The 144,179-nt window shown below is 40.8% G+C and overlaps 4 protein-coding genes across 5 annotated transcripts; 2 read left to right on the plus strand and 2 right to left on the minus strand.

Moving 5' to 3' along the window:
- The first annotated feature begins 12,544 nt into the window (after positions 1-12,544).
- LOC124266518 (shematrin-like protein 2) lies at positions 12,545-17,934 on the plus strand. The gene is made up of 2 exons (XM_046701313.1): positions 12,545-13,052; positions 17,900-17,934. The coding sequence occupies exons 1-2, from the start codon at positions 12,545-12,547 to the stop codon at positions 17,932-17,934; spliced, it is 543 nt and encodes a 180-aa protein (XP_046557269.1).
- Positions 17,935-25,377: 7,443 nt separating this feature from the next.
- On the plus strand, positions 25,378-92,955 carry LOC124266475. The gene is made up of 24 exons (XM_046701265.1): positions 25,378-25,483; positions 31,983-32,072; positions 37,187-37,240; positions 39,517-39,730; positions 43,112-43,268; positions 44,808-44,871; positions 46,138-46,243; positions 46,997-47,094; positions 49,258-49,372; positions 50,438-50,569; positions 51,298-51,407; positions 52,071-52,183; positions 54,498-54,616; positions 54,858-54,993; positions 55,417-55,544; positions 56,123-56,251; positions 56,467-56,640; positions 57,283-57,405; positions 58,709-58,897; positions 86,354-86,549; positions 87,456-87,735; positions 91,805-91,832; positions 92,621-92,626; positions 92,849-92,955. Exons 1-24 carry the CDS (start codon positions 25,412-25,414, stop codon positions 92,857-92,859), a joined length of 2,844 nt encoding a protein of 947 aa, XP_046557221.1. The 5' UTR covers positions 25,378-25,411; the 3' UTR covers positions 92,860-92,955.
- Positions 92,956-94,240: 1,285 nt separating this feature from the next.
- On the minus strand, positions 94,241-98,578 carry LOC124266519 (sorbitol dehydrogenase-like). Its single transcript, XM_046701314.1, has 5 exons — positions 98,425-98,578; positions 97,934-97,999; positions 96,562-96,737; positions 95,294-95,418; positions 94,241-94,782 (listed from the first exon to the last, which is right to left on the minus strand). The coding sequence occupies exons 1-5, from the start codon at positions 98,576-98,578 to the stop codon at positions 94,629-94,631; spliced, it is 675 nt and encodes a 224-aa protein (XP_046557270.1). The 3' UTR covers positions 94,241-94,628.
- Positions 98,579-131,713: 33,135 nt separating this feature from the next.
- On the minus strand, positions 131,714-142,424 carry LOC124266476 (probable 7-methylxanthine methyltransferase 5). 2 transcript variants are annotated; one of them, XM_046701266.1, is made up of 2 exons: positions 142,336-142,424; positions 131,714-134,976 (listed from the first exon to the last, which is right to left on the minus strand). In XM_046701266.1, exon 2 carries the CDS (start codon positions 134,919-134,921, stop codon positions 133,704-133,706), a length of 1,218 nt encoding a protein of 405 aa, XP_046557222.1. In that variant the 5' UTR covers positions 134,922-134,976; positions 142,336-142,424; the 3' UTR covers positions 131,714-133,703. The 2 variants fall into 2 exon arrangements, with proteins under 2 accessions (XP_046557222.1, XP_046557223.1); XM_046701267.1 differs by having other exon boundaries at positions 142,320-142,423.
- Positions 142,425-144,179: the final 1,755 nt, after the last annotated feature.

The raw sequence follows: 144,179 nt of genomic DNA on the forward strand, positions 1-144,179 counted from the left end.
CATCGTATCCTAATTGCCTAGTACGATGATCATGCTATTGATCACTGGATTGTCTGGTCCAGACTCATTTATTTGCCGATCGCCGCAATATAGCTTTTTAACTGAATGAACTTAACTGCCTGTCTGTCTCCACATAGATCGATGCTCTATCACCGATGTCAATCACTGGAGAGTCTGGACCAGACCCGATTATCTACAAACAAACATATAGCTGGACATTTTGCTGACTGAGGCGTGAAAAGAGTAGCTTTGCGTTTATGAGAGTTTAAACGTATTAATATATTGCTCCTATCGTGAGGTTGGGTAGCCTAGCGGTTAAAACTTAAAAGCGTTTGTTCGTCACGCCGAAGACCCGGGTTTGATTCCCCACATGGGCACAATGTTTGAAGCCCATTTCTAGTGTCCCCCGCCGTGATATTGCTGGAATATTGCTAAAAGCTAATACACTAATCTGAACTAAGCTCCCTCTCTCACTCGTGACAGTATCGGTGTGAATCTTGTTCTCAGTACAGTTGTTCGCCCTATGTTAATAGCAGATAATGATAATCATACTCTTGCATCGATTTTTGCACATACACGTAATCATGGCCAGTCAACCAAAAACAACAACCTGCAGGGAACTTAGCATATGATTCGTTTTTATCACGCAGCTGTTTCGTATCAATATCTACACCGAACTGATCCCTGTTATTATGGTCACCTATGAACCTTCAACATTGCCTTGTTATTTTGGGAATTCGCTATTGATGTTATTCACATTTTTATTCACACTAATAGTTTGCGGTGCATTTGCGGGAACCTTAGTGAACTGGCTTATCCCATCCATACGTTAACGACAGTTTACTACGTGAACGATAGATTTGACTACGTTACCGAGACATTTTACTACGTTAGTGAGAGATTTTACTACATTAACGAGAGATTTGACTACGTTAACGACAGATTTGACTACGTTAACGAGAGATTTGACTACGTTAACGAGAGATTTGACTACGTTAACGACAGATTTGACTACGTTAACGACAGATTTGACTACGTTAACGAGAGATTTGACTACGTTAACGAGAGATTTAACTACGTTAACGAGAGATTTGACTACGTTAACGAGAGATTTGACTACGTTGACGACAGATTTGACTACGTTAACGACAGATTTAACTACGTTAACGAGAGATTTGACTACGTTAACGAGAGATTTGACTACGTTAACGAGAGATTTGACTACGTTGACGACAGATTTAACTACGTTAACGACAGATTTGACTACGTTAACGAGAGATTTGACTACGTTGACGACAGATTTAACTACGTTAACGACAGATTTGACTACGTTAACGACAGATTTGACTACGTTAACGACAGATTTGACTACGTTAACGAGAGATTCGTCTACGTTAGCGAGAGATTCGTCTACGTTAGCGAGAGATTCGACTACGTTAGCGAGAGATTGGATCACATTGACAGCTACACTCTCAATAGGTTATAGAATGAAACTCACAGGGCATTTAAATTACCCTTGGTCTGATTTCAAACATTTGGATGCTGGACAAATGGACAGTTGCACAGCTCGCTAACTATCGATGTCTTTTCTGAACTAAAAAAATCATTTAAAATATGTTATTCCGAAATATAGATTATTTCAGGAAAATTCCTTGTCTTTGTGTTTGCTTGTTTGCTGTTCTGTGCCATGCTGTGTTGTGTGGGTGAACATAACATACTATAACAAAAGAAAGCATGTTCAATAACAAACTTTTACAAGTATTCTTATTTTTATTTCAGATAAATTAGTTTAACAGTGCAACACAGGGAGATATGACTGCGATTTGCATTAGTCGCTAGAACTCAGATGACCACACATTTTGGTAGATGATTGACCAAAGCACCTTACTGTCCATCATGTCATTTACCATAGAAAGTGAAACGCATTGATATCGAGTGACTCTGTGTCTCTGTGTGTGTGAGAGAGAGGGGGCGGGGGAGGGGGAGGGAGATTTAAGGTGTAACTTATTACATGACCTGGACACTAACTCAAAAACTTTGTTTGCACCGTCCGAATTACCAGATGTCCGTTCTAAACGGTGTCTTTAACAGCAAAACACATTACATCTGTAGCTGTGTGAGTGTGTCAGTATATGCACTATATACTGTAAATCGCACCATACCCTGGCCATCTAAGATGTGAGAGACGTGGTAATGGGTTTGAAGTACATGTTACACTGCCCGTCAGTGTGTGGAGGTCGAATAGTGCTGATAATCAATCAAGATTGACAGCCGTCATGACGTTCACATGTCGTCATGTGCACATATAACACTGTGACCCTACGGGGATGCCGGGTTAAAATTCCCAACCTACGCTGCTACAGCTCGTTCAGCTTGACCTGATCAAGTGAATACTAATGCATTGCATGTCCGTGTCACAACTGGTTGGGTCTATTATTGTGAAGGGGTGCATTGATTGTCAACATGTCCGCACAGTCGAGACAAGGTTGCCGTTTGACACCTCAGTGTCGAGAAATCGTCAGCAAGGTCCTAACTTTCTATAAAAGAGAAACTTTAGATGGTTGATTGTTTCCGATTCGAGCTTTTAGGCAGCGATTGTTGCAGCAACATTAATAACATTATTTGCTCCCCTATTTAATGAAGTTAACTCGACCTGCCGTTTGTGCCATTTGACCTCCCGGGTCATGCATATGTAGAGTAGCTCAGGTCAAGCTGAACAAGCTGAACAAGCTGTAGTATGTATATACCCCAATCGTTGATGACTGTATCAATCAATGCATTTCCTGGTGCAGTGATAATATGCATGCTGTGCAGCAGGCAGCAGGCCATCATAGCATCCCCTCATGTTCACATTACCGCCTTTTTTCACATTACTGCCATCTTTATTTTTGATGAGGTTTATCCCATATACTCTTTTGCCAATTTGTATAGAAAATATGGTTATTTTGGTGTTCAAATATTGTCAATCAGAGTGGTTTATATTGAAGGGCCTAATTTTCTTTGCGCATCTGTGTATGAGGGTTGGGGATTAGGTGTGGCCGAGAACCTTCAAATACCGACAAGTAAACATTGTTGACAATGTTCTTGGGCGAAAACAGTAAATTGCAAGGTATGAAATTAGAATAGTTGATAGTAGGGGTGAATTGAAGGTTGGTCGATTCATTAGCGCTCGTTTAGCAATATATAAAGTTCGGAGGTTCACACAGATTCACCAGCTCTTTTAAATAGTTTAAATTTCACCCACATTGACGTTTAAATCGTAAATGAACCTAATCTGTTATGTATATTATCATCCATTTAGTGAGAATTTTCCTGTCGTGCTAGAGATTTTAATGGTGACCGTCCATCATTATGACCGTGATGGCGTCTGCCCATCGTCAAGATCGTGATGGCGTCTGCTCATCGTCAAGACCGTGATGGTCACCGCCCATCGTCAAGACCGTGATGGTGTCTGCCCATCGTCAAGATCGTGATGGTGTCTGCCCATCGTCAAGATCGTGATGGCGTCTGCCCATCGTCAAGACCGTGATGGTGTCTGCCCATCGTCAAGACCGTGATGGCGTCTTCCCATCGTCAAGATCGTGATGGTGACCGTCCATCGTCAAGATCGTGATGGTGTCCTCCCATTGTCAAGACCATGATGGTCTCCACCCATCGTCAAGACCGGACATAATACATGGAATTTCAAAGAGTGTTCTTATGTAGTCCACGCGTCCAGAGCGTCAAAATGTTGCACATCCCTAATTGCCTGGCTGTTTTTCTTGCTTTGTCAGCACCAAGCCCATAAACTCCCGCTAGCAGCATCGGAAATCCAATCCAAATAATCAAACCAGACACAACGAGATCAATCATTATTTCGGATGAATACTTTCTGGAGAAACGGGTATTTAATGGTTTATAATACAAAACGGTGTTTCAGTAACAGCTGTGAAAGAAATTAGTTTTGTAAAATCTGCTACCAAAGCGTACGTTTCTTTTAAAACAGGACTGCTGGATTTGTAATGAATTAACACTTTCCTGTTTGGAAATTACAAATTGAAACGCCAACCACGCCAGCCACGCCAGCCACGTCAGCCACGCCAACCACGCCAGCCAGGCCAACCACGCCAGCCATGCAAGCCAGGCCAACCACGCCAACCACGCCAGCCACGCCAGCCACGCCAGCCACGCCAGCCAGGCCAACCACACCAGCCACGCCAACCACACCAAGCACGCCAACCAGGCAAGCCACGCCAACCACGCCAGCCAGGCCAACCACACCAGCCACGCCAACCACACCAAGCACGCCAACCAGGCATGCCAGGCCAAACACGCCAGCCACGCCAGCCACGCCAACCACGCCAGCCACGCCAGCCACGCCAGCCACGCCAACAACGCCAGCCACGCCAAGCACGCCAACCAGGCAAGCCACGCCAACCACGTCAGCCAGGCCAACCACGCCAGCCAGGCCAACCACGCCAGCCAGGGCCAGCCACGCCAGCCACGCCAGCCACGCCAGCCAGACCTGCCAGGCCTGCCAGGCCAAACACGCCAGCCACGCCAGCCAGGCCTGCCAGGCCAAACACGCCAACCACGCCAACCAGGCAAGCCACGCCAACCACGTCAGCCAGGCCAAGCCACGCCAGCCAGGTCTGCCAGGCCAAACACGCCAGCCACGCCAGCCAGGCCAGTCACGCCAGCCAGGCCAACCACGCCAGCCACGCCAGCCAGGCCAACCACGCCAGCCAGGCCAGCCACGTCAGCCACGCCAGCCAGGCCAACCACGCCAGCCACGCCAGCCAGGCCAACCACACCAGCCACGCCAACCACACCAAGCACGCCAACCAGGCAAGCCACGCCAACCACGCCAGCCACGCCAACCACACCAGCCACGCCAGCCACGCCAACAACGCCAGCCACGCCAAGCACGCCAACCACGCAAGCCACGCCAACCACGTCAGCCAGGCCAACCACGCCAGCCAGGCCTGCCAGGCCAAACACGCCAGCCACGCCAGCCACGCCAGCCACGCCAGCCAGGCCTGCCAGGCCAACCACGCCAAACACGCCAGCCACGCCAGCCAGGCCAGAGAAACGGATATTTAATGGTTTACCATGTTATAATACAAAACGGTGTTTCAGTAACAGCTGTGAAAGAAATTAGTTTTGTAAAATCTGCTACCAAAGCGTACGTTTCTTTTAAAACAGGACTGCTGGATTTGTAATGAATTAACACTTTCCTGTTTGGAAATTACAAATTGAAACGCCAATCACGCCAGCCACGCCAGCCACGCCAGCCACGTCAGCCACGCCAACCACGCCAGCCAGGCCAACCACGCCAGCCAGGCCAGCCACGCCAACCACGCCAGCCACGTCAGCCACGCCAGCCAGGCCAACCACGCCAGCCACGCCAGCCAGGCCAACCACACCAGCCACGCCAACCACACCAAGCACGCCAACCAGGCAAGCCACGCCAACCACGCCAGCCAGGCCAACCACACCAGCCACGCCAACCACACCAAGCACGCCAACCAGGCCTGCCAGGCCAAACACGCCAGCCACGCCAGCCACGCCAGCCACGCCAGCCACGCCAGCCACGCCAGCCACGCCAGCCACGCCAACAACGCCAGCCAGGCCAAGCACGCCAACCAGGCAAGCCACGCCAACCACGTCAGCCAGGCCAACCACGCCAGCCAGGCCTGCCAGGCCAAACACGCCAGCCACGCCAGCCACGCCTGCCAGGCCAAACACGCCAGCCACGCCAGCCACGCCAGCCAGGCCTGCCAGGCCAAACACGCCAACCACGCCAGCCACGCCAAGCACGCCAACCAGGCAAGCCACGCCAACCACGTCAGCCAGGCCAACCACGCCAGCCAGGTCAGCCAGGCCAAACACGCCAGCCACGCCAGCCACGCCAGCAACGCCAGCCAGGCCAGTCACGCCAGCCAGGCCAACCACGCCAACCACGCCAGCCACGCCAACCACGCCAGCCACGCCAGCCAGGCCAACCACGCCAGCCACGCCAGCCACGCCAACCAGCTGTGAAAGAAATTAGTTTTGTAAAATCTGCTACCAAAGCGTACGTTTCTTTTAAAACAGGACTGCTGGATTTGTAATGAATTAACACTTTCCTGTTTGGAAATTACAAATTGAAACGCCAACCACGCCAGCCACGCCAACCACGCCAGCCACGCCAGCCACGCCAGCCACGCCAGCCAGGCCAGCCACGCCAGCCACGCCAACCACGCCAGCCAGGCCAACCACGCCAGCCACGCCAGCCAGGCCAAACACACCAGCCAACCATTGAAGAAAATGATTACGGAAAGAGGTTAAGGCCGTCGTCAAGGAGATGGAATACTGTTGACTGTGGCCTTAAACAACAAAAGAAACAACAATCTACAATTTTCCAAACATTATCTTTTTTGGGAATATCATCATTCCAAATGTTATGGAAAATGGTCTTTTCGTTTGGAAACCATCCCTTCACAAAAGTGGAAAAGTCGGATATATTGTTAAAGAAAACTTTATTTCAATGAGTTGATAGATTCCTCTTTGTGGAAACAATAAAACGTCATTAATTGCCTAAAATAAATAAATGGTGACACCTTAGTTGCAGGAAAATGTCTTTCCATTAAGTGTTAAACCAACCAATTGGGAAATGAAGACGAAATGTTGTAGATGGTTTATTGCTTGGCGTGAAAGGTCAAGGTCGAAACTAAAAATCATCTTTTAAACATCCAGATACAAAGTCTTCCATCGTTCAGAGTCTCTATACACATATACCAACAAGACACTCGCTATGGCTTCTAATGATCAGTTGATTACTCTGGAGTGAGTGAGTGAGTTTAGTTTACGCCGCTTTCAGCAATATTCCAGCAATACGACGGCACGGGACACCAGAAATGGGCTTCACACATTGTACCATTGTGGGGAATCGAACCCGGGACTTCAGTGTGGCGTAATAGAATGTCCGTCTAAACACATTTATACCACCTTATATATGGTAGTTTTTCGTTTACCTATGAAGGCCGCTGAAACTTCAATAAATACAATGGCCCGCTGTGTAAACGAGAAAGGAGGGGCCTTAACAAAACTGAGGGTGGCATTCACAGTCTGGATTGTTTCAACTTCTTCATAACAAAGGGCAGTGGATCAGCCTTGTTGATAAAGCTTTCTATTGCCACCCTAAATGGGTATGTGAAGCCAATTTCTGGTGCCCCTGGCCGTGATGATTCAGGACTATTTTGAAAGATTACTCTATCACAAACTCACTCAAACATGTATGTTTCGGAGTAAAAAAGATCCAGGACGGTAGGGTTTGGATCTGGTCTTCAGGAACTCGTGTTTGCAAGAGATGATTCTGAGATGAGGTGGTCAGGATTGCTGACTTGTATGATGTATGTTGTTGTATCCCAGTTGCATGGTATTCATGATGTCAAGCAACATACACGGATATTTGATACCGCCTTCACATACGTGAATAATGCTGAGTGTTGTAAAATAAAATGAAATAACTGATCTTGAACATATGCATTATGATTGCTTTTAAAGGTTGACGAGTGTAAATGCTCACAAATATTGACACTGTCATTAATTATCAGTCATATGACCTTTTTATGTTCAGCTGTAAGGCGATCTGCCGCCTCGTTATCTCCTCTCTAGTCGATGGGGTACATCTGTGTACATTCGATGTGTAACATTTGTTTGTCTATCGAATACGTTGTCAGGCGATCGTGATACATGTTCCCGGTTACTGCAGTACGTCGTGGTATCCGAGTAATAAACTGATACTTTAATCACGGGGAACATGGTCAGTAATGGTCAGTCGAGCTCGGACAGTCCTTAGATGGTTGACCGTGTTTGACAGCTTGACTCCTGAGAGTTTCTAGGACTTCAGTCCTGCCCCACAACAAAGCACATGTGATACACGTGGTCTCACCTTAGGCAAGTGAGTTTGTTCCAAATTGCCTCTGTTCACCCAGCAGAAAATGGGTACCCGGTTGGATAAAGTCATGTGACTATAACCTTCTAGCGCCTAACAGGCAACTTGGGTTATCCGGGGTAATAAGAATCAGATTCTGATTAAGCGCCGTGAGCAATTACTTGGTGTTTGGAGATTGTGCGCTATTCATTGCACAGTCGACATTTTATTATTATTACTATTATGTTTTACAGTTTAAAGAGGACAATGCAGCAGAGAGGGTTCGGGTGATCCTGGCACAGTCAGGCTGGTAAGGCTCATCATCAGCTCAAGGCCCTTACCCCCTCTACACGCAGCCCAGACAGCGAGTGGTACGTCTCCCAGGAAACGCTGCGTAGTCGAACCCACCAAGACGTTTCCGGAGAATATGAAGGCTCCCCAACATTGCAGCCTTCTGCATTACCCAGAGTGTCAGAAGGGCTGTACTCCCGGTGGAGAACCCGGGCACTCTCCTGATCTGCGCCAAGAGATCAGGAGGTACCAAATTAGGGCACCGAGAACAATGGGGAGCCTGACGACAGTGTACTTGGGTCCGGATATTTATCATGCTTTTCCTGAATCTTGTCAATCACATTGCTGTCAAAAGGGACAGAAAATTCAATGATATATAAAAATTCATTGGCTTTATCAAAAAGGACAAGATCAAGTTTGTTGGCAGGAATTCTTCTGAGGCTGTATATGGGCCTATTCCAGAGAAGTTTGAAAGCATCATTTTCCATGACGCCCTGAACATGTTCAGGGTCGTACCATGGATGGACCTCGGAGTCAAAGCCACAGGCACGTCGGAGACAGTAGTAAAAGCAACGAGCCATGCCATCATGTCGTTTAAGATATGCTGTTTGTGCCAAGGAAGGACATCCACTGACAAGGTGTTGGACAGTCTCTGTGAATTCATTGCAAAGTCGACATTTCATGTTAATATTCTCTTTAAGAATCACATTTAGGCGATTGCGAGTGGGAAGTGACTGGTCCTGAGCAGGAAAAAGGAAGGCCTCAGTTTCAGATTTAAGACCAGCCGACTTCATCCAGGCGAAGGAGTCCGTGGGATTGCTATTCTGTTCCATACACTGCATGTACACACGATGCAATGGCTTCTCAGAAAGCTTCTCCACAAAAGACCGACTCTGGGCAGACTTGGTGAAGGACTTCGCCTGGTTTACTCCCATCGCTGTACCGTCCAGCAGTACATCGCCATCAGCAAATTCAACCTCAAATTTCATATTCTGTCCAACAACCTTAGCACGCTTAAAATAATTGTGGAATTCCTTGCTTTCATCATGAGTCTTGACATGCATCACCAGAGGATCACCAGATAAATAAATATGTGCAAAAGTACACAATAAAATTCTATCATGAAGAGCCTCCACATTAATAAAAACTCGACCTCCAGAATTGATTGGCATATATAAACGGTTAAGAGAGGAACGAGGGTGGTGGGCTCTGTTATCAGACATGATCCTTCTGGTCAGGCGGTCAAGACTCTGGATATCTTGTTTTGTCCAATCAACTACTCCAAAGGATTAGGAAGGATTGGTGGCCTTGACCTTGTTTCGAGTATTTAGCTCTGAGCTCCAGATTTTCTTTAAGCGAGATTTGTACTCGGCCCGAAGTTTGTCTTGAATTTGGGCATTCTGGAGCTTGTCTCGAACTTGCATTCCAAGATAGGTGTAGGCCTGATCTTCCACAAGATGCTCAATAACTCCCCCGTAACTTGACCAATCCACCATTAACTACCTTGCCACGTTTTAAATGAAGAGTATTACATTTGTCGAGTCCAAATGTCATGCCAATATCATTAGAAATGGACTCGACAACGAGAACTTGTTCTGTCAAACTGGTATCTCCTTTGGTTATTATTATTATTATCATTATTAATACACACAGAAAACGTTCATGAAGTCATTTCAAAAGAATTCTTTAGATCCAGTTTTCAGACACCATAAAAATACTGCAAGAAATATACGCACAGGTTTAAAAACACAGGAAGCAGCTGTTCAGACATTAAAGCTTCAGCTAAAACCAGAGCAACAAATTGAGGTGCACATATATCTGTAAATATGTCCTAAATATCCGCACCCAGCACAGTTTGTTTCACCGTCCATACAAACTGCCGGGCAAAAGTAAGTACGATAAGCTACTGTTATAACGAACTCAGGGGATCCCGAATTTTTAGTTTGGTACAACCGTAGTTCGTTATAAGCGTTTCGACTAAAATACACAGCAAGTGGCCTGGATCAAACACAGTTCGTTTAATCTGTCAGTTCGTTATAAGCGTTTCGACTAAAATACACAGCAAGTGGCCTGGATAAAACACAGTTCGTTTTATCTGTCAGATCGGTATAAGCATGTTCGAAATAAGCGTAGTTTATTGTACACACCAATGATCATACAGTATCATAAATGTGTTTTGTACCTTCACTTTGTAGGATTTCCTTACAATTGTACCGTTTTGTTAACGTTTGTTACAGTTTGGTCAAGTGTATACTTCTTTCGCTTGTCGCTGTAAATGTAATGTTAGTACAATTGAACCATCAATTGTATACTCCATTGAGAATTTACACAGCTTCCAAAACATGTCTAGTCATGTGTTTTCATTCCATCTGTGTAGTCGTTGAAATTGTTGCATGCAACATCATTTATTATATTCCCATATCGATATGCGGTTGGACGTGGGGCTTTCGAGGAAAGTGGGAATACATGATCTATTACCTATTCTCAGCAAACGTGTACATGTTTGCCTTTTAAGTTCACGAATAAGCAACAGACCGTGACAAATAACAACGTAATAATGGGATGTAATATTACACATAACTGAGGAGTGAGTGATTGAGTTTTACGCCACATTTACCGATATAACGGAGGGGGGCACCAGAAATGAGCATCACACATTGCACCCATGTGGGGAACAGAACCCGGGTCTTTGGCGTGATGAGCGAACGCTTTATCCACTAGGCTGCCTCCGCGCTGGAGGAACACAACACATGTGGCTTACACAACACAGCTGACTGACACCTTCATGAAATGTAATCACAGTTCAAACGATAATCAATCACATAGTGTCTGGTAACATTTCCGAAATACGTTTGACATCATTGTCGCATTAAATTACGTTTACGTATGAACCACGGCGAAATTGCTGAGCTATAGAATCTGTTTCTATGAAATCCATGATTTGTACGACATTGATTCGTTATTTAAAGTACACCTAAACTGTGTGTACTTGTGTGACGTATGAGCAGGTTCAAAGTTACACCCAAAGGTCCGACTTTGTAAAGGCTTATGATGGTAGTATTTCGTGTTTATTGCAATAATTAATGGAATGCATCTGTGGAGCTTCACTAATTATTCATATATCGTGTTGCAACCACGCAAACAGATTTAATGGAGGGCAGATCGAGAACATATGCGACAAAGAATAATCAATTTACTATTGACCCGTTGACAAGTACAGGGATGTCATCCCATTTTACCTTGTTTGAGACAGTGGCCTGGCAGCGAGGCGTATGCTGAACATACAGCGTCATATCTGAACATGAGATCAAAACATTCTTGCAGTTCAGTTACTCAGTCACGATATAAGTGGAATTCGGGAGAACACGAACAGAATCTCCTTACAAAAACAATGATAATAATACTGATGATAATGATGATGGTGGTGTAGGTGGGATGATGATGATGATGATGATGATGATGATGGTTTGAATTGATTTCAGTAATCAATGCTTGTCGTGAGAGGCGACTGACGGGATCGGGTGGTCAGGCTCGCTGACTTGGTTCACACATGTCATCATATCCCATTTGTGTAGATCACTGGATTGTCTGGTCCAGACTTTATTATTTACAGACGGCCGCCATATAGCTGGAATATTGCTGAATGCGGCATAAACCTAAATTAAAATCACTCACTCACCCATCCCTATTTTCCCCCTGTGATATTGCTGGAATATTGCTTAAACGGCATAAAACCGATCTCACTCCATTTAATCGCCCTTACGTTTTTATTAAACAGGAAAAGTTAATTACCTTTGGGTACACCGTGGCTTCAAACATAGTCTAATTCACACATCGCAATTTACGTTAAACAGTACTGTTAATAGGCTCCATCAATCATTGTTGACGAGTTCCATCACTAAAGGGCAGGTTGCCAGGTTGGATCAGTCACGTGACGTGGTTTAATATCCGCGAGCAGTTAAGGTCGTGATTGCCTGGATCGTTTGCATATTGCGCATGCGTCGAAAAAAATGTGACGATGAGTCTTTTCGCCAAAGGTGTCATGTAAGTATGGATTTTTCTTGTTTATGTTATTTGATTTTATCGTTGAGAATATCAGAATAAAAATCAACTCTCGTTGCTAGGCAGACTGACAAGTGATGACAAGATATCATAAATTCATAATTGATCATAATTTCAGTTACGTCAAGATTTAAAGTCATACATCAACACATATATTCGTTCTGATCGCGTTGGAGATGTCAAAATGATGACTTAGGCGTAACCGATTGTTCGAGACATCAGTAGTTTGACTGATATATGGATATGGATTTAACGACATGGAACTCTCTCTTCCTGTTCTCAGATCCGGGAAAGATGCGGACTTTCCTTCTTCTCTGTCTAGTCCTCGGGACGGCAACAGTAACGGCTGTGCCGACTAGCTTTGGGTACGGCTACGCGCACAAGGTCAAAGCGTCAGGACTCCCCCTTTACGCCGACTTGGGCACCTACGGCCACGGTGGCTTATTTATGGGCAAATACGGTTCTAGTGGAATTGGCCTCTACAAGAACCTCTACGGTAATGGGTACTATGGCGTCCACGGCTTGTGGCAGCATGCAGGAGGGAAAATACTGTACCCTAAACTCGGAGGTATTGGTATCCATGGGAAGAATCTAGGTCCATATGGATACAAGCCCCTTGGACTGTGGGCTGGTAAAGGGTCCATAATGTATGGCGGTTATGGACACACCAATGGTCTGTTGTCTGGTCACTATGGTCAACTCTCTAACTTGGACCATGGAGCGATATTTGGAGGCTTTGGAGTTCCCTATGGCGGTATAGGGAGGGGGAACCTGCTCCACGGCTTTGGAATTGTCAAAAAAGGTAATCTGGTAGTTGTTCTTCTTTTTAAATGAAACAGTTCAAACGCTGGCTGACTGTACCCTGCTGTATGAGAGATTAATCTGAAAATAATCAGTAATCTGAGCAGTTATTGCATCATACAGATCCCATTACCTAACAATTTCTAAATGTGAAATATCGCAGTTGTTGCTTCTAACTGTTGAAGCGTTTAACTCAGGTAAGTAGTGATCTGAGAGTCATGCAATTGGTAAAATGTAACGCATCCTGCGATGTACCTGTTGCACGTTTTAGCTGATATTGCTTTTACGTTAATCGAACCATAGAAAAGAAGCATGAGACACCTTTAAAAACCTATCTCAACAATATCATGTTACGATCCATGAAGATCCGGATTAGAACTGATATTGCTCAACCCATGGTGAGGATTGTTGAGTTGCTTCATGCATACCATCGTATCCAAAATACGTTTCATACGGACCGTGTTCATATACACAAAGAACTCAATTAAGCAACGCCTATAGTTTTGCAATGATAGGTTTTCAACACGTACCTAAAACTTCTCGTGGTGACCACGATGGAAAAACATGAGTTTTCTGACCCATATGATCCGTTGACTCATGAAAGACGACAAAATGATTGGAATCCATGTTGATTTTATGATGGTAATTGCTCAGTTTAAAAAAATGAAGACACAGTCATAATCAGTGGCCCAGGTATAGAGGTAGACACGAACGTGGAAGTAGATCGTTATAGACGTATACATACACGTAGACGTAGATACAGTCGTCAACGAAGAAGCTGACTTTCGACGTAGACGCAGATACCGTCACCGTGTAACAAGAGTGTGTGATAACTAAACATCGAGACTCTTAGATTGAACTGAAATAACAATTTTTTTTGTATCTGAATGAGGTCCTTGTCCAGAAAAGAAGTGTTTTATATATCAGTGGCTTCCCATCTCAGGTCTACTGGTCTTTGTTTTAAGGCCACCACCAATATACAATATCTAAATGTTGAATTTATTGGTGAATGTGAACATTCAAAATGTCATTTTGTGTGTCTTACACAATTCAAGGTCAATACCGAGAGTAAACCAGATTCAGATTCAGATTCATTTTTATTCAGTATTTCGGGCCTAAAGGCCTATAGTACAAATACACTTGCTACAATTATATGCACGTGTTTGTTGTGGTGGCATTTCTTGCATTAAAGACATGTTTTAAATAAATTGCAATAGATTTGATAATATCAATATTTTTAGAATTTAACAGACTGGACAATGTTTGTTCATCTCTTACAGGTGTTTGTACAAATGATAAATACTTACTTCTTAAATCTAAATATTTGGTACACACAAATAATACATGAAATTCACTTTCAATATTACCTGTATTACAATTTTTACAGATGGATTCATTTACATCACTAAAAGCTCTATTGGGTTTGCGTAAATAGTGAATTCTAAAATCATGAAAGCCAATTCTAAATTTACACAACGCCCGTATTAACGATTTGTCGTGTAGGTTCATAATATAAAACTCCGGTTCTAACAGAGATTTATGAGAAGAATAGTGTTCTAAGAAACTTGAATTATTTATAGACATAGACCATTCTTGGAAGAAAATGTCCTGAAGACGTTGCTTAAAAACATATAAAAAATTACATTCATTTCCAACCATTTGTGAAATCCACACATGAGAAAATCCAGTCGAAAAAGTAGCTGTCTAACCTCTGATGCCCAATTGCTTGCCAATATCATCTTGTAGCTTTAGGAACATATAACTTTGCCTTGGGTACCTATAAGAATCCATTTTTAATAATTTCAACCAAAATTTTATTACTCGTAATCTGGTGAGTACAAATATATTGCAACGCCCAGTTTCCCCTAATACGGCCTTATTTGAAGCATACTTTCCCAAATTTAGGAAGCATTTAAAATATGATGCATGAACCTTTTCTATACAATGAAAGTATTTAGTTCCCCAGATTTCGGACCCATATAAAAGAATCGGTAAAATCTTACAATCAAAGATGGTACAGGCCGTTTTGAAAGAAATAAAAGAATTCTTTTTGAATAACTGATATACAGATTGCATAGCCTTTGATGCTTGAACAGATAAATGTTTACAGGCTGTTGACCAATTTAGTCTGGATGAGAATATTAAACCCAAATATTTATAATACGAAACACATTTCAGCCTTGTATTACCATAATACCATACCTCATCCTTTTTTAACACACCTCCATTTCTAAACACAATAATATTAGTTTTCTCAATATTAACACTCAAACCCAAAGTAATACAAAATTTATGCAAAACATTAAGTTGTTGCTGTAAACCATTAACTGTATAGGAAAACATATTTACATCATCAGCAAAAAGTAACATCATAATATCATCAATGTCTTGAGATATAAACACACCATGTTTACAGGATTTATATATTTCTGCAACAAGTTCATTTATAAAAAGATGAAAAGAATTGGGCTTAAAATGCAACCTTGACGTACTGCAGAACTTGTTGAGAACATATCAGTTTTACAATTACCAGTCTTTACACAAGATTTTACAGATGAATACATATTATGAAGAAGATTGTATAATTTACCATGGCAACCTGACTTAAGTAACAAATATAGAAGTTTGGCTCTATCAACATAGTCGAAGGCCTTTTTAAAATCTATAAAAGCACAGAAGAATCGCCCCTTAGGCTTAGAAAGATATTTGGAACATAAAGTCTGAAGGGTAAATATATTATCTGTAGTAGCATATCCGGGCCTGAAACCAGCTTGTGCTTCTGTTAAAATATCATTCAAGTCTATCCACAGACGGAGGCGTTTATCTAGTATTGATGTAAATATTTTCCCTGAAACATTTAGGAGTGATATACCCCTGTAGTTGTTTGGGTCGGTTGCACAACCTGACTTAAATAGAGGTATGGTTAGTGCAGAGTTCCAGGCATCTGGAAATATTCCAGAGTCTAATACTGAGTTAAATAGTGGTTTGAGGAAAGCAAGTAACGTCGATTGTCCAATCTTAAAAAATTCTGGAGGAATTCCATCTTCGCCAGGGGATTTACCAGTTTTCAGTTTCCTAATAGCCTCAGTGATTTCAAGTTCAGAAATATTATCAGACAACAATTGATCTATACCTGAGGAGTTCACACACTCATCACAATAATGGTTAGTTATAAAATCAGAAACATGTTGATCAAAGTCGTAGAGTAAACCACATGCCCTCGTGTCTTTGCGAAGATCAAAGATTTAAAAAATCTGTTTGAGATAACTCCCGACTCGAAATACCACACAGTACATATATATTATGACAGGACCGGACACTTCGGTGTACCCTACCCGCCTGCTTTGACGATCGCATGCAATCAATTAAAACTTAATGTAAACATGATCATGGATGATTGGCCTATCGATCCCCACTCATAGCACCTACCAATTCTTTACTGTTATTTCTGCAAGTCGATTGAAACCCGATTTTGACTCTCAAATAAACGATCTTGACACAAATGGATGACGATGTGTCCGCACAAAACGGGGGTGTGGTCGAATGTAGCGGGAAAATGGCTCAGTGTGGCGTTAAACAACCAATAAACAAAAATAGAAATTAGCATGTGAATAATATACTCGAGTGTACTCAACTGCAGTGTAAAGGTTATGTATACACCCGCGCATTTTGAAAATAAGATGTTATGCTACAGAAAAGTTAAGGTATTGCCATCAATTTAATCAACCTGTAGTTAAAGAAGCTTTATCCACTGACAGTTTTACAAATGTCATAACCTTTTCTGTTCTTTATGAAAGAATATGTTGATGAAAATGTGATGGACTGAATTTTTACCCAAAATAACCATTCCTCTCCTGCTCAAACTACACAGTTAAATTAAGTTTTGACTAAAAATAACAATTCTGTTATATACCAACATGACATTTACACATCAAGTAAGCTTTAATTATGCATAATCAGTTTGAACGCGAATGTCAAAGATTCAGACCTTTTTCCAACAATTCAGATTGCTAATTGACAAAAACTGAAAAAGGCCACATTAATAAGATTTTGGAATAATTTTCTTTATGATTTTGGGTTTATTGTAATGAATAAATATTTTCTCCTTGTCGGATACTGATAATTGCAGCTAAAATCTGTTTGTTTTGTTTGTAAAGCAACTTTAACTGCATTTTAAAATTTTCCTTTTTTTCAGTTTGACTATAACTTTTCCTCAATCTTATTTTACAAACTTTCATCCATTCACAATAAATAACGAATTTATAGGCCACACAACAATCAATTATTACTTTTACTTTTTCAAAATACGGTAACTTGTTTTAGGACAGAAAAAACACCTGTTTTAAATATAGGCAATTATCCTAATTAAAATACATTGTAAATGGTTATTTCAATGATGTTTTCGTTTTTGAAATGTTAAATGCTTGCTCTAACAAACTATAAAGGTTATTTTTTGGAAAGAGTTTAGAATTTCATTTGAGACAAAATTAATTGTTAAAAATCAGGGTGGTGCTTATTTTATGCACAGATGTATAGTTTAAAGTGGATTTCAAATTATCTGTTGACCTACTCAACATGTACATTTTTTCAAGAATATTTTCAAATCAAACCGAATACTCACATTCTCACTTAAGCAGTTTCAATTCAATATAACTTTGCACGGACAATTTTAATAAGATTAATATACTTTCAAATGTGTGTTGTCCTTAAGTCAAGTAGGCATATGTCGATGGTTATAAATTAAAATCAATAAAAGAATTCTTACCAGCTATTGCCATTTAAAAATTGTGTTCCAAAGAATATTTGGTGAAGTGTTGTATAACTATATATTTATGGTTGTATTTTCAGGTCATGCATTCGGTGGTTCTGTGGCGTACTACTAGAAGGGATTAACAGTATCAGCTTGTTAAAGAGTACATACAATCAACCTCGCTAATTCGAATTCGACCATCGAAGGCATGAACATATCGAGACAAGCGGAGTGTTGATATTGATCGACTGGTATCATATATCTGGGCAATGGAGTTCGAGATGCCGAGGGGTCACTCTATGTATTAACTGTACGGAAAACAAAGAACATATTGGGGACAGGTTCACTAGACAAACTATACATCTGCAATAAATGAAAAAAACAAAAACGTCTTGGTTGTATTGTTGATTAGTATGGATATAACACGTTAGCTTCAGAAAACAACCTACCTATATCAACCGACGAAGCGCGTCCCATTGGCTTAAAAGCCGAAGCAGAGCCTGAAACTCATAGAAATTTGTTCAACGTTGACGTTTTAAGGTTGCATATGAAGTGTTCCTATGTGCGGTGGGCGAGCTGGCTAAGGCGCCAGGCTAGTGATCCAGCGAGGTTGAGGTGTCGGGATCGAGCCCACCTGTGACCGGGTGTAAAAACCTTGGAGTCAACTTTGTGTGCAGACTCTTTCAGTGTTGTCACAACCCCTAGTGTACAGTACACAACCCTGTGCACTTAAAAGAACCCACGAATCCGTTGGTATATGACCAGATGGTGGCCACATGAATACGTGCAAACACCTAGTTGCGGGTACAGCAACGTGCAGTGAACTTGGACAAAATACTGTGACTATGTGTCCCAGTCCACCCAGCTGTGAATGGGTACCTCGTTAGGATGAGAAAGCCACAATAACTCGGTGCGCCTAGTGGCTGCAATAGTTGTATACTCCCCAGGGAGTTGAGATTGATAATACGATGTGCCATTGAGATTGACATCCAATGGTCGAGGGAAAAAAATATTAGCGCCTTGAGCAAGCACTAGTTGCCTGGATATGTGCGCTATATAAGTATAATATAATAATATAATAATAATGTGTGTCATGTTGTCGAGTCTTCGTGTTGACAGAACAACATAACATTACACGTTAAGGCCTCCGCCTTTAAATAGATATTCTATGGGAGACAGCCAGAGAGTGTGTGAGAGAGGGAAAGTAAGGGGGTGGGAGAGAGTATGGAAGAAGAACAAGACGAGTGTGAGAGAGACGGAGAATGAGAGAGCGGTGTGTGAGAGAGAGGAAGAAAGAGACAAGGAGAGTAGGGAAATGGAGAGAAACTGACCGAGAGGGAGAGTGTAGAATAGGTAGAGGAACAAAAAGAGTTTGGGAGAATGAGAGAGTGAGAGAGGGGGGGAGAGAGAGTGAGAGAATATGAAAGACGGGGAGGACAGAACGAATGTGAGAGGGAGGGGAAGGGAAATAGGGAGAGACTGTGTGACCGAGAGAGAGAGAGAGAGAGTAGAGAGAGATTGTACAGACCGAGGCAATTCTTGACATTTTCAGGTCACAGGTAATCTCGTCTCCGCAGTCCACACGCTATCCGTCTATTTACATACTGTCATCATTGACTGCAAACACCCTCTATCGGGCAGATGTCAGGAAGTGGTTTGTTTACGGAATACCTACCGCTGGATTAAGCCGAGGGTATATCGAATAACACTTAGGTCAACTGCTATTGGCATATTTATTCAATGTCATTCGTGTCAGAGAATGGCCTGTCTGCACAGTTATGTCATGTCTGGTTGGACATCTAACACCGATGCAGAGTATTTAAATGCAACATGAAACGTCCTACTACCACGGACTGTAGACACGTGAAGATCATACCAGATTATGCTAATACAATTTATTGAAATGTCAAGTGTTTACATATGATCACATTAGGAGTTCATGGACGGCAACATATTGATGACATCGGTAGTAACATCAATAACAGACATCGATTCCATGCCAGACTTTCGATAGTTCGACAAATGAAAGGATTCGACTATTCGAGGACCTAGCAACCTAGATATTTGGTAATATTCGGAATCAGTAAATCTGATTGTCAGGTTCGCCGACGCTTATTAGTTTTTGGCACGGTTCCCACGGTCGAAAGCTATGATTACATTGTGAAATCAAAACCAAGGTGACAATGATATCCATGCATTACGGAATATGCTTGGTTTTTTCATATGAGGCACCTGTTCTGATCTAGATGTGTGATGTATTGAGTTAGTACTATAATATAGCGTACCACGGTTTCTTTGGAATTTGCTAAATGCATCTGAGGGATGCAACTGGGTGCAACTGGGCACCGAGAGATTGACCATTCCATGGAGTCTTCACATCCCCCAACTCCTTGGTTTGAAAACGTTATAACATTGGATAACTTGATGAATCTGAATTCCAGATTTGTTAAAAACATGTCATTCGGTTTAGCGACGTGGACAGTGTTTCCAATGTAATTGTGGATTTCTATCTATTTATCAGAGCAAACTTCGATGTAATTGTTTGTATTTCTCTGAATTTCTTGACCAAAGCATGATATGACGTCATCATTAACGCTCTCGATTCGAAAAGTAAATTTACAGGTATCATGTGAGTCTGGTCAAGATGAAACCCCATAATGGATTGATTTGTCTCCAAATACTATCAAAAGCATCTATATGTTACAGAGTAACAAGGTTCGCATTGGCTGACAAAGGATTTTAACCGATGTGAATGTTCGATAATAACAATGGCCAAAGTATACTGTAGAGAAGCATGTAAGCCCTCCAATGGGACATTCTGTGCATTCGGGTCAACAGTGTAACCATGCCCATCTGTCTGGTGTCGATGTACATCCATATGTTTAAACATCCATGTCCAATATGGACGTATACACTGATGTAGACGTAGAAGTACACGTGGATATAAGGTAGTTGTAAAATGCAGAAATATACGTCCTAGAAAGACGTAAATCCAGACGTTGACGTAGACAAAGACGTAGATATAGTCATGATGTTTACGTTGTCATAAAGAAGACGCGGATGCAGTGACTCCCATGAGTATACTTGAATTTAGACACACCCAGGAACGAACATACAGTCATAATCAGAAGCTCAGGTATAGAGGTAGACACGAACGTGGACGGAGATAGTTATACACGTATACATACACATAGACGTAGATACAGTCGTCAACGATAACGCTGACTTTCGACTTAGACGCACATACCGTCACGAGTGACAAGAGTGTGTGGTACCAATAGATCGAGAGGCTTACATTTTACTAAAAATACAATTCTTTTTCGGCCCTTGTCCAGAAAAGAAGTATTATATATATCAGTGGCTTCCCATCTCAGGGGTCTGTCTGCTGGTCTTTGTTCTAAGGCCCTCACCAATATACACTATCTGAATTATATCTAAGTATCGTCCTATTATGCAAGGTAACTGTCGTTTTAAGATGTGCTCTGCTTTCAAATGACAACGGGAAGCACTGTCCAGTTGTCACAGTCATATTGTCATATTTGGAAAATAAACTAAATACCATAAAACGCTGTGAACGTTTCAAGGCCCTGAAAGGCCTGATCAAACAATCATTGAGCGTGTGTCATATGACAAATTTAATACAATGTTTACACGCAATATACATTTTCCCGAGGGCCCGGATAGACAGCATATGTTGTCTGTAAACAAGAACATTCTTTCCGAATCAATTGTTTATCTTCCTCCGATGTGTCAGAAATACACGTTGTCCGAGGACAGTGACACAGTGGAGACATCAACAGATCATAAAGCATTGGTCACTGACCACTCTTACGCCTAATGGGAATCAAATACGAGCATCTGGTTGAGGGAACATGTTGCAGGCAAACACCATTTCTGTACATTTGTCCGATTCCTACGGTCCGTTTACGAGTATTGATAACAGCTTAACAAGATCCATCTGTGTCACCTGTCACTGAAGCAGTGACTAGCCTTGTATATGATTGATACTAACAAATACTGGGTAGAGGTTCAATCGGTTTACTGGGTACATTGCACCATGTGTTCGAACTGCATTATTTCTTGATAAAGCAAATGCTAAAAAAGGTGGAACTGGGCAACTGGCAAAAGTGTGTTATGATTTTCTATTTTCAATATGCTCTCTTTGCTATTTTTGACATATTATCAATTCAAATTTACTGGAATAATTACAGCAATTAATTTAGTAAAACCTGTATGATTTTAACGGAATTCGGAAGCATACAATGTCTTGTGTCTCATCCAGATTGAATAGCGCGGGATCATCTGTCAATTCTTTTGTCTAATCATACAGATGGATGAGGGATGGATTGATGGATGGATTGATACATTAAAGGATGGATGAATCCTTGACCTTTGCTCATAACGCTGACGTTCAACCTTTGAGAAAGCATCACCGTTAATTATATGTTAAAAGGTGTTTTAACACGAAAATGGCACGTTTTTCATATGTGAAACACAATGGAATGTCAAAATTAGTCAATATCAATAGTTGAAAACATACACTCTTTTGCACACATTGAAAGTAGAACGAGCAATATAAGTGTTGAAATGTTATGTCATTATGACGCCTTTGCTGTTCGAGCTAAACAGGCCCGAGTTACCTCCGTTAGATTAGGACGTCCCTGTGCCGAATGATTTAAACTAGTCCCCTGTCTATAGCTAGTCCCTAGCAAACACTTTCCATACTGAAATAAATCGAGTGAAAAAGTTCAATAAATCATTTTTAAAAATGCCAGCAGCAGGGTAGATTGATTGTGTACATTTTCATTCATAAACGTCGCCTCAATGAAATACCAAACATATACTTCCCATCTAAAGTTTATACTCACTAGTGAAAATGTAGCCACTTACTTCAGTCAACTGTTCTCATCTAGATTTTGCAAAATATTCCATACTGCTTAAAGGTAATGTTTACATGTGAACTGATGTATTGTAAAACAACTTCTTAACGCTGAAAAACTATTGTTATGAGTTCAATAAATGATGAAACGCGAATTCTTGACAAAACTTTACACCAAAACGCAGCTTTTACATTCACGATATTTGCTAGGGGTGGGTATTGCAGGGAATTTTCATATTGCAATATATTGCGATACGAAAGCATGTATTGCGATATGTATTGCAATATATTGCAAGAAGGTTTTTTTAACAAAAAAGTACTTATAAGCAATAGTCGAGTAAATGCTTGATTTATAAAGCAAAAACACAACAAAATCCCAATGCTTGATTAGGCTTTAATAAAAACTTGTAATCATGACAAAATAAAAATGTAAATAATGTTTGGCACTAATGAAACAAGGAAAGGAACAATATAAAAACGGAAATATCCGAAGATTTCCGAGTGTTACGAAGTTTTCCGATTGCATGTCAAAATACCGGTTTTCGATCAGCGTATCGCAATACGTATTGTTTTCATGTCTGAACCGGTAAATACCGGTAAACCGGTTATATTGCGCAGCCCTAATATTTGCACATGCTTTTCAGCAATTTGATGCATAATCCTCATGCAATTCATCTGCATAAGGTTTGCAGTTGGTTCCCCCAAGTTAGTGGAGAAATTCATCTTCGATGTAATCATATATCTATACATAACATATAGTTAGTGTTTTCAGTGAGTCTATACTGTTGATGGGAAGTATATTTAGCATGTTCACTGACGTATAGCATAACTACCTGTTAGCGACTTACAAATGGCGTGTTCAGCGACACGAAGGAGAATTTTGTTAATTTTGTAAATGCATAAATGTGACTTCCACCTGCGTGTTATTTTTTTCACAAGGGAAATAGCAAGAAATGAGAAAAAGTATCGTTAACGTTATGCATGAGTTTACGGTGAGTTTCGACGTCACGCTTGACGTAAACTATTACAAATGGTGTTGAATGTACCAAATCATTCAAATGCATCCATTTTCATTTCCCCAATTCTTGCTACGATGCTCTTTCTATGCATATTCGTAAACTAATTAGCAAGTGTATGCAACGAGTAGAAGAATGGATCCGTCACAATATGAGAAAATGATAAACATTGTAAAATCTTAACTTCGTTTTCTTTACATTTTAAACAAGTGATAAATACCGAAAGCGACGTACCGAAAAATAGCAAACGTATATTCACAGATGGCTAAGTAGATCTGAACGTTTTGGATTTGCTGAACGGAAAGACAATGTACTCAATTTGAATATTCTAAAACACTGTGTGCCGAAATAACGTTGTAATTTTTTTTGTATAATGTAGAGTTTTGAAACTGCGATGTCACAGTGCGGCGCTAAGCGGTGCACAACATAGCTGAGGGCCAGGCACCACTGGGTTCAACAGTAGGGTGTGCATCGAGACACAGGAACCACACCCCTGTACCTACAGTACTACACCACGGGAAAAGGCTCTAAAGACGTCATTCGTGTATCAGTTGGCACCAGTGACATCATATTTCAAGGGACATAACCCAATGATCAGTTTATGATGGAAATAGACCTTTCGTTAAATGTGCAAAATATGAATCCACATAATGCAAAAAATCAATAGTTTCTTGTGATATCTGTTCTTAACTACCATGTAACTACTAGATAAATATTTTAAGGTTAAGAAAGTCCAGGAGAAAGAGGTGTATTTTCATGTAACCGTGCCCTTAATGAAACACCACACATCGCTTTTCGCATGATTGATCACTTCATATTATTGCCACGAAATAGCACAATTGGTGTGTTGCCCTTACGTTAATGACAGCTCTGACTGACCAATAACTGGGTGCAACTGGGCAGCGAGAGATTGACCATTCCATGGAGTCTTCACACACCCCAACTCCTTGGTTTGAAAGAGTTATAAAATTTGATACCTTGATGAATCTCAATCCAACATTTGCTTAAAACATGTCATTCGGTTTAGCGAAGTGGACAACGTTTCCAATGTAATTGTGGATTTCTATCTATTTATCAGAGCAAACTTCGATGTAGTTGTTCTTCCCTGTATGTCTTGACCAGATAATGTCATCATTAATGCGGTCGAATCCAAAAGTAAATTTACAGGTATCAAATGAGACTAGTCAAGATGAAACCCCGTAATGGATTGATTTGTATCCAAATATACTAATGTCAATAATGGTTGTCACCCCACTTCCCACCCCAACCCCACACACACCTCACACCCACACCCCACACCACCTCTCCAATTAAAAAATTGAAGGGGGTGACAACCATTATTGGCATGAGTATACTATCAAAAGCATCAATATGTTAAATCCGAAATACATCAGTAGAAGTTAACGGGAGCGAGGGATACAGAACGCAACATAGATGTGTACACTATGTACCTAAAATCTTTATGACAAGTGTCAAGAATCAGAGAAGCTGTGATACAGATTTGACAAATAAAAGCGACAAAGCGCTTTCCACAATACAAAATCTATGACCAGGGAGGACGTTGTATGATTCTGACTATATCATAAGTCATTGATCGCCCCCTACTCACACATCAGGCCGCAAAGTGTATTGGCTATGTTACACTGATTGATTGTTTAACACCGTGTTCACTCGGCAGAGCGTTTTCATACTGCCTTTTCCCTGGCCGCGACAAGATGTGGTTGACCGTGGCTCTGATAGCTAGTGGTATTCTCCTGGTGAAATGCGACAAAGTCACAATCAGGCCGGTGAGTCATCTTATCATGACAGTGTTGACTAATAATTCTGTGAAAACAGAATATATAATTTTTAAATTGTATGAGGAACATCCCACCTTAATGGTGGAGTCGGCTGAAAAATTTGCAAGTAGCTATGACGGTGTCTGGTATGATTGAGATTGTGAGGATGGGGGCTATTGTTTCAAGTTTCAGTATTGTTGTTCTACTACAGCTGTAAAGAATTACAAATGAAGACATTTCCTTTTTTCTGAAATTAGTCGAGTTGTATTTGTTTAAGGAGAGTCTTGCAACCGTCTGTTTTCATGAAGCAGACAATGTCTTTCAGTATAAAGGTTCGAAAGGACATTGTCTTGGTAGAATAATACACATTTGGTGAGTTTTCCACACTTCATAGTCTTACCAGTTGCCTTGGCACATAAGCCGAACACTGGTCATTAATTGTCTGAACTTACTTTTGTCAGATAGTAATCCAAAGGTATTCCTCTGGACTCCTCTGAAATCCCTCAAAACCGAAGCCAATTTACAGGCCAAATCAACAGACTTTCCCGTCTGTAGATGTTTGCACTGCATTAACTAAACCGTGGTCAGGGTGAACCCAGGACCTCAGCATAATCGGCTGGGTTCAATTCAGTTCACATCTGGAGTGTTTCAAATCCAGAATGAGATTCCTTGGACCCGAGCGTTCTCGATCATGTGCCATGCCCATTTGATTCCCCAGAATCTTACTAACACTATCAAGAAGGATTCAGAAGTCCACGGGTATATATGTGGCAAGTGATGTCGTCTATCATCCTCAATAGCATCAAGCATTTTATCAAAACTATTCCATAATGGTGGCAGCTGAAGATCTTCCAGATCTTGGATCGGCTTTGAGACTTTCTATGTCCACACAATCCAACAAAAAGTGGCTGTCAGGTGTAGGCCTGGGAAACAGAACACATTGAAGGGGATTTTCTCCTTACAAAAAATGAGTGTGTATAATGAGAGTGTCGAGTACGACACCTTCGGATCACCACTTCCTCTTGACAATTTAGACCAGTAAGGGCATTGTACCCTATCAAAGGTTCTATGGCATGAAGCTTATCAAATACTTGATTGTTCCATCCACACTGTTTTGACGTATTGCCAAACAACACATTTTAGGTCAGTGTATGGAAAAGTACGGATTGCCATTGACTTCTCAAGAACTGATTTAGCTGCGGGATCCGTCTTCGAATTTCCCCTATTCTTGACTGAGCAGCCTACTATCAGAATTTCAATGTAAGCCACAGACAGATTCAAATGCCATTTCAAAATTTCAACCAAAACCATTGTCTGCAGGCAGGATAAACTATCTGAAATTATGATGAATCTGCTTTCCCAGGAACGTTTAATAAGTTCCAAAGATAATAACATAGCTCTAGCATCTGCCGGAAAGATGGGACTTCCATCGGTTAATCGTTGTGATAAAGTATCATTATGAGTAACAGCTGCAGCTAACGCTTTTTCTCCATTCTTTGATTCATTGGTGTCTACTCTTGTATGATTGACACTTTGATGTTTAATTTTCAGAAAGGCTTGTTGATATGACAAGAGGTTTGTTTCAGCCTTTTTCAATTTGTAATTAACATCAGGTTGTATTGATTGCCAAGGGGGCAATTCAGGAAGTTGAAATCAACAATTGTAGAAAATGACCCTTTTCCCAAATATAGTTAAGTTTATATATAACACAGACCTAAAAGACAAGATTCTGGAAGATGCTTCAATAACGGATAATGGACGCCATATGACCTAGACGGTGGTGTATCATGAGCCTTCATCAAAGCCTCACGTAATTTGTTCAACTACAATGATCAGTGTAATCTTCAGAATTAGCAGAGTGAACATTTTGAAGTTTTTTTTCCTGCTAGTTTTGAAATGTTTGGAATGTGGGAGTTGGCAGAGGATGAATTTGCACTACTTCTTCATGCCAACTCATTAGCAATGTCGTTTCTAGATGTTTAAGTATTATTCTTTTGTGTTGGAGATGGTGAATACTGTTTGTGGATCATTATAGTTTTAGTCGTCTGATCATATTCCATACTGTATTTATTTTTGAAACAAGCCTTTTCCAATTGTTTCGCTTTGTTTTTTAATAGTTCGGGTCAGTTGTTAATAAATATTCTTTCCGATTTTTTCCTAGCATGTCTAGCCTTTCTACAGTCATTTGCTATACCATAGGTTATGTACACGTGAATTTGTCTTGGTTTCAGGGACAGATTTCACAGAGATATCAAGTAATCCCTCTAAAAGGGATTTCATTGGATTTGTTTCATTAAATCAGAAGTTGTGTTAGCCTTACCCAAAGTACCCTTATCATGCATGTTAAATTTCCATTCAGAAGAAGGTGAGTTAGCAAAGGCGGTAACAGTTTCGAGAACAGAGGGAAAACGGTCACTACCACATAAGTAAGCGTACGTGTGCCTGACCATGAGAATTCAATCAAGAGAGAAGGATTTGACATAGATAACTTTTATGGCAGAGCATGTACCTGTAGCTGGATGTAGATATTTATCTCCGCCATCGTTAAACAAACACAGATTGTGCTACTGAAGCAGGCCCTCCAGTACTTTACCTTTATCATTGGGACTTGCTGTGGCCCACAGTCGATTGAGACCATTAAAGTTCCCAACAAGCAAAAAAGGCTTTGGTAGCTGGTCAACTGGATGAAGTCCTTGACGTGGAGAGCTGCAGAAGGAGGGGTTGTATAATGAACATAAAGTAATGGCAACATGGAGAGTTAAACACATTCCCACCGCTTGAAGATTCGAATTAAAAGAAATGGAACAGTGTAGTGTGCCTTGTCTAAAACAAATCCCTGAGCCACCAGATATGTCTTTATAGCTTTAGCACAGAAAGTATACATGTTATACTGGCGCACGGTCAGGTTATCATTTTCTTGCAAATATGTTTCTTGTAAGCTGTTGGTATAGGATTATATGAACGTGCTTGGCTTTTAACTTCATGAAGGTTTGAACTTAAACCTCGACAATTTCTCTGAATTAATGAGTTTGTATAACTCAATTAAGGAGGTGTAACTTGTGATAGCGCTCTCCCTTTCGTTTGTGATAAGTTACCACTGGTATCCATACTTCCATATCCCCATCCTCAGGCGACTCATAGTTATTGTATAGTTGCGCATGATCCTTGAGTGACACTCTTTCAGTTTGATGCTTCTTTTTGGGAATTACAACATTGTTCGTTGTGTTTTTTGCATTGTTTCCGAAGATGTGGATGTTATCGCAGTTGATTTTGGCGATGTAGCTTGGTTTTCAATGTCAGAAGCTTGCATTTGTGTGTCGCAAAATTGTTCCTGACAAATCAGTCTGATACTGTATTGACGTTGTTTGAACACTTTTAATGGTTTTTGCTACAGAAGCATAAGAATGCGTTTGCCGAAACAACTGATCATGATTGTTTCGGTGTATCTGCAAATGTTCTCATTTGATATTTTGAGACTTAGTACTTATATTCCCCACAGTCAGTCGAAGATAACACATAAGAGCATTTTAATGACTGAGTGCATGTGTCACCATTATGGTCAACTCTGCATTCTGCGTATGTCCGAATTTCTGACATTTGAAACAGCTTGTAGGTTGAGGGATATAAAGGTCCACAGGCATGGAGAAACAACCAACCTTGTTAGGTAAACCTGTTCTGTCAAAGGTCAGCAGATAAGTGTTGGATAGAAACACAACGTCATCTTTGCGATATGTGAATCGTTTGACTTCGATTACCCCTTGACTGTATGATTTCATCAGCTAAACTGTGATCACGGTCTCGGTTTAAGTCTTTGTTGAAATTAAGGGTCTTGTGCGAACAGTTTACGGGGATATAAGTCATGAAATTGAGGCTTGTGACTTTCTATCAGAAGAGCTCTTGTTTGTAGTTAGAATTTTTTTTTTTTTTGGCATCGTTTAATTCACACAAGCGTTACCTTCAACGGTTTTCTCCATAAAAAATGCTGAATACGAAGCTAAAGAGCCTTCACCCTTAGCTTCCATGACTAGGAACTGAGACCTCCGCCAGCGGAATCCCGTCCTCCACCGAAATAGGGACGCATCCCACGGCACAAATTGCTTGTCTGGTACGACCAGTAATGGAGCGCTCTGGACACATTCTACTCCGGCGGAAAGCTATTATCCAACACTCAACATGAGGAGGTTGCTCGTCACGAGTGCCTCTAGATCAGTTAGAATCAACACGTATTTACTCAGTTTGGAAACGGGACTCCACCTTGTCCAATTTGTTTATTGTTATATGAAACACCCGAGTCCCAAATACTTAAACATTATAAATATCAATAATGACTAAGGATTCTCTCAGGCTGAAAATGGAGCATTGTGCCCTGAGATTGACACAATATCCGGATGGATAACTCTTGGAGGTTGCTCTTTCAGAACATTTTAAGAAGTGCTAAGGTGTGTCCTTGAGAATACTAAACCTGTATTCAGTATGTATAATGCACCCAACATCTCATTATACATTCAAATTGTATTATGGTTGAAATGTCCTCTCACTTCATAATTGAAATGATTTCATTGGATTTATCAATAACGATAACATCAGGATTGATAGGTTGGTAGCGTCTGCGACTCTATACGACAAATGTATAATTGTCTTTTCCTATGACACGTCCTTCAAATTCTGGATGAACTTCAGAATCAAGAAGACGGTGATTCAAAGATGGAGCCCATGTATCACGTGACAGATGATTGTGCCTATTCTGGGCATCCCCTGACAAGGTGTTGGACAGCCTCTTTATATCCAAACATCATCTACAGTTCATACAGACTGATCAACACATTGGCGGTTTCGAGTAGGTATTGGCTGTTCCACATTTCAGGTCGACTTCATACAAGCAAAGAACTCCGCAGAGTTGCTGTTCCACACTCTGCACACAGACTCGATTCATTGCTCATTCAGATATGTTTATTGTAAAAACTCAGTGCCAATATAATATGGCATTTAGACTGGTTGACACGCATTTCGTCCAGTCAAGAACCATCAACACATTCAACATTGATGTTACGTCAGCATCTGAGAAAACAGAGGAATCCCTACTTTTCATCTTGAGCCTTGAAACGCTTCACAAGATCATCAAATAAATATATGTTTACAAAAATGCATGATAAAATTGTGTTAGGAAAGGCCTCTTATATGTTGTGTTGTTTAGATCAATACAGATAATAGTCAATGCCAACTAACCATTTTTCATTCACAGTAATGTGTTACGGTCCAGAGAGAAAGATAGATCACACAACTCTCTATGAACATTTACTTCTGACAGACTAACTATATATCTTGCAAGAGATATGCTCTTCAAAACAATGTTTTGACGGTTTTCAAGAAGGTCGATGAATTACAATTAATTTTGGCAATCATCTTGCATCACACAGTTGTTAGTGTTTGTTTCTTGCCGGTCTATTTTTAAATGAAAATTGTACACATGCAAATTTCATGTCATACACCAATAATCTTTCAAGAGCAATTACTGTACAAACAACTATGATCATAAGAAAGTGCAAGTGGTGATGCACTCTCAAAACATTCATTATTATCCTATGAACATTGATTGACTCCGATATATCTCCCAGTGTTTTTAATTGTAAATTAAAACTGAAGTTCCACTACTTATACAATAATAGCACACAGCTACAAGTGAAAACAATCAAAAGGTCTTAATTCTGGATGAGATCATTTACCATGTCCCAGCAAGATCCCCTGAATATCAGCACAGCACACAAGTCAGCTGGAAGAAAACTGAAGCAAAATATACTGAATTCCCATTAAGCTGACATGACTTGACATAATCAACTTAAGTTCCATTCACGACATGGCCCGTCCCTTCTCGACCACTCACATCAAATTAAGGACGAGTTCCATTATGTATTTGCAAGTAAAGCCCCGACAGGTGAACGGTACTCTTTCCACAGTGAGTATTATCATAAATAATAACATTGATAGACTTCTAAAGTGCCTGGTATCCATCGCTATGTGATCACTGGCGCTATGACAAAGTTAAAACAAAGTCCAAACCAAATGACTTAACATGTCAAAATACTTATTGAGCTTAATAAGATACATGTCCTAATATTGCCACAACGTTTAAACCATTCGCATGCCTACTTGTAATTTATATATATTAATGCGTAAAACTCCTGTACACCTATTGGTGGTTCCTTCGAGTAATGTAGGGGTATCACAGCATCCCTATGCTCTTCAGCTTACCACGGCTCCACACAGATAATGGGAAGTTATGTCATTGTCATTGGTCAACAGGATTAGTGACAATCGCTTATAATCCACACTTATTTAGCACAATACGTGTAGAAAGGATCAACATACCCAAAATGAAAGTACTGGGTATGTTTGATATTCCCTGAATGGCAAGTAAACACGTGTATTATATCTACGTCTATAACTCTCATTGGTTTTAGGGCAGCTAATGATGGAAAATGGCAATACTCATTATCTTTCTGTATCCCAGGTACCGCTGTCGGATCTAAAGGAGGCCACCCCTCCGAAGATGGAGCCTCACTTCATGTTGAACGGTGTTGACGATTCCTTCATAAACCAGGTAAGATCACATACACAGAAAATATAAGAGGTGCTTCTTCCAAGAAAAACACGACGAAGCCGTTCCTATATTCACCCGAAATCAATGCTTAAAGCTGAATCCATTGTACAATTCAAATTTGCACAGAGCAGTGTTTCACAAAATAAATTAATTAAAAGTAAGTAGTGATGATATCGGCTGTTGGCGAACAGATGAAGCTTATCTTATCCCAGCGGTGAAACACCTCGCAAACACACGCAAAGGCAAGTCGGAAACGTACAGTGGACCAGGGATTTCTTACAACTTTGAGACGATTTTGGTTGCTCTTGTTCCTCTTCTCGAACTTATGGTATTCAGCGAAAGTGGCACTGGTATAATGTTTTCAAACATATCTCATTAACTATTTTGGATGGTTTGAACATAAAGGTTTGCTAGTTAAAGAACCGTTTAGATCCATCTCTGAGGCAAGACAATCGTCCCAAAACACACACACACACACACAGACACACAAAGGAGACTATTGCTTGAACTGTCCCTAGCCCAGCTTGTATTAACTTTGTGTTTTGTGTTTGTGTCACTGTGCAACTTTTCAGAGAGGATGCTGATCGGAATTTGAAACTCTTAGTTCTTTAAGCGTGTTGACTGGAGTTGACGCAATCAATTCCATGTAAGCTGTTGTTGCTCTTTAAAACCCAATCCAGAAACTTCATACGTGTTTCATTCATAGAATCAACAATGTAATCTTATTAGCTGAGATAAGAATTCATAAAATGGAGACCACTGACCAATCCTTGCCACTGCATCTACTTCATTCTTTCACTAAAATTACTTTTATTTCCTACCCGTGAAGAGCTCACCTCTTTTGTAGCATATTACAAGTACGCCTTCATTAAACAGTGCTAAAGGACACAATGTGCAAACCGGACTATTTGTTAAAGCGGCTGGTCATTCAAGTGGTAAAATTAAACTGTTCTCAGGTACGTCTAGACAGTTCACACGCAGATATCAGATCAAGATCGGGACTACTTTTGTCACAAAACAACAAAAGCATAATCGGCATAAGCATTTCAAAAGGGTATTGCAGACTTTGACTTCAACATGTCACGTACATATAGAAGTTTCTTCTTTGGGATGTCTGTGGAAGTTACTACTATAAAAGAAAATGATTTTGGAATCGGTATCTTATCTCTTCTTATGATCGAACTGGGAGAAAATGGCGTACTTTATTGCCAGTGTGCACCCTGTGAGAACATTCTGAAGTCCGATCATTAGCTGCGAATGTTATGGCTTTACGCAGTCCTTACAGCAACGATGGATGTAGCTTTGAGTTCAGGAATGTTCACAGTTTACGTCAAGGCTTAAAACATTTCCCTCGTCATACCTCGTTAAATATTGTGTTTTATACTCGCGCTACATAACAAATACTGCTACGAACACCATTATTGATTAACGTTTTATGAAAACCTATGCCGTGTTCTGTCACGTGTAATAATTAATATTCAAGGACGTTTAGGATAAACTATGCCGCGACATCTGATCATGATTGATCTGTCGCTTCAGATACAAATATCAAAATTAACTTTATATAATTTACATGGAAGCATAAGTAACTGAGTGTTTGGTCCTGTTTCTTTTTTGTTTATTCAAACAAAGCAGCACTCAGCAAAATTCCAAGAAAATATTGACGACCTGAAAATACTCGAGAATCGACCAGAGAAACCAGTGACTGGCATAATACTAATATAGTAACAAAACACCTTTCTAAATTTAAATAATTGTTCCTTTGAGAAACACAAGGAACAGTGGTTGAATTAATTAACTGCATCGCACACCATTTTCTCACTGATACCCAAATTATTGCTCGTATCATATTTTACACAAAACATGTGGAATGAACAGACCAGTAGCTGTTTGGGGCGAGACAGTGAAACTACCAAACATCCCCAACATAGTAAAGTGTTCGGTAAAGTTGGAGGACATGTTTCTTTCGAATCCATCTCTGTGTAGTATTTCTTGTGACAAAAATACCACATCCTGTCTTTTTATCATAACGGGTTATGAATTCCAGTCTAACTTTAGAACTAAAACATACTACACAAAAGCACGTGAAGACCTATCATTTCAAACATGTATGGCATTGATTGTACTCTTTGTGGATCGATTTATGTTGGACACAAAAGAAACACGAGTCAGCCAGCATAGATCGGGCATCAATAAAAAAAATTACTGTTAACAAACATTTTAATTCTGAAAATAACTCAATCATGTGCATGAAAAACATGTACATGACATGTGGAGAACATTTCCAAATTTGACGAATCACTGACAAAAATGGTGTCCGATGCAACTGCCTATTTTGACCTGTGCCACACGTCCCCGATTTGTTTCAGGTGAACAATTGACTAGCCTTCGCATGTGTTTATGACGGATGCCACTGGTGTGAGCAGGAAACGCTTACCTTTTCACGAAGGTCTGCTATCGTTCACGTTCACGATATAGTCGGAATTGTCCAGTCGACTCAGCTTTTAGCAAAGATTTCTAGACGTGGATGATTTATGTGGAGAGGCTTTTGTCGGTTTTATGTATGTAACATATTGGTGGATTGAAATGTAAACCTCTGAAAGCGATTGCACAATTAGGATACGTCTGTCGATTAACCTTTCCACACATTGTGAACGAATGATAAATATATGATCTCACAGTCTTGTTTCGCGGGTTAAAATTGGTCTTCAGTAACCCATGCTTGTTGTAAGAGGCGACTAACGGGATCGGGGTGGTCAGGCTTGGTTGACACATATCATCGTATCCCAATTGCGTTGATCGATGTTCATGCTGTTGATCACTGGATTGTCTGGTCCATTATTTACAAACCGCCGCCATATAGCTAACTCACTCACTCACTCACTCAATCACTCACTCAGTCTTTTTTCCAAAGCCAATGGTATGTCTGGACGAGGGACAATGACAATGTTTTGCGACCTTCCGGAAAAGAAAATGTTGCTTGTTTACACATATGTACGCGATTCAATATTCTCCCGTCAGTGTCTTTATTGCAAGCTGTTGGTAGTTTTAACGCCATTCAATCATAATACTGCTTGTCTGGGCAGGACTATTGACGGGGAACACCTGGTGTTTCTAAAGTATACATCTCTGATGCGGTCTTTGGTTAGCTGTAGCAGAATCAATGATAACATTTTAACACATATGGACATGTAAGGTCAATAATTACATAGTGGTCGTCAGACCTTTGAAGGCAGACCTATAGACAGTGGCATTGAAATGTATTATGTCATATGCTACAAAGACGTAAAAAGGGGCAATACAGAGTAAAGCGTTAACACAAGAGAATAAGCAGGAGAAAAAATGTCTCGTTTATCTCAAGAACAGATTCCTTTGGGCCTGAACACATTTTCGTTGACAATGATCTGAGTAGATATAACAAGTAATCAGTTATCACATAAGGTTTGATAATTGCCGTACTTAGTAACACTATGCATTGGGTTCTTGAAGCTATGTGGAGGGAAGGGAGTGTTTTGGATAAAGTAACTGCATCGTTACTGAAACGTCGTATTATCAAAATAATAAATAATGGATATGGATTCAACTATAAAACAGTTTACTCGATTATCACACACTGTTCATTGATGATTAAAGATAAAATAGTGGTGAAAATTTATATAAACGGACCTGAAAATGTGTAATGACAGCCAATGTTCGCGACAAGAGTCCTGTCTGACCTCTAGCACACCTTCTCACACAATTTGCACAAGTGTTTGTTTGGGTCTAAAATTATTATCCGCTCCAATATCATGAAATGGAATAGACTTTATGCAATGAAAAATAGACCAGTCAATGCAGTTGCCTACTCCGACAAGCAATGCTTACTCGACTATGTGGATATACTGACTGACTGACTGACTGACTGACTGACTTAGTTTGGTTTTACGCCGCTTTAAGCAATATTCCAGCAACATAACGGCGGGGGACACCATAAATGGGCTTCACACATTGTACCCATGTGGGGATTCGAACCCGGGTTTTCGACATGACGAGCCAACGCTTTAACCACTAGACTACCCCACCGTTCCCCGTTAGCACAAATTGATTATTGAGGACGATCCCATGTGTACAAAATGCTATTAGTTCATACCGTGATTCGTTTTTCTGGAAATGTGACGGAGACTGCCTCCCCTTTGATTTCAATGTGCCTTTAGTTTATGGCGATTAGACAGATAAAACATCGTTAGCACCATAATTCACTCACGCACTCAGGGTGCGCCGGAGACCTGACAAGTCAATAATGGCCATAACTCACTCACTCACACTCTAGACTCTTGCCTAAGCTGCTTGCTATTGGCTACTGTCGTCCTGGCGACTACCCTATTCTCTGATTGGACACCTATCTCCCACGGGTGAAGCTCTTTTAACAACGTTCAGATGTTTGAACGTAAGCACAATGGATATTACTATTTAAGAAGCAACAGTGGCTGATGCCTTGGATATAAAGAGGTGAAATGCTGTAATAGTGAAACGCAGGGGTACTGAACTATAGGATGCTTCCGTAGTTAAGTGCAGCAGGGATATAGTTCCTCTAAACAGCATTTGGGACAGATACACATAAAGGCAAGGATTTATGGATGTTAACTTCTTTATATTGAGGAACCTGACGAAGGAGTAAGAATATACTCCGAAACATGTTGATATATTCTGTACAGAAAGCACTTTGCTGTTTATACTTACATTTAGAGGTGAGATCAGGTGAGACGAGATGAAACGGGCTTAAGGTCGCGTTTAGGATTCGTTCACTTATAAAGTGACATGCGTACACGTGTGTGCGTGTGGTTGGTTGTAGTGGTCCGTGCTCCCATGGTGTTCAGTGTAGGCTGGCCGTATATGGTGGGGCAAATTAACATAGTCACAGCCAATCTTTCTTTTACCCCCTTAATGCCGAGCACCAGGAAAAGTAACAAGAAGTACCATTTTTACCATTTTACCATTCGAAGCTGAACGAAAAAAGTTCAGTTACAGGTGCAGTGCAACAGTTTGTTGCTGTCCTGCAACTGATGTCATGACTCCAACATCCGACAAAAGACAAACAACAGTATAATGAACTTATTATTATTTCTTTTTTTCAGATAGACGATCTGCACAAAGGCCATAGTGAAATTGAAGCTAAAATGGAACGAGACGTATGTAGATGTAATTTGTAATTTCCCTTGATCTATGTGACTGTTTTAAGATTGTACGTATTCAGCGACTTAAATGTTTTTAACATTCCATTTATAAACTTGCCTTGGTACAGTTTAGTCGACTGCAGCGTTCACCAACATTTTCGAAGAGCTGGTCTGACACCTTTAACCCCGTTCTGTAACACCCTAACTCGTAAACATCGGTTACCAAGTCAACCTTGCTTATATTGATCAAAGAGGCATCTAAAATCAGTTCTTTTAATCTGAAGATGGTTGTTTGCATAACCGTGAACACTTATTGCAAGACGTTCAATTGAAATTAGACATGGCTTCGTTATTACTGACTGTTTGCGATGTTTGCTATCCGGTGATTGCATCTAATGGAAAAGACAATGTCCTATGATCCGTCCACATCTCTCACAGAGAAGTATTATATTCATATGAATTAGATTTGCTTATTGGTACCTATATTTCATATGTTTAAAAGTGTGTAGTGGATGAATGTAGTTTTAGGCCGCTCTCCGCAATATTCCTGCAATATCGAACCTCCAATCGGACGTCATCCCTTGTTGCCGTGTGGGGGAATCGAACCCGTGTCTTCGGCGTGAAGAGCGAACACTGTAACCTCCAGGCTACCCTACCACGCACATAATATAAACTAGCGTCCAAAAGAAACGCCACCAAAATAAAAATTATCATAAATTGTCAAAATAATTGCCAATCTGCTGAAAAACGGCTGAAAACACATCCCTCGAACACAACCTGTCTATTCCCAGTGAACAAGTGCACGAGATTTTGATGATTGGTGAGTTAAATGAATTCGCACAGAAAAAATGGAAATTGTACACAAAGTTACTCGTATGACATGAGGGTATAAAACCGGACTAGATTTGTTCTCTCTCATCATGTGACACGATTGAAAGCAGCCAACACGCTTCGATTGACCAAAGAACAGAGGGAAAGAGCAATTGGTATGCTTCAGATGGGCGCAACACAGGATAATGGGATGCTGCAAGTCCAACATCGCCAGACTTGTCACAGGTCACAGACTGGCAGTACTGCTGACAGACCCAGGAGTGGCAGACCCAAGGTCACGACCCCACAGGAAGATCGATATTTACGGGTGCTTCATCTGAGAAACCGCTACCTCACTGTGACGTCATCAAGCGCCAATAGCCTTGGACATGCAGTCCGTAGCAAGACGCCGCCGTCAGCATGGTATTCGTGCCTCTCGACCTTTCAAGGGCATGGCGTTAACGCTCCGACACCGACGTGCGAGATTGAGGTGGGCCAGGACCGTAATGCAGTGGCAGCAGCAAAACTGGCGAAGAGTGCTCTTCAGCTCTTCAAATCTGATGGTCGTGTTCGAATCTACCGACGTCGGGGCGAACGGACGGCACCTGCTTGCATTCAAGAAGTGGAGCATTACGGCGGTGGAAGCGTTATGGTCTGGGGCGAAATTTGTGGGGACCAGAAGACAATTCTCGTCATCATCAACGGTAATCTCACCGCAAGTCGTTACATCGACGAGATTTTACGGCCTGTGATGCTGCCTTACCTGCAACGTCACCCAGGGCTCTGTTTCAACCTGACAACGCCAAACCTCACACAGCTCGGATCACTAGTGACTTCCTCAACACTAACAACGTCAACCTGCTACAGTGGCCAGTGAGATCACCCGATCTGTCTCCAATCGAACACCTCTGGGACCAACTGGGGCAACGTATTCGGAAACGTCAACAGCCGCCATTGACTAGGGACGCTTTGGCAGTTGCCCTGCAAGAGGAATGGCGCCGAATCCCTAATGATGATGTCAGAAGGTTCACATACTTAGTTCGACGCAGCGTTAGAGCCTGCATCACTGCTAGGGGTGGCCACACACGATACTGAATCATCTGTGTTGTTCAGGACAGTTTAAAGACGAATCAGCATTGGCGATCGAATACTGGACACTGCACCCCTGTGTCACCCATGTGCCTTGAGAACACGAATTGTTTCGTTTTTCTAACTAAAAAGTTTCGAGAACTGTTGCTGACTGATTGTGTTTTACAATACAACACTTCTTGTTACCAACATTTGCTTTTGTTGTGTTTTACTGAAGAAAACTGTTTGGTGGCGTTTCTTTTGGACGCTAGTTATAAAGATAACGTTAATCAATGTAGATCATTTAAAAAGACATTTTCTTCCACTACACATTGACATGATTAAGAAAGTTTAACAAAAGTAATTTAAATATATATAAATACTAACACCATCATAACATATTATGTTTTTAGGAATTAAACGAGTTCCTGGTACTTTATAAACATCGGGAAAAACAACGGACGAGCTATGAAAGGAACAAACCACGTCAAAAAGTTGACCAGACCAAGAGGACAAAACGCTCAGCTAGTCTTGAAGTTCCCCATGGCCATACTCGTCGCAAGAGATTCTTTGGTACATGGATGCTGTGGGAAAAAGGGATTGTGCCTTATTCATGGGGCAACACAAGTATGTATCCTGTAATTCAATAACATCTCCCTTGTTCATTTAAAAAACCTGGCTAGCTATTCTCGAAACGTTCGTAGCCCTACGAATTTCTTAAGTCCATTTGGCTACGATCAAAGTTAGGAATTCTTAGGGCTACGAAGGTTTCAAGAATAAGGTCACTGGAAGCAAAAGAAACGGTACCTCTCAGTTGACTGTATCTTATATACATATGAGCAATAATTGTAGATTTCATTGGTCTGATGAAAGGCTATGTTCTACTCGTTACCGACAACCGTTGTCGTGTACAATGAGACATCCCAACTAATACTTTCACGTTGTTACAACGTTATTCTGTAGACTCCCATATACGTTGTTACACCGTTATTCTGTAGACTCCCATATACGTTGTTACAACGTTATTCTGTAGACTCCCATATACGTTGTTACAACGTTATTCTGTAGACTCCCATATACGTTGTCACAACGTTATTCTGTAGACTCCCATATACGTTGTCACAACGTTGTTTCATGACGTTACCAATCTACAACCATAACGTTGCGAAAACGTTGTGTGTTACCCGTGATATCGCAATCAAACATCTTTGGTGCTATCGTGAACGCCAAATTAGAGGTAGAGATCATCCGTTTCAAAATCTGTAGGAATTTACACGGGTACCATGGCAGATGATTCCTGTGCCGAGTTCGATACTTGATTGTGTATAACGATGAGGTGGAGGAGATTGTCAGATGTTGTTCGTGCGAAGGGTGGCTACACAATATACTGATATGGTCGTTAGTGGTGATACATGCAACCACAAATATAATTATTTGAGAACTGTATGACAATCAGATTGGTAGTGCAGTTATGATATGATGTATATTGTTTCCATGTGCACTATTGCTGACGTTCATCATTATGTGTACACATCGTCCTCTCAGACTACAAGAAAATTTCAATTTCAGTTTTCGTTTTGGGGAGATTATTTTTCTTTCTGTTTTAATTAGACTAACATATGTTACAGTTACCATTTTCAAAGCAATAATCAACAAAGTGTAGTATTTTCGTATTTATTTATAAGAGCGAGCCGTGACTGATTGATGCTCATGTCCGTGTCTGTATGAGGACATGAAATCACTTTCAGAAGTGGTGAACCCGAACCGCTTTGTACAGCCCCTATCTTTGAGTTTACCACCCCTGTGTACATCCCCTAACTTTGAGTTCACCACCCCTGTGTACAGCCCCTATCTTTGAGTTTACCACCCCTGTGTACATCCCCTAACTTTGAGTTCACCACTCCTGTGTACAGCCCCTAACTTTCAGTCCAACACCTCTGTGTACAGCCCCTATCTTTGAGTTTACCACCCCTGTGTACAGCCCCTAACTTTGAGTCCAACACCTCTGTGTACAGCCCCTAACTTTGAGTCCACCACCCCTGTGTACAGCCCCTAACTTTGAGTTCACCACCTCTGTGTACAGCCCCTAACTTTGAGTTCACCTGCTCTGTGTACAACCCCTAACTTTGAGTTCACCACCTCGGTGTACAGCCCCTAACTTTGAGTTCACCACCTCGGTGTACAGCCCCTAACTTTGAGTCCACCACCTCTGTGTTCAGCCCCTAACTTTGAGTTCACCACCTCTGTGTTCAGTCCCTACCTTTGAGTTCACCACCTCTGTGTACAGCCCCTATACTTGAGTTCACCACATCTATGTACAGTCCCTACACTTGGGTTCATCATCCCTGTGTACAGCCCTTATACTTCAGTTCACCACCTCTGTGTACAGCCCTTATACTTCAGTTCACCACCTCTGTGTACATCCCCTTTTCTTGAGTTCACCACCTCTGTGTGCAGCCCCTATACTTGAGTTTCCCACCCCTGTGTACAGCCCCTATACTTCAGTACATCACTCCTGTTTACAGCCCTTATACTAGAGTTCACCACCCCTGTGTACAGCCCTTACACTCGAGTTCATCATGTCTGTGTACAGCCCATATACTAGAGTTCACCACCTCTGTGTACAGCCCTTATACTAGAGTTCACCACCTTTGTGTAAAGCCCTTATACTAGAGGTCACCACCCCTGTGTACAGCCCTTACACTTGAGTTCATCATGTCTGTGTACAGCCCTTATACTTGAGTTCACCACCTCTGTGTAAAGCCCTTATACTAGAGTTCACCACCCCTGTGTACAACCCTTACACTTGAGTTCATCATGTCTGTGTACAACCCTTATACTAGAGTTCACCACCTTTGTGTAAAGCCCTTATACTTGAGTTCACTACCTCTGTGTACAGCCCTTATACTAGAGTTCACCACCTCTGTGTACAGTCCCTATACTTGAGTTCACCACCTCTGTGTACAGTCCCTATACTTGAGTTCACCACCTCTATGTACAGCCCTTATACTTGAGTTCACCACCTCTGTGTACAGCCCTTATTCTTGAGTTCACCATCGTGTACGTCCCCTTTTCTTGAGTTCACCACCTCTGTGTACAGCCCCTATACTTGAGTTTCCCACCCCTGTGTACAGCCCCTATACTTCAGTACAACACCCCTGTGTACAGCCCTTATACTTAAGTTCACCACCTTTGTGTAAAGCCCTTATACTAGAGTTCACCACCCCTGTGTACAGCCCTTACACTTGAGTTCATCATGTCTGTGTACAGCCCTTATACTTGAGTTCACCACCTCTGTGTAAAGCCCTTATACTAGAGTTCACCCCTCTGTGTACAGCCCTTACACTTGAGTTCATCATGTCTGTGTACAACCCTTATACTAGAGTTCACCACCTTTGTGTAAAGCCCTTATACTTGAGTTCACTACCTCTGTGTACAGTCCCTATACTTGAGTTCACCACCTCTGTGTACAGCCCTTATACTTGAGTTCACACCTCTGTGTACAGTCCATATACTTGAGTTCACCACCTCTGTGTACAGCCCCTATACCCGAATCACCACATCTGTGTACAGCCCTTATACTTGAGTTCACCACCCCTGTGTGCAGCCCATATACTTGAGTTCACCACCCCTGTATACAGCCCCTATGCTTATGTTCACCATCCCTGTGTACATCCCCTATACTTCAGTTCACCACCTCTGTGTACATCCCCTATACCCGAGTTCACTACCTCTGTGTACAGCCCCTATGCTTCAGTTGAAAACCTGCATGTACATTTCCTATACCAATACCCCTCATACCTGTTCGGAGATATATACTACAAAACAGAATTTCAATCCACAAAGCGTTCGTAACGTTACGACCTATCGTAACTCTTTAGTTTACCATAGGCTTACGAATGGCCTAGTGCTACGAACGTTTTGGTGACAGGGTCGCAGGTGAGCATCCCTTACGTAGGAGTTCAATGATAATGATAATAACATGAAGCAATAATAACGATGTTTCAGCTGCCCAAGAGCAAGCGTCTGCCAAGGCAGCTATGGAAATTATTCACAAGTATACCTGTGTTCGGTTCGTCTTGAGTGACGGCTCACCTGACTTCAACAGCAAACTGGGGCTCTCCCATACAACAACTCTGACGTTCCTCAAACAGGGGGCTGCCGGGTACGTTATTTAACGTTGAAATCTCCGATGATTTAAACATGTCACACGTAGAGGATCGACTATATGTTGGAACGGACTCCAGAATACATCTGGCACATATTTGCAGTTGACAGTATCGGGTGACCTGGCCTGGATTAGCACATTAACACTACTAAGGTCGTTCATTTCCCAATAATAACGTCAGTATGTCGCGTGATTACGTTGTCAATCTAGCGGAGACTTACCGAAGTGTCAATGTTTCGTGGATCATGGAATTTGCTCAAGTGAATCCTTAAATATTGGCAGTATCGGGTGACCTCGACCTTTGATGAAAACTGCCAAGAAGGCGTCGTTCCTTTTCCGAAGAACGTCAATATGTCGGTGATTATATTGTCAGTCTAGCGGAGAGTTATAGAACAACATTTGGGGAATTCCACAATTTCTAAATATAGCGTCCTATAGGAGTTATTGTTCCCCATTGGAATGAGGACAAATACTACTTTTTCAACTCACACACCGAAGGCAAAACACTAAGTGAAAGTAGTCTATCTTACAAACTATATCTGTCTATTACTTCCTGGATTACTCACAACGTTGTCATGGCGATTATGATGCTTGTCGAAAGAAGTGACTAACGCGATCGGGAGTGATGAATGAGTTTGTTTTACGCCGCACTCAGCAATATTCCAGCTATATGGCGGCTCCGCGATCGGGAGGTCAGGCTCGATCGCTGATTTGACACATCGTATCCCAGCTGCTGTTGATTGTCTGGTCCTAAATATAACTCATTTATTTAAAGACCGCCACCAAAAAGCTTGAATATTGCTGAGTGAAGGCCATTCGTGACCCACTCGTGTTATTCCGGGAGATTACGCAAAGGGGCGAGTGGTGACGAGTGTTCTTGGGTAGGCACAAATATGAAAACTGAAGTCTTCTTCAGTCCAGTTACATATATGTATTATTATTATTATTATGCGAATATATGTATAGCGCCAATATCCAGCTCAGCTGCTCAAAGGCGCTTTGTTTTGTCTTCGACCATTGGATGTCAATCTCAAACGGCACATCGTACTATCAATCTCAACTCCTTGGGGACCATAGAGCTCTTGCAGCCACTATCCTTACGAGGTACCCATTCACAGCTGGGTGGACTGGGACACATAGTCACAGTACTTTGTCCAAGTTTACTGCACGTTGCTGTACCCGCAACTAGGTGTTTGCACGTATTCATGTGGCCACCATCTGGTCATTTACCGAGGGATTCGTGGGTTCTTTTAAGTGCACAGGGTTGTGTACTGTGCACTGAGGGTTGTGGCAACACTGAAAGAGTCTGCAACAAAGTTGACTCCAAGGTTATTACACCCGGTCACAGGTGGGCTCGATCCCGGCACCCAACCTCGCTGGATCACTAGCCTGGCGCACAGCTGTCCCACCACGCGAGGGCTGGTACACATGTACTCAACCCTCCTCGTCTTCTAAAAATAATCATTTTGAGTTAGGCTTTTGGCTACAGATACTGTTGGCAGCCAATTGTCAAATTATTGTCCAATTTTTTTGCAGGTGCTGGTCACGTGTTGGAATGAAAAAAAGCGGCATACAGGAGATCAGTGCTTGCAGTGAAATGGTAAGTTGGCAACTACAGAACAGCCAACGAGTTTCTAGGAATTTTGGAATATCTCTCGAAATTTCCAACATTTCGACTCAAAATGGATGGATAAGCCGTAATTCCAAGCTACGAGAAGGTTATTTTATATTAACACCTTTCTCTGAGGAAATGTTTTCCTAACAACAAGTTGAGACTTTACGAAAAACGCTGGAACGACGTCACAACGACGTTGTAAGAGACGACTACCTGATTTCTTAGATCGATGCTCATGCTGTTGATCACAGGATTGTCTGATTATTGACAGACTGCCGTCATTTAACTGGAATATTGCTGATTACAGTTTTATCAACAAACAGATAACAATTTGGTGCGTTGCCAGAGTTTAAAGAAACGCTCGTAAAATATATTTATTGAGGACCTGCCAACGGTCCGTTCAACTTCACGTTCAACCAGTTCTGTGGCCAACTTGTCAGTAATGGTTAGAGTGCATCACGATTGAAGAAATGGCTCCATTCCGGTAATCAATAATGCAAAAAGTTCTTGTGGTCCACCTTGAAACTATGGTCGTTGGAAGCACGTCTGATACTATCTGATACTGAGCGTTTCAGGTTTACAACTGACTGACTGACTGAGTTTGGTTTTACGCCGCTTTTAGCAATATTCCAGCAATACCCCGGCGGGGGACACCAGAAATGGGCTTCACTCATTGTACCCATGTGGGGATTCGAACCCGGGTCTTCGGCGTGACGAGCCAACGCTTTAACCACTAGGCTACCCCACCGCCCCAGGTTTACAACTGAAATAAACAACATTTCGCAAGTTGATTATTACATCGAAACTAACAGACTCCAAACAAATGGTCAGTGCAGTGACAGGTATATAATTTAACCTTTACGTCAAAAGACTCGTCAGAAATAAGTTGATCGTGAATGCTACCTTGAGTGAGTAGTGGATACGTCAGTAGGTATAGTTTTACGCCGCTTTAGCAATATGCGCACACGCACACACACACATACACACGCACACACACATGCAAACATGAAGCGCCTGATCCGGTTGACGACGCTCACAAACGCTCAAAGAGCTTTAGAAAGTGTTATGTCCGACATTACAGACAATATCAGATACATCGAGCGAACACCCAAAATGACGTGACGAGTGAACGCTTTAACCAGTCGGCTACCACACAAAATCTCAGATATTGACATATGAAACCTATTATTTCACGTCGGAATGAAAATTCGGCCTTGTACATCTACTGACGCCAGTTCATTGTGATTTAAGCTGACATCTCTCCACGAAATCTGCCACGCAATGGGGGCCTACCATGAACACATCAGCTACAACAGAGACGGTAACATAGAGGAGAACCCCCAAAATATAAAGAAAGGTAGGTGCATCATAGGCGGACCCAGAGAGGGGTGGCAGGGGTGCGCCCCCCCTCCCCCTTTTTTTGTCCTGAAAGTTTATTAAATGACCATTGAAACTCTCGTGTACTGTAATACTTAACCTGTATGAATGGTCAAACAATAAAAAAATAACAGAGCTGTGACGATATATCGTAGTATCGATAATCTTGATACTTTATCTGACAATAGAAATATCGATACTTTTTTTCGCATCGTGATATGTATCGTTGACCTTAAAATTGTTAAGTTTTACAAGAAATGTCAAAATTTACACTGTTACTTGCTATGCACTGACTCGAATCGTACTGTTCCAAGATATCGCGATACTCATGGCATAGAGAAATTTCTGTATCGTCACACCTCTAAAAAATAACGTTATCATCAATCGTTAAAAAAAAAGAAATAAAAAGGAAAGGTAGGTAGGTGTTCTGTGTACTCTGTGTTCACTTAAAGTACATTCCCATTTTTCATTCATACCATGCTGCTCATAAATTTGCATTAAAGGATTATTTTTGCTTCTACTTGCATGGTCTATTTACATCTATTCAAATATAAATCATGTGTATAAAATATAAGACATGAATGAAACAGAAAAATTATAAGAACATTAGAAATGTATATTAACTAACCTGAAGTTGAGATGAGAACTGTGTCATGCATGTGGCCACTCCTGAAGTAAACGAAATGTAGCAAAGATAAAGTTGCAAGATGTAAATGTCATTCTACATTATAAGGTGCGGAGAACAACTTCCAGAAGCGCGACCCCGCCTACAGAAGCTTCTTCAACATGGATGCATACGATCTGCAGTCACTTATGCACTACGAACCCCACGTAAGTCAGTTATGTTGTGCATGTTCCACAATGCACTGACGCTTCGCCTCAAAGTATTATTACAGTGAGATAACCCTGCAAAAATACACGTGTACTCCGTTAAATGACACTAATTACTTTTGACTATGAGGTCAATATTCTCATTCATTCTCATATCAGACTTCGATCGAATTCCTCCTCTGCATATTGTAGCTATACCAGAAGCACAAATCCTGAACACTAGCCTCATTCTCATAATCATCCTCATCCTCTCCCACACTGGGCTGCATTACCTTCATATCATCACTTATACTTCCCATGTTCACCATCAATCATACCCTTTGCAGAACTATCATATTAAGCATCAACTCACACCCGTCAAAATATCACTGCTACCATCATTTTCACCCTCACCCTCAACCTCAGCCTCACTCACACCCTCACTCACACCCTCACCTCACCCTCAACCTCAACCTCAACCTCAACCACACCTTCACTCACACCCTCACCCTCACCCACTCCCTCACCCTCACCCTCACCCTCAACCACACCCTCACCCTCACCCTCACAAACACCCACACCCACACCTTCACTCACACTATCACCTCACCCTCACCTTCAGTCATACCCTCACCCTCACCCTCAACCACACCTTCACCCTCACCCTCACCTTCACTCACACCCTCACCCTCACCCTCACCCTCAACCACACCCTCACCCTCACACTCACCTTCACTCACACCTTCACTCACACCCTCACCCTCACTCACACCTTCACTCACACCCTAACCCTCACCGACACCCTCCCCCTCAACTTCACCCTCACCCTCACCCTCACAAACACCCTCACCCTCACAAATACCCACACCCACACCCACACCCACAACCACACCCACACCCACACCCTCACTCTCACTCTCACCCAACCTCAACCGCACTTTCGAGGACATCACTCCTAAACACTGTACCAATGCCAGCTATATTTCGAGGGCATTCCCGGTAACACAGAGAGCTATAACTCGAGGACATCGCTCCAAACCCCGGTAACACAGATAGACGTAACTCAAGGACATCACTCCAAACCCCAGTAACACAGATAGATATAACTCAAGGACATCACTCCAAACCCCGGTAACACAGATAGATGTAACTCGAAGACATCACTCCAAACCCCAGTAACACATGTAGATGTAACTCAAGGACATCACTCCAAACCCCGGTAACACAGATAGATGTAGCTCGAGGACATCACTCCAAACCACGGTAACACAGATAGATGTAACTCAAGGACATCACTCCAAACCCCGGTGACACAGATAGATGTAACTCAAGGACATCACTCCAAACCCCGGTAACACAGATAGATATAACTCAAGGACATCACTCCAAACCCCGGTAACACAGATAGATGTAACTCGAAGACATCACTCCAAACCCCAGTAACACATGTAAATGTAACTCAAGGACATCACTCCAAACCCCGGTAACACAGATAGATGTAGCTCGAGGACATCACTCAAAACCACGGTAACACAGAGAGATGTAACTCAAGGACATCACTCCAAACCCCGGTGACACAGATAGATGTAACTCAAGGACATCACTCCAAACCCCGGTAACACAGATAGATGTAACTCAAGGACATCACTCCAAACCCCGGTAACACAGATAGCTATAACTCCAGGATATCACGACAACCCCGGTAACAGAGATAGATATAACTCGAGAAGTTCACGCCAAAACCCGGTAACACAGATAGCTGTAACTCGAGGACATCACGCTAAACCCCGGTAACTCAGATAGCTATAACTCTAGGACATCACGCTAAACCCCGGTAACTCAGATAGCTATAACTCGAGGACATCACGCCAAACCGCGGTAACACAGATAGCTATAACTCGAGGACACCACGCCAAACTCCGGTAACTCAGATAGCTATAACTCGAGGTCATCACGCTAAACTCCGGTAACTCAGATAGCTATAACTCGAGGACATCACGCTAAACCCGGATACTGCACATACAGTAGCTACAGAATGGGTATTATGTTTTGTTACTATACCCTGCTGACAGTTGGGGCTTTGGAAGGGGGGTGACAACCATTATTGGCATGAGTATATTAGGAGTAAAAAATATGTATTCCTAATATATGATATTAATGATAATCATCTTTATATCCATCTAGGACTTCTCCTCCAACGGCATGCCGACCCTGGACCCTTTATATCGAGACTTTGCTGAGCCTGCTGATGACTACTGGCTACTGATGAAGGAGATGAGCAAGGTGTACAAGTGTATGGGTAAGACGGGGTAGCCTAGCGGTTAAAGCGTTCGCCCGTCACGCCGAAGCCCCGGGTTCACTTGCCCACATGGGTACAATGGGAAACCCATTTCTGGTGTCCCCCGCCGTGATATTGCTGGAATATTGATAAAGGCGGCGTAAAACTAAGCTCACTCACATAGTTAAGACAGCAATAAAGCATTGCGTCGCTGCTGATCCGTGTACACACCAGTAAATGCAACTCATGATAATGATTATACAATTTGAGCAGCTGAGTGAGTGTTTTAGGTTAACGGCGTTTTTAACGTCACGGCGTGTGCGATAAACGTTTGAGGAGATACTGGTGTGAGACATATACCACTGTCGTGAGACCGACGAGTACCGGTATGGTGCTGAAAGCCCTACAACCATAATCAGTGAGTGAGTGAGTTCAGTTTTAAGCCGCACCTGGCAATATCCCAACTATATGGCGAGCCCGAACCAGACAATCCAGTGATCAACAGCATGAGCATCGATCTACGTAATTGGGATACGAATACATGTGTCAACCAAGACAGCGAGCCAGTCCACCCGATCCCGTTAGTCGCGTCTTACGACAAACGTGTGTTACTGAAGATCATTTCTAACCCGGATCTTCACGAGTCTACAACCTTGATAAGAGTATATCGGGATTCGAACCAACAATCTTAGGCGTCTGGCGTGTCCACAGGAACCATCTCTACACAGCGAAGTGCAAATTGCTTTGAAATGAAATATTATTCAATTCATATAACAGTAGTAATGAAAGGTACTAGTATCAATTACCTTAACGTAACCACCATATAGCTGGAATATCGCTGAGTGTGACGTTATACAACGAACAAACCGTAACATAATCTGCCCGGGAACAGGAAGGGTGCATCCATCCCTGATGCTGGCAATAAGGGGGCCAGGTTTCTGTTGATACTTTCACTAAGCTTATGTTAATATTCAAAGTATCAATCTTTATAACTTTACATTCTTGTATTCGCTGTACTATAGAAATATTGCTTGAAGACACAACAGTCTTTGACGTTTTGTGACCTGTGACTGTCTGCGCTTTCAGACATGAAGTGTCCTTCAGTCAAGCTGAACTGCTCTCACGAAGGTTGGGCTGGTTACTACGATGATAACTGCCAGTGTGTCTGTCCAGCGGGACTGGACCCTACAACACAGTGCACAACGCTTAAACCTGGAGGTCAGTATTGATCGATCGATCTCATTGATCGATCAGAAGTTGATCGACAGATTGCAATTGCTGATTCGATGGCCACACGTCGCTTATCAGTCGCTCTTGGCTGATTGTGAATCCTGACCTTTACTGGTCTATTCTCCCAATATATATCTGCTTCGTTTTGTAGACATGCAACCATATTGTTCACAGAGAAAAACAAATAATGATGATATCAATAATTTCGTTTTGTGTTCTATAATCACATACAGAAGATACTACAACACATTTGTGCTAAGACATGGTACACATTCGTCTTGCGTGGTCAACTTAATATTGTGTAATACAATTTCAACATTGTTTCAATATATTTTCTACTGCCATATAATACTTAATAATTTTACCAGTTTTTAGTTTTTCTGCTATCATCCCAACTGCTGGCGATCTATAGCCTGTTTTTATATTTTGTATTGTCAGAAATAGTGTCATTATTTTAACGTTACATGCTAGTTTTAATTCTAACTGTAGTACTCCCGTTGTTTCAGTGTCCATGACAGTTTGTATAATATACATGTAATCCTTATCAATGTTAAATTTGTTCTCGTCACGATATGGCTGCAGAAATCGCCGATGTGACGTTAAGTATGAACTCACTCAAATAATAAGTGGTTTATTCGTTATAACGTCAACGTGTTAGTTGACTTGCTATATCTGATTAAACAAGTATCTGATTAAATATTCCGGTTGAATCTCAGACTGTGGAGGTATCATCGAGCTATCACGTGAGAAGACGAGGGCAACGTTTAAATCTCCCAGCTATAATTTGCCCGCCCCGTCCTCGTCAATCTGTACTTGGATTATCAAGGTCAGGATTATTTGCTTTTTAAAACATCATCATCCAATCGTTCTTCTTCCTTATTTGTAATCGTTGCTCGCTCAATCTTGTTCACGATCTGATAAAGACTGACTGACTGAGTATGGTTTTACGCCGTTTTTAGCAATATTCCAGGAATATCACGGCGGGGGACAACAGAAATGGCTTCACAAATTGTACCCATGTGGGGAATCGAACCCGGGCCTTCGGCGTGTGGAGCGAACGCTTTAACCACTGGGCTACCCCATCGCCCCTATCTGATAAAGAAGTGAAATGGAACATGTTAGAACGAGAAAGTTATTTTTGTCCACGTCCGTAACAAGCTATCACTGCATGTTTGTATGGTGATGTCTACATAAATGTATATCTACATCAGTCGACCGATACAATTATCCTAACGGGGCGGTGTGGTAGCCGAGTCATTAATGCGTTCGCTCGTCATGCCGAAAACCCGGTTCGATTCCCCACATGGGTACAGTGTGTCAAGCCTATTTCTGGTGTCCCGCATTTGTTAACCTTTGATGGTTCTTCTTGTTCCAATGTGGTTCTGATTTAGAAGTGTATGGAAGCCTTCCTGCATGTCACTTTAACTCGTATCAGTAACACGATGCATGTATGTATGGAGAAGTGTACAGTAATATATATCTACCTCAGTCTCCTGGGATCGTGATGCTGAAAGTGCAGGACATGAACCTAGAAGGAACTAGCGAGAACTGCAAAGCTCACATTCGAATCCGACGAAATCTTCTTGGTCAGTCCGGCACAACGTGAGTACATAGCTGTGAGTGAGTGAGTTTAGTTTTACGCCGCACTCAGCAATATTCCAGCTATATAGCGGCGGTCTGTAAATAATCGAGTCTGGACCAGACAATCCAGTGATCAACAGCATGATCATCGATCTGCACAATTGGGAACCGATGACATGTGTCAACCAAGTCAGCGAGCCTGACCACCCGATCCCGTTAGTCGCCTTTTACGACAAGCATAGTCGCCTTTTATGACAAGAATGGGTTGCTGAAGGCCTATTCTACCCCGGATCTTCACGGGTCTAGAGTACATAGCTACCTTTTTATGTTGTCTTACCGAAACTGTGTTACTACATATTATATTTTGAGATGGTAAATACACAGTATTAGATATTACATGAGCTCTGACCATATTCTGACATGTTTCGGCCAAATAGAACTGTATTAAACTGTATTAAACTGTATTATATTGGGTGAAAAGTCAACAAGAGGCAGATGTCCATAAACGCAGAGATGTACAAAGATTCCATGAGCCGTGTGTTCCCTCTAAAGAGTTTCACAATGGCTCCACTTGCAAAGTGTCTTCATGGCAACTTGCAGGCACTGACTTTCAGTGACTTTGCCAATTGTTAATGGTAACAGTTATCCCGGTAGTGCATTCTGGGACGTGGGTTAGCCTAGTGGTTAAAACTTCGGCGCGCCGAAGACACGGGTTCGATTCCCCGGATGGGTACAATATGTGAAACCCATTCCTGGTGTCCCCCAACGTGATATTGCTGGAACATTGCTAAAAGCGGCGTAAAACCATACTCACTCACTCTCTCAGTATTGTCTCCAGATGATTAATTCTCACTCGTTTGCCTATACACCAGGACGACGCCATGTTTCTTTGGCGGTTACCAGGGATCCATACACATGGCTTTCCATGTATTCTGATTTCTTTTACTGATGACTCGCCATTGCACATTTACAGAAGCTCATTAACTGTTTTTATTGTCGAGGCCACTTAATATAAAACCGTTTAATTGTCGAGGACATGTATCATATAACCGTTTTAATTGTCGAGGATATTTATCATATAACCGTTTTAATTGTCGAGGATATTTATCATATAACCGATTTAATTGTCGAGGACATTTATTATACAACCGTTTTAATTGTTGACACTTATTAAATAACCGTTATAATTGTAAAGGACATTTATTATATAACCGTTATAATTGTCGAGGACACTTATTATATAACCGTAATAAATGTCGAGGACACTTATTATGTAACCGTTATAATTATCGAGGACACTTATTATATAACCATTATAATTGTCGAGGACACATGTTTTATAGCCGTTATAATTCTCGAGGACACCTATGATATAACCGTTTTAATTGTCGAGGACATTTATTATACAACCATTTTAATTGTAGAGGAAACTTATTATATAACCGTTATAATTATCGAGACACACATTGTATAACCATAATAAATGTCGAGGACATTTATTATATAACCGTAATAATTATCGAGACATACATTGTATAACCGTAATAAAAGTCGAGGACACTTATTATGTAACCGTTATAATTATCGAGGACACTTATTATATAACCGTTATAATTGTCGAGGACACATTTTATAGAACCGTTATAATTGTCGAGGACATTATTATATAACCGTTTTAACTGTCGAGGACACATATTATATAACCGTTATAATTATCGAGACACATTGTATAACTGTAATAAATGTCGAGGACACGTATTATATAACCGTTATAATTGTCGAGGACACATATTATATAACCGTTGTAATTGTCGAGGACATATATAACCGTTATAATTGTCGAGGACACATTATATAACCGTTATAATTGTCGAGGACACATATTATATAACCGTTATAATTGTCGATGACATTATTATATAACCGTTTTAACTGTCGAGGACACATATTATATAACCGGTATAATTGAGGATGCTGGGATTCCAGCGTTTTACTGCATGTAAGAAGCCCAACATTGCAAAAAGTCCCGTTCATATCCGTTTGACTGTCTGGAGTCCGGTGGGTGTACTTCATCCTACGTATTTTCCAGCTCATTAATGAAACCGTTAGTACCACCCCAACTGCCGGCGTCAACATATACAACGTTCGCTCCATAAACAATCATGTTCACGCTTCCTATAACGTCATTGTTTGTTATTTGCAGGGAAGAAAACTCAGCTGTAAGGTTTTCTTGTGAACTATGGTGTCACAACACCGATACTGCATTAACTGTGCTTGGGATATGTATCAGTTTTTAGTCTGTAAACACTTTCAAATGCTCTCATAATCTTTGCAGGTACTGCGGTAGTGGTTTTCAGAGGTCTCTTTTTTCCACCGGCAACTATATGGCGGTAACTTTAACAACTGAAAACACGTTGACAAGCCTTTTCCTAGCCACAGCCGAGGCTCTGTTCGGTAAGTCGCCTTCAGTCACCAAGCGCATATAAATATTTCCTGATTCATAATTTTGTACAACATCGACCTTCTCCTTGTAAAACGTGTCATCTAGATATCCTTCCGCTAATTATACTATAACTTGGAGAACGTGTCAGCTATATATTCATTCTGACAACGTGTCGGTTATATATCCTTCTAATGTACACTGTGTCGGCTATATATCCTTCTATTACCGGTATATATCCTTCTTCTTCTGCAGCCGAGGACAGTTGCTATAATTGGGATGATCGTGGGGAGACCTACAGCGCTGACCTCCAGTTCTCCGAGAAGTTCCACAAGTGTGTCAACTGGTCAGAAGCCACGGCATGTAACCACAGCCCGTTTTCTATGACTGGGTGAGTTGCGTCACCATTCAATAATCCACCTGCAATACCGAAACAGGTACAGTCCATTGTCAGCATCATTCCAGCTACCTTCATTAATTCACAAAAATCTGTAGAAAATGGAGTCATGGGCTGACTCATTAGATCCTAGGTGATTAATACAAGTAGGTAAATGTAAAACATTGTATTATTCGACACATAAAGTATGTGTAAATATATGGGCAGATATGCCTCACTGGATAGTCATTTTAAATATCTTTACATCTGTGCAGCGATTTGATTAAACATTTAGGCGAGTCTCAGACATTTACTACTTTAATTGTGTGCAGTTCTCAAACAAGAGCTGATTTGCGTCCTTTACTGTGTTTCAGTAACCTTAAGGCTGACTGTTCCTGTGTTTCAATAATATAAAGGCTGACTATTCCTTTGTTTCAGTGACCTGAAGGCAGACTACACCGGCAACAGCTGCCGCAATCCCGGGGGTGTCCTACACAGGCCCTGGTGCTACACTGACGTCAAGCCTACAAGTTGCACCATCCGATACTGCGAGCCGTGCCAGGAAGGTAGGGTAGACATGGAAGCAGATCTTTCCTAGTGGGGTCCGGAAACTGTGTGTGCGTGTGTGTGTGTGTGTGTGTGTGTGCGTGATTGGATTGTTGTGTGTCTGTGTCAGCTGTATGGACTAATGTCGTTTCATAGCGCCAGTCCACTCAGTTACCGTTCCGTAGATTGATATGGACCCAACTGTAACACAGTATACCGACTCCAAGCCGACCTCGATGCATCCACTGAATACCGAGCACCAGGCAGGGAAATAAGATGTAAGATTTCTGTGAGTGACATTATAAGATGTAAGATGTTTAAACGCACATGCGCTGTCCAATACGCCGTCAGTCTCGATGAGTAATTGAGTATGAGTTTACGCCGCCTTTAGCACTATTCAAGCTACATCACGGCGGGGGACACCAGAAATGGGCTTCACGCATTGTACCCACGTGGGGAATCGAACCCGGGTCTTCGGTGTGACGAGCGAACGCTTTAACCACCGCCCTCGATGACTCGCTTATTGTAATTTTGTCAACAATGCACCAGGTGCCAAATGTCATACATACTACTGCACCAGTGTTGTTTCTGTCAACAGGAGACGTGTATGACGTGTACGACAACTGCGGCGACATCTTACGACGACTCCCTGACTTCTGCACAGACCCGGAAGCTGAACATGGCTGTAGGAAGACGTGTGGTTTTATGAAGCCTACGATTCAGAAAGGCACGTGGGTAAATGGGACGAAAGATCAGTATAAACTGAGTCATACCTAAGGGCAGAATTTATATATTTAGTGTTTCTCATCCCCCGCCCGACCCTTCTAATTTTAACGCTTCTTTTTTTTCCGCTTCTTCCCCCCCCCCAAGGAAAAACTGGAACCCGGGGCTTCAAAAGGCCAAATGTGTTAGTAAAATGAGACCAATTGATTTCATTTCCAGAACAGTGTGGCGTTCCCCCTGCAGTCAATGGCGCTCGCCTGACGGTTGCCGCCAAAGACAGCTATGACGTGAACGACGTTGTCATGTACCAGTGTCTTCACGACAGCTCCAAGATGTCACCGAGATGGTGCCTCTCCAATGGTGTGTGGTCCGACCTTCAAGCAGTTTGTGGAGGTAATGTATGGATACTACTGACGATCCCTGCAGTTTTGTCGAGCAATATTTCAACAGATCTAGCCTTTGGCATTTCACAACTTTGAAGTCACAACTCTTGCTAAGAACTTAGTCGATCGTTTGGTGACATTTATTCTGTGGTATAACAAGATACTCGACAGGAAACGTTGTTGGGCCATAAATTAGTTCCGGCAAAGTGTTATTTTCACTGGTGCGAACATATCACTTTTCTCAAACTCTTAAATCTTACTCTTTCACACGTAAGTATAAAATAAAATACCTTATACTGAGATATAACTATCATCCATGATGATGTAAGCATCATCTACATGTGCCCGAAGATGAAAGTATCATTTTCGTAGACGTAAATATTATCTTCGTAGGAGTAGACGTAAGTATCATCGTCGTAGACGTAGATGTAAGTGTCTTCTGCGTAGATGTAAATACCATCGTCGTAGATGTCAGTATTTAGACTTATTATTCCCGTGGCACTCACACGTTTTTATAATATTCCAATACTTGGTTACTAAAAAGAATTTTGCAAGCACTTACAACTTCTGTCGTATGTATTCTGTACTGAAACGTGCATTGTGAACGTCGGGATGACGGTCAGGTAATACATGTAGTGTCCACGTTTTCCAGAGTGTGTTGATCAGAAGACGACTTGTCTGGACCTGCTGAAGAACAACCGTACGATGTGTTCCACATCCCCGGCTTACAGCACCAAATACTGCTCTGCTACATGCGGGACATGCTCAGGATCGAGTAAGTTTCAAACGTCATTTGCATATCTATACTTGTCCTTTTAAGTTATTATGGGGGCGGTGGGGTAGTCTAGTGGTTAAAGCGTTGGCTCGTCACGCCGAAGACCCGGGTTCGAATCCCTACATGGGTTCAATGAGTGAAGCCCATTTCTGGTTTTCTCCCGCCGTGATATTGCTGGAATATTGCTAAAAGCGGCGTAAAACCAAACTCAGTCAGTCAGTCAGTTAAGTTATTATGTATCATCAGAGGAAACGGAACCATTTGGCCTCTTGAGACCCACTAAAATTGTCAATTTTAAACCTTCAGGAAATGTGAAATATTGGCAATGACTTGTCAGACATGTTCGAAGACAGATTGGCCAATTTCGACTATGGTTAATAGAATGGTTAATATGAGTGAAAAGGACCTATTCTAAAATTTGAGTCGAGTCGAGTATTGAGAAGTAAGTTAGTTGCATAGCGTATTGTCACTAGCCATAGGAATACGATTCCCAAAAAATGCTGGGCGCGTTTGCATAACGTAATCTTAGCGCTACGTCTATCTTAAGTCTATGTAAAAGTGTAAGATCGCTTTGTGCAAGTGGGCCCAGGTATTTGATACTTATCTGTTTGGTGAAACCAACATGTATGGTTTTTGAAAAGCGAAATTTTATCATTCATTGTACTGTCTTTAATTGCATGTTTGATTGAACCATCTAATTAAAGTTCATGTTCAAATACAAATATTACAAATACTTAGTAACACAGACCCTGAAATATATGTATCCAAGAAAGCCCATTCAAGTGTAGAATATGTGGCAAGTCTAGTATGAAAATAAAGAAAGCCTCTGGGCCCCTTTTCACTATATTTTATGATTGTAAATTCGAAACCGTGTTTTGCTGTAAAATATGTTCAATTCAGAGACTAGATGTTAGTCCAACAAACACACTAAAACCTCTAAAAGCAATCTTTTTACCGGTGCATAATTTGAACTTCATTAACCTTTTAACTGCTCTCGTTTTGGTATGTCTCTTGTTTGACGCCATAAGCAATAATGGAGCTAAATGGTGTCTGTAAATGATCAAGTCTAGTCAGGCAATATCATGATGAATCACATTATTAGCATGGCTTTGAGCAGTTGTGATACTCTAAGATGCCGATCCCGACATGCATGTTTTTCTGATGTCCAATTCTAACCCAGGTCTCCCCAACCTGTCCTTCCTCGTTGCCTCATTGTTACAGGTATTTCGAAAAAAGGTATTGAAACAATGTGACCCGACATTGTTGTTTGTTTCTATGTTTTAACCTGTGTTCTCTATCACAGAGGCCACGTGCAGTGTGAAAACTCCAACGGCATCGTCAAGGTCTGTGTTGGTCACCAATGGTCCGACTGTTAGCCAAGGACAATTTGTTCAGTACAAGTGCAGCACAGGATTCTTCAAACAGTCTGGCGACGCGGAACTTGTGTGCTTGATGGATGGGACTTTGTTCGGAGACATGCTTGTCTGTGGAGGTAAACTAAAGGATTTAAACTACTTATTGATTGATTGATTGATTGATGTGCGGCAAGTCAGCAAGCCTGATCACCTGTTAGTGACCCCGTACGACATGTATGTGCTGCTGAAGACCTGTTCAATCCCCCCACGTTCTCTTGTCTTATAACATGAACTATATATGCGTGATAATAAATCGTATTTATCCAAATTCGAAAGAAAATATATATACCCATCCATAGCGACGCACTCGAAACCTTCATGAATAGTTTCACAAAGTACCTCCACCTTGGATAAGGTCTACGGCTAATGAAGGTGGCTTACAAACAATATGCGCGTTGTCAAGTAACGTTTTTGAGAAGGCTGTGGTAACACAATGAACTTACCGCTGTAATGCTTTGGCAGATGCACCAAGCTACAGCAAACGTCACAAAGAATAATATATTTAAGAACAAAGTTGCCCTGTGATGTTGCCACATGACCAAAAGTCATCGATCAGTGTTGAGGTACAAGATATATATATATATTTCATTTAAAAACATGTTATTCAGTGTCAGTTACGACATCAAACGTCGCCATCAGAGAAGAGCTCAAATAAACCAAGAGAAATCACCCATGCCAATCATATGAACTGATTTAGTGATGCGAGAGGAACACTTGATGTTTCTCTCACCAAAACAACAAACAACTAGACAACGGTTTGTCTCACCAAAACAACAAACACATAGACAACTGTATGTCTCACCAAAGCAACAAACAACTAGACAACGGTTTGTCTCACCAAAACAACTGCACAACTAGAACTATTTGTCTCAACAAACAACTGCAAACTGTTTGCAACAAACAACTGCACAACTGTTTGTCTCACAAAACAACAAACAACTAGACAACTGTTTGTCTCACCAAAACAACAAACAACTACACAACTGCTTGTCTCACCAAAACAACAAACAACTACACAACTGTTTGTCTCACCAAAACAACAAACAACTAGACAACTGTTTGTCTCACCAAAACAACAAACAACTACACAACTGTTTGTCTCACCAAAACAACAAACAAAACAACAAACAACTAACAACTGTTTGACAACTGTTTGTCTCACCAAAACAACAAACAACTACACAACTGTTTGTCTCACCAAAAAACAACAAACAACTACACAACTGTTTGTCTCACCAAAACAACAAACAACTACACAACTGTTTGTCTCACCAAAACAACAAACAACTACACAACTGTTTGTCTCACCAAAACAACAAACAACTACACAACTGTTTGTCTCACCAAAACAACAAACAACTAGACAACTGTTTGTCTCACCAAAACAACAAACAACTACACAACTGTTTGTCTCACCAAAACAACAAACAACTACACAACTGTTTGTCTCACCAAAACAACAAACAACTACACAACTGTTTGTCTCACCAAAACAACAAACAACTACACAACTGTTTGTCTCACCAAAACAACAAACAACTACACAACTGTTTGTCTCACCAAAACAACAAACAACTAGACAACTGTTTGTCTCACCAAAACAACAAACAACTACACAACTGTTTGTCTCACCAAAACAACAAACAACTACACAACTGTTTGTCTCACCAAAACAACAAACAACTAGACAACTGTTTGTCTCACCAAAACAACAAACAACTACACAACTGTTTGTCTCACCAAAACAACAAACAACTGGACAACTGTTTGTCTCACCAAAACAACAAACAACTAGAACTGTTAGTCTCACACAAAACAACAAACAACTACAACAACTGTTTGTCTCACCAAAACAACAAACAACTGGACAACTGTTTGTCTCACCAAAACAACAAACAACTAGGAACTGTTTGTCTCACCAAAACAACAAACAACTAAACAACTACACAACTGTTTGTCTCACCAAAACAACAAACAACTACAACTGTTTGTCTGTTTGTCAACAAACAACTAACAACTGTTTGTCTCACCAAAACAACAAACAACTAGACAACTGTTTGTCTCACCAAAACAACAAACAACTACACAACTGTTTGTCTCACCAAAAAACAACAAACAACTACACAACTGTTTGTCTCACCAAAACAACAAACAACTAGACAACTGTTTGTCTCACCAAAACAACAAACAACTACACAACTGTTTGTCTCACCAAAACAACAAACAACTAGACAACTGTTTCACCAAAACAACAAACAACTAGACAACTGTTTGTCTCCGCAAAACAACAAACAACTACACAACTGTTTGTCTCACCAACACAACAAACAACTAGAACTGTTTCTCTCATCAAAACAACAAACAACTACACAACTGTTTGTCTCACCAAAACAACAAACAACTACACAACTGTTTGTCTCACCAAAACAACAAACAACTACACAACTGTTTGTCTCACCAAAACAACAAACAACTAGACAACTGTTTGTCTCACCAAAACAACAAACAACTACACAACTGTTTGTCTCACCAAAACAACAAACAACTACACAACTGTTTGTCTCACCAAAACAACAAACAACTACACAACTGTTTGTCTCACCAAAACAACAAACAACTACACAACTGTTTGTCTCACCAAAACAACAAACAACTACACAACTGTTTGTCTCACCAAAACAACAAACAACTAGACAACTGTTTGTCTCACCAAAACCAACAAACAACTACACAACTGTTTGTCTCACCAAAACAGCAAACAACTACACAACTGTTTCTCTCACCAAAACAACAAACAACTACACAACTGTTTGTCTCACCAAAACAACAAACAACTAGACAACTGTTTGTCTCACCAAAACAACAAACAACTACACAACTGTTTGTCTCACCAAAACAACAAACAACTACACAACTGTTTGTCTCACCAAAACAACAAACAACTACACAACTGTTTGTCTCACCAAAAAACAACAAACAACTACACAACTGTTTGTCTCACCAAAACAACAAACAACTAGACAACTGTTTGTCTCACCAAAACAACAAACAACTAGACAACTGTTTGTCTCACCAAAACAACAAACAACTACACAACTGTTTGTCTCACCAAAACAACAAACAACTACACAACGGTTTGTCTCACCAAAACAACAAACAACTAGACAACTGTTTGTCTCACCAAAACAACAAACAACTACACAACTGTTTGTCTCACCAAAACAACAAACAACTACACAACTGTTTGTCTCACTAAACCAACAAACAACTACACAACTGTTTGTCTCACCAAAACAGCAAACAACTACACAACTGTTTGTCTCACCAAAACAACAAACAACTAGACAACTGTTTGTCTCACCAAAACAACAAACAATTACACAACTGTTTGTCTCACCAAAACAACAAACAACTGGACAACTGTTTGTCTCACCAAAACAACAAACAACTAGAATTGTTAGTTTCACCAAAACAACAAACAACTGGACAACTGTTTGTCTCACCAAAACAACAAACAACTGGACAACGGTTTGTCTCACCAAAACAACAACTAACTAGAACTGTTTGTCTCACCAAAACAACAAACAACTACACAACTGTTTGTCTCACCAAAACAACAACCAACTACAAAACAGCAAACAACTACACAACTGTTTCTCTCACCAAAACAACAAACAACTAGACAACGGTTTGTCTCACCAAAACAACAACCAACTACACAACTGTTTGTCTCACCCAAACAACAAACAACTGGACAACTGTTTGTCTCACCAAAACAACAAACAACTAGAACTGTTTGTCTCACCAAAACAACAAACAACTACACAACTGTTTGTCTCACCAAAACAACAAACAACTACACAACTGTTTGTCTCACCAAAACAACAAACAACTACACAACTGTTTGTCTCACCAACACAACAAACAACTAGAACTGTTTGTCTCATCAAAACAACAAACAACTACACAACTGTTTGTCTCACCAAAACAACAAACAAACAACTGTTTGTCTCACCAAAACAACAAACAACTACACAACTGTTTGTCTCACCAAAACAACAAACAACTACACAACTGTTTGTCTCACCAAAACAACAAACAACTAGACAACTGTTTGTCTCACCAAAACAACAAACAACTACACAACTGTTTGTCTCACCAAAACAACAAACAACTACACAACTGTTTGTCTCACCAAAACAACAAACAACTACACAACTGTTTGTCTCACCAAAACAACAAACAACTACACAACTGTTTGTCTCACCAAAACAACAAACAACTAGACAACTGTTTGTCTCACCAAAACAACAAACAACTACACAACTGTTTGTCTCACCAAAACAACAAACAACTACACAACTGTTTGTCTCACCAAAACAACAAACAACTGGACAACTGTTTGTCTCACCAAAACAACAAACAACTAGACAACTGTTTGTCTCACCAAAACAACAAACAACTACACAACTGTTTGTCTCACCAAAACAACAAACAACTACACAACTGTTTGTCTCACCAAAACAACAAACAACTACACAACTGTTTGTCTCACCAAAACAACAAACAACTACACAACTGTTTGTCTCACCAAAACAACAAACAACTAGACAACTGTTTGTCTCACCAAAACAACAAACAACTACACAACTGTTTGTCTCACCAAAACAACAAACAACTAGACAACTGTTTGTCTCACCAAAACAACAAACAACTACACAACGGTTTGTCTCACCAAAACAACAAACAACTAGACAACTGTTTGTCTCACCAACAACAAACAAACAACTACACAACTGTTTGTCTCACCAAAACAACAAACAACTAGACAACTGTTTGTCTCACCAAAACCAACAAACAACTACACAACTGTTTGTCTCACCAAAACAACAAACAACTACACAACTGTTTTGTCTCACCAAAACAACAAACAACTAGACAACTGTTTGTCTCACCAAAACAAAACAACAAACAATTACACAACTGTTTGTCTCACCAAAACAACAAACAACTGGACAACTGTTTGTCTCACCAAAACAACAAACAACTAGAATTGTTAGTTTCACCAAAACAACAAACAACTGGACAACTGTTTGTCTCACCAAAACAACAAACAACTGGACAACGGTTTGTCTCACCAAAACAACAACCAACTAGAACTGTTTGTCTCACCAAAACAACAAACAACTACACAACTGTTTGTCTCACCAAAACAACAAACAACTAGACAACGGTTTGTCTCACCAAAACAACAAACAACTACACAACGGTTTGCCTCACCAAAACAACAAACAACTAGACAACGGTTTGTCTCACCAAAACAACAAACAACTACACAACTGTTTGTCTCACCAAAACAACAAACAACTGGACAACTGTTTGTCTCACCAAAACAACAAACAACTAGAACTGTTTGTCTCACAAAACAACAACCAACTACACAACTGTTTGTCTCACCAAAACAACAAACAACTAGACAACTGTTTGTCTCACCAAAACAACAAACAACTACACAACTGTTTGTCTCACCAAAACAACAAACAACTAGACAACTGTTTGTCTCATCAAAACAACAAACAAATACACAACTGTTTGTCTCACCAAAACAACAAACAACTACACAACTGTTTGTCTCACCAAAACAACAAACAACTACACAACTGTTTGTCTCACCAAAACAACAAACAACTAGACAACTGTTTGTCTCACCAAAACAACAAACAACTACACAACTGTTTGTCTCACCAAAACAACAAACAACTACACAACTGTTTGTCTCACCAAAACAACAAACAACTAGACAACTGTTTGTCTCACCAAAACAACAAACAACTACACAACTGTTTGTCTCACCAAAACAACAAACAACTAGACAACTGTTTGTCTCACCAAAACAACAAACAACTACACAACTGTTTGTCTCACCAAAACAACAAACAACTACACAACTGTTTGTCTAACCAAAACAACAAACAACTACACAACTGTTTGTCTCACCAAAACAACAAACAACTGGACAACGGTTTGTCTCCAAAACAACAAACAACTAGACAACTGTTTGTCTCACCAAAACAACAAACAACTACACAACTGTTTGTCTCACCAAAACAACAAACAACTAGACAACTGTTTGTCTCACCAAAACAACAAACAACTACACAACTGTTTGTCTCACCAAAACAACAAACAACTACACAACTGTTTGTCTCACCAAAACAACAAACAACTACACAACTGTTTGTCTCACCAAAACAACAAACAACTACACAACTGTTTGTCTCACCAAAACAACAAACAACTAGACAACTGTTTGTCTCACCAAAACAACAAACAACTACACAACTGTTTGTCTCACCAAAACAACAAACAACTAGACAACTGTTTGTCTCACCAAAACAACAAACAACTACACAACTGTTTGTCTCAACAAAACAACAAACAACTAGACAACTGTTTGTCTCACCAAAACAACAAACAACTACACAACTGTTTGTCTCACCAAAACAACAAACAACTAGACAACTGTTTGTCTCACCAAAACAACAAACAACTACACAACTGTTTGTCTCACCAAAACAACAAACAACTACACAACTGTTTGTCTCACCAAAACAACAAACAACTAGACAACTGTTTGTCTCACCAAAACAACAAACAACTACACAACTGTTTGTCTCACCAAAACAACAAACAACTGGACAACTGTTTGTCTCACCAAAACAACAAACAACTAGAACTGTTTGTCTCACCAAAACAACAAACAACTGGACAACTGTTTGTCTCACCAAAACAACAAACAACTGGACAACTGTTTGTCTCACCAAAACAACAAACAACTAGAACTGTTTGTCTCACCAAAACAACAAACAACTACACAACTGTTTGTCTCACCAAAACAACAAACAACTAGACAACGGTTTGTCTCACCAAAACAACAAACAACTGGACAACGGTTTGTCTCACCAAAACAACAAACAACTAGACAACGGTTTGTCTCACCAAAACAACAAACAACTACACAACTGTTTGTCTCACCAAAACAACAAACAACTGGACAACGGTTTGTCTCACCAAAACAACAAACAACTAGAACTGTTTGTCTCACCAAAACAACAAACAACTACACAACTGTTTGTCTCACCAAAACAACAAACAACTAGACAACTGTTTGTCTCACCAAAACAACAAACAACTACACAACTGTTTGTCTCACCAAAACAACAAACAACTAGACAACTGTTTGTCTCATCAAAACAACAAACAACTACACAACTGTTTGTCTCACCAAAACAACAAACAACTACACAACTGTTTGTCTCACCAAAACAACAAACAACTACACAACTGTTTGTCTCACCAAAACAACAAACAACTAGACAACTGTTTGTCTCACCAAAACAACAAACAACTACACAACTGTTTGTCTCACCAAAACAACAAACAACTACACAACTGTTTGTCTCACCAAAACAACAAACAACTACACAACTGTTTGTCTCACCAAAACAACAAACAACTACACAACTGTTTGTCTCACCAAAACAACAAACAACTAGACAACTGTTTGTCTCACCAAAACAACAAACAACTGGACAACTGTTTGTCTCACCAAAACAACAAACAACTAGACAACGGTTTGTCTCACCAAAACAACAAACAACTACACAACTGTTTGTCTCACCAAAACAACAAACAACTGGACAACTGTTTGTCTCACCAAAACAACAAACAACTAGAACTGTTTGTCTCACCAAAACAACAAACAACTACACAACTGTTTGTCTCACCAAAACAACAAACAACTAGACAACTGTTTGTCTCACCAAAACAACAAACAACTACACAACTGTTTGTCTCACCAAAACAACAAACAACTAGAACTGTTTGTCTCATCAAAACAACAAACAACTACACAACTGTTTGTCTCACCAAAACAACAAACAACTACACAACTGTTTGTCTCACCAAAACAACAAACAACTGGACAACTGTTTGTCTCACCAAAACAACAAACAACTAGACAACTGTTTGTCTCACCAAAACAACAAACAACTACACAACTGTTTGTCTCACCAAAACAACAAACAACTACACAACTGTTTGTCTCACCAAAACAACAAACAACTACACAACTGTTTGTCTCACCAAAACAACAAACAACTAGACAACTGTTTGTCTCACCAAAACAACAAACAACTACACAACTGTTTGTCTCACCAAAACAACAAACAACTAGACAACTGTTTGTCTCACCAAAACAACAAACAACTACACAACTGTTTGTCTCACCAAAACAACAAACAACTACACAACTGTTTGTCTCACCAAAACAACAAACAACTAGACAACTGTTTGTCTCACCAAAACAACAAACAACTAGACAACTGTTTGTCTCACCAAAACAACAAACAACTACACAACTGTTTGTCTCACCAAAACAACAAACAACTACACAACTGTTTGTCTCACCAAAACAACAAACAACTACACAACTGTTTGTCTCACCAAAACAACAAACAACTAGACAACTGTTTGTCTCACCAAAACAACAAACAACTACACAACTGTTTGTCTCACCAAAACAACAAACAACTAGACAACTGTTTGTCTCACCAAAACAACAAACAACTACACAACTGTTTGTCTCACGCAAAACAACAAACAACTGGACAACGGTTTGTCTCACCAAAACAACAAACAACTGGACAACTGTTTGTCTCACCAAAACAACAAACAACTAGACAACTGTTTGTCTCACCAAAAACCAACAAACAACTGGACAACTGTTTGTCTCACCAAAACAACAAACAACTAGACAACTGTTTGTCTCACCAAAACAACAAACAACTAGACAACTGTTTGTCTCACCAAAACAACAAACAACTACACAACTGTTTGTCTCACCAAAACAACAAACAACTGGACAACTGTTTGTCTCACCAAAACAACAAACAACTAGAACTGTTTGTCTCACCAAAACAACAAACAACTGGACAACTGTTTGTCTCACCAAAACAACAAACAACTAGACAACTGTTTGTCTCACCAAAACAACAAACAACTGGACAACGGTTTGTCTCACCAAAACAACAAACAACTGGACAACTGTTTGTCTCACCAAAACAACAAACAACTACACAACTGTTTGTCTCACCAAAACAACAAACAACTAGACAACGGTTTGTCTCACCAAAACAACAAACAACTAGACAACTGTTTGTCTCACCAAAACAACAAACAACTAGACAACGGTTTGTCTCACCAAAACAACAAACAACTGGACAACTGTTTGTCTCACCAAAACAACAAACAACTGGACAACTGTTTGTCTCACCAAAACAACAAACAACTAGAACTGTTTGTCTCACCAAAACAACAAACAACTGGACAACTGTTTGTCTCACCAAAACAACAAACAACTAGACAACTGTTTGTCTCACCAAAACAACAAACAACTAGACAACTGTTTGTCTCACCAAAACAACAAACAACTAGACAACTGTTTGTCTCATCAAAACAACAAACAACTACACAACTGTTTGTCTCACCAAAACAACAAACAACTACACAACTGTTTGTCTCACAAAACAACAAACAACTGGACAACTGTTTGTCTCACCAAAACAACAAACAACTGGACAACTGTTTGTCTCACCAAAACAACAAACAACTAGACAACTGTTTGTCTCACCAAAACAACAAACAACTAGACAACTGTTTGTCTCACCAAAACAACAAACAACTAGACAACGGTTTGTCTCACCAAAACAACAAACAACTGGACAACTGTTTGTCTCACCAAAACAACAAACAACTGGACAACTGTTTGTCTCACCAAAACAACAAACAACTAGAACTGTTTGTCTCACCAAAACAACAAACAACTGGACAACTGTTTGTCTCACCAAAACAACAAACAACTACAACTGTTTGTCTCACCAAAACAACAAACAACTAGACAACTGTTTGTCTCACCAAAACAACAAACAACTAGACAACTGTTTGTCTCACCAAAACAACAAACAACTACACAAATGTTTGTCTCATCAAAACAACAAACAACTACACAACTGTTTGTCTCACCAAAACAACAAACAACTAGACAACGGTTTGTCTCACCAAAACAACAAACAACTAGACAACTGTTTGTCTCACCAAAACAACAAACAACTACACAACTGTTTGTCTCACCAAAACAACAAACAACTACACAACTGTTTGTCTCACCAAAACAACAAACAACTAGACAACTGTTTGTCTCACCAAAACAACAAACAACTACACAACTGTTTGTCTCACCAAAACAACAAACAACTACACAACTGTTTGTCTCACCAAAACAACAAACAACTACAACTGTTTGTCTCACCAAAACAACAAACAACTAGACAACTGTTTGTCTCACCAAAACAACAAACAACTGGACAACTGTTTGTCTCACCAAAACAACAAACAACTACACAACTGTTTGTCTCACCAAAACAACAAACAACTACACAACTGTTTGTCTCACCAAAACAACAAACAACTGGACAACTGTTTGTCTCACCAAAACAACAAACAACTAGACAACTGTTTGTCTCACCAAAACAACAAACAACTGGACAACGGTTTGTCTCACCAAAACAACAAACAACTGGACAACTGTTTTGTCTCACCAAAACAACAAACAACTGGACAACTGTTTGTCTCACCAAAACAACAAACAACTAGAACTGTTTGTCTCACCAAAACAACAAACAACCAGACAACGGTTTGTCTCACCAAAACAACAAACAACTAGACAACTGTTTGTCTCACCAAAACAACAAACAACTAGACAACTGTTTGTCTCACCAAAACAACAAACAACTGGACAACTGTTTGTAGACAACTGTTTGTCTCACCAAAACAACAAACAACTACACAACTGTTTGTCTCACCAAAACAACAAACAACTACAACTGTTTGTCTCACCAAAACAACAAACAACTAGACAACTGTTTGTCTCACCAAAACAACAAACAACTAGACAACTGTTTGTCTCACCAAAACAACAAACAACTACACAACTGTTTGTCTCACCAAAACAACAAACAACTAGACAACTGTTTGTCTCACCAAAACAACAAACAACTACACAACTGTTTGTCTCACCAAAACAACAAACAACTAGACAACTGTTTGTCTCACCAAAACAACAAACAACTGGACAACGGTTTGTCTCACCAAAACAACAAACAACTGGACAACTGTTTGTCTCACCAAAACAACAAACAACTAGAACTGTTTGTCTCACCAAAACAACAAACAACTGGACAACTGGTTTGTCTCACCAAAACAACAAACAACTACCAAAACTGTTTGACAACTGTTTGTCTCACCAAAACAACAAACAACTGGACAACTGTTTGTCTCACCAAAACAACAAACAACTAGACAACTGTTTGTCTCACCAAAACAACAAACAACTGGACAACTGTTTGTCTCACCAAAACAACAAACAACTAGACAACTGTTTGTCTCACCAAAACAACAAACAACTAGACAACTGTTTGTCTCACCAAAACAACAAACAACTGGACACTGTTTGTCTCACCAAAACAACAAACAACTGGACAACTGTTTGTCTCACCAAAACAACAAACAACTAGACAACTGTTTGTCTCACCAAAACAACAAACAACTGGACAACTGTTTTGTCTCACCAAAACAACAAACAACTACACAACTGTTTGTCTCACCAAAACAACAAACAACTAGACAACTGTTTGTCTCACCAAAACAACAAACAACTGGACAACTGTTTGTCTCACCAAAACAACAAACAACTGGACAACTGTTTGTCTCACCAAAACAACAAACAACTTGACAACTGTTTGTCTCACCAAAACAACAAACAACTACAACTGTTAGTCTCACCAAAACAGCAAACAACTGGACAACGGGTTGTCTCACAAAAACAACAAACAACTGGACAACGGTTTGTCTTACCAAAACAACAAACAACTTAACAACTGTTTGTCTCACCAAAACAACAAACAACTTAACAACTGATTGTCTCACCAAAACAACAAACAACTAGACAACTGTTTGTCTCACCAAAACAATAAACAACTACAACTGTTTGTCTCACCAAAACAACAAACAACTGGACAACGGTTTGTCTCACCAAAACAACAAACAACTGGACAACGGTTTGTCTCACCAAAACAACAAACAACTGGACAACTGTTTGTCTCACCAAAACAACAAACAACTGGACAACTGTTTGTCTCACCAAAACAACAAACAACTGGACAACTGTTTGTCTCACCAAAACAACAAACAACTACACAACTGTTTGTCTCACCAAAACAACAAACAACTGGACAACTGTTTGTCTCACCAAAACAACAAACAACTACACAACTGTTTGTCTCACCAAAACAACAAACAACTGGACAACGGTTTGTCTCACCAAAACAACAAACAACTAGACAACTGTTTGTCTCACCAAAACAACAAACAACTAGACAACTGTTTGTCTCACCAAAACAACAAACAACTACAACTGTTTGTCTCACCAAAACAACAAACAACTACACAACTGTTTGTCTCACCAAAACAACAAACAACTACACAACTGTTTGTCTCATCAAAACAACAAACAACTAGACAACTGTTTGTCTCACCAAAACAACAAACAACTAGGACAACGGTTTGTCTCACCAAAACAACAAACAACTGGACAACTGTTTGTCTCACCAAAACAACAAACAACTAGACAACTGTTTGTCTCACCAAAACAACAAACAACTAGACAACTGTTTGTCTCACCAAAACAACAAACAACTGGACAACTGTTTGTCTCACCAAAACAACAAACAACTGGACAACTGTTTGTCTCACCAAAACAACAAACAACTGGACAACTGTTTGTCTCACCAAAACAACAAACAACTAGACAACTGTTTGTCTCACCAAAACAACAAACAACTAGAACTGTTAGTCTCACCAAAACAGCAAACAACTGGACAACGGGTTGTCTCACAAAAACAACAAACAACTGGACAACGGTTTGTCTTACCAAAACAACAAACAACTGGACAACGGTTTGTCTCACCAAAACAACAAACAACTGGACAACTGTTTGTCTCACCAAAACAACAAACAACTGGACAACTGTTTGTCTCACCAAAACAACAAACAACTGGACAACTGTTTGTCTCACCAAAACAACAAACAACTACACAACTGTTTGTCTCACCAAAACAACAAACAACTACACAACTGTTTGTCTCACCAAAACAAACAAATACACAACTGTTTGTCTCACCAAAGCAACAAACAACTAGACAACTGTTAGTCTCACCAAAAAAACAAACAACTGCACAACTGTTTGTCTCACCAAAACAACAAACAACTGGACAACTATTTGTCTCACCAAAACAACAAACAACTGGACAACGGTTTGTCTCACCAAAACAACAAACAACTGGACAACGGTTTGTCTAACCAAAACAACAAACAACTGGACAACTGTTTGTCTCACCAAAACAACAAACAACTAGAACTGTTAGTCTCACCAAAACAACAAACAACTTAACAACTGTTTGTCTCACCAAAACAACAAACAACTGCAACTGTTTGTCTCACCAAAACAACAAACAACTAGAACTGTTAGTCTCACCAAAACAACAAACAGCTAGACAACGGTTTGTCTCACCAAAACTTCAAACAACTAGACAACTGTTTGTCTCACCAAAACAACAAACAACTAGAACTGTTTGTCTCACCAAAACAACAAACAACTACACAACTGTTTGTCTCACCAAAACAACAAACAACTGGACAACGGTTTGTCTCACCAAAACAACAAACAACTAGACAACGGTTTGTCTCACCAAAACAACAAACAACTGGACAACGGTTTGTCTCACCAAAACAACAAACAACTAGACAACGGTTTGTCTCACCAAAACAACAAACAACTAGACAACTGTTAGACTCACCAAAACAACAAACAACTACACAACTGTTTGTCTTACCAAACAAACAACTACACAACTGTTTGTCTCACCAAAACAAACAAATACACACCTGTTTGTCTCACCAAAACAACAAACAACTAGACAACTGTTTGTCTCAACAAAACCACAAACAACTGCAACTGTTTGTCTCACCAAAACAACAAACAACTAGAACTGTTAGTCTCACCAAAACAACAAACAACTGGACAACGGTTTGTCTCACCAAAACAACAAACAACTAGACAACTGTTTGTCTCACCAAAACAACAAACAACTGGACAACTGTTTGTCTCACCAAAACAACAAACAACTAGAACTCTTTGCCTCACCAAAACAACAAACAACTAGACAACTGTTTATCTCACCAAAACAACAAACAACTAGACAACTGTTTGTCTCACCAAAACAAACAAATACACAACTGTTTGTCTCACCAAAAGAACAAACAACTAGACAACTGTTAGTTTCAGCAAAACAACAAACAACTAGACAACTGTTTGTCTCACCAAAACAACAAACAACTACACAACTGTTTGTCTCACCAAAACAACAAACAACTACACAACTGTTTGTCTCACTTAAACAACAAACAACTGTACAACTGTTTGTCTCACCAAAACAACAAACAACTTAACAACTGTTTGTCTCACCAAAACAACAAACAACTGCAACTGTTTGTCTCACCAAAACAACAAACAACTAGAACTGTTAGTCTCACAAAAACAACAAACAGCTAGACAACGGTTTGTCTCACCAAAACATCAAACAACTAGACAACTGTTTGTCTCACCAAAACAACAAACAACTAGAACTGTTTGTCTCACCAAAACAACAAACAACTAGACAACTGTTTGTCTCACCAAAACAACAAACAACTAGACAACGGTTTGTCTCACCAAAACAACAAACAACTTAACAACTGTTTGTCTTACCAAAACAACAAACAACTAGAACTGTTTGTCTCACCAAAACAACAAACAACTAGACAACTGTTTGTCTCACCAAAACAACAAACAACTGGACAACTGTTTGTCTCACCAAAACAACAAACAACTGGACAACTGTTTGTCTTACCAAAACAACAAACAACTACACAACGGTTTGTCTCACCAAAACAACAAACAACTTAACAACTGTTTGTCTCACCAAAACAACAAACAACTGCAACTGTTTGTCTCACCAAAACAACAAACAACTAGAACTGTTAGTCTCACCAAAACAACAAACAACTGGATAACGGTTTGTCTCACCAAAACAACAAACAACTGGACAACTGTTTGTCTCACCAAAACAACAAACAACTAGAACTGTTTGTCTCACCAAAACAACAAACAACTAGACAACTGTTTGTCTCACCAAAACAACAAACAACTAGACAACTGTTTGTCTCACCAAAACAACAAACAACTGGACAACTGTTTGTCTCACCAAAACAACAAACAACTAGAACTGTTTGTCTCACCAAAACAACAAACAACTAGACAACTGTTTGTCTCACCAAAACAACAAACAACTGGATAACGGTTTGTCTCACCAAAACAACAAACAACTGGACAACTGTTTGTCTCACCAAAACAACAAACAACTAGACAACTGTTTGTCTCACCAAAACAACAAACAACTAGAACTGTTTGTCTCACCAAAACAACAAACAACTAGAACTGTTTGTCTCACCAAAACAACAAACAACTGGACAACGGTTTGTCTCACCAAAACAACAAACAACTGGACAACGGTTTGTCTCACCAAAACAACAAACAACTGGACAACTGTTTGTCTCACCAAAACAACAAACATCTAGAACTGTTTGTCTCACCAAAACAACAAACAACTGGACAACGATTTGTCTCACCAAAACAACAAACAACTGGACAATGGTTTGTCTCACCAAAACAACAAACAACTAGACAACTGTTTGTCTCACCAAAACAACAAACAACTACACAACTGTTTGTTTCACCAAAAACAACAAACAACTAGAACTGTTAGTCTCACCAAAACAGCAAACAACTGGACAACGGTTTGTCTCACCAAAACAACAAACAACTGGACAACGGTTTGTCTCACCAAAACAACAAACAACTGGACAACTGTTTGTCTCACCAAAACAACAAACAACTGGACAACTGTTTGTCTCACCAAAACAACAAACAACTAGACAACTGTTTGTCTCACCAAAACAACAAACAACTAGACAACTGTTTGTCTCACCAAAACAAACAAACAACTACACAACTGTTTGTCTCACCAAAACAACAAACAACTACACAACTGTTTGTCTCACCAAAACAACAAACAAATACACAACTGTTTGTCTCACCAAAACAACAAACAACTAGACAACTGTTTGTCTCACCAAAACAACAAACAACTGCACAACTGTTTGTCTCACCAAAACAACAAACAACTGGACAACTATTTGTCTCACCAAAACAACAAACAACTGGACAACGGTTTGTCTCACCAAAACAACAAACAACTGGACAACGGTTTGTCTAACCAAAACAACAAACAACTGGACAACTGTTTGTCTCACCAAAACAACAAACAACTACAACTGTTTGTCTCACCAAAACAACAAACAAACAACAAAACAACAAACAACTGACAACTGTTTGTCTCACCAAAACAACAAACAACTGCAACTGTTTGTCTCACCAAAACAACAAACAACTAGACAACTGTTTGTCTCACCAAAACAACAAACAACTAGACAACTGTTTGTCTCACCAAAACAACAAACAACTAGAACTGTTTGTCTCACCAAAACAACAAACAACTAGACAACTGTTTGTCTCACCAAAACAACAAACAACTGGACAACGGTTTGTCTCACCAAAACAACAAACAACTAGACAACGGTTTGTCTCACCAAAACAACAAACAACTGGACAACGGTTTGTCTCACCAAAACAACAAACAACTAGACAACGGTTTGTCTCACCAAAACAACAAACAACTAGACAACTGTTAGACTCACCAAAACAACAAACAACTACACAACTGTTTGTCTTACCAAACAAACAACTACACAACTGTTTGTCTCACCAAAACAAACAAATACACACCTGTTTGTCTCACCAAAACAACAAACAACTAGACAACTGTTTGTCTCAACAAAACCACAAACAACTGCAACTGTTTGTCTCACCAAAACAACAAACAACTAGAACTGTTAGTCTCACCAAAACAACAAACAACTGGACAACGGTTTGTCTCACCAAAACAACAAACAACTAGACAACTGTTTGTCTCACCAAAACAACAAACAACTGGACAACTGTTTGTCTCACCAAAACAACAAGCAACTAGAACTCTTTGCCTCACCAAAACAACAAACAACTAGACAACTGTTTATCTCACCAAAACAACAAACAACTACACAACTGTTTGTCTCACCAAAACAAACAAATACACAACTGTTTGTCTCACCAAAAGAACAAACAACTAGACAACTGTTAGTTTCAGCAAAACAACAAACAACTAGACAACTGTTTGTCTCACCAAAACAACAAACAACTACACAACTGTTTGTCTCACCAAAACAACAAACAACTACACAACTGTTTGTCTCCGCAAAACAACAAACAACTGTACAACTGTTTGTCTCACCAAAACAACAAACAACTTAACAACTGTTTGTCTCGCCAAAACAACAAACAACTGCAACTGTTTGTCTCACCAAAACAACAAACAACTAGAACTGTTAGTCTCACAAAAACAACAAACAGCTAGACAACGGTTTGTCTCACCAAAACATCAAACAACTAGACAACTGTTTGTCTCACCAAAACAACAAACAACTAGAACTGTTTGTCTCACCAAAACAACAAACAACTAGACAACTGTTTGTCTCACCAAAACAACAAACAACTAGACAACGGTTTGTCTCACCAAAACAACAAACAACTTAACAACTGTTTGTCTTACCAAAACAACAAACAACTAGACAACTGTTTGTCTCACCAAAACAACAAACAACTAGACAACTGTTTGTCTCACCAAAACAACAAACAACTGGACAACGGTTTGTCTCACCAAAACAACAAACAACTGGACAATGGTTTGTCTTACCAAAACAACAAACAACTACACAACGGTTTGTCTCACCAAAACAACAAACAACTTAACAACTGTTTGTCTCACCAAAACAACAAACAACTGCAACTGTTTGTCTCACCAAAACAACAAACAACTAGAACTGTTAGTCTCACCAAAACAACAAACAACTGGATAACGGTTTGTCTCACCAAAACAACAAACAACTGGACAACTGTTTGTCTCATCAAAACAACAAACAACTAGAACTGTTTGTCTCACCAAAACAACAAACAACTGGACAACTGTTTGTCTCACCAAAACAACAAGCAACTAGAACTGTTTGTCTCACCAAAACAACAAACAACTGGACAACTGTTTGTCTCACCAAAACAACAAACAACTAGAACTGTTTGTCTCACCAAAACAACAAACAACTAGAACTGTTAGTCTCACCAAAACAACAAACAACTGGATAACGGTTTGTCTCACCAAAACAACAAACAACTGGACAACTGTTTGTCTCACCAAAACAACAAACAACTAGACAACGGTTTGTCTCACCAAAACAACAAACAACTAGAACTGTTTGTCTCACCAAAACAACAAACAACTAGAACTGTTTGTCTCACCAAAACAACAAACAACTGGACAACGGTTTGTCTCACCAAAACAACAAACAACTGGACAACGGTTTGTCTCACCAAAACAACAAACAACTGGACAACTGTTTGTCTCACCAAAACAACAAACATCTAGAACTGTTTGTCTCACCAAAACAACAAACAACTGGACAACGATTTGTCTCACCAAAACAACAAACAACTGGACAATGGTTTGTCTCACCAAAACAACAAACAACTAGACAACTGTTTGTCTCACCAAAACAATAAACAACTGGACAACTGTTAGTCTCACCAAAACAACAAACAACTGGACAACGGTTTGTCTCACCAAAACAACAAACAACTAGAACTGTTTGTCTCACCAAAACAACAAACAACTGGACAACGGTTTGTCTCACCAAAACAACAAACAACTGGACAACTGTTAGTCTCACCAAAACAACAAACAACTGGACAACGGTTTGTCTCACCAAAACAACAAACAACTGGACAACTATTTGTCTAACCAAAACAACAAGCAACTAGAACTGTTTGTCTCACCAAAACAACAAACAACTGGACAACGGTTTGTCTCACCAAAACAACAAACAACTACACAACTGTTTGTCTCACCAAATCAGCAAACAAATACACAACTGTTTGTCTCACAAAAACAACAAACAACTGGACAACTGTTTGTCTCACCAAAACAACAAACTACTGGACAACTGTTTGTCTCACCAAAACAACAAACAACTAGACAACGGTTTGTCTTACCAAAACAACAAACAACTATACAACTGTTTGTCTCACCAAAACAACAAACAACTAGAACTGTTTGTCTCACCAAAACAACAAACAACTAGACAACGGTTTGTCTCACCAAAACAACAAACAACTGGACAACGGTTTGTCTCACCAAAACAACAAACAACTGGACAACGGTTTGTCTCACCAAAACAACAAACAACTGGACAACTGTTTGTCTCACCAAAACAACAAACAACTAGACAACTGTTTGTCTCACCAAAACAACAAACAACTGGACAACTGTTTGTCTCACCAAAACAACAAACAACTGGACAACTGTTTGTCTCACCAAAACAACAAACAACTGGACAACTGTTAGTCTCACCAAAACAACAAACAACTGGACAACTGTTTGTCTCACCAAAACAACAAACAACTGGACAACTGTTTGTCTCACCAAAACAACAAACAACTAGACAACTGTTTGTCTCACCAAAACAACAAACAACTGGACAACTGTTTGTCTCACCAAAACAACAAACAACTGGACAACGGTTTGTCTCACCAAAACAAACAAACAACTACACAACTGTTTGTCTCCACCAAAACAACAAACAACTACACAACTGTTTGTCTCACCAAAACAACAAACAAATACACAACTGTTTGTCTCACCAAAACAACAAACAACTAGACAACTGTTTGTCTCACCAAAACAACAAACAACTAGACAACTGTTTGTCTCACCAAAACAACAAACAACTGGACAACTGTTTGTCTCACCAAAACAACAAACAACTGGACAACTGTTTGTCTCACCAAAACAACAAACAACTGGACAACGGTTTGTCTCACCAAAACAACAAACAACTGGACAACTGTTTGTCTCACCAAAACAACAAACAACTAGACAACTGTTTGTCTCACCAAAACAACAAACAACTTAACAACTGTTTGTCTCACCAAAACAACAAACAACTGCAACTGTTTGTCTCACCAAAACAACAAACAACTAGAACTGTTAGTCTCACCAAAACAACAAACAGCTAGACAACGGTTTGTCTCACCAAAACTTCAAACAACTAGACAACTGTTTGTCTCACCAAAACAACAAACAACTAGAGAACTGTTTGTCTCACCAAAACAACAAACAACTACACAACTGTTTGTCTCACCAAAACAACAAACAACTGGACAACGGTTTGTCTCACCAAAACAACAAACAACTAGACAACTGTTTGTCTCACCAAAACAACAAACAACTGGACAACTGTTTGTCTCACCAAAACAACAAACAACTACACAACTGTTTGTCTCACCAAAACAACAAACAACTACACAACTGTTTGTCTCACCAAAACAACAAACAACTACACAACTGTTTGTCTCACAAAACAACAAACAACTAGACAACTGTTTGTCTCACCAAAACAACAAACAACTAGACAACTGTTTGTCTCCCCAAAACAATAAACAACTGGACAACTGTTAGTCTCACCAAAACAACAAACAACTGGACAACGGTTTGTCTCACCAAAACAACAAACAACTAGAACTGTTTGTCTCACCAAAACAACAAACAACTGGACAACTGTTTGTCTCACCAAAACAACAAGCAACTAGAACTCTTTGCCTCACCAAAACAACAAACAACTAGACAACTGTTTATCTCACCAAAACAACAAACAACTACACAACTGTTTGTCTCACCAAAACAAACAAATACACAACTGTTTGTCTCACCAAAAGAACAAACAACTAGACAACTGTTTGTTTCAGCAAAACAACAAACAACTAGACAACTGTTTGTCTCACCAAAACAACAAACAACTACACAACTGTTTGTCTCACCAAAACAACAAACAACTACACAACTGTTTGTCTCACAAAAACAACAAACAACTGTACAACTGTTTGTCTCACCAAAACAACAAACAACTTAACAACTGTTTGTCTCGCCAAAACAACAAACAACTGCAACTGTTTGTCTCACCAAAACAACAAACAACTAGAACTGTTAGTCTCACAAAAACAACAAACAGCTAGACAACTGTTTGTCTCACCAAAACATCAAACAACTAGACAACTGTTTGTCTCACCAAAACAACAAACAACTAGAACTGTTTGTCTCACCAAAACAACAAACAACTAGACAACTGTTTGTCTCACCAAAACAACAAACAACTAGACAACGGTTTGTCTCACCAAAACAACAAGCAACTTAACAACTGTTTGTCTTACCAAAACAACAAACAACTAGAACTGTTTGTCTCACCAAAACAACAAACAACTAGACAACTGTTTGTCTCACCAAAACAACAAACAACTGGACAACGGGTTGTCTCACCAAAACAACAAACAACTGGACAATGGTTTGTCTTACCAAAACAACAAACAACTACACAACGGTTTGTCTCACCAAAACAACAAACAACTTAACAACTGTTTGTCTCACCAAAACAACAAACAACTAGACAACTGTTTGTCTCACCAAAACAACAAACAACTAGAACTGTTTGTCTCACCAAAACAACAAACAACTGGACAACGGTTTGTCTCACCAAAACAACAAACAACTGGACAACGGTTTGTCTCACCAAAACAACAAACAACTACAACTGTTTGTCTCACCAAAACCAAAAACAACAAAAACAAACTGGACAACTGTTTGTCTCACCAAAACAACAAACAACCAGACAACTGTTTGTCTCACCAAAACAACAAACAACTGGACAACTGTTTGTCTCACCAAAACAACAAACAACTAGACAACTGTTTGTCTCACCAAAACAACAAACAACTAGAACTGTTTGTCTCACCAAAACAACAAACAACTGGACAACTGTTTGTCTCACCAAAACAACAAACAACTGGACAACTGTTTGTCTCACCAAAACCAAAACAACTAGAAACAAAACAACAAACAACTGGACAACGGTTTGTCTCACCAAAACAACAAACAACTGGACAACGGTTTGTCTCACCAAAACAACAAACAACTGGACAACGGTTTGTCTCACCAAAACAACAAACAACTACACAACTGTTTGTCTCACCAAAACAACAAACAACTTAACAACTGTTTGTCTCACCAAAACAACAAACAACTACAACTGTTTGTCTCACCAAAACAACAAACAACTGGACAACTGTTTGTCTCACCAAAACAACAAACAACTGGACAACGGTTTGTCTCACCAAAACAACAAACAACTGGACAACTGTTTGTCTCACCAAAACAACAAACAACTAGAACTGTTTGTCTCACCAAAACAACAAACAACTGGACAACTGTTTGTCTCACCAAAACAACAAGCAACTAGAACTGTTTGTCTCACCAAAACAACAAACAACTGGACAACTGTTTGTCTCACCAAAACAACAAACAACTAGAACTGTTTGTCTCACCAAAACAACAAACAACTAGAACTGTTAGTCTCACCAAAACAAGAAACAACTGGATAACGGTTTGTCTCACCAAAACAACAAACAACTGGACAACTGTTTGTCTCACCAAAACAACAAACAACTAGACAACGGTTTGTCTCACCAAAACAACAAACAACTAGAACTGTTTGTCTCACCAAAACAACAAACAACTAGAACTGTTTGTCTCACCAAAACAACAAACAACTGGACAACGGTTTGTCTCACCAAAACAACAAACAACTGGACAACGGTTTGTCTCACCAAAACAACAAACAACTGGACAACTGTTTGTCTCACCAAAACAACAAACATCTAGAACTGTTTGTCTCACCAAAACAACAAACAACTGGACAACGATTTGTCTCACCAAAACAACAAACAACTGGACAATGGTTTGTCTCACCAAAACAACAAACAACTAGACAACTGTTTGTCTCCCCAAAACAATAAACAACTGGACAACTGTTAGTCTCACCAAAACAACAAACAACTGGACAACGGTTTGTCTCACCAAAACAACAAACAACTAGAACTGTTTGTCTCACCAAAACAACAAACAACTGGACAACGGTTTGTCTCACCAAAACAACAAACAACTGGACAACTGTTTGTCTCACCAAAACAACAAACAACTGGACAACGGTTTGTCTCACCAAAACAACAAACAACTGGACAACTATTTGTCTAACCAAAACAACAAACAACTAGAACTGTTTGTCTCACCAAAACAACAAACAACTGGACAACGGTTTGTCTCACCAAAACAACAAACAACTACACAACTGTTTGTCTCACCAAATCAACAAACAAATACACAACTGTTTGTCTCACAAAAACAACAAACAACTGGACAACTGTTTGTCTCACCAAAACAACAAACAACTGGACAACTGTTTGTCTCACCAAAACAACAAACAACTAGACAACGGTTTGTCTCACCAAAACAACAAACAACTATACAACTGTTTGTCTCACCAAAACAACAAACAACTAGAACTGTTTGTCTCACCAAAACAACAAACAACTAGACAACGGTTTGTCTCACCAAAACAACAAACAACTGGACAACGGTTTGTCTCACCAAAACAACAAACAACTGGACAACGGTTTGTCTCACCAAAACAACAAACAACTAGAACTGTTTGTCTCACCAAAACAACAAACAACTAGAACTGTTTGTCTTACCAAAACAACAAACAACTAGACAACGGTTTGTCTCACCAAAACAACAAACAACTTAACAACTGTTTGTCTCACCAAAACAACAAACAACTAGAACTGTTTGTCTCACCAAAACAACAAACAACTTAACAACTGTTTGTCTCACCAAAACAACAAACAACTGGACAACGATTTGTCTCACCAAAACAACAAACAACTAGACAACTGTTTGTCTCACCAAAACAACAAACAACTGGACAACTATTTGTATCACCAAAACAACAAACAACTGGACAACGGTTTGTCTCACCAAAACAACAAACAACTGGACAACTATTAGTCTCACCAAAACAACAAACAGCTGGACAACTGTTAGTCTCACCAAAACAACAAACAACTGGACAACTGTTTGTCTCACCAAAACAACAAACAACTAGAACTGTTTGTCTCACCAAAACAACAAACAACTGGACAACGGTTTGTCTCACCAAAACAACAAACAACTGGACAACGGTTTGTCTCACCAAAACAACAAACAACTGGACAACGGTTTGTCTCACCAAAACAACAAACAACTAGAACAGTTTGTCTCACCAAAACAACAAACAACTGGACAACGGTTTGTCTCACCAAAACAACAAACAACTGGACAACGGTTTGTCTCACCAAAACAACAAACAACTAGACAACTGTTTGTCTCACCAAAACAACAAACAACTACACAACTGTTTGTCTCACCAAAACAACAAACAACTGACAACTGTTTGTCTCACCAAAACAACAAACAACTACACAACGGTTTGTCTCACCAAAACAACAAACAACTAGACAACGGGTTGTCTCACCAAAACAACAAACAACTAGGCAACGGTTTGTCTCATCAATACAACAAACAACTAGACAACTGTTAGTCTCACCAAAACAACAAACAACTGGACAACTATTTGTCTCACCAAAACAACAAACAACTGGACAACGGTTTGTCTCACCAAAACAACAAACAACTGGACAACTGTTTGTCTCACCAAAACAACAAACAACTAGAACTGTTTGTCTCACCAAAACAACAAACAACTAGACAACGGTTTGTCTCACCAAAACAACAAACAACTGGACAACGGTTTGTCTCACCAAAACAACAAACAACTAGACAACTGTTTGTCTCACCAAAACAACAAACAACTACACAACTGTTTGTCTCACCAAAACAACAAACAACTGCAACTGTTTGTCTCACCAAAACAACAAACAACTACACAACGGTTTGTCTCACCAAAACAACAAACAACTGGACAACTGTTTGTCTCACCAAAACAACAAACAACTAGACAACGGGTTGTCTCACCAAAACAACAAACAACTAGGCAACGGTTTGTCTCATCAATACAACAAACAACTAGAACTGTTTGTCTCACCAAAACAACAAACAACTAGACAACTGTTAGTCTCACCAAAACAACAAACAACTAGGCAACGGTTTGTCTCATCAATACAACAAACAACTAGACAACGGTTTGTCTTACCATAGCAACAAACAACTGGACAACGATTTGTCTCACCAAAACAACAAACAACTAGACAACTGTTAGTCTCACCAAAACAACAAACAACTGGACAACTATTTGTATCACCAAAACAACAAACAACTGGACAACGGTTTGTCTCACCAAAACAACAAACAACTGGGCAACTATTAGTCTCACCAAAACAACAAACAGCTGGACAACTGTTATTCTCACCAAAACAACAAACAACTAGACAACTGTTTGTCTCACCAAAACAACAAACAACTAGAACTGTTTGTCTCACCAAAACAACAAACAACTGGACAACTATTTGTCTCACCAAAACAACAAACAACTGGACAACGGTTTGTCTCACCAAAACAACAAACAACTGGACAACGGTTTGTCTCACCAAAACAACAAACAACTAGAACTGTTTGTCTCACCAAAACAACAAACAACTGGACAACGGTTTGTCTCACCAAAACAACAAACAACTGGACAACGGTTTGTCTCACCAAAACAACAAACAACTAGACAACTGTTTGTCTCACCAAAACAACAAACAACTACACAACTGTTTGTCTCACCAAAACAACAAACAACTGCAACTGTTTGTCTCACCAAAACAACAAACAACTACACAACGGTTTGTCTCACCAAAACAACAAACAACTAGACAACGGGTTGTCTCACCAAAACAACAAACAACTAGGCAACGGTTTGTCTCATCAATACAACAAACAACTAGACAACTGTTAGTCTCACCAAAACAACAAACAACTAGACAACTATTTGTCTCACCAAAACAACAAACTACTGGACAACGGTTTGTCTCACCAAAACAACAAACAACTGGACAACTGTTTGTCTCACCAAAACAACAAACAACTAGAACTGTTTGTCTCACCAAAACAACAAACAACTAGACAACGGTTTGTCTCACCAAAACAACAAACAACTGGACAACGGTTTGTCTCACCAAAACAACAAACAACTAGACAACTGTTTGTCTCACCAAAACAACAAACATCTACACAACTGTTTGTCTCACCAAAACAACAAACAACTGCAACTGTTTGTCTCACCAAAACAACAAACAACTAGGCAACGGTTTGTCTCATCAATACAACAAACAACTAGACAACGGTTTGTCTTACCATAGCAACAAACAACTGGACAACGGTTTGTCTTACCATAGCGACAAACAACTCGAACCAATGAACCCCTTCCCGGATAACCGGGTATGCGCCATATCACGCGGGGAAGTCCGATAAATAGTGTGCAAGTAATTTAAAACAAATGAATTATGATGAGAACCTACCGTGACGTTCCAATGCCATCCTCCATATTTCAGCCACATAGTAACAATGGTGTATGGCATGTTTGTTGTATATACTACCATGCCTAAACTCTCTGTCACGACAATACCGTATTTTATACAAAGTGGTGAAAGCTTAAGACATGATTCTCATCTGGTTTTCCTCCCACATAAAGCTGACACACCGTGCTGTAAGCAGTATGCGAAATAGCCACAGGCCCGCTAGCCCGTGGCTAGCAAAAATCCAGTCGGGCCAGTAAATCTCCACAGTCACTGGCCCGACTGGCTACTGAATTTTCATAGGGTCTACTTTTAAATATATCACGCTCTCCGACTTTTTAAGTTATAATGCACTTTTAAATCATGCAAGATTATGGCCTGATAAACAATGGTAATATACTTTTTGTAATATTTTGCTTAGTTTCTACATTCAAATTTTGGGCTAGTGAATTATTTTGTGGGTTAGTAACTTTCAGGCATAGCTAGCCCGACTGGCTAGGAAAATTCGGAAACTATTTAGCACACTGGGTGTAAGTGGAAGACTGTACCAAGACGGCGTTAAACCCTACACACCAACTCACTACATGTTTAGCGCATTCGTGAGGTAGTGCCACGTTCCTGTCTCCCCACACACCGTAAACATTATTTTAAAAATGATATTTAATATCTTTTCTGAACATTGATACAATATCCGTCCATTTTCGGCTTAAACATCTGTTAACGGTTTTGACAGGTGATAACAAAGCGACTACTCCGGTAAGTGACCTTGAAGTGAAGCAGATGCAGATGACCTTCATGCCAGCCTGGGCGTTCATTGCTGGCAACCAGTACACCAACATCACCAGGGCCGGTGCCCTGAAGACCTGGTACTTCTACTGCGTCAAGTCCGGCCTTGTCAAACTCGGAGTATTCAGAGATGTATCGGGAGGGTAATATCACAGTGAAGATTTTTCGTTTTTCAATGCTCTTGATCACCTAGATTACCTTGAAGCTGAGGAGTAGCTACGTGGGTGACCACTGCCCTGCGGGGCGGTGGGATAGTCCAGTGGTTAAAGCGTTCGCTCTTTACGTCGAAGACCCAGGATTGATTTTTGGTTTATTGCGGGATGTCCAATCCAGGTGCTTCCGGCGCGATATTGCTTTAATATTGCTTAATGCGGCGTAAAAGCATAATCAGTAGGGTGTCCTATTCGTGGAGTGTCCTATTCGTGGAGTCGGTCACTGGGATCCTGGGTTCGGATCCCAAATTTGCCCTGATAGTTGGTATATGGTACGTCTTGGACTTTACGTATGTTGCTTTATGCGAGTGATTAATGCTTTCGGCCTTATAACATTTTCTTTATATTTTGGCGTCAAATCCAATTTTCAAGTATGTACTTTCTTTTCCGACAGTTTACTGTACATGTCATCGAAAAATGAAATCATGATATCGTTTTAAGATTTGACAATTAATGCCACAAGACTTGTCATATGTATTCCGTTGAATACAGTGTTTCAGGCAGAATGTTAACATTAATTGAAGAGATGAATTGCAATTTCAGTACATGACTACTTGCGTTTATGTTTTCCGAAATCTCAAATGATAGGTTTTCCGTGTGCGAGACTGGTATGGTGTCCTGAGCTATGCCAGTGATTTTGTAATCTGCATTGCTTTTATTTTGTTTGTTTTTCCTTATCTCTTTTATTTAGTAACAAAACAAACAAACATCATCCATCGCCTACCTGCTCGGGTGACACTGCTACATAGAGGCGTACATCAGACCCTATTACCCTCGAGAGAAGCATACAACTTATAGTGTTATGAACTTAACTTTCATTCCGGCTTCATCTTTCAGAGCCTTTGTTGTCGGTGTAACAGAAGCACAATGTGATGCAGAGCGGTTGAACATTGTGCAACTGAGTGGACTCAATGAGATCTATGTAAAGGAGAACGACTACATCGGGGCCCTCGACGTCGATGGCGGTGCGCTCACCTACTCCATGTGCTCGGACCAGTCGACCGAAACCAGAGTCGTCTTCCTCTTTAACAGCGCCATGCTCAGTATCAACAACACCCTGTCTTTTATGGCATTCCCTATATGTGCCTATGTAGCTCTAAACGCCGACGTGGGCGAGGTGAGTCCAACCGGTTAGGAAGCTTTCCAAATGACCTTCTTATGACCCAGTATTCCGCTCTTCGTTCCCTCTCTTTCTCACTCTCTTCTCTGTCACATGCTCTCTCACACACACGCCCTCTCGCACTCCCTCTCTCTGCCGTTCTCTCTCACTCTCTCGCACACACTCTCTTTCTATCCTCTCTCATACATTCGCAGACACACTCTCTGACTCTCGCATTCTCTCTCTGCCCTTCACCTCACTCTTTCTCTCTCACACACTCTGTTTCTATCCTCCCTCATACACACTCTCTGACTCTCGCATTCTCTCTCTGCCCTTCACCTCACTCTTTCTCTCTCACACTCTCTGTTTCTATCCTCCCTCATACACACTCTCTGACTCTCGCATTCTCTCTCTGTGCCTTCTCTCTCACTCTTTCTCTCTCACACACTCTGTTTCTATCCTCCCTCATACACACTCTCTGACTCTCGCATTCTCTCTCTGCCCTTCATCTCACTCTTTCTCTCTCACACATCTCTGTTTCTATCCTCCCTCATACACACTCTCTGACTCTCGCATTCTCTCTCTGCCCTTCACCTCACTCTTTCTCTCTCACACACTCTGTTTCTATCCTCCCTCATACACACTCTCTGACTCTCGCATTCTCTCTCTGTCCCTTCACCTCACTCTCACTCTTTCTCTCTCACACACTCTCTGTTTCTATCCTCCCTCATACACACTCTCTGACTCTCGCATTCTCTCTCTCTGCCCTTCACTCTCACTCTTTTCTCTCTCACACTCTCTGTTTCCTATCCTCCCTCATACACACTCTCTGACTCTCGCATTCTCTCTCTCTACCCTTCACTCCACTTTTTCTCTCTCTCACACACTCTGTTTCTATCCTCCCTCATACACACTCTCTGACTCTGCATTCTCTCTCTCTCACCCTTCATCTCACCTCTCTCTCACACACTCTGTTTCTATCCTCCCTCATACACACTCCTCTGACTCCTCGCAGATCTCTCTCTGTCCTTCACCTCACTCTTTCTCTCTCACACACTCTGTTTCCCTCTATCCTCCCCCTCATACACCTTCTCTGACCTCGCATTCTCTCTCTGTGCCTTCACTCTCTCACTCTTTTCTCTCTCAACACAGCCTTTGTTTCTATCCTCCTCATACACACTCCCTCTCTGACTCCTCGCATTCTCTCTGCCTCTTCACTCCTCACTCTTTTCTCTCTCTCACACCTCTTGTTTCTTATCCTCCCTCATGCACACCCTCTGGTTCTCTCGCATTCTCTCTCTGCCCTCCCACCTCACTCCCCTTCTCTCTCATTTCACACTCTGTTTCATCCCTCCCTCAATTTCTCTCTCTGACTCTCGCATTCTCCTCTCTGCAGCCTTCTCTCTCACTCTTTCTCTCACACCACCTCTGCTTTCTATCCCTCCTCCTACATGGCACTCTCTGACTCCCCAGATTCTCTCTCGGCCCCACCTCTTTTCTCTCTCTCTCACACCTCTGTTTCTATCCTCCCTTCATACACACTCTCTCTGACTCCCTCGCATTCTCCTCTGCCCTCTGCCCTCACCCTCTCTCTCCTCACACACTCTCTCCATCCTCCCCCATACACACCCCCTCTGACTGCATTCTCTGTCTTCACCTCACTCTTGTCTCTCACACACTCTGTTTCATCCTCCCCACACACCTCTGACTCCCTGCCCTCTCTGTCCTTTCTCACCCACTCTTTCTCTCCTCACACACCTTTGTTTCTATCCCTCCCTCATACACACCCCTCCTCTGACTCACTGCATTCTCTGTCCTTCAATCTCACTCCTTTTCTCTGCCTACATACTCTGTTTCCTGATTCTCCATTACACACCTTCCATTCCCCATTCTCTCCAGTGTTCCTTCATTCTCCATATTCATGCTCTCTCTCACACACCATCCATTCCTTCCTTCCCTCCAGGCCACTCTCACTGTCTGACTCCCCTGCATTCTCTCTTGCCCTTCACCTCCATCCATCTTTCTCTCTCTCACACCCCTCTGTTCCTCTCATTTCCTCCATGGCCACTCTCTGAGCCCTTTGCATTCTCCACTCTTTCCCTCTTCACCCCATTCTCTTCTTCTCTCTCTCACACTCTGTTTCTATCCTCCCCTCATATACACACTCCTCCTGACTCCTACCTCTGCCCTTCCACCCTTAATCTTTCTCTCTCTCACACACTCTTGTTTCCCATCCTCCCCCCCACATACTCTCTGACTCTCGTATCTCTGCCCTTCACCCCACTCCATTCTCTCCTCATCACTCTGTTTCCTGACCTCCCACATTCTCTCTCTGACTCATTCCATTCTTCTCTCATTCTTCCTTCACTCCATTCCATTTAATTCCATTCATTATCCTCCTTCAAGAATTCTCTCTCTCCTTCCTCCTCTGCCCTTTTCACTCCTTCTCCTCCAAATTCATTCTCATTACACCTTCCTACTTCTTCCCTCCATTCACACTGCATTTCCTTCCATTCTCTCTGTGCCTTCTCTCACTCTTTTTCTCTCACACACCTGTTTCATCCTCCTCATACACACCTCTGACTCCTCATTCTCTCTCTCACCCTTCACCTCTACTCTTTCTCTCATACCTCTGTTTCTATCCCTATACACCTCTGACCTTTCGCATCTCTCCATTCTCACCTCACTCTTCTCTCTCACACTCTGCCTCTTTGTATCCTCCCTCATACACACTCTCTGACTCTCAGTATTCTCTCTCTAGTTCCTTCACCTCACTCTTTTCTCACTCTCTGCTTTGCATCTCCCACACACTCTCTGACTCTTTTATTCTCTCTCTGCTCCTTCACCTCACTCATTTCTTCTCTCAGCCATTAATTTGCTCTAACCCCCTTATAACACACTCCCTCTGACTCTGCACTTCTCTGTCCCAAATTCCTCACTCTTTTCTCTCACACACTCTTGTTTTATCCTCCCACATTACCTCTGATTCCCCTTATTTCTCTCTCTGTCTCCTTCTCCTCACTCTTTTCTTCCACCTCCACACTCTGTTTCTATCCTCCCTCATACACACCCTCTGACCCTCCATTCTCTCTCTGTCCTTCACTCTTTCCTCTCACACACCTCCCATTCCATTCTCCTGTTACACACTTCCACCTCCACTCATCTTCCTCTGCCTCCTTTCCTTCCTCTTTTCTCTCCTCTGTTTCTTCCTTCCTCCCCACACACTCTCCTGACCTCTCCATTCCTCCTCTCTTCCTCCTCACTTCCTCTCTCTTGTTTTTCCTCCACTCTCTGACTTCCTCTCCTGCCCTTTCCATTCTCTTCCTCTCTCCACACCTCTTCATCCTCCCCATTCTCCTCATCTCTCCTTCTCATTCTCTCCTCTCTGCCTTTCATCCCTCACCCCTCTTTCTCTTCACACCTCTTTCCTTTATCCTCCCTCATACATTCCTCTCACCCCTCTGCATCTCTCTTCCCTCTTTCTCACTCTTTTTCTCTCACACTCTCTGTTTCATCCTCCCTCATACACTCTCTGACTCTCATTCCTCTCTCTCTTCCTTCTCACTCCCACTCCTCTTTTTTCTCCCTCACGCTCTTGTTTTATCCTCCCCTCATACAATTCCTCTGACTCCTTCTCTCTGTGCCTTCTTCTCTCACCTCCTTTTCTTCTCTCTCACACCCCTCTGTTCTATCCTCCCTTACCACCCCCTCTGACTCCCGCATTCTCTCCTTTCCTCACTCTTCCTCTCTTTTCTCTTTCTTACACTCTCTGTTTCCTTTATCCTCCCTCATACACCCCTCTAATTCTCTGCGTTTCTCTGCTCCTTCACTCACCTTTCTCTCTCACACACTCTGTTTCTTTATCCTCCTCATACACTCCTCTCCTGATTCTCGCATTCTCTCTGCTCCTTCACTTCTCACTCTCCTTTCTCTCTCTCTGTTTTCCCTCCCTCTCATGTCCTGACTCCTTGCTCTGCTGCCCTTCACCTCACTCTCTCTCCTCTCTCTTCTTATCCATCTCAGTTCCTCTGTACACACACATACACTCTCTCTCAATCTCTCAAGTTTATCCCCAGTTTTCCTACAGACACACCTTCAGGCCAGGATCGTGAATTCTCTCTTGTCCCATTCTCATTCTCTTTTCTCTGACACTTGTTTCTATCCTCCTCATACACATTCTCTGACTCCCTTGCATTCTCTCTCTGTTCCTTCACTATCACTCTTCTTTACAAACCTGTTCTGACCTCGATTCACACACTCCCCCATTCCTGATTTTTCTGGTAATTCATTCTGTTTCGATCCTCCTCATACCACACTCCCTGACTCCTCGTGCATTCTCTCTACCCTTCACCTCACTCTCTTTCTCGGCGACCCTTTGTTTCATCCTCCTCACACACACCTCCTGAGCTCCCTGCATTCTCCTCTCTGCCCCTTCACCTCACTCCTTCTTTCTCTCACACACACTATTGTCGTTATCCCACCCTCAAGCACACACTCTGACCTCGCATTCTCCCTCTGTGCCTTCAATCTCCTACTCTTTTCTCTCCTCACACACTTGTTTCGGTCCTCCCTCACACACCAATCTCTGACTCTTCATTCCTCTCTGTCCTTCACCTCACACCCTCTCTTTCTCTTGACACCCTGTTTCCTTTATCCTCCCTCATACATACCCCCGACTCTTTGCATTCTCCTCTCTCTGTGCCCCCGTCTCACTCCTTTCTCCCACACACTCTGGTTCGGTCATCCCGTCATACACACACCCTCCTGATCCCTTCGTGATCCTCTCTCTGCGCCTCTCACTCCTTCCTGCATTAACTTTCTCCTCCTCTTTTCACACACCCCTCACATTCATTCTTAAATAAACTGTTGCATGCAGATGGAAAAATAGACTGTTCTTAAAACAACAAATACCAGCCCAAAAACACATGGATGTGCCCCGAGTCTACCTGTACAAACCAAATTACTAAACCTATCAATACGTTTTAATGTTGTATCTATCAACTAATGGGAGTAAAATTAAGAGTATAATTTGCTTACAAACCTTAATCTGTAGGAAGATAACGCATTCATGCGGTTGGTCTGGTGTTCAAATCGACATATTATTCACTGTATCTTTTGTTTGTATCCTTTCTTGTAGGTTAAATGAGCCAACATGTGCGGCGGCTGTCTGGCGGCTATCAGTTACTCGCCAAGTTCATGTATCTACATACTGGAAATAAAACACCTTTTTGGCAGAAACACACATTTTGTCATTTGTGATTCAAATCCAAGAGAATTTCAAATATGGCATGATATGGCGCGTCTCCTCTGCCCTGTCTCTAGAGGTAAGCTTAACCGTGCAGAAAGATGGTCAAAACATTTTTAATGAAAACAAATCAAATTGAGAAAAATGTTAAAAACAGGTGAAGCACATTCACGATATACACCTGGGGCTCCTTTCACGAAGCAAGACTCCCATCCTTTAACATTGCACTAAGGTTACTTTAGTGACTTACGATCACCTTAGTGCTTTGTGAAAGGAGGCCCAGGCCTTTCATCCCTTAAGCAGCTGTATCACACCTGTTAGTTATAACTTCTGACACATCAGCAAACATTAATGCACAAAGATTATCAACATTAACATTAATATTAACACCTTTTCCTCCAAAACTTTCCAGAACTGAAAAAAAACCCTTATTAAATGAATAATTGGGTCTTAGAATACAGCCTTGACGGAGTCCAAACACAGGCTACCAACTTCGAACACATGCCAGAACATTCTAGAATGCTTCCTGGCTTCAAAAGAATTGTGTTGCTTGAGTTCATAATGTTGTCTCTTCACTTTAAAGAGGAATTTCAACGATGATCTTAGAGACTTGAACACATTAAAAGCAACAACATAGTCTCTACTATGAACTGCTTCTATAGCATGTATTCAAAGTAAGGTGACCCACCTATAGGGAGGGCCCGTGAGTGAGTGAGTGAGTGAGAGAGTGTGGTTTTACGTCGCTTTTAGCAATATTCCAGCAATATCACGGCGGGGGACATCAGAAATGGGCTTCACACATTGTACCCATGTGGGGACTCGAACCCGGGTCTTCGGCGTGACGAGCCAATGCTTTAACCTCTAGGCTACCTCACCGTTCCCCGTTAGCACAAATTGATTATTGGGGACGATCCCATGTGTACAAAATGCTATTAGTTCATACCGTGATTCGTTTTTCTGGAAATGTGACGGAGACTGCCTCCCCTTTAGTTTATGGCGATTAGACAGATAAAACATCGTTAGCACCATAATTCACTCACGCACTCAGGGTGCGCCGGAGACGTGACAAGTCAGTAATGGCCATAACTCACTCACTCACACTCTAGACTCTTGGCTAAGCTGCTTGCTATTGGCTACTGTCGTCCTGGCGACTACCCTATTCTCTGATTGGACACCTATCTCCCACGGGTGAAGCTCTTTTAACAACGTTCAGATGTTTGAACGTAAGCACAATGGATATTACTATTTAAGAAGCAACAGTGGCTGATGCCTTGGATATAAAGAGGTGAAATGCTGTAATAGTGAAACGCAGGGGTACTGAACTATAGGATGCTTCCGTAGTTAAGTGCAGCAGGGATATAGTTCCTATGTTGGTGTACATGATCGCGTTATAACCAGTTTTGTATATACCAGCATGCATTGCGACCCGGATGTATTTGTCATATCACTGACTTCCAAAGCACCCATACCTTGTCATGGATTATTAATAAGCTTAAAGTCAGCAACTCATAGATAAAATGTGGTGAAACGCTGCCATGGGGAAACCTTTTCATCAACCCTACCACAGAGTACAGAATTAAAAAAACATAGTGACCGTCTTATTCAAATTTAGCAGCGCTGGAATTCCAGGGTATGTAGAAGTAGGACATTGTCTCAGATGTCCGCTTCAGTTCTCGGCACAGCGGACCATCACCTTGACGGCTACCCCGCTCGCCGTTGTCTGCAGGGCTTCAAGAGTTTTCTCCAGTGGGAATCGATGGGTGATTACAGGTTTCACGTTCACCTTCCCGCTGGCAACCAGAGACACCGCAGTAGTGAAACTGAAGCATGAAAGAAAGGGTACATAGGAACATTTATTTAGTTAATATTCGTTGGTAACATTTACATGGACATCTTCGTCAATCACGTGTACATGTGTAGCTTTATACACAATTCTTTGATCACGTTTTTAAAAGGGAACATAGAAACAGTTGATAGCTGCATACGTGCAGATTCTGTGAATATTCGTTGGTTACATTTACATGGATATGTTCATCCATTATGATCACGTTTCCATGTGTAGGGTCAATCCCTTTTCTTTCATCACATCGACATCGTGATTCATACACCACAGAACATTGGAAGGTGATCACAATATCGTCCACAGGTTCTGTAATGTACAGACTACAGAGAGCAAAGACGCAAAGACGAATATCTTGAAGCAGTTTTCAAAAACAAATTAAAGAAGGTCCTACCAGATCATTAAGTAATGAGCCCACGTCATGACCACAGTTATTGTATGGTAACCAGAACCATCCCCAGAGCACCTGTATATTGATGAATCGGCCTTACTCATCATGGCAGTATCTCAGGATTCCTCTAATGTCCACTTCCTTCATCGCAGCTGCTCCCAGAGGCACCTCCTGAACAAGATCACCAATCCCCACCATGGTGACGTTGCCACCGCGTGTCGTCGCCTTCGTAAACATGGAGACATTAAGCTGTACTTAATGCGTTATTACTTTTACAACAACGACCACCATCACCAAAACAGCAAACTATTACTACTATCACTACTAATACTGCCACTACTGCTGCTACTGTTGCTGCTGCTGCTGCTATTAATATCAAGCGTTCGCTTGTCACGCCGAAGACCTAGGTTTTTATTCCCAACATGGGTACAATGTATGAAGCCCATATCTGGTGCCCGCCGCCGTGGTATTATTGGAGTAATTGATGAAAGCAGCATAACACTAACCACACCACAACCACAACCACAACCACAACCACTACAACCACTACTACCACTACTACTACTACTACTACTACTACTACTACTACTACTCGGCATGTTAGTAATGCGCTAAATAATGTATTGAATAAATATGTTTTCAAAATAAAACTTATCTCATTTATACTTTGTACTTAAAATGTGTATGAATTCAGACTTGATCTCGTCACTATATGGCTGGAATAATGCCGATGTGACGAAAAACTCGAAATGCACTATATTCAAGTTACTTGCCTGAGATAGCACTACACATCAGGCACAAATAAATGAAATCATAAATATTGTTATCATTCTGATATGAAGATTTAGACAATCGTTGTGCATGCTGGTGCTGCATGATCTGTCAGTTGTTTGGGACTTGCCAAGGATCCAAATTGCGAAGGATTCCCTTTTTCGGGACACGCCTACTGGACGCAACTCTGCATAATACCAACACTATCGATACTGATCATAGAGATCGATAATCGTTTATCACATATCGATCGATTATCGATGAATATCCGAGAAGTAAATTGGAGCAGGAATGCCCACAAAAGTAAAAGAAATCGTCATATTTCACATCACGAGTTAGTGCGACATGCATGGATTCTTACCAAAACAGCACCTTGAACATAATTGAGCAGCCGCCCGTTAAAAAGACGCAGCTTTGTGTTTTGTGTCAGTAAATTAAACTTCATTCATCACAATAGTGAAACAATTTTCATATAGATAATTATGAATAATTGTTCCCATCGACGATATTTCCGATTATCGATCTTTTCATCCAGCCCTTGATTGAGTCGCCTTAATCTCCAGCAAGAAAACGTAAGAGTGTTGAGATATCACTCACATAGATGGCTGTGCTGATGCAGGAAGGTACCCCAGTGCATTCCAAAGTGGCATCAGCTGGTCCTCCCAGAACATCTTCAATAGCCGCAGCAGCGTCCTTGGGGGATTTACCGCTGATGTTCAAAGTTTTGCAAGCTCCTGCCTTCCTCGCAATCTTTAGCTTTTCATCGGATCTACCTAAGCAGCCGTGTTAAAATAGAATCATATTATATGACAATATTCCTAAGATTAGGCTGAGATAGTATCAGCAATGTAAATAACTATATGAATACTACGTCTAACACTTGATTGCCTTTTCCCGTGAAACTTGTTTCTGATAAACACGTTTAAATGAATAAATAAATAAATAATAAAATCCATTTTGTCTTTCTTCCAAGTGGTCTTCCCAACAGCTATCCGAAGGAGTTGTCTCCCCTGATAAGCGAGGGAAACTTCAGAATGTTTCCTGTGGTACCTTTTGTGAAAAGTACTCTGGGATTCGGGGGAAAGGATGGGTGGGCCTTTTCCTCAAGTGTCAGAGGTAGCATCATTGTTGAAGTATCCAGGACGTGGTGGACCCTGAGTACACTGGACTAGGCTAGGAAGACTGCCACACTACTCCAAAATCTAGATGCAAACCGATAAGACAAACAGAACATCTCTTGATGCTGTAGTTAGTGGTTTGGTGGATCATGACGTAATTCTTGGTGACTGTGCACAGTTGAGGAAAGGTCTCCCAAAATGGCGAGACAATGCACGCTCTTATACCCTGTCGAGTTCCCTAACTCTATCCGAGCGCTACGACTGAGTAGGGGAGCTACGATCATCTTAAACGCGATGACGTCGCTTTGTGGAACGGGACTTTGACCTATACGGCAAGGCTAGACTACCATCAAGTAACTGAAATGCTCATGTGTTACAGAAAAAACGATTCATCCAGTATATTCATAAAATATAATAAAAAGAGTCTGTCTTCATTTTGTGAAACTGAAATTGAAGTAATGTAGACTACCAAATATTCTACACTTGCATGGGCTATGGATGTGGAAAGGGTTTTGTCGCTTCTATTGTATTGGGTGTATTTGTTTCATGGTATGACAGACTACGTTTGGGCGTGCACGAGCTATTTGATTTAATGCACAATCAGCAAATCATATAGCTGGAAATAAACAAACAGATCAAGCTGCAGCATGACGTCCAAAACAACCACACCAGTCACAACAAGCACCAGCCTCTGATATCAGTGTACCACGAGGTTCATAAGCCAAATCCACGCCTGCCAAACCGATCCCTAATTTAGTCACAATTTAGTCACATGCTGAAGTAATCAGGTTATATTCTGGCCCTACAAGTGGAATGCATGTGTTGTGCACAACAATCTGTCCCTATCTCACCTGTCACCAGAACTGTCGTGGCACCACTGGCCAACGCTGCCATCATACACAGAAGTCCCATTGACCCTGAAATTATAACAGTTTCAAAATGTACGTTCCTGTGTATACGTTCTCATGTGTGCTAACTAAAGATATTACTAAATCGGTCAGTAAAATAATACCCATATGAATCATAATTGACCCACATATCATCACCGTGTCCCCCATATGAATCTTCTCTGTTACCAGGGACAACATACCTGACCCACATATCAGCACGGTGTCCCCCATATGAATCCTCTCTGTCACCTGGGACAACATACCTGACCCACATATCAGCACGGTGTCCCCCATATGAATCCTCTCTGTCACCAGGGACAACATACTTGACCCACATATCAGCACAGTGTCCCCCATATGGATCCTCTCTGTCACCAGGGACAACATATCTGACCCACATATCAGCACGGTGTCCCCCATAGGAATCCTCTCTGTCACCAGGGACAACATACCTGACCCACATACCAGCACGGTGTCCCCCACCCCAATGTCGGCTCTCTTACAAGCATACACCGCACAAGCCAGGGGCTCAATTACCGCACCCTCCTCGTCGCTGATGTTGTCAGGCAGTCTGTGAAGAAAGCGGAAATTATTGCACCAATACATATTTTCCCAAACACGTAGGTCGAAATGACGTTATGATAACGTCATGGGAACTACGAATGCTCAGTATGACGTTGTGTGTACTACTCAAAACAAGATCAAACATTTGGAAGACTGCGTTTTGCAATCCCCACGAGCCATGGCAGATACAGTCATGACAAAACACCGGGTGTTCATTAAGTTCTTCTGAGTGATGGCTAGAGGGGTAAAATGTATTGCATCTTGAATACTCTGTACGCAAATGTTAAATTATGTGTTCGTTGTGGATATGATCTCACAGACTATTTTGATTGCCCTAATGGGCTGCGTCAGGGAGGTATGCTTAGTCCTATTCTGGTTTCCTTTTTCATCTATGAATTTGAAATTCTGAGATTGTAGTTAACAGCCCTAATGGGCTGAGGATTGTACTGGTTTTAACATGGTGTACAAATGTTCCCTACTTTAGCAGAACTTCTCTTACTTCTCTTTGCCGACGATGTTATATAAGTATGAGACTGTTCTTGGACTACAAATTTAACTGAATATTATGAAAAAATATAGTAATGAATGGCAACTATCGGTAAATTTGGGGGTAAACACTAAGATTGTATTCTTTAGGAGGGGTGGACCAACATCTGCGCATGAAAATTAAAGTTTTCAAGGAAAGGCTGTCAATGTTAATTCTTACACATATCTTGGTATGGTATTTTTGTGGCAGTGTCGTACATATATATATATATGTATATGTATATGTGTGTGTGTGTCTGTGTGTGTGTTTTACATATTTGTATATATTTAATGTTGCAATGGAATAATGTATCAACTTTTACCGTGAAGTACAGAATAAAGTAAACTTGCTTTCTACTTTGCTCCTGGTTGACTTGTCTTTACTTCAGCTTTAATATTATTTAAGTTCCTTTGGGTAGCTGTGGGGTAAGATTACATAGCTTGGGTCACTGTATATATATATATATATATATTTATTTATATATATATATATATATATATATACGCACAAAATGTCCAAAGTAGTAGTACAGGTGTTCAGAAACAGAATGCCGAAAGTTCTTTACTCTTCAGGGAGATATACGAATTAGAATTAGAACGAAATTACACGATATGAATCTTACAGATCGTTTAACAGTCTTCTTGAACCCGAAAAATACCTGTTTATGCTAACCTCTGGGAAGTTACATGACTTCGTTTTTAGATTCAGATTGGATTTGTCAGGGTTAATCATTGAAGGAAGAAAAATAGGCCTAGGGATTGATAAAAATGAAAGAATTTGTATGTTATGTAAAAGAAGTATAGCGAATGAAATCCATTTTGTCTTTACATATCCTACCTATGTCTTACCGACCAGAGATTTTTGTAGATACAAAAAGATGTACTTAAGTAAACCTTCAGACAAATCTTAGCTTCGACAAAAACAAAGATCATCGTCATGAAGCCGCATCACCGGCCTTCCGGCTTGACAACATGACGACATACTTGTATAAAGTCACATGGCTTGACCACATGGCGACATGTAAGGACACATGGCTTGACAACATGGCGACATGTAAGGACATATGGCTTGACAAAATGACGACATGTAAGGGCACAAGGCTTGACAACATGGCGACATGTAAGGACACAAGGCTTGACAACATGGCGACATGTAAGGACAGCTTAACAACATGACATGTAAGGACATGAGGCTTGACAACATGACGACATGTAAGGACACAAGGCTTGACAACATGACGACATGTAAGGACACAAGGCTTGACAACATGACGACATGTAAGGACACAAGGCTTGACAACATGACGACATGTAAGGACACATGGCTTGACACACATTCTAGACAAGATGACGATAGTATCAGGCTAACTGCCCCCCGGACAACTGCCCACCGACAAGATGACTGCCCCCGGCTATCTGCCCCCGTCCACTGACAACCCCCGGACAACTGCCCCCGTAGGACAACTGCCCCCATCAAAACTAAAAGTGACTCCCCCTTCCCCATCTTGATAGGCTTGTTTATATTAAACTCTATCTTAAATTAAATCCATTAACACAACAACATGTTGAGTTGTGATTAAGATAACAACTTAATAACATTATATCAACATCTGTCTAAGAAACTGTGTCCTGTCAGTCATTTCACCGCCATGGAGTGGATTCCAAGTCAGAGAGGGAAGGATAAGTTAGCTTTAGAGGGATTCTTGTATGTTTCACCAGAAAGAGTTCCAAGGTGGAGTCAACTCTTATGAATATGTGAAGAGAAGACGCAGTCAGTGTAAGGCTAAGGCTAAAGTTAAAGACGGGGAAGTAGTTTGTTGTCTGCATGATCACACACATGCACCTGACTTGAGAGAAGCAGAACTGGCTAAAATGACAAATGTATTCTAAGTGAATCTGAAGATTGATATGTTGTGTTGTATTATATAGTGCCATACATATTAAATATATGAAGAAATTTAAAACTTCTACTTTTAGTTTGTGTGTTTTTGTTATGATGAGGAGGAGGGAGGGCAGTTGTCCGGGGGACAATTAATCCAAGGGGCAGTTGTCCAGGGAGGCACAAACGACGGTGGACAGATAGCCATGGGGCAGTTGTCCGGGAGGCAGTTAGCCTAGACCCATGACAATATGGAGGGACTCACTTGTAGCAGAAGTCCGCTGCGTGGTTGGCGTATCGGGTGAGACTGCCGACGTACTTCACGATGATCACTTGCATGAGTTGGCACAGGTTGTAGCGACCGGCCTTACACTTCTTGCAGTGGAAACACGGGACACCAGGCTCTGTCGCCACACGGTCACCTGGAGAACACACACGTGCACGTCGTGAGGATGTGAGTGACTGAGTGAGGGCAAGGCAGAGACGGAGGGAGTGCGCGGGTGGCCAAACTCCACACTGGGTATGATCATAACGCTAACAACAAAAGCACAGCACATTATTACCCCGGATAACCCAAGCTGTCATTTAGGCGCTAGAAGGTATAGTCTAATGACTCTATCCCTCCCATTTTCTGCTGGGTGAACAGAGGCAATTTGAACAAACACACTTGCCTAAGGTCAGACCATATGTATCGCATGTGGTTGAATGTGTGGGTTGAGGAGTAAGTGGATGGGTCGAGTGTGGACCAGAAAATCCAGTGATTGGCATCCAAAGCATCGAGATCTACGCAGCTGGCATACATTGCACGGCTCTCTCTCTCTCTCTCTCTCTCTCTCTCTCTCTCTCTCTCTCTCTCTCTCTCTCTCTCTCTCTCTCTCTCTCTCTCTCTCTCTCTCTCTCTCTCTCTCTCTCTCTCTCTCTCTCTCTCTCTCTCACTCACAGTAAGGATCTCAACAAGGGTCTTCTGTGTGACGGTCTAGTCCTTAATCAATATGTTTTTGTGAGGATCAATAATGTTTGGAATTTTTTTTAAATTAAGCTGGAGTGAGTGAGTATGGTTTTTCGCAGCTTTTAGGAATATTCCAGCAATATCACGACGGAGGACACCAGAAATGGGCTTCAGGCATTGTACCAATGTGGGGATTCGAACCCGGGTCTTCGGCGTGACGAGCGGACGCTTTAACCACTAGGCTACCCTACCGCCCCATTTATTTAACCTGGAAGGCAAGTGAGGAGCGGCAGACCAGAAATACCAAAACAATAACAACAGCCGTATTAATATCTTTTCATTTGACTTCCACGTTCACGAATATTGAAATCATAAAATGTGAGTTAGATATTCGCAGATAGTCGGGGCACAATGTCTTCTGTCTTCTGACTCTTGCTTCACAATCCTGGTGGCTCATGCTGTTACCTCCACCAGACACTGGCAGCTCAAAGTATGCTGCGATTTAAAGATCACCATCGAGCTATACCCAAAGGCTTGAAGACCTAAGGTAACGAATGACCGAAATATGTCACCATAAACTACCCCTCTGCATATCAACCAGTGTTCTCTTTCCCCCGATGGTAGGGTAGTCTTGTGGTGAAAGTGTTCAGTATTCATGCCGAATACCCAAATTCGACTCCCTACATGGGTACAATGTGTGAAGTCCACTTCCGGTGTCGTATTGGTATAAGTGGTATACAACCACTCTCTCTCAAAAAGGGGAATAAATACATGGGTGTTTTTTTCAAAGACAGTAATCGATCAACACCAACATGATAATATTCACTCGAGGTCTTTGATGTGTCGAACGTATTGAAGGAAAAGCTTGCTCACTGCTTATTCCGAATTTATTCATTCTTTTTCGGGTGTGTCGAAAATGGGATATCAACTCGAAGAATTTCCGTAGCTTCAATCAACTTAAACACTGAGTTTGACTGAATATTAGAAAGGTTATTCCAGTTAGAATCCAGAGACAAGGCCAAGGCAGTATCTTACCCACTTTGAGATGAGTGACCCCCTCGCCCACCTTGGTGACCACGGAGCTGGACTCGTGGCCCATAACGGATGGCTCTGTGACAGGCAGACCTCCAATACTTGCATGCTTCCAGAGATGAACATCAGTACCGCAGATACCACAGTTCAGCTTCCTTACTTGGACCTCTGTGAGTGAGTGAATGAGTGAGTGTGTGAGTTAACCGACTGTGTTACAGTGATCTCGTCTGTATCTTCTATATATGTTAGTAATAAACAATCAACCTGTAAGATTGGTCACAATATAGGCTAGGATGTAATGATGAATTGCCATTTGAAACATAAAATATCTCCCAAGATCTGGCTTAAGACATGGTCAACAAAAGTCCAGGCTGAAATGAGAAATTCCACCGCCAGTCTCAAAAGACGATTGCCAATTTGAATAATCGATACAAAAACCTTCTTTTGGCCAGAGACGGATCGGTGACAGTGAAAAATATTCTTATGTTACACTTAAGTATGGTGGCTGATTAGTCATCGCTTTCATCAGCCTCCGAATTCGGAGGCGAGAAAGCGAGAAAGCGATATCACGAGACGAGAAGGCGATCCCACGAGTCGAGAAAGCGATAACACGAGACGAGAAAGCGATAGCACGAGACGAGAAAGCGATAACGCGAGACGAGAAAGCGATAACGCGAGACAGCCACCATACTTAAGAGCTTTTACTTCCGGATCGGTGACAATGAAAACTATTCTTATGTTACACTTAAGAGCTTGTGTTAAGAGCTTGGCTGACTGTGGAAGTATTACATTACCTGAGACATTTAACCCTTACAGAGCTACATTATATAATTGTCACCAGGTGCCCACAAGGTCAAATTAGCATTAACCAGCCCTTTTCAAATTGGTTTCAGATCTTGTGGAATCCTGGCAAAACAATTACTGTCATCTTAGGTTACTTTGGAAGGTAACTTCGTGAAGAGGACACCACTGACATGAAGCGAAAACGTGGATTTAGTTTCTTTATGCGGTTTGTGGGCGACATAAAGGAAAGCATTGTGTATCAACCTTCTGATGTGTACTCTAGGACAGGTGTAGCTGCTGTAGCTTGCCTTCAAGGCCCTGCCCTTACATTTCACCACATGGAGCAATATTTTGTAACACCGATAATTTGACCTCCGATATGACATGTTTTTTTCTGTGATCACTTTGATATGGATGGGGCCCGTAAGTAGGTCACGGGACTTCGCGAGAACTTAGTACTTCCGGTGACAAACAACGTTTCATACCTTCTCGAATGGTCTCATGGTTGTCAGTTGACAGTAAGGAACCGCTAATCCTTGCAGGAATAACAAATGTCCGATCTAACCATCCCCACATCAGCCGACTATTACGAGTGTCAACAGCTGTGACAGTCAAGCATGGTTGAACACTTGGTCCGGTCCAGTAAAGTCATATTTCGCGGTCGCGCAATTTGGAACCAAACTGGTTCTTGAATATACGCTTGTCACCGGAAATATGGTACCGGAAGTATGCTGGACACCGTCTCGCATATCGCAAGTTGGCTAGCTCAAAGGGATCCGGGAACCTGCTTAGTTACCGAAGTAGCGCCTCGCGAGATTTACAGGCTCTATTGGCGGGCAGGTCCTATGGCTCAACACGGTGAAAACAATGTACTATCTTACGAATATTGAATGTGCTGTCCCCGAAAATATCTTGTCTGGATCACACCATTACAAAAGAAAGCATATACCAGTAGAAGACTGACAGTGTAAAAAAAGACTTGGTTTTCATGAACACTTTTCACGAACTGGGTCCATTATCAGTTCCGGCACAAATGATAGATGGTCAAAGGTTTAGTTTCTCTAACAGAAAAGACTGTAACCTCTGATAAAATGAAGAATGATGACAATTTTATGGATATACAACTTTTTTATTCTGTATAGGCGACGTTTCGACATAGATTCTAATGTCGTTGCCAAGCATGTGGTGACAACGACATTAGAATCTATGTCGAAACGTCGCCTATACAGAATAAAGAAGTTGTGTTTCCATGAAATTGCCCTGATAAACAGGAATTGTCCTGAAACATATTTTAAAATTCGGCAGAATATTTGCAAATAGAACTAATTGGTTGCAGTCTAGGATCGAGTAAGGGAGTGAGTTGAGTTTTACGCCGCACTCAGCAATACTCTAGCTATATGGCGGCGGTTTGTAAATAATCGAGTCTGGATCAGACAATCCAGTGATCAACAGCATGAGCATCGATCTGCGCAAATGGGAACCGATGACATGTGTCAACCAAGTCAGCGAGCGTGACCACCCGATCCCGTTAGTCGCCTCTTACGACAAGCATAGTCGCCTTTGTGGCAAGCATAGGTTGCTGAAGACCTATTCAACCCCGGATCTTCACGGGTCGCAGTCTGTGTGAATGGTATTAGCATCTAGTATTGCATTTCATTAACACTTTCTAATCTTTATATTTCTGATAGACCTTTAAAGCCTTTTGTATATAGATTCATTAAAAGTGTACTGTTCCATCCGTTTCGTTAAGAAATTTCTGTACATGAAACACATCTGCACAGACAGTGAACAGAAAAGGTGAGGTGAGGTGAAATTGGGTTTAACGTCGTGCTAGAGAATATTTCGCTCATATGACGACGTGCATGTGTATGTACGGCTGCTTGTACTAGCCCAGACTTAAGCTGGTTTTATAGTGCTAGCCCACTGAAATACCATGCCGCAGTGCAGCATGAATACCCCACTCAGACACATTATACTGACTCCGAGCCGACCAGTCCTTGATGTACCCATTAATGCCGAGCGCCAGACAGGGACCAACACGTACCATATTTTAACGTCTTTTGGTATGACGCGGTCGGGGATCGAACCCGCGACCTTCCGCTCTCCGGGCGGACGCTCCTACCACTACACCACGGAGGCGTTCGAACAGAAAAGGGTACAAAAGGGATTATAATAGTGACATTCTATTACAGCCTGTTTGATGTGGCGAACTCATTATAGGAAGTTAAACCAAAAATATTTTGCCATTGTGAAGGGTAGCAGGTAAAATAATGTTCCAGATTTCTCTCTGTATGTAAACCATCACCATCACGTGAACAGGTAAATCTAAACTAGTGTCCAAAAGAAACGATACCACGTGTTTCAAAGATCACTAAATGAAAACAAAACAACATAGACATTTCAAATTGATATCTTTCATTAGATAAATGATTTTACGGCATGTGTACAAAAAGTCATGGCAACCAAAGATTTACAATCATTAACACAGGGCTTTAAACGAAGTGTGGTGCCCAAAATTGAAATTTCATTTTAGCACAGTGGAGGAGGCTAGTGAGGGTAGTCTCTGAAAACAGTCTTAACGCCACTTTAGTACCGGGTATGTCCACCAGCAGCTGCGATACATGCCATGACACGCCTCCGAGCTGATGACGTCAAACGTCGGATGACGTTAGGGGCGATTCGCTGCCACTCATCCTGGAGACAATGTTCCAATTGTTGGAGGTTGGCTGGGGGCGCAGGGCGTTTTCTGATTTTCCGATTGAGGTGATCCCATATGTGCTCAATGGGATTCAAATCCGGTGAACACGCTGGCCATGGCAAAACCTGTATGTTGGCGTTGGCAAGGAAGTTCTGGGTCAATCTTGCCGTATGAGGCCTAGCGTTATCGTGCTGGAACACGATTCCTCCTGGATGCTGTTGGGCGAATGGCTGCACGACTGGTCGTAAAACCTCATCCTGGTAACGCTGTGCATTCAGGTTCCCCCGAATAATGACGAGCCTCGTTTTCACATCACCGCAGATACTTCCCCACATCATTACACCTTCGCCTCCAAATGCATGGACTTGCTGGATGCAGTTCGGCGCCAAACGTTCACGAACTCTTCGGTATACTCGCTGCCGACCATCGTTCTTGTAAAGGCAAAACCGGCTTTCGTCCGAAAACAAGACACGTGCCCAGTTTCGACGTTGCCACCGCCGAACACGCCTGGCCCATATCAATCGGTTGACTCTGTTTTGACGTGTCAGGTAGACTCCGCGGTAGGGGCGACGTGCACGGATACCATGTGCCTGCAGTCTCCTGTAGACGGTTTGTCGACTGATCCGGTGTCCCAGTCCCGTCGCCGCCGTTAACGTCGCAGGAACGAAGCGGTTACGTAGGTGAAGTAACCGGATGTGGTTGTCTTGAATAGGCGTGGTCACCCGGGGTCTCCCGCTTCTCGGCCTGTCTGTTGTTCGGCCTGTTTGACGCAACCGTCGCATTAACCTGGTAACGGTTATGCGCGCGCATCCAAACGTTCTTGCTACAGCGGCGTGTGATGCTCCCTGTCGGACCATTCCAACGGCTCTTTCTCTCTCGATCGCTGTCAAACGTGCCATTTCTTTTGTGTGCTTTTTACTGCTGTGGGCACAACGTGTCGGACCAGCGGTTTTATACAGTTCATCTGCACGTGCATTTCGTGCTACACGACTTAACGTCATTTTGAGTATTCGTGCGATTGCTTCTTAAGTGAATAAATGTAACCGTTTTTTTCGATCGAATACGTTTGGTTAGGAACGTGGGATACACAGAAATATGTTTTTTCTCCAAAAAGTATCATTAATTTAAAAATATTGAAAAAATATTTGGTATCGTTTCTTTTGGACATGAGTTTAAAGTTGAATCTAAGTCGATGTAACACGTGTTCTGATTGGATAGAAAGAAGGGAGATAATTCGTGTTGCGATCTTTTGCCGCAAGGGGAATTTACGAGAACCGGGAAATATGGCCGTATTAGAACAGAGGTTACGTAGGAAGATATGACAAGTAACCTCTGTGGGAAGAGAATGTGAATAGGGCTGTGATGATGAAAAATTGAAAATAATAAAGGAACGCTTGACGTTGCCTGTGATCCTCTATTTGTTTCTCTCAGTATATTTCCAGAAGGGACAACTTCGCTTTACAAAGTACACCCCTATAACATGGACATTTCCATTTGACTAAATGTCAGTTTGACCCAGGTTAAAAATAAACAGACTTGTCGTATCCAGTCATCGCGACCAGACACGGTAGACCGTGTAACCGGATAGCAACAATCAAGTCTATTACCATGACACAAGAACCTTTTGATGTAACAAAAATAGCGCATGAATAGCAGACGTTCACTCACATGTTCATTGTATATATAATTTAACTCAATACAAATATATAAAACAGGGTCACAAACTCATCGATAACTTTCGAAAGACATTTAAACTTATACAGAGGACTTGAAGAGTATTTTGGAGACTCGTTTACCATGGCTTCTGTCTTTATTATCTTTGATATGTATGCATCGCAATGTTCGCAAAGATTCATACCTCCAATACAAACTAGACTTTCCTTCCATAACCCGAACACAATGTAGAAGTTTTACCAATAACTCGAATACAAAGTAAACCTTACATCCAAAATCAGAATACATGTACATCTCTGACAAAAAATAACTAGCTACATGTCGAAGAAAATGTAACTAATACATCCATAACTCGAATACAAAGTAAGGCTTCCAGCTACATGTCGAAGAAAAAGTAACTATTACATCCATAACTCGAATACAAAGTAAGGCTTCCAGCTACATGTCGAAGAAAAAGTAACTTATACATCCATAACTCGAATACAAAGTAGACTTTGTATGTACATCGGGAATAAAAAGTAGCTATTACATCCATTACTCGAATACAGAGTAAAGCTTCCATGTACACCTCGAATATATAGTAACTATTACATCCATAACTCGATACAAGTAACTCTAACCCTAATACAAAGTACGCCTAGGCGTACATCCGTGTTTGCATTTGTACGTACGTATGTGCATGCGTGTGCGTACATCTTACCTCCATATTCCGGCTCCGGGATAGGAACATCAATCTGTGACAAACCACAAAGACATGTGCACTACCAAGAAATGTAAGCATGGCGAGCAATACAAAGTCATAAAGAACGATTGATATACTGCAGCGGTTTAAAGAGTGAGGCGGTGATTGTTAAATATTACATATTACAATGTGCTCACCATGCGCAGATCATTTGCACCCAGCAGGACGGCGGACAAGTTCCCCGTGTTTGCCATGTTGTTTTAGTTTGTGAAGCTCAGTTCTCGTAAAAGCGGTGGTCTTTTCAATGGAGAGTTATATAATAGTGATGTTAATGACAGCATTCAATCTGCCGTGAGGCAATTCACATGGCACGACTTGTCGTATACAACCTATCGTATGCAACACGTCGCATCGTGCCAAACAGCAACTTTACCAACCTTTCAACGATCAACTGTTGATGTTATATATATGACATTTTATTGCATTTATGTTTTCCGTGAAAGTCTGTATGATAAAACAGACATAAAACAGCTAGATGTGTGCTCTAATCAGATGTAACACGCTAATCACATCTCGATACTTGACAATTTTTCAAGTAAGAATATACTTAGGTCTCCATGACCCGTTTGTTCCTCGTTGGGTGGCTGAATGTACCTGATCCTCACACTCCGTGACGTGTTTCACACCATCGCATCCCCAAAGCGAGGTTCCATGATCATGGTGCCAATCACCGGTTCGTCTGACCCACCATTGCCCGGTCATCTAATGATGTCAACAAGATCTATGACAAGCAAATGTAGATGTCCTCTCTGTATGTATTTGTTACTGACAAATCTATATCAAATTACATTCCATGATCATCACGAGTGTTGTTACTATCGCAAACTAAATCGCCGCTGACTTATGGATATCAATTATTATTTTTATTGATTTACACATAGAGGCACGCTTTAGTGATATTGTGATACAGTCAAATAGTGATAACAGTAACGACATAGCGATTACGCCACGCCACGCCACGCCACGCCATGCCACTCTGATATCAATGCCATAGCACCATAATACGATATGGCGACAGGGTATAGCGGCATTGCAGTACAGAAATACAAGAAATAGTGATAACAGTAACGACATAGCGATAACACGACACGACACGACACTATACGACACCATACGACACGACACAACACGACACCATACGACACAACACGACACCATACGACACAACACGACACGACACCATACGACACGACACGACACCACACGACACGGCACCATACGACACGATACGACACGACACGACAAGGCGACAACAAATCTCATGTCGTTATGGCCCTAATCAGTCACCATACCTGTCTGAAATTCGAGTGAAGCGTTACAGTGTAAAAACACTGCTGGAGTATATACTGCGCCATGCTTTGTTTCGAGGCAGTTGTTGTTGTGTTCGTAATTCATACCGACGTATCCCATTCAAACAGCTGGGCTCAAGCTATATTTGTCCATCTACTCAATATATTTGCAACCAAACAGTTCACGCCTGACTTTATAATGGCGGAAGGAATCCAGTCGCAGCGCGTTCCGTTCAGTATTTAATTTTAGAGCTGTTAAATAAATGTACAGGTACCAGCTCTACATGACTGGCAGTAGGTAGCTAGCTGGTAGTTTACTCGTTCGCTTTTTATGCCAAGTGGAAGAGTTGGTTCCCCTCATTCAACAAAGTTTGCGACCCACTGCCGGTGACTTTGTTGACACATGTCATCGTAACCCAGTTGCGTTGATCGAATTGATCACTGGAGTGTCTGGTCCAGACTCGATTATTTACAGACCGACGCCATTTAGCTGGAATATTGCTGAGTGCGGCGTTAAACAACAAATCAACCACCATAAGATTGGAGTGATGTAAAACACATTATCCATACATGTCATGCATGGTAATCGAGGGACTGCGATATTACAGGCTTGTATCCACTCGTATAAAATACAAAACGGCAGATCATACCAGCTTCGATCTCGCAGAATCAACCATCTACGATTTAGGACAAACCGTGCGTCAACAATGTCGAAAAACAAGAAACAGTATGGTAATGACAGATTAAACAGGTCAGTGCGACATTAGTAATTAATAACTGCGATATTATGCTACCTATCCTGCCAGACTCGTTAAATACCGTTGTTATTCCTATTAGTAATTACGGTCTATTATCAACAAAGAGAAAAAAACTGGAATAACTTTGTTATGTGCATGCAGGAAACCCTGCCTGTCGTCTTCTAGCGAACGGTTTAGCAGCCTTGTGGCCTACAAGGATGTACCATCTGGATTTAGGGGCGACTGATGCTATACGCAGTTTACATACACATCCGAAAATATTTGGATCAGTGCCATTGTAAAATCACGAAGATTCACTTAGCCAACTTTGGATATCATATGAATAATTAATAGAATATATGACACTTTGAAATTAAGTATGGACTATTTTCTATCTGACCATGGAGTTAATGGAACAGTAATAGAGAAAGAGGCAGACAGATGTGCCAACCCTGGCATACCCCATTTCTTCACTTAACACCCTTCTCTCGGACAGGCATTTTATAGTTACATTGTCGGCTTTTTGTGTTCTCTCATGGCTGGGAATTTTTTCTTTAATTTGAAGAAACTACAGCTTGTTCAGCTTGACCTGAGCTACTCTTCATATGCATGACCCCGGCAGGTCAAATGGCACAAACGGCAGGTCGAGTTAACTTCATTAAATAGGGGAGCAAATAATGTTATTAATGTTGTTGCTCGCTGCCTAAAAGCTCGAATCGGAAACAATCAACCATCTGAAGTTTCTTTTGTAAAGAAAGTTAGGACATTGCTGACGATTTCTCGACACTGAGGTGTCAAACGGCCACCTTGTCTCGACTGATCGGACATGTTGACAATCAATGCACCCCTTCACAATAATAGACCCAACCAGTTGTGACACGGTCATGCAATGCAATGCAATGTATTCACTTGATCAGGTCAAGCTGAACGAGCTGTAATGATTGGATTTTCTTTCCGGAGGTAGGTCGTGCTTTGTATTCTGTTATCTATTTTTCTGTTTTAGATTAATTATTGTGACATAAATCAACTAAATACGTATTGTTTAGTAATGCGTCCTACTAGATTTAAGTGCAGCATTTGATACTGTGGATCATGAGATACTGCTGCACATTCTGGAGCATCACGCCGGAATTCATGGTGTAGCCTTGACATGGTTTCAGTCCTATCTGACAGACAGGAGTCAACTTGTTTCAGTTGCAGATAAACTCTCCAGCAAGACCTTTTTCTCGTGTGGTGTACCTCAGGGCTCCGTCCTAGGTCCAGTCCTCTTTCTCATCTATACAAACCAGCTTCAATCCGCCATCGACAGCTTCAAAATCTCGAACTATTCGTATGCAGATGATACCCAACTCTTGAAGCCTTTCACACCTGCGTTACAATCACCAGCCGCCCAACAACTAGAACTCTGCACTGCTGGAATAAAATCATGGATGAACGGCCAAACACTAAAGCTCAATGATGAAAAAACAGAGGTTCTACTTGTTGGCAGAAAGCATCACCTAACTCCTCTCAGAAATGAAGTCACAATTGGTTCAGCACAAGTGTCTACATCGAGACTTGTGAAAGACCTAGGAGTTTGGATTGACGCAGGCCTTTCACTGCAGGAGCAAGTCAACAGAATATGCAAATCATGTTATTTTCATCTTAAAGCCATAGGAAACATCAGGAATTACATCACAGCGGAATGTGCCCCACATCCTAGTCAGATGTCTAGTGCTATCCAGACTAGACTACTGCAATGGACTGTTGATCGGCCTCAGCAAACACAATATCTCAAGACTACAGAAAGTACAGAATACAGCTGCAAGAATTATTTCTCTGAAGACTAAATCTGATCACATCTCTCCTGTTCTCAAATCCTTACACTGGTTGCCTATTCAACAGAGAATCAACTTCAAACTTCTCTGCATCACTTTCAGCTGTCTCCACAATCAAGCTCCAGAATATCTCACCGAACTCATCAAAGAATACATTCCATCAAGATCACTTCGGTCCCAGAATCAGCACCTACTACAAGTTCCCAAATTCCACCTTGTTTCGTATGGGAAAAGGGCTTTCTCCTATGTCGCACCAACTCTTTGGAACTCTTTACCTTTAGAAATCAAACTATGTGAATCTCTCTCAACCTTCAAGTCAAAAGTTAAAACTCACCTGTTTCAAAGTGCCTATGTCTGACTCTTTTACTCAATTCTTTTCAGCGCATTGAGCATTCATAAGTGTGTGGACATTTGCGCTTTATAAGTGACATTATTATTATTATTATTATTTTCAATATTTAGGTATGTTTAATAGACCGATCCAGTCCCGGCCGATAAGCCCCGCCCACTAGCTCTCGTATTCGTTTGTGACGTTTGGGGGGACAACCACTGACTGATCGCTACATGGCGTCACCGCCGGCGAAACTTGATTGATGAATTCTGCTTATGTGGGCACTTTGGTATTCGTCGTTTGTGAATGATATTTAAACAAGATAAAAAATAACGTATTTTATTTTGAATGTATTTCAGTTCTCAGATTGTACATGGCGAGTGAAAATGAGTTACATGCCCGATGAAAAATCGCATCGGCCAGCTGCTGAGACTAGGAAGCGTACTTTCTTTCTAACCGATCCATCAAGGCAGTTCACGCCTGTCAAAGATATTTGCAGGGGAAAGGTAACTGAATTTTGTTGGGTTTCTATTTCTTTCATCGTATTTTTTTAAAAACCGTGAACACAACCACATGTGCAAGTTACAGATCGTTTCGGTATCTATAAATAGATTGTCAACACTGTCTATATATATTTATCTGTTGTTCAAATTTAGTTAAACCAATAATCGGAAAGCAGTTTCTAACTTTTAATGAATAAAAGAATGATAAATAAAAACAAAGCAGAGAAACCTATTTCCCCTGTCTACTACTACGTGCACCTTATTTGTGTGTGTATTTGTGAGGACCACTACCATAGTTATGGATTTTCACCCCAATTCCACAGTACTACGTCAAACAATTTTTATTGCAAGTCTTGGATATTCCCATAAGCACAAATTTGCATCGAGATTTAGCGGATATAATTGTTATATATATAGATACACGTTAGCCTGGTTGCTTTGCAAGTTGCGCTGTCGCAACTACACCTAACACGACGAATATTAACTCACGGCCACTGACCAAAGGTGGGTGTGAAAAACTGGAATAACGTTGGCTCGGGACCAATTTGGTAAAGCTGCACTCCAGAAGACAGAAAGTATTCGCACATTGCTTCATTTAGGTCATTAGACGTTTGTAATGCATGACCATCTCGTTTTAGTTGTTCACTTTTAATATACTACTCACACTTTGCTAAGGATCACAAAAATCCCAACTTTACTTAAACATAGATTTATAATCTGAAATTGTATCCATTTAAAACTAGTTAAATATTGATATGATAACCCCTCTTTAGGCAAACAGCCACTATAATCTAACCTTATGCGCTTGATACGTGAGTAACCATAAAAAGGGTTTTTATGGCACCAATCAACCATTTTGCAAATCATGGAACGAGTCATTGACAAGTACACAACACCTGTCAAAAGCATGTATGGGATCCACAAGATGCAGTGACATACTGAAACCTAGGATCCATGCTTACAATAAACTTAAATATTTAAACCAAAGTAGGCCCCACATCATAGTTTTCTGTTGAATCAATGGTTTGATCCTTAGCAAAGTGTAAATAGTACAGTACAACCAGAAATTATTGAGACTCATTACTCATGTATTAAATGTGAATATTAGCAGAACATAACTCCAGATTCAAAGACCGGTGAACAGTTAGTATTTTGTCAAGTCACCATGGGCAGCAATGCAGACTTCAGTGCGGCGGGGCATACTACTGATCAAAGAAGTTAGAAAGTCGTGGTCCATGCTGTCCCAATATCGGACCACCTCTTCTTTCATTTCAGCAATATTTGTCAGATTTTTCTTATTGACACTTTCCTTCATAAGTCTCCAAACATTTTCTATTGGATTTAGGTCAGGGCTATAGCTTGGCCAATCTAATAATATTAATGTCATATTTTGGGTCCGAAACCAGGCCTGTGAATGCTTTGAACGATGTTTTGGGTCGTTGTCCTGCTGGAAAATCCAAACATTTCGATAGAACACGTGAGCAGATGGAAGTAAATGTCCCTCGAGAATATCTGTGTACCGCTCACTGTTCATATTCCCTTCAAATACACAGAGGGCGTTGCCCTAACACAGATATGTCACCCCACACGTTAAATTTCGGACTGTACTTTGGGTGCTGATACAAAGGTTTATCAGTTTGTTTGGTCTAGAATTTCAGTGTATTAGGAAACAGCCACACACAACTTTCATCTAAGAAAATCACATTGTCCTAGTTAAAATTTATGTGCTGTAAGCACCAGTTCAACCTTCGCTCCTTTTGTTCAGGTTTCATGATCGGTGATGAAATTCCTCGACTTTTCTGCCAACCCATTGCATGCAGCTCAGTTCTAATTGTCTCCTTACAGACAACCACATTTCCCCTATCAATCATATCCAGCCTTATGTTTTCTAAACTCCTTCGTTTGTTTTTAGAAACAAGAATACCAAGCCGCCTCCTGTCACCGACAGTCAATTTTCTGGGCCTACCTGCGCCTCCCTGGTGCTCAATGCCATATCCATTTGCAATATTTTTCAAAACACGATAAACATTGGACAAAGGGATGCCTGTTCTACTTGAAATCACTTTAGCTGATATGATGTTCTTGTTATAACACTCTAAAATCAACTTCCTCTTCTCTAAATCATCCATACTGAGGATCACTGAAAATGCCGTCTGCTAGCAAGTAAACGAAGGGGGATAACTCTTCACAAACTAATGAAAAAGGATTAACGGAGTTGTCTCTCTTGAAGAAACCAAGCACTTGATAGCTGGTTAAGGTTGTTTATACTAGAAATCCGATCAAACATATTCCTAAAATTCTCAATAATTTCTGGTCATACTATATATCGATCCTCTGCATTCATTCCCGTGCCAGTTTTGCTTGAGCCCTTTGTAGTTGCTCAACGGTTTTGTCATGACGCGCTTGTTTATAGCGATAAGACAGAGTAAGTGAGTTTAGTTTTACACCACACTCAGCAATATTCCAGCTATATTGTCAGGACCAGACAATCCAGTGATCAATAGTTTGATCATCTATTTACGCAACGGGCCTACGATGACATGTGTCAACCAAGTCAGCGAGCCTGACCACCCGATCCCGTTTACAGCAAGCATGGGTTACTGAAGATCCAAGATCTTCACGGGGACGGTTGTACAGTTAATACGATAACTCATGCACTCTATAATATTGTTAGCGCAATAACTCACTCACGCACTCTAGGTGTGCCAGAGACGTGACTCACTTACACTCTAGACAAATGACTCAGCCCGTAGGATTTTGCTTTTGGTGTGCTGGCGACTACCCTATTCTTTGATGCGAGCCCTAACTAACTAGGGTGAAGCTCCTATAACAACAACCATCAGCCGTTTGAATGTAAACTCAATGAATTTTAATATTGGAGAAGCAGCAGTGACATGTCTTGGATATATAGAGTTGAAATGCTGCAATGGTGAAACGCAGGTGTGCTGTACTACAGGATGTTTCAGTATTTAAATGTAGAGGTGATAGAGTTTTTGGATAAAATTAGATGAAACCTTGTCTTTCATCAACCCACCCACAGAAAGGAACATTAAAGAGATTTTCATATTTAAATGTAGCAGCGCTGGATTTCCAGGGTATAAAGAAGTGGGACACTGTCTCAGATGTCCGCTTCAGTTCTCGGCACAGCGGACCATCACCTTGACGGCTACCCCGCTCGCCGTTGTCTGCAGAGCTTCAAGAGTTTTCTCCAGTGGGAATCGGTGGGTGATGAGAGGCTTTACGTTCACCTTCCCACTGGCAAGCAGAGACACCGCAGTAGAGAAACTAAAACATGAAAGAAAGGGTGATATAGAAACATTTATTTAGTTAATATTCGTTGGTAACATTTACATGGACATCTTCGTCAATCACGTGTACATGTGTAGCTTTATACACAATTCTTTGATCACGTTTTTAAAAACGTGCAAGTGCAAAGAAAATACTTTGGTCACTAATACGTTCCTAGGTTCATACAGTATTCTTTACTTACATTAACTTTTGTTGATTCATACACTATTATAATTGTTTGATCACGTTTTCCAGGTGTAGGTTCATACCATACGTACATGCAAATCTTTACCAGATAATCTGGTTAATTAAATCATGGGCAATGGCCAACGTTCGTGTAGGATGATTGGCTTGTCAAGAGTCTGACCAAACGAGCCAATACGACGTATCTTATTACAAGCATGGTTTTGTTGGTCGGTTCATGTTTAATACCACACACAGCAATATTCCAGCTATATGACGGCGGTCTGTAAATAATCGAGTCTGAACCAGACAATCCAATGATCAACAGCATGAGCATCGGTCTACGCAGTTGGGCTATGACGACGTGTCAACCAAGTCAGTGATCCTGACCACAGATCCAGCAGATCGCATCTTACAAGCATGGGTTGATGAAGACCAATTCTAACCCGGATCTTCACGGGGGAGTTTTGATAGGGATGTACACCCGCAAGTTTTTATGTTAGTGACTTATCATCAGATGCCCTTATCGTGATTCATTCACCCGAAAACATGGGAAGCTGATTACAATATCATCCACGGGTTTTCCTAATCCCCACTCAATACTCAAACTGCAATATATCCGCTACGTGGTGTCAATTTGCCAGGGGTCGAAGGTAGGAACTTTGTTACTGAGTAGCTTGGTTTGGTTGAGTTGGGTATCCATGTTACACTGTGGAATTGTAACATAGTGGGGTGGCACAATAAAGTCAAAGTCTGGGCTATTATAAAGTGTAACACGCACGTGCATGCATGTTGCTATATGTGTGCAGGAACCATGAGCGCAATGTTAAACCCCATTTACATCACTTAACCTCATCCAGTACCCAACAACCTAAAACACAATCCTTCTTTACATAACAATTACACCCCCGATCATTCAAAGTACTATACAATAATTTGATAACATTTTTTTTGAGGTGGACGTGTTCTAGAAAGAACAGAGAAAAGATGAATAAAGCAGTTTTCAAAAGCATACTAAAACGGTCCTACCAGATCTCCGAGTACAGGTCACAACCCTGGTTAATGTATGGTAACCAGAACCATCCCCAGAGCACCTGTATATTGATGAATCAGCCTTACTCATCATGGCAGTATCTCAGGATTTCATCTTATGTCCACTTCCTTCATCGCAGCTGCTCCCAGAGGCACCTCCTGAACGAGGTCATCCATCCCAACCATGGCGACGATGCCACCTCGTGTCGTCGCCTTGTTACACATCGAGACATTCGCCATTACTTAATGACCTTTACAACAACAACGACCACCAACATCACCAAATCAGCAAACTACAACTACTACTTCTACTGCTGCTACTACTACTACTACTAAGCTTTCGTTCGACACGACCCACGTTCGATTCGCAACGGGTACAAAGCGGGAAGCCCATATCTGGTGCCTCCGCCGTCATATTGCTGGAATATTGCTCACTACTACTACTACTACTACTACTACTGCTGCTGCTGCTGTTGCTGCTACTACTACTACTACTACTACTACTGCTGTTGCTTCTGTTACTGCTACTACTACTACTACTACTATTGCTGTTACTGCTACTACTTCTACTACTACTACTACTATTGCTGTTACTACTACTACTACTACTATTACTGCTGCTGCTGTTGTTACTGCTACTACTACTTCTACTACTACTACTGCTGCTGTTACTACCACTACTGCTGCTGCTGCTGCTGCTGCTACTGCTACTACTACTACTACTACTACTACTGCTGTTACTGCTACTACTTCTACTACTACTACTACTACTATTGCTGTTACTGCTACTACTTCTACTACTATTGCTGTTACTGCTACTACTTCTACTACTACCACTACTACTATTGCTGTTACTGCTACTACTTCTACTACTACTACTACTACTACTGCTGCTGCTGTTGTTACTGCTACTACTACTACTACTACTACTACTACTGCTGTTACTGCTACTACTTCTACTACTACTACTATTGCTGTTACTGCTACTACTTCTACTACTACTACTACTATTGCTGTTACTGCTACTACTACTACTACTACTATTACTGCTGCTGCTGTTGTTACTGCTACTACTACTTCTACTACTACTACTGCTGCTGTTACTACTACTACTACTACTGCTGCTGCTGATGTTACTGCTACTGCTACTACTTCTACTACTACTACTACTACTACCACTGCTGCTGCTGCTGCTACTACTACTTCTACTTGGTATGTTGGTAATGCGCTATGTCCAAGTCACTTAGAAATCACTACATACCCTACAAGCAGGCACTAATAACTATTTTCATCATTCTTATGTGTAGATCTGATTTTTTTTATATTAGTCTACTTTCATCTTTAAAAGTACTATATGGAGTTCGTTGCGCACGACGGCGCTACATTATCTGTTATTTGTTTCGACTTGCCAAGGATTCCTTCTTTGGTGGACACGCCCAAGGGATGCAGCTCTGCATATTATAATGAATTGCGATAGTTCTGACTATCGATACTTTCACCCGATTACCAAATATCGATCGATTAGCAATAAATATCCGAGAAGTAACTTAGAGCAGAAATACAAATGTGTCTAAAAGACATCATGTTTCACATCACTCGTGAGTGGTGACATGCACGCATTACGAACGAAACAGCGCCTTGAACGTAATTTAACAGCTGCTCACAAAACGACGAAGCTTATTTTTGTGTGAGGAAAGTACAACTTCGTTTCATTACAGTCATTTATGTACAATATAATCGATGGCACAATTTTCATATAGATTATTATGAATAATTATTCCCATCGACGACATTTCCGATTTTTTTTTCATTCAGCCCTGAACTGCGGCGCCTTAAACTCCAGTAATAAAACACAAGAGTACTGAGACTATCAATTCAATTCTTTATTCTCATAAGTCACCTTGGCGGTACAAGAGCATATATTGTAAACATATATACATGTACACATACAATTCAAATTCAAGATGGAAGTAAACAACATATTAACATTTTATTCTGACAAGAGATGGTAGATGCAGGATATATTTTGATAGATTTACTATGTCTCGAGATGTTATTACAGATATTATAAAACTCATGTGACGTCACCCCATTGTTTTGCACTATACCAAAACCAGCAAGTAAGAACTGGGCGAGACCATTATACTCCATTGCCTAGTGTAAAGTGATATTTCTATTTACGGCGAGTGCTTTCTACCGCAGATAGAACGGGCAGAAAGAACAGTTGTTTTAATGTTACCAAATACATCTACGGCAGATAGGCCTTAAAACAGAATTATCACTTTACATCAAGACATCTAATGATAGTTATCAAAATTGTATTGACAGAAAATAAAACTCAAGTGGGGTTTTCTTATTTCTCCAAATAATTTCACAAAGAAACTTTTTTGAAAGAAAACGAAAAGAAACGCTTGTCGCCTTCCTTCCTGCCGTCGCCACCGTTGTCACCATCTTTCCTGCCGTCGCCACCACCATCCTTTCTGCCGTCGCCATTTCTCCCATCGCAGCCTTTGGACGTTTTACCATAGAGAACATCAGATATGCTTGCTTTATTGAATATCTGTACTTTTGTAAGATCTTACAGCCGAACTTCGGTGACCTGTTAAAAGAGATAAGTTTACATTATGATTTGTATGTTTTGAAAAAAACACGCATAACTTTCACAGGGAAGATACTCTTGCATAGATTATGCTTGCAGGTGCCTCGCACAGCCATTTTAAGTGAAGAGCTAGTAAAATACCAACAAAAAGCAAACCCCTGACAGTTTTATAAAATGCCTGTACTCTGCAAAGATTATAATCCTTTGAAAATATACTAGTGAATTTCCTAACTTTCCTAGCACAGGCAAAATGTAACACTGCGACAGCATATTGCCTGTCGGTCATGCAAAAAGCGCATTCTCACGTAATGAACTAGTGAAAGTAACATTGTCCGCAGCGCAAACTGGGTTCTGAATAGTAATAGCAAAAACTTACATGTTATTTCCCAAACGTTACCTATCAGGTAAAGCGTAAATTTATTATGCTAATCTGTTAAATAGTATTACCTGTCTGTTCGCATATGAGCTGTTCGTCAACTTTTGCATCAAACAGTCTCGTCGCAGCCGATACCCTCAAAGAATGGTTGGGTTTTTTCCCCTGCTTTTCCCGCTTTTTCGCACATCCTTTTAACCGCGGTTTTGAGAGTGTTGATGCCAACTGGAGACTCCATAAACCAGCAGTCAGACTTGACAATCTTGAGGGTAGCGAGGTAGAAAGCATCATGTTTGCAAGTTTTCGGGCTGAAACATAAGATAATGTGGCATTTCTTGAAAACAATGCTGATTTTTTGTTAAAAAAGATTTTAAGTTTTGTAAGCTGTTGTAGACCGATACATAAAGAGGATATCGTCAAAATTCTAAATGCATTTTTTTGCTAAAAATTGGATTTGAATGTTTATTAAACATTTGAAAGACCGATACAATGAATTATGAACATTGTCAAACAAAACTTAATAAATATCCAAGTATTACATTAATCAGCTCTTGAATTAAATTTCAATTTGTAGCTTCAATATTACATTAAACACTTACCATCATGAAGTATACTTCTCCCAAAGGTGCAGATAACAGCGGTTCTTGTTCTGCTGGTTGTCAAAAGCTTTAACTATTTCCGGCTCAGCTTTCTTATGTTTTAGACCTCCCGAGTTCGCCTTTGATACATCCTCACGGTACAGCATGTACCTGCGTCCGGTGCAGTCATACGTGAATGGCCCGGTAATTTGGGGCTTGTTGTACAGACGTAGGTTTCTGTGTTCCTGTCCGCCTCTGAGCGCAAACTGTAGGCCATTCAAATATAGCAAAGTGTGAAGTAACTGCTCTGGGTTTGAGTCGCCAAGAATACCCTTTTTCCCATAGCGTTTCTTCCTCGTCGATGGTGTGGGCTGGCACTGTTCCCGCGTTCCCGGTCCATACCCTGTAGAAGCAAGTTCCTTCATAGCGGCATCAAGCGCCCCAACAGTCCCTTTAAAGGCCTCGTCCTCAAATAGATTGATTGATTTGCCCATTCGCCTCAAATACCCCTGTATTCCACAGATCAAACCACAGAGAGATTGCGATTTGTACTTAGTGCCATCTTCCTTTCTAGCTTCAAATACAAAGCACTGCAGAGCTTCGTTTAACGTATCCAAATCCATGTTCAAATTGGTGTTGTTAAGCATTCCTTCGACAGAACAAGGTAATCAGCGATAGAAAGAAGTAGTCTATTATTTTGCCATTTTCGAAAGCTCGATACTGCCCACTCGTTTTTATATTTAGTGTTTGTTGGAACTGCATTTTTTACTTTTTCTTGAATTGTTTCCATGTCAAATGCTTCTGGTAAATGTTTTCGAGCTTCATCCACACTTACATCAAGTTCTTCCTGAGAAAATCGACTCTGTGTCAAAAACACATCCTCGTCGCTGTCCATCATGTTTTGCTAGTCAGTACACGTGTGAGCGGCGCGCACGTGCAATGCGCGCTTTATAGGCTGTGGGAGCACGTGACAATGGATCAGTCAACTATCTACGGGGTATGATAGGTGTTTGAAACAATTCATATATATCGAACGGATAACATGTTTAATATTATTTTGGTGTTAATTTTCGTTTTATAAGACAGTTAAGGTACGAAGATGAGTTCTTATGGCTGTAGAAAGAACGAGGGGTGAGCAGGGTGGGCCAGATAGAACGACGGCGAAGCTTTTGGCACGTATGCTTTTGAAGACCCTCTGCAGTGTCTTACAGGTGCAGATGCAGGTACTTTCTGTAACTGTACATGTGTTCGTACCGCTGAAGAGAACAGACGGATGGACATCGTTGAGGTGGAGCTCTTTCGACAGACTTCCTTTGTGGCTTTTTCTTCTGTCTATGCTGAAATATACTGAACGCCAAAAGAAATGTTACACCTCTTCATATGTAAATATTTTCCCAAAGATTTCAAGTTAGAGAACCGATTTGTGTGTGTCATACAGATTCTTCATTTCATAAGAAGAGTAACTGATGATGTTTTTGTATAAGTCACTTATGACCCATGTGAGTAAGAGTGGTATCCATTGTTCCGTTTTCGATCAATCACAAAAAAAAGAGACATTGAAAAAGCAAGATTTTAATGAAATACTCTCTTTGATTAGTATCTGGTATGACCCCCGTTGCCATTCAAACATGCCTGAACTCGTCGCCTCACAGAATACGTCAAACGTCGTATGAAAGCAGCTGGAATCTGCCTCCACTCATCCATCAGAGCAGCAATCATGTGTTGACGTGTATGTGACTGCTGCTGACGTAACCGGATCCGACGATCGATGTAATCCCAGAGTTGTTTAATAGGGTTCATGTCCGGCGATCTGGCAGGCCAAGGCAAGATCTGCACGTTGTTGGCGTTGAGAAACTGTAACGTCTGTCTGGCTACATGAGGACGAGCATTGTCCTGTTGGAAGAGGGTGTTAGGATTCTGCTGGAGGAATGGGAGGACCTCTGGCTGTAGGACCCTGTTGATGTACCTCTGTGCGGTGAGGTTGCCGTCGATCACAACGAGGTTGGATTTCGTGTCGCCGTGTATACCGCCCCAAACCATAACGCTTTCTCCTCCAAAGGGTATGACTTCCTGTACACAGCAGCGTGCCTCTCTTTCATCCCGGCGACGATAGACCCGTATTCTCCCGTCCGCTCTGTGCAGCTGGAACCGGCTTTCGTCAGAAAAAAGCACCCTCTGCCAATTTTGGTTCTGCCAACGTCTGACATTTCTGGCCCAAGCAACCCTGTTTTGTCGATGTTGGCGTGTCAGCTGTACTGCTTGCAACGGCCGGTATGGCCTCAGTCCGTGTTGTTGGAGTCTTCTTTTCACTGTTTGGGGACTCGGCGTCCTAGAGCTGTACTAGCAGACGCAGTGGCTGTTTGAAACCTGTTCCGTAGGTGGAGTTGACGGAGGTAGCGGTCTTCATTAGGGGTTGCAACTGGTGGCCTCCCGCTTCTGGGTCTGTCTTTTGTTGTGCCAGTTTTCTGGAATCGCTGACGTAGCCTTAGAATGGTGAGGCGATGACACCCGAATGCAGCAGCCACTTCCCGATCAGTCGACCCAGTCTGCAGCATTCCAATGACCCTCTCCCGCTCTTCTGCTGTTAATCTCGGCATTGTAGTGAATGCATGGTGTGAAATGATAAATCTAGGGGCCTTATATACCCGTTTCCAACAGTTTTCACGTGCATTTCATGCAAGGTGAAGTTACAACGGGTACGTTTTGGTGTTATGCTTCCTTATACAAGGACAGAAACAGGCACAATTTTACAGTATCTAAGGGAAAAAATTAGTCTTTTCTCGTTTGACGACTCTTCCTAAAACAGTCGAAAGTAATGATGATCCAATAATTAAACCTCAAGTTGGGCCCTTTCCAACCATTCTTTCATATCCAAAACCCAACTTTATCACTCTTTGTGAATGTGCATGCATCATCATCATAAACAATATCATTTGGACCCATTTTTAACTGTTTTTTACACTTTTGATTTGAATTTTTACATGATTGAAAATAGGACAATGGACCCCACCTAAACAAACATGTCGATATCCTAATTATCAATGAATTCCTCAGTCTGATGTTTTGACTCAATAGAGTTACATGATTGGTTGTTAAAACATACCTAACCAAAGTCTTCTATCCATATAACCTTTTAGAATATTCTAATGTTAAGAGGTGTAACATTTCTTTTGGCGTTCAGTTTATATTCAAATGATCATTTCTGGTCATAACAACGGAACTAATGAAAAACTATGACAGCTGTTACTAAATAAATAATCACGCACGCACACACACACACACACGCACACGCACACACACACACGCACACACACACACACAGCAATTAGAATATATTCCCCATTCAAAAATCCAGTTGCTTATTTTCACCTGCACCATATGTCTCTATCGTGTTTCCTCAGGTGAACCTTTCACGTGCCTTTGAATGCATTTATGAAGCATGCCGCAGGTGGGCAGGAAACATCCATTTCCCCCTAAAATCTGGTATCATTAATATCTGATAGTGATACATATACACAAGTTTATGATGTTGTCGAAATCGTTCAGCAGACTTTCATGCAGACACACATGCTATATTTGGAATTACACTTTCTTAGAATGCAGTATCAAAATACATTGAAATATAACCACCACCACCACCACCACCCCCCCACCCCTCTAAAAAAAAAGAAAAAAGATGTAAACATCGGTTTCAGACAATTTCGAGATGCTGGGGAATGTCTATATTTTGTTGTCCATCGAATAAAGAGTTTGTGTCCATTTATGTGAATATATCCACTTGCACATAGGTTTGATCTCATTCAGAAGTGGTTAGAATTCCTCATTTGTCAATCAACAAGAAAATATTATCAACGCACATTCGTACAAATATACTTACAAGCACGTCGTCTCTATCACTGCAGCTGCACCTAATACGTACAACCACACTGCACCATCACAATGCACAGCGAGATGACTGACCGCACACCGTGATTACAGTCTTTCACAAAACTATTAGATAGCTCGACCTAGATATTCAACGAGACGTGTTAACCCCCTGAATGCCGGAGAGACTTTGAAATTTCAAAATATATTCCGCACACAAAGACACTTCTCAGTTATATACTCAGCAGCAAAAAAAAGTCAGTACGAATTCAAAATGAGATAGGCACTGTAATCATATCATTACAGAAATGAGCATAATAAGCGGATCAAAAACATGTTTTGTGTACAATATCCTGATACATCAATGAAGAGCTCAGCACAATTCCAACACATTACGTGAACTTTTGCAGTCCATTCAGACTCTTGACTTCAGTATCTAGTGTAACCACCACGAGCGGCAATAACTGCAGCACAGCGTCTATGCATGGAGTGCACCAATCTATTGATGAAGGCCATTGGCACCTGGAACCACACTCTGAGAAAGGCCTGACGCAATAAATCGGTTGTGTTTGGCCTTGGTATGGCATTATTCAGTCTCCTCTGAATTTCAGGACTAAGGGCTGGCCACTGCATAATGTTGACACCGTTCTGCTGTAGGAAGTCCCGTGTATGGGCAGTATGGGCCCGGGCGTTCTCATGCTGGAAAATGTTGTTCCGGTGACGTGCGAAATGTGGTATGACGTGGGTTCTGAGAGCTTTGTCGATGCAGCGCACCGCTGTGATGCCGCCTCCTCTCCCTGGACCAAGGTTCTGGAACGCCACAGGACCTACTCTCTGGTTCAGGCCTATTCCACCCCATACTATGATGCTTGCACCTCCCCATGGGTCTCTTGCCATAACACATTGGTCAGAGTAACGCTGGCCACATCGTCGCCATATTCTTGTTTTGCCATCTGCAGTTGATACGCAGTACCGACTCTCATCTGTGAACAGAACAGTTCTCCATTGCCTGAATTGCAAGTTTTTGTGTTGTAGGGCAAACTGTAGGCGTTCAAGCCGATAACGAGGGGTGAGGATAGGTCCACATGTAAGGTCTACGGCAGTGGAGGTTCCCGCTGTTAAGACGTCGGTGTACTGTATCAGTACTGATTGGTCTTCCGTGAATTCCCACTCTCTGGCGAGCTGTTGCGGATGCCTGCATGAAGGGATTCTGTACATGCTGTCGCACCACATGGCGGTCTTGTCGTCTTGTGGTAACCCTTGGTCTGCCAGTACGGGGGCGATCATTTGTGGTGTTGGTGGCCTCGAAACGTTGCTGCAGCCTGTAGATGGTCCGAACGTTGACCTGGAAGTGATTGGCAACGGCTTGTACAGTGTGGCCAGCTTCAAGCCTTCCTAGCGCCTGGTCCCTCCGAGCCGCGTGAGTTGCGGCATCCTGCTGACGTAATGTGAATGTTTCAGGTTTGGGGGTGCATTTTATAGGTCTGGTCCCTGCGAACAGCACGTGCAGCATGAGTTGCATGAAAAGCAGGTTGCGTTTTTTAGGTCATTTCCTGAGTTCCATGCTGAGTTTGGGAAGGAATGTCTTTGCTCAGGTAAAGTTGGAGATGTTGTGAAAAATGTACAATCAAAATATTAAATGAGTTTACAGTTATCCGTTTCTGCGATGGAAAATTCCAAACTGACGGGTTTTTTTCTGCTTAGTATACATTACGAATTCCCCATTCACGACATTATTTGGTGCATGTTTTGAAATGTAAATATTTTTGAAACCCAATATTCAAACACCAACGCCAAAGTAAGAGAGTGTTTACAAAATCACATTTACAAAGATGCCTGTTATACAACATATTTTTCACCTTTAGGTGCATCACATTCATCAAGGAATTCCTCATGCATTTTACAATCAATAACAAATGGTCTCTGTTCCCAATATCAAGTGAAACAAAAAGGTGTGAAAACAAACACTGTACTGTGTTTATTTTAAATGTAAAGAAAGACGGATTCACATTTTCTCAGATTTTGAGGTTGCATAGTTAAATCAATTTTCGTCATTTACTGCGTGCCACTCTACACACTGGAGGTATACCTTTACACATAACATACACGTCCATTTGATAGATAATCATTAACATTCACGTCTATTTAATACATAATCATAAACATACACGTCCATTTAATACAGAATCATAAACATACACGTCCATTTGATACAGAATCATAAACATACACGTCCATTTAATACATAATCATAAACATACACGTCTATTTAATACATAATCATTAACATTCACGTCCATTTAATACATAATCATAAACATACACGTCTATTTGATACATAATCATAAACATACACGTCCATTTGATACATAATCATAAACATACACGTCCATTTGATACATAATCATAAACATACACGTCCATTTGATACATAATTATAAACATACACGTCCATTTGATACATAATCATAAACATACACGTCCATTTAATACATAATCATAAACATACACGTCCATTTGATACATAATCATAAACATACACGTCCATTTGATACATAATCATAAACATACACGTCCATTTGATACAGAATCATAAACATAATCATAAACATAACATACACGTCCATTTGATACATAATCATAAACATACACGTCCATTTGATACATAATCATAAACATACACGTCCATTTGATACATAATCATAAACATACACGTCCATTTGATACATAATCATAAACATACACGTCCATTTAATACATAATCATAAACATACACGTCCATTTGATACATAATCATAAACATACACGTCCATTTGATACAGAATCATAAACATACACGTCCATTTGATACATAATCATAAACATACACGTCCATTTGATACATAATCATAAACATACACGTCCATTTGATACAGAATCATAAACATACACGTCCATTTGATACAGAATCATAAACATACACGTCCATTTGATACAGAATCATAAACATACACGTCCATTTGATACATAATCATAAACATACACGTCCATTTGATACATAATCATAAACATACACGTCCATTTGATACAGAATCATAAACATACACGTCCATTTGATACAGAATCATAAACATACACGTCCATTTGATACATAATCATAAACATACACGTCCATTTGATACATAATCATAAACATACACGTCCATTTGATACATAATCATAAACATACACGTCCATTTGATACATAATCATAAACATACACGTCCATTTGATACAGAATCATAAACATACACGTCCATTTGATACAGAATCATAAACATACACGTCCATTTGATACATAATCATAAACATACACGTCCATTTGATACATAATCATAAACATACACGTCCATTTGATACATAATCATAAACATACACGTCCATTTGATACATAATCATAAACATACACGTCCATTTGATACAGAATCATAAACATACACGTCCATTTAATACATAATCATAAACATACACGTCCATTTGATACATAATCATAAACATACACGTCCATTTGATACAGAATCATAAACATACACGTCCATTTGATACATAATCATAAACATACACGTCCATTTGATACATAATCATAAACATACACGTCCATTTAATACATAATCATAAACATACACGTCCATTTGATACATAATCATAAACATACACGTCCATTTGATACATAATCATAAACATACACGTCCATTTGATACATAATCATAAACATACACGTCCATTTGTTACATAATCATAAACATACACGTCCATTTGATACAGAATCATAAACATACACGTCATTTGATACATAATCATAAACATACATAATCATAAACATACACGTCCATTTGATACATAATCATAAACATACACGTCCATTTGATACAGAATCATAAACATACACGTCCATTTGATACATAATCATAAACATACACGTCCATTTGATACAGAATCATAAACATACACGTCCATTTGATACATAATCATAAACATACACGTCCATTTGATACAGAATCATAAACATACACGTCCATTTGATACATAATCATAAACATACACGTCCATTTGATACAGAATCATAAACATACACGTCCATTTGATACAGAATCATAAACATACACGTCCATTTGATACATAATCATAAACATACACGTCCATTTGATACATAATCATAAACATACACGTCCATTTGATACATAATCATAAACATACACGTCCATTTGATACAGAATCATAAACATACACGTCCATTTGATACATAATCATAAACATACACGTCCATTTAATACATAATCATAAACATACACGTCCATTTGATACAGAATCATAAACATACACGTCCATTTGATACATAATCATAAACATACACGTCCATTTAATACTTAATCATGTCGTCCAGTAGTCAGTATTTTGTTCTTACACACAAAATGTCAAATGTTAAAAAGTCGTCTCACTATAATTGTATGGGTGTGCGATAAAAAGAGAACTTTACTGTTCTTTTCACACACAACAAAATTATCACAACACTTATCATAGTTTGTTTCATATGCACCATCAGGGGGGAAATATAATATGATTCGTTTCTGTGTAACTGTATGTAGGTGGATTCAGTGCCGCGTGAGCGCATTTCTCGCAGAATGTTCACTTTTCAGATCTGATAAAACATGAGCGTCAGAAACAAACTCGACATCCCAGGGGTTAAGGACATTGCGTCGAAAGCAGGACACTCGCCCTTTTGACCTATCAAAGGTGATGCAGTTCTTTCATGACTCTTACAAGGACAACACGACAGCAGGAACTTATAACATGCAGCCAACCAAGTTAGTCATTATAACAGCCTCTTCTGTACCCTTCACAAATATAGGGGATACCCGCCGAAAATAACTTAAACTTCCAGCAATGTAAGAGTAAGTGATAATAATAATAATTAATTAATCGGGAACACGTAACAACAATGTATGAAGCATGACAGTAACATTCTGAATATTCCAACATTGTAAGAGGCAGTAGATTCTCCTTGATAATATGATCTGATAACGAATGAATTGCGAACACCTAACAACCAGTTGTGAAGTATGACTTTAAACGTCATGACCGACAACGATCGTGAAGGACGACAGAGGTAGGGTGGGAAATGTTACGTTTCAGGATATGTAGTGCGTAATACCGCTACGAATTACGTAAATTGCGTATGAGTGAAGATGACTACTTACGATTCGTGCGTGATGAGTGCGAACGATCGTGCTTTGACAGACGTCATCCCGATGGTCTTGCAAGAGGGACAAACGATGGAGACAGGATATTGTTATCGCCAGAGAGGTGTGGGGTACCCTGAGTTACAATGATGCAACCCCACTCCATAAGCGATTCACCCCCAAATAGTGCATACGGTCTCAGGTTAACATTGTCTTCATGTTTATATCGACATCATCGACTCATCTGAAAACAAGATACGTGACCAGTGACGATTACCCCAGTTTCGATGTCATGTACACAATTAGCGTCTCAGGGCAACATGACAATATGTCAGGAACGGATTATAATCTCCTCACTCGTAGACCCGTGAAGATCCGGGGTAGAATAGGTCTTCAGCAACCCATGCTTGCCACAAAAGGCGACTATGCTTGTCGTAAGAGGCGAAAAACGGGATCGGGTGGTCAGGCTCGCTGACTTGGTTGACACATGTCATCGGTTCCCAATTGCGCAGATCGATGCTCATGCTGTTGATCACTGGATTGTCTGGTTCAGACTCGAATATTTACAGACCGCCGCCATATAGCTGGAATATTGCTGAGTGCGGCGTAAAACTAAACTCAATCACTCACTCCTCACTCGTAACCCGTACTTGTCTGATAATGAAGGTTAGCAGCAAATTGATTCACGGTTGAGCTCGATTTCGCAGAGCCTTGTTTGAGACCAATCGAAAGAAGTATTGGTCCACAGCGATAAGTCGACCAGAATCAGAAATGACACCCTAGAGACTGCACCAAGCTATCGGTTGTGTTTTGGTGTTATGATTTGCAGACATTAACGTTTTTGCATAGGATGTCAACACTTAAGTTAGATATAATACTTGGCAATAACGTGTATACTTATGAACCCCTACTTTTTAGTGTACATATTAAGAACTTCACAAATGAATCAGACCACTGAGAGAACATCCAATGGCGAGAACGCCAGATGAATAGTGAAGACGATAACACATTTTCAATGTGTATTGACGAGATTTGAAGGATCTTAACTAAGATTCATCTTAAGTATGTTTGATTCTTTTAAAAACGACACCTCAACACTGAGGTCAAAGCTCAAGATCAATATGGTTTATTCTACATAAGGTCCCGGCCATACACATAGTGTTAAAATGACAAGCAATGTATGGACAGTGCAAATAGTTGAATGCATCTTAACATTGTGAGATTATCAGACTCTTCCTTAACGACAGCGAATGTTTTAAAAACAGGGCTAATTTTACATGGACAGATTCGTCTTCTGATGATACAATTCTTCTAAGTGTTTCCCTTGTAGGGTGACCCAAATATTTCTGTGGAATATACTCCTTTCTTATATCAGCATAACATAAATAACAGATGATATTCGTCTTCGATATCCGCCATACAGACAGGGCAAAATCTGAGATGTTTGGCGAGTGACTGTTACGGCCAGTATTCATCATTATATCTGTCAAACCAAGTCTAAATCTAATAACTGTGTTTCTAAGTTTCTTGCTTGTAATGTTTGATAGATATCTCTCAGGTTAGATCATTGTTTTAAAGGATCTATATATATACATCAAATCTAGAACTTAACAAAGGGTATTCATCCAATTCTCACCGGCTGAGTTCATAAACAGCCACTCGTTACCAACACCTTAGAAAATCAACACAAATACAAATCCCTACGAAAATAACAGATATCATATATTTGCTGTCCATGTTGCATAACTACGATTATCTAAATTAAGCAGCATGTTAAAAGAGTTTCTGGGTAGACGCTGTTCATGCATTTGGTCAAAGGTAGTGCTCAGTACTATTCTACTACTGAAATTTACAGCTGATACGAACTATTTTACGGAGGAACTACTTCTTTATTCAGATGATGCGACCTTTCGATACAGATTTTTGTATCGAATTGTCATATTGTCATACCTGCTTGACAGCGATACAGGAATCTGTATCGACACGTCGCATCACCCAGTGGTAGATAATACACGTCGCCTTGCTGGGACATACAAAGTTTTTTCCAATTCTTGTCCTGGGGTCAGTCTGTCCTTCCACCAATGACACCATCACACACAGACAGTCCCATCTCAAACACATTCAGTATGGTCCTATTTACCTTCGTGCCATTGTTGGCACATGTTTCGACAGCATTCTTAGAGATGTTAAAGTTATTATGCCAGCTGTCACTATTAGGGGTCCACACCTGAATAACTGTGCGAGTTGTAATTGTCAACGATAACGAAGTCAAGGATTATGTTGGTATCGTTATAAAGAATATTGGGAGAAGGAAGTAGTGGGTGTACGTCATGAGCTGCCAAAGACATGTTCAGCAACACCTGTCTATCAATAAAACAACATTTGTTCCTACACGAAGATGAAACAGTGATTTACACAATGAGATACTACGACAGAGCATGTGTTTATGAATCACCATCAACTGGTGATGATACCAGGTGTTTGCATTCTCTCCTGTCCACATCGTGAGCTGTTACCCTTTGCAGACTCATCCAGCAGCAAAAGTTACTAATGTCAGATTTCTTTCCACGACACCGTATATAGTCTTCTTGTTGCTATGGCTTGCCTCAATAGTTCCTAAAGAAGAGACAACTTTTCCAAACCTGTGGTGCCATTTGGTCTTCATATTTTCTAGTGATCATGTCTGCGTCATCAGCACAATGTAAATTGCGAATAGTTTCTAGTTCTGATAAACTATGAATATAAATTTGGAAATAGCTTTATTCCTTCGTAATATTTCTACTTTACCCAAGTGTTTACATTGGAAGATGGACGAATATCTTGGTTGGATGGTTGTTTAACGCCGCACTGATCAATATTCCAGCTATATGGAGGCGGTCTGTAAAAGATCGAAGCTGGACCAAACAATCCAGTGATGAACATCGTGAGCCTCAATCTACGCAATTGGGATACAATGACATGTGTCCACCAAGTCAGCAAGTCGGATCTTCAAGGGTCGGAAACATAGACTTGAGACCCTATTAGCTTCTACTATGTGTGAACGCCGGTGATCAAGGTTATAGGTCTCACTATTCTTGATTATTTGTAAGCGGATTATTCTCTTGTGATTACAAGAAATATGACTTGCAAATCATCCTTTATTTCTTCGGGGTTTATCATTGACATTCGCTTTTCTACTCTGTCATAGAGATCAGCAACTATCTTCTCCTTCTCCTCACGTGAGCGACTGTCTGAGAGACCATTCATGAAGGTACTGTTGCTCCAGTTCCTATGGGCCGCCACGTACAGTCTAGCAAACTCTTCCCTGTCATCAATCCCTTCCTTGTCCTTTTTTTCCTTCCAAGTGGTGTAAAATATGTCAGGGATAATAACAGTTTCAGCTGACAAGAGACAGAGACCTGATTGTGAAACTGCTGACAATTTGTCATCAAATGGTTTTCTCAACTGATCCATTTTATAAAGGCAAATTGAGAAATTTGTATTCACAAATTCGTCTTTAGTAATTTTTCCGGAGTCTCTAAATTCCTTCCATGTCTCAGTGAGCAACGTTATCATTGTTTCAACTGTATACTTGACTTCTCCACTGTTCATATCTTCAAACTCGCAGCCAACACAAATAACAAGCAGTCCGCCCTGTTTCATTTCCCTACTTCTCAAAAGTAAGAATGTGTCCAGGTCCACCTCAGCCTGTCGATCTAAAGCCATCTTCTCTTCAGTACTACTTTCAGGGTATTTGTAAACTGAGTCATTATACTTCACTGGAGTCTTCGATAACCAGTGCACAGAGATCATACACATAATGAAATGCATTGAATTTGAAGGTACACATTGTTTATAGAAGTCTGTCCCAGAAGCGAGAACATAGACGTTGTCCTTTTCCAGAAGGTAGGATGGAGAATCAGGAATTGTTCCTGACATACGTTTGAAAAGTGAATTGAAATCATTGACTTCTGTGTCTTCATAGATGATCTGGAACTGAGTGTCTGGACCATGCTGATCTTTCAGAGTTGCCAACAGCTGCCCAATAAAGACCATGGAAGCAGAACCATCAGCTGCCCCATAGTCGCCAATGTTAAACACTGAATCTTTTGCAGTAAATGGAATGGCTTTGGCCCTGTTCAGAATCCTGTCTCGCACTGGATCTGTGTAGATACTTGTTTGCTTCGCGAGAGTTGATCCGTGATTTCCGCTTCCTATTTTCCCATATGGCTCATATGCTTTCGAAGGCCTTCTGCAGTATCTTACAGGCACAGATGCAGGAACTTTGTGTAACCTTAAATGTATTCGAATCATAAAACGGATGGACATCATTGTGGCGATGTTCTAACAGCAGACTTCCTTTGTGACTGTTTGTTTTGTGTTAATGCTGAAAATATAACAGAAAAATAATTATTTTCCAGACAGAAAAAACACTGGGTTTCTTTACCGAAGTTCTACATAAATAGTTACATCCCATCTAAAATTTGCATACAGCAATGTAACTATCATGTATTGGATGACGGCTTGTGTTGCAGATACAATTGTCTGAAATTTGGTTTAGATTCCAATTCTCGGGTGGTGCTTTTGGATACCATGAAATCAACCTTGGTTTGACTACTCTGTTTAGAATACAAGCGCACATTTAGGAGCATTACTAAATGTTTTGGTATGTATATCCGTGCTCGTCTTCGTGCAGTATTTAAGTCATGCGATACAAAAGTTTGCAAAATCTAATTGATTCACAGATGAAACATACTGAACCAAACCTTTTCAAGAAAACGGGGCCTAAGGCCCGTGTCTTATATTGAAGACACAAAACTAAATGATTGATATGAACGTGTCAACCAAAATAGATCAGGCATCAACAGAGACGTTTTCAGTCATCTGTACCAACATTTTAATTCTGCAAATAATGTCATCCTGTGCATAAAAAAACATATACCACCACTCTAGCAGCACGAAATGAAGCCACCTTGCAGAATGTCAAGACAAAGTCATTGGATTAAAGTAAGGTCAGAAATGATTGGGAAATGCTTTTGGCAATTATTTGATAATGGTTGATATTTCAGATTCAAAACTCATATATTATCATTCATTACACTTCGACCTTATATGACATATGAGTAATCACGATTTACCATTCCCTAATCATAATGATTACTCGTAACATATCGAAAAACAGAAAAAATTCCATGGTAGAAACACTTCAAAGAAACAAACTATACTGTGACCCACCTGGCAGGCAGACAGGGTAACAGCGCTATGTAACGCACAGGCAGTACATGTCAGGGACCGTCTCAAAATATCAAGTGTCAGTATCACTGCTGGTCGAGGACTCTAGCGTAATTACAACAGGTGCAACTCGGCTGACGTTAACCCCGTCCCGCAGACGGTATTCGTCCTCGATTTTGAGCCTTTTGCCACACTTCTGGGGTAATTCTCGCAAAAGAAGCATACACAAGCTCTTTAACGTCTGAAAGCTTGAATGTGGTATTATTGCGAGCAATAAAATTCTTACAGCTACCCCAGATCAGCGCGATGGGATTGCGCTCCCAGTGCCGTACTGGTGAACGCAGAACCATGTGGCCTTGTTTTGCAGCTAGTTCGTCAGTGATGTACTGGATTGGCTTTTTGTGCTGCCGGATTTTTTCCATGAGCTGGGACTTTGTTTCTGATTGCCTGTAAGGCAGTATTACTTTTGCTCTGCCAGTCCTTTTTCTATTCCTTTGGAGTAGTTGATTATACAAAACAGGACATCCAGAGTCTTGACCGCCTGACTAGAAGGATCATGTCTGATAACAGAGCCCACCACCCTCGTTCCTCTCTTAACCGTTTATATATGCCAATCAATTCTGGAGGTCGGGGTTTTATTAATGTGGAGGCTCTTCATGATAGAATTTTATTGTGTACTTTTGCACATATTTATTTATCGGATGATCCTCTGGTGATGCATGTCAAGACTCATGATGAAAGCAAGGAATTCTACAGTTATTTTAAGTGTGCTAAGGTTGTTGGACAGAGTCTGAAATTTGAGGTTGATTTTGATGATGGCGTTGTACTGGTGGAGGGTACAGCGATGGGAGTAAACCAGGTGAAGTCCCTCACCAAGTCTGCCCAGAGTCGGTCTTTTGTGGAGAAGCTTTCTGAGAAGCCATTGCATCGTGTGTACATGCAGTGTGTGGAACAGAATAGCAATACCACCGACTCCTTCACCTGGATGAAGTCGGCTGGTCTTAAATGTGAAACTGAGGGCTTCCTTTTTGCTGCTCAGGACCAGTCACTTCCCACTCGTAATTGCCAAAATGTGATTCTTAAAGAAAATATCAATATGAAATGTCGACTATGTAATGAATTTACAGAGACTGTCCAGTGGAAGCCCTTCTTTGGCACAAACAGCATATCTTAAAATACATGATGGCGTGGCTCGTTGCTTTTACCACGTCTCCGCCATGTCTGTGGTCCATCCATGGTACGACCCTGAACATGTCCAGGGCGTCATGGAAAATGATGCTTTCAAACTTTGTGGAATAGGCCCATATACAGCCTCAGAAGAATTCCTGCCAACAAACCTGATCTTGTCCTTTTTGAAAAAGCCAATGAATTTATTTATGTCATTGAATTTCTGTCCCTTTTGACAGCAATGTGATTGGCAAGATTCAGGAAAAGCATGATAAATATGCGGACCTCGCCTTTGAAATGTCTCGCTTGCAACCCAAGTACACTGTCGTCAGGCTCCCTATTGTTCTCGGCGCCCTTGGTTTGGTACCTCCTGATCTCTTGGCGCAGATCAGCAAGGTGCCCGGGTTCTCCACCGGGAGCACAGCCCTTCTGACACTCTGGGTAATGCAGAAGGCTGCAATGTTGGGGAGCCTTCATATTCTCCGGAAACTTCTTGGTGGGTCGTCTAGGCAGTGTTTCCTGGGAGAAGTCCCATTCGCTGTGTGGGCTGCGTGTAGAGGGGCAAGGGCCCTGATCTGATGCTGAGCCTTACCAGCCTGACTGTGCCAGGATCACCCGAACCCTCTCTGCTGCATATTATCTTTAATCTGTAAAACATAACAATAATAGGCCACTTGTATTGCGCATTACTCCATGCTTGATGCCTGCTCGAAGCGCACAGTCACATAAAAAGAGTTCAGAGCTGTTGAAGGAGATAGGTCTTGAGATGACGTCTGAAAAACATTAGATTTGGAGATCTTCTGATTGATTCTGGGAGGCTGTTCCACGAGGATGTCGCTGCATATGAGAAGGGACTCTGGCCATATCTCACAGTCTTGATGTTGGGAATGCGACACAGAAGCTTGGACTCAGAGCGTAGGGATCGAGGGGGAGTGTAGATTGGCAGGAGGTCCTGTAGGTAACCTGGAGCGTCAGCCGGACAGACACCGGTGGGCTAAGCAGAGGATCTTGAAAGTAATCCTGTGCTGCACTTGAAGCCGGTGTAGATCCTTCAGGATTGGAGTGATATGGTCTTGTTTACGGGCGAGTGAAACAATTCTGGAGGTCGTATTCTGTACACGCTGGAGACGATTTATCTGCACAGCAGAGGCTCCAACAAGGAGACTGTTACAGTAGTCGATCCTTGTCATGACTAGGGACATCATGAGAATGATGGCTGATTCTTTGGTCAAATATTTTCGGATGTTGCTGATGTTCCTCAACTGAAGAAAACACATCTTGGTTATTTGACTGATGTGACTGTTCATGGAGAGGTCCGAGTCCAAGATTACACCTAGGTCTTTGACACTCTCTGACACTGGTACCTCAATATCTCCAATAACCAAGGTAGTGAGTCCGGACTCTAAACCACAACACACTCAGCATTTTTTTCAGCATTCAACTTGAGCTCGTTGGTCGACATCCATTTCTGTATGTCATGGCAGCAGAAATCAGAGCTGTATTCTATGAGTCTGTGACACAAGTAAAGCATTTGATAAAGTGTGACATAAAGGCATAATCCATACAGCTGAGCGTTATGGTATTAAAGGTAATCTACTAAATTGGGTTAGAAGATATCTAGTGAGTGAGTGAGTATGGTTTTACGCCGCTTTTAGCAATATTCCAGCAATATCACAGCGGGGGACACCAGAAATTGGCTTCACACATTGTGCCCTGTGGGGAATCGAACCTGGGCCTTCGGTGTGACGAGCGGACCCTTTAACCATTAGGCTACTCCACCGCCCCAGAAGCTATCTAAATGAAAGAACACAGAAAGTGTCATCCAGGGTATAAATTCATCTGAGCGGACTATGTTAGCCGGGGTTCCGCAGGGGTCAGTCTTTGGACCTTTGTTGTTTATGATTTACAAAAAATATTTTACATATGGCATAGATAGTAACATCCGTTTATTTGCTGATGGCACTTCATTATATATGATTATCGAAGATCCAGCAGTTACGACTAGCTGCCTAATCAGTGACCTGGCTACAATCTCATCGTGGGCGAAAAAATGGAAAGTCGCATTTAAAGTCACACAAAAAAACGAATCCAAAATTTTTACTCGGAAAAAGAATTCGAGTTCTAAACTACCACTCCTCGAGAATAATACCGTTACCTGCGAAGTCGAAAGTCATAAGTATTTAGGGATTACTGTGCAGAGTGACTGCACTTGGAGCAAAAATATTGCCGATATCGCAGAAAAAGTAAACCCAATGATAAATTGCTCACCGAAAGTCTCAATAGTAAAACCCTGAAATCATTTATAAACAGTATATATACTACCCGTGTTTGACTATTGCGGTCATATCTGGGCAAACTACACTGAGGAACAATTTCATCTTTTAGATAACTTAGGGATAAATGCTATTCGAACAATATGTGGAGCGGTACGTGGAACTAGCCAAAACAAATTACACGACAAAACAAATATCCAACCCTAAAATATTAATAATATCAATTTTCTTCGACAAAATGGCTAATAACTTAACGCCCGACTATCTAACCAGTCTCGTCCCTCCTTGTGTATGAGATTCAAACCAATACAACCTGAGAAATCATTATAACATAAACTGATGAGCAAAAGAAAGTACACAAGTGTAATTGTTGTTGCAATCCCAAATATGCGTTCTAACTAATAAAATTATTGAAAAACTTTGATTGTATAGAACGCAACCATCATGTTTCATTTGCCAAAATGCAACCAAAAACATTTGTACGCGTTTTGCACGAATTTTTGCAAAATTGTGATTATTGTCCCATGCACCAGCACTTTTCTGACAGAGAGTATAAAACCTGTTTGTCGTGAAGACTGAACAATCACTTGACAGAAATCTCACGAGGAAATGCCAAGATTGACGTCGGCGTAACGAGAACGGGCCAAAGGAATGACACAAATGGCTGCTTTCAACATCGATATTGCAAGGACATTGGGTTGCACAAGACAAACCATAATTCGGCTGTTTAACCGTTTCAGTACGACAGGCCAGACATGTGTCACAACACCCCAATAGGATCGCTATCTGCGGGTTATTCACCTACGCAACTGGATGTTGACGGTGACGTCATCAACAGCCACATCATTGGGTCATCGCGTAAGCCGATTCACAGTGACAAGACGACTTGTAAATCTGAGTAGGTCAATTAATTTCTCTTTCAAATGATCACGAAGTTACCTACACAAAGTGTTTATCTTTTAAAGCCATTTACCTGAGTAGGTTAATTACTTTTTCTTTTAAGCTACCTCCACAAGATTCAGTTAAATAGCTAATCCCTAATTAGCTGGGGTTAATCCATTCTATCAGATAAGGGAGTAAGGTGTGTTTTCTTTGCTCCTTACCTTCTCCACTGTCTCACAACTGGGAGTCTCGCAACTGGGAGTTCTCGCAAATGGGAGTAGGCCTCTGCAGTGGTCATCACTACATCGCTGTTTATTGTTACAATGTCATTTTGCTGATAAAACACGTGTATTGCAGTGTGCTTCAACATACATTTTCCATTTCATCAAAAGGTTTTGTTATTTTTATCTTATTGGAAGAAACACAACCTGTGTACTTTCTTTTGCACATCAGTTTACAAAATATTACTTGCAGAACACATAATTACGAAAACATTTTTACCCGATACTTTTTAACTATGGAACAACTTACCCAAACATTTAATTCATTTAGAGTCCTTGTCCATTTAGAGTTTTAAAAGACTATTGAGGACTGAAAATCCACCTCGTATATGTTTTCATTTCAATTATGGAAGTCGTTTTGCTCATATTGTTCATTGGCTACTGTGACCTCAGTGCTCACAAATACGCGAAAGATACATTTCAGAGAGTCCAGCATGTTCATGTGGACTAGCAAATGAAGATAGTTTTCAATGTTTCTTCACTTGTCCAATATACATTAGAACATGGATATAGCGAACACGGATATAGCGTACAAACGGATATAGCGAACAAATTTAAAAGTACTGTCAATAGTCCTTTATAATATCATTAAAATTATACGCGAATAACGAACTCTTGAGTAGCGAATTAACGGCTATAGCGAACTGATTTACTGCCCCCAAGACCCAATTAACGACGTGATTAGCGAACTCACTCAGTGGCAGCTCAGTGGCAGCTCAGCCACTTAGCGGTATACATCAACCTTGTTGGCTGCGAATCAACATTGTTTGATGGTCATTAATTAATTAACAAAACAAACATGTCGTGTTTAAAAGCTTGACTGGTATACAGGTCTTCAGTTCACTCTCGTCACTATGGCAGGCAAACCTAAAGCTATCACCTTTACACCAAGCTTCAGATAATTCAGGCTGTAGATTCAGGTGTAAAATCTAAGACAAACATCTCTTTTGGCCCCGCCCGCAAAAAGTTAAGAACTGCCAATCACCAAGATGTAGAAGTTGCTCTCTACAAGTGGTTTCAAGGGGCTAGAAGTGAGAACATTCCCTTATATGGTCAGAGTTATGTGGAATGAACTGTCAGATAAAGCAGAAGAAATCCCGGCAGATGTCACGTTGGACGACTTCATCAACGCTGACAATGAAGTTGTTGTAGCCGAACGCCCTACTGAAGACGAGATTGTGACGTCAGTAGCCCAGAGGTTTGCCACGCCCACTGTCACATCCGCTCCCAACTGTGAAGATGATGAACCTCGCCCGAAGCCATCTTTGCTGAGGCCAATGCAGCATTAGAGACACTGCGTCATCTACTTGTTTGTGAAGATTCGAAATATCGAAATACCATGTACTTTTACCAAAAGGGTTACACATTAAATTCAGTTTTATTCGCAAATGCCCATGCAGCTGCACCTGTAAATATGCAGATTCTTGAATCTGTTCATTGTATATTGTAAAATGATAAAATGATTGTTTACTGTAAATTGATGATGTCGACATATCTCATTCCCTATGTATAGCCTATACATGACTAACAGACAAACTATATAATCATTATCTGTCTTTGTCAGGGACAGGTGTTCACGTAAGCTATCAGCTTGTTCACCGATCTCTATTCAATTTTGGTTGAATAGATATGCGTGTAAATCAAACTGCCATCCTCTCTTGGTTTGACACATTCCAATATTGAAATATATTGCAATCGCCCTACAAAAGTTGTAAACATCGTTACCACACGCTTTGGAGATGCTGGGGAATATCAAGTCTAGATTTTGTTGCCCATCGAATAAAGAGTTAATGTCCATAAACGTGAACGTGTCCACTTGTAAATAGGTTTGATCTCATTCAGAAGTGGTTAGAATTCCTTATATGTCAATCAACAAGAAAGTATTATCGACGCACATTTGTAGAAGCTTACTTGCAAAAAACGTTGTCTCTATCACAACAGCTGCTCCTAATACGTACAACCACACTGCACCATCACAACGCACAACTAGGTGAGGTGACTGTGACCGCACACCGTGAGTACAGTCTTTCACAAAACTATCAGATAGCTCGACCTAGTTATTCAAGGAGACGTGTTAACCCCCTGAATGCCGGAGAGACTTTGAAAATTCAAAATATATTCAGCACACAAAGACACTTCTCAGTTTTGCAGAGGTACCTCACAAATCTTTCAATTCTTTGTACAGTATGAATTCCCCATTCATAACATTATTTGGTTAATGTTTGCACACAAAAAGGTGGGAAAACAAGCGCTCTATTGTGTTCATTTTAAATGTGAACAAAGAGGAGTTTCACATTTCACACTGTTACGAATTTTCTCAAATTTTGACTTCACATAGTTATATCAATTTTCGTCATTTACACGAGCCATTCTACACATTTCAGGCACAGCTTTACACATTCATTTGATACATAGTCATGTCGTATAATTGTCAGGATTGTTTTCGTACAGACAAGAAGTCAAATGTTAAAGAGTCGTCTCACTTTAATTGTATACTTAAATTGGCACAAGAAAAATACATCACATGACTGTAAAATGAATTTAGCTTTCTAGTAATATATGCATAAACTGAACAATGCATTGACATTTTATTTACAATGTGAAAGGGATTGAGAACACGTTCTCCAACTTTGCACATTGTATTGACAGGTGTTGTTACTTGGAGTTCCTCGCACATTGACGCTGAGTCATGTTGACATAAGTGAGTGAGTGAGTTTAGCTTTACGCCGCTTTTAGCAATATTCCAGCAATATCAAGGCCGGTCATGTTGACATAAACAGCGATCTTTTGTCATTTACTGGATTGTTAAAATGCTGAATGGAATAAGGCTTTATTAAGAAATTCTAAATCATAATACAGATATGTCAAGAGCAGGTGAGAACAGAACTGCAAAAATGCGTTCACGTTCATTTACTGGCACTATTATTGTCGACATCGTCGTCAATGTTGTCTGTGTCGGCGTGTTCCAGAAGTTCTGATATCGGGTAGGTGCAATACTTGGCTGCAGATAGTGTAGGTCGGTAACGACAGAAATACAATTCCTTTCCAAGTGCTTACATGTATGTTATCAGTTGGTGTACGTGTATGGCTATGAAATAACTATTTCTTTGTGATCAAAAGATATATGAGACGCGAATCATCCTTAATTTCTTCGGGGTTTATATTTGAAATTCGTTTTTCTACTCTATCATAGAAATTATCAACTATCTTCTCCTTCTCCTCACGTGAGCGACTGTCTGAGAGACCATTCATGAAGGTACTGTTGCTCCAGTTCCTATGGGCCGCCACGAACATTCTGGCAAACTCTTCCCTGTCATCAATCCCTTCCTTGTCCTTCTATTCCTTCCAAGTATTGTAAAATATGTCAGGGATAATAACAGTTTCAGCTGACAAGAGACAGAGACCTGATTGTGAAAATGCTGACAGTTTGTCATCAAATAGTTTTCTCAACTGATCCATATTATGAAAGCAAAAAGATAAATTTGTATTCACAAATTCGTCTTTAGTGATTTCCCCGGAATCTCTATTTTCCTTCCATACCTCAGTGAGAAACGTCAGCAGTGTGCCTGAAAGAGACTTGACGTCTCCACTGTTCATATCTTTAAACTCACAGCCAGCACAAATAGCAAGCAGTCCGCCCTGTTTCATTATCCTACTTCTCAAAAGTAAGAAGGTCTCCAGGTCCACCTCAGCCTGTCGATCTTAAAGCCATCTTCTCTTCAGTACTACTTTCAGGGTATGTGTAAACTGAGTCA

This window comes from Haliotis rubra, unplaced genomic scaffold, assembly GCF_003918875.1.
Source record: "Haliotis rubra isolate DU_JTF1 unplaced genomic scaffold, ASM391887v1 Scf126, whole genome shotgun sequence".
Taxonomy (NCBI): domain Eukaryota; kingdom Metazoa; phylum Mollusca; class Gastropoda; order Lepetellida; family Haliotidae; genus Haliotis; species Haliotis rubra.

Excerpts from the sequence above, each read along its gene's own strand:
- LOC124266519 (XM_046701314.1), bottom strand. The coding sequence starts at position 98,578 with ATGTATTGGTGCAATAATTTCCGCTTTCTTCACAGACTGCCTGACAAC. Across the intron at positions 95,419-96,561 it reads GCATCAGCACAGCCATCTAT|GCGACGACACGCGGTGGCAA; the intron begins GTGAGTGATATC and ends ATGTTTACGAAG. Across the intron at positions 94,783-95,293 it reads CTGAGATACTGCCATGATGA|TTTCACTACTGCGGTGTCTC; the intron begins GTAAGGCCGATT and ends TTCATGCTTCAG.
- LOC124266476 (XM_046701266.1), bottom strand. The coding sequence starts at position 134,921 with ATGATGTCCATCCGTTTTATGATTCGAATACATTTAAGGTTACACAAA.
- LOC124266475 (XM_046701265.1), top strand. The coding sequence starts at position 25,412 with ATGTGGTTGACCGTGGCTCTGATAGCTAGTGGTATTCTCCTGGTGAAA. Across the intron at positions 58,898-86,353 it reads AGACATGCTTGTCTGTGGAG|GTGATAACAAAGCGACTACT; the intron begins GTAAACTAAAGG and ends CGGTTTTGACAG. Across the intron at positions 86,550-87,455 it reads TTCAGAGATGTATCGGGAGG|AGCCTTTGTTGTCGGTGTAA; the intron begins GTAATATCACAG and ends TTCATCTTTCAG.
- LOC124266518 (XM_046701313.1), top strand. The coding sequence starts at position 12,545 with ATGCGGACTTTCCTTCTTCTCTGTCTAGTCCTCGGGACGGCAACAGTA. Across the intron at positions 13,053-17,899 it reads CTTTGGAATTGTCAAAAAAG|GTCATGCATTCGGTGGTTCT; the intron begins GTAATCTGGTAG and ends TTGTATTTTCAG.